General features: G+C 53.5%; 2 protein-coding genes across 7 annotated transcripts; one reads left to right on the top strand and one right to left on the bottom strand.

Annotated features, from left to right (window-relative positions):
* The first annotated feature begins 22,978 nt into the window (after nt 1–22,978).
* Nucleotides 22,979–92,691, top strand: KATNB1 (katanin regulatory subunit B1). Of its 4 annotated transcripts, none has more exons than XM_069739600.1 (20): nt 22,979–23,060; nt 42,234–42,279; nt 42,360–42,490; nt 42,619–42,736; nt 42,816–42,916; nt 54,031–54,072; nt 54,168–54,251; nt 56,648–56,763; nt 56,841–56,912; nt 57,058–57,208; nt 57,301–57,488; nt 57,577–57,674; nt 57,769–57,819; nt 88,767–88,840; nt 88,978–89,118; nt 89,192–89,341; nt 91,934–92,010; nt 92,082–92,156; nt 92,226–92,342; nt 92,413–92,691. In XM_069739600.1, exons 1-20 carry the CDS (start codon nt 23,049–23,051, stop codon nt 92,558–92,560), a joined length of 1,992 nt encoding a protein of 663 aa, XP_069595701.1. In that variant the 5' UTR covers nt 22,979–23,048; the 3' UTR covers nt 92,561–92,691. The 4 variants fall into 4 exon arrangements, with proteins under 4 accessions (XP_069595701.1, XP_069595698.1, XP_069595699.1 ...); XM_069739597.1 differs by having other exon boundaries at nt 22,979–23,117; XM_069739598.1 differs by having other exon boundaries at nt 22,979–23,117; nt 42,166–42,279.
* Nucleotide 92,692: 1 nt separating this feature from the next.
* KIFC3 (kinesin family member C3) lies at nt 92,693–125,824 on the bottom strand. Of its 3 annotated transcripts, none has more exons than XM_069739595.1 (18): nt 125,751–125,824; nt 105,347–105,840; nt 104,341–104,385; nt 103,975–104,082; nt 103,659–103,880; nt 97,626–97,799; nt 97,132–97,279; nt 96,744–96,874; nt 96,561–96,672; nt 96,232–96,413; nt 96,057–96,161; nt 95,855–95,985; nt 94,862–94,985; nt 94,648–94,777; nt 94,335–94,564; nt 93,973–94,107; nt 93,795–93,858; nt 92,693–93,646 (listed from the first exon to the last, which is right to left on the bottom strand). In XM_069739595.1, the coding sequence occupies exons 2-18, from the start codon at nt 105,710–105,712 to the stop codon at nt 93,621–93,623; spliced, it is 2,433 nt and encodes an 810-aa protein (XP_069595696.1). In that variant the 5' UTR covers nt 105,713–105,840; nt 125,751–125,824; the 3' UTR covers nt 92,693–93,620. The 3 variants fall into 3 exon arrangements, with proteins under 3 accessions (XP_069595696.1, XP_069595697.1, XP_069595695.1); XM_069739596.1 differs by having other exon boundaries at nt 125,683–125,790; XM_069739594.1 differs by lacking the exon at nt 125,751–125,824 and adding an exon at nt 121,510–121,718.
* Between the last annotated feature and the right edge of the window lie 12,908 nt (nt 125,825–138,732).

Raw genomic sequence — 138,732 nt, 5'->3', positions numbered from 1 at the left:
CCGCTCCCCAGATCTCAGTTATATTATACAGCAGTGACATCACCGCTCTCCAGATATCAGTTATATTATACAGCAGTGACATCACCGCTCCCCAGATATCAGTTATATTATACAGCAGTGACATCACCGCTCTCCAGATATCAGTTATATTATACAGCAGTGACATCACCGCTCCCCAGATCTGTTATTATATACAGCAGTGACATCACCTCTCCCCAGATCTCAGTTATATTATACAGCAGTGACATGACCGCTCCCCAGATATCAGTTATATTATACAGCAGTGACATCACCGCTCCCCAGATCTGTTATTATATACAGCAGTGACATCACCGCTCCCCAGATCTCAGTTATATTATACAGCAGTGACATCACCGCTCCCCAGATATCAGTTATATTATACAGCAGTGACATCACCGCTCCCCAGATATCAGTTATATTATACAGCAGTGACATCACAGCTCTCCAGATATCAGTTATATTATACAGCAGTGACATGACCGCTCCCCAGATCTCAGTTATATTATACAGCGGTGACATCACCGCTCTCCAGATATCAGTTATATTATACAGCAGTGACATCACCGCTCTCCAGATATCAGTTATATTATACAGAGGTGACATCACCGCTCTCCAGATATCAGTTATATTATACAGTAACATCACCGCTCCCCAGATATCAGTTATATTATACAGTAACATCACCGCTCTCCAGATATCAGTTATATTATACAGAGGTGACATCACCGCTCTCCAGATATCAGTTATATTATACAGCAGTGACATCACCGCTCCCCAGATATCAGTTATATTATACAGCAGTGACATCACCGCTCCCCAGATCTCAGTTATATTATACAGCAGTGACATGACCGCTCCCCAGATCTCAGTTATATTATACAGCAGTGACATCACCGCTCCCCATATATCAGTTATATTATACAGCAGTGACATCACCGCCCTCCAGATATCAGTTATATTATACAGCAGTGACATCACCGCCCTCCAGATATCAGTTATATTATAAAGCAGTGACATCACCGCTCCCCAGATATCAGTTATATTATACAGCAGTGACATGACCGCTCCCCAGATATCAGTTATATTATACAGCAGTGACATCACCTCCCCAGATCTCAGTTATATTATACAGCAGTGACATCACCGCTCCCCAGATATCAGTTATATTATACAGCAGTGACATCACCGCTCTCCAGATATCAGTTATATTATACAGCAGTGACATCACCGCTCTCCAGATATCAGTTATATTATACAGCAGTGACATCACCGCTCCCCAGATCTCAGTTATATTATACAGCAGTAACATCACCGCTCTCCAGATATCAGTTATATTATACAGAGGTGACATCACCGCTCTCCAGATATCAGTTATATTATACAGCAGTGACATCACCGCTCCCCAGATATCAGTTATATTATACAGCAGTGACATGACCGCTCCCCAGATCTCAGTTATATTATACAGCAGTGACATCACCGCTCCCCAGATATCAGTTATATTATACAGCAGTGACATCACCGCCCTCCAGATATCAGTTATATTATACAGCAGTGACATGACCGCTCCCCAGATATCAGTTATATTATACAGCAGTGACATGACCGCTCCCCAGATCTCAGTTATATTATACAGCAGTGACATCACCGCTCCCCATATATCAGTTATATTATACAGCAGTGACATCACCGCCCTCCAGATATCAGTTATATTATACAGCAGTGACATGACCGCTCCCCAGATATCAGTTATATTATACAGCAGTGACATCACCTCTCCCCAGATCTCAGTTATATTATACAGCAGTGACATCACCTCTCCCCAGATCTCAGTTATATTATACAGCAGTGACATCACCGCTCTCCAGATATCAGTTATATTATACAGCAGTGACATGACCGCTCCCCAGATATCAGTTATATTATACAGCAGTGACATCACCTCTCCCCAGATCTCAGTTATATTATACAGCAGTGACATGACCGCTCCCCAGATCTCAGTTATATTATACAGCAGTGACATGACCGCTCCACAGATATCAGTTATATTATACAGCAGTGACATGACCGCTCCCCAGATCTCAGTTATATTATACAGCAGTGACATGACCGCTCCCCAGATATCAGTTATATTATACAGCAGTGACATGACCACTCCCCAGATCTCAGTTACATTATACAGCGGTGACATCACCGCTCCCCAGATCTCAGTTATATTATACAGCGGTGACATCACCGCTCCCCAGATATCAGTTATATTATACAGCAGTGACATCACCGCTCCCCAGATATCAGTTATATTATACAGCAGTGACATGACCGCTCCCCAGATCTCAGTTATATTATACAGCAGTGACATGACCGCTCCCCAGATATCAGTTATATTATACAGCGGTGACATCACCGCTCCCCAGATATCAGTTATATTATACAGCAGTGACATCACCGCTCCCCAGATATCAGTTATATTATACAGCAGTGACATCACCGCTCCCCAGATATCAGTTATATTATACAGCAGTGACATCACCGCTCCCCAGATATCAGTTATATTATACAGCAGTGACATGACCGCTCCCCAGATATCAGTTATATTATACAGCAGTGACATCACCTCTCCCCAGATCTCAGTTATATTATACAGCAGTGACATCACCGCTCCCCAGATATCAGTTATATTATACAGCGGTGACATCACCGCTCCCCAGATCTCAGTTATATTATACAGCAGTAACATCACCGCTCTCCAGATATCAGTTATATTATACAGAGGTGACATCACCGCTCTCCAGATATCAGTTATATTATACAGCAGTGACATCACCGCTCCCCAGATATCAGTTATATTATACAGCAGTGACATGACCGCTCCCCAGATCTCAGTTATATTATACAGCAGTGACATGACCGCTCCCCAGATATCAGTTATATTATACAGCAGTGACATCACCGCCCTCCAGATATCAGTTATATTATACAGCAGTGACATGACCGCTCCCCAGATATCAGTTATATTATACAGCAGTGACATCACCTCTCCCCAGATCTCAGTTATATTATACAGCAGTGACATGACCGCTCCCCAGATCTCAGTTATATTATACAGCAGTGACATGACCGCTCCCCAGATATCAGTTATATTATACAGCAGTGACATGACCACTCCCCAGATCTCAGTTACATTATACAGCAGTGACATCACCGCTCCCCAGATATCAGTTATATTATACAGCAGTGACATCACCGCTCCCCAGATCTCAGTTATATTATACAGCGGTGACATCACCGCTCCCCAGATATCAGTTATATTATACAGCGGTGACATGACCGCTCCCCAGATCTCAGTTATATTATACAGCAGTGACATGACCGCTCCCCAGATATCAGTTATATTATACAGCGGTGACATCACCGCTCCCCAGATATCAGTTATATTATACAGCAGTGACATCACCGCTCCCCAGATCTGTTATATTATACAGCAGTGACATCACCGCTCTCCAGATATCAGTTATATTATACAGCAGTGACATCACCTCTCCCCAGATCTCAGTTATATTATACAGCAGTGACATCACCGCTCCCCAGATATCAGTTATATTATACAGCGGTGACATGACCGCTCCCCAGATCTCAGTTATATTATACAGCAGTGACATGACCGCTCCCCAGATATCAGTTATATCATACAGCAGTGACATCACCGCTCTCCAGATATCAGTTATATTATACAGCGGTGACATGACCGCTCCCCAGATCTCAGTTATATTGTACATCAGTGACATCACCGCTCCCCAGATATCAGTTATATTATACAGCAGTGACATCACAGCTCCCCAGATCTGTTATACAGCAGTGACATGACCGCTCCCCAGATATCAGTTATATTATACAGCAGTGACATCACCGCTCCCCAGATATCAGTTATATTATACAGCAGTGACATGACCGCTCCCCAGATCTCAGTTATATTATACAGCAGTGACATCACCGCTCCCCATATATCAGTTATATTATACAGCAGTGACATCACCGCCCTCCAGATATCAGTTATATTATACAGCAGTGACATGACCGCTCCCCAGATATCAGTTATATTATACAGCAGTGACATCACCTCTCCCCAGATCTCAGTTATATTATACAGCAGTGACATCACCTCTCCCCAGATCTCAGTTATATTATACAGCAGTGACATCACCGCTCTCCAGATATCAGTTATATTATACAGCAGTGACATGACCGCTCCCCAGATATCAGTTATATTATACAGCAGTGACATCACCTCTCCCCAGATCTCAGTTATATTATACAGCAGTGACATGACCGCTCCCCAGATCTCAGTTATATTATACAGCAGTGACATGACCGCTCCACAGATATCAGTTATATTATACAGCAGTGACATGACCGCTCCCCAGATCTCAGTTATATTATACAGCAGTGACATGACCGCTCCCCAGATATCAGTTATATTATACAGCAGTGACATGACCACTCCCCAGATCTCAGTTACATTATACAGCAGTGACATCACCGCTCCCCAGATCTCAGTTATATTATACAGCGGTGACATCACCGCTCCCCAGATATCAGTTATATTATACAGCAGTGACATCACCGCTCCCCAGATATCAGTTATATTATACAGCAGTGACATGACCGCTCCCCAGATCTCAGTTATATTATACAGCAGTGACATGACCGCTCCCCAGATATCAGTTATATTATACAGCGGTGACATCACCGCTCCCCAGATATCAGTTATATTATACAGCAGTGACATCACCGCTCCCCAGATATCAGTTATATTATACAGCAGTGACATCACCGCTCCCCAGATATCAGTTATATTATACAGCAGTGACATCACCGCTCCCCAGATATCAGTTATATTATACAGCAGTGACATGACCGCTCCCCAGATATCAGTTATATTATACAGCAGTGACATCACCTCTCCCCAGATCTCAGTTATATTATACAGCAGTGACATCACCGCTCCCCAGATATCAGTTATATTATACAGCGGTGACATCACCGCTCCCCAGATCTCAGTTATATTATACAGCAGTAACATCACCGCTCTCCAGATATCAGTTATATTATACAGAGGTGACATCACCGCTCTCCAGATATCAGTTATATTATACAGCAGTGACATCACCGCTCCCCAGATATCAGTTATATTATACAGCAGTGACATGACCGCTCCCCAGATCTCAGTTATATTATACAGCAGTGACATGACCGCTCCCCAGATATCAGTTATATTATACAGCAGTGACATCACCGCCCTCCAGATATCAGTTATATTATACAGCAGTGACATGACCGCTCCCCAGATATCAGTTATATTATACAGCAGTGACATCACCTCTCCCCAGATCTCAGTTATATTATACAGCAGTGACATGACCGCTCCCCAGATCTCAGTTATATTATACAGCAGTGACATGACCGCTCCCCAGATATCAGTTATATTATACAGCAGTGACATGACCACTCCCCAGATCTCAGTTACATTATACAGCAGTGACATCACCGCTCCCCAGATATCAGTTATATTATACAGCAGTGACATCACCGCTCCCCAGATCTCAGTTATATTATACAGCGGTGACATCACCGCTCCCCAGATATCAGTTATATTATACAGCGGTGACATGACCGCTCCCCAGATCTCAGTTATATTATACAGCAGTGACATGACCGCTCCCCAGATATCAGTTATATTATACAGCGGTGACATCACCGCTCCCCAGATATCAGTTATATTATACAGCAGTGACATCACCGCTCCCCAGATCTGTTATATTATACAGCAGTGACATCACCGCTCTCCAGATATCAGTTATATTATACAGCAGTGACATCACCTCTCCCCAGATCTCAGTTATATTATACAGCAGTGACATCACCGCTCCCCAGATATCAGTTATATTATACAGCGGTGACATGACCGCTCCCCAGATCTCAGTTATATTATACAGCAGTGACATGACCGCTCCCCAGATATCAGTTATATCATACAGCAGTGACATCACCGCTCTCCAGATATCAGTTATATTATACAGCGGTGACATGACCGCTCCCCAGATCTCAGTTATATTGTACATCAGTGACATCACCGCTCCCCAGATATCAGTTATATTATACAGCAGTGACATCACAGCTCCCCAGATCTGTTATACAGCAGTGACATGACCGCTCCCCAGATATCAGTTATATTATACAGCAGTGACATCACCGCTCCCCAGATATCAGTTATATTATACAGCAGTGACATCACCGCTCCCCAGATATCAGTTATATTATACAGCAGTGACATCACCGCTCCCCAGATCTCAGTTATATTATACAGCAGTGACATGACCGCTCCCCAGATATCAGTTATATTATACAGCAGTGACATCACAGCTTTCCAGGCCATTAACCCCTTCCTGTGTGACCGGTGACGTCTCCGCCATTAACCCCATCCTGTGTGTCCGGTGATATCTCCGCCATTAACCCCTTTTTGTGTCCGGTGATATCTCCACCATTAACCCCTTCCTGTGTGTTCGGTGATGTCTGCACAATTAACCCCTTCCTGTGTGCCCGGTGATATCTCCGCCATTAACCCCTTCCTGTGTGTCCGGTGATATCTGCGCCATTAACCTCTTTCATGTGACTATCAAGGCAAACAGGATCATGGGGTGCATTAAAAGAGGTCTGGATACACATGATGAGAGCATTATACTGCCTCTGTACAAATCCCTAGTTAGACCGCACATGGAGTACTGTGTCCAGTTTTGGGCACCGGTGCCCAGGAAGGATATAATGGAACTAGAGAGAGTACAAAGGAGGGCAACAAAATTAATAAAGGGGATGGGAGAACTACAATACCCAGATAGATTAGCGAAATTAGGATAATTAAGTCTAGAAAAAAGACGACTGAGGGGCGATCTAATAACCATGTATAAATATATAAGACAATACAAATATCTCACTGAGGATCTGTTTATACCAACGAAGGTGACGGGCACAAGGGGGCATTCTTTGCGTCTGGAGGAGAGAAGGTTTTTCCACCAACATAGAAGAGGATTCTTTACTGTTAGGGCAGTGAGAATCTGGAATTGCTTGCCTGAGGAGGTGGTGATGGCGAACTCAGTCGAGGGGTTCAAGAGAGGCCTGGATGTTTTCCTGGAGCAGAACAATATTGTATCATACAATTATTAGGCTCTGTAGAAGGACGTAGATCTGGGGATTTATTATGATGGAATATAGGCTGAACTGGATGGACAAATGTCTTTTTTTCGACCTCACTGTTACTATGTGTGTCCGGTGATATCTCATACATTATCCTCACAGGGGTCAATGACAAATGTTTTAGTCTCTCATTGCCAGCACCTATAGGGTGGACGTTGACCCCCCTTTACTTCAGGGTTTAGCTTTTCTTTTCAATGGGTGTAGAAGAGCTTTTATTGCTTCTTGCTGCAAATTCCTGACTTTGAGCAACTTACTCCTCCTGCCCCTCCCAAAATAATTTTTACGATCGCTTGTGTCGGCTCAAACCTTCCTCCAGCAGAAACTGGTCTGATCTCCTTCTTTAAAAGGCAAGAAGTCCTTTGTTCCATTATAGTGAGATATTGGGCCAACGGTTTAGGCTAGGAAAATAAGTCCAGTTTTTGAATCTCCATCCATGGATCTATCAGCCACGGTAAGCGCGGGCTTCTAGTTCCAACAGGGACAGAGTATGGATTTCTCTGGAACTATGTAGCCCATCAAGCCCAAATTTGGTCTCATTAGAACGCCAATGTTAATACAAGATGAATGCTGGGTGTGTTATGATTCTGGCATGTTCTGTAGCAGAGATACAGGCATTAGACAAACTTGTGTGAAATTTAGTAAGACTGAAGAGATAGGAGGGTCTGAGGAAACCAGCCCTATTAGTGATGTCACGAGGCTGTGGTTATTTAAGTGACTCCACTTTACCCAGCCTTGAGAGAGTCTTAGTCTGAGTCTTACGAAAGGAGCCCTCACTGCCAGTCCTGATGCATTGGGACATTTGGGAGCTCCGCCCACTAGCCTGGTTCTGCCTACCATGATCTGAACACATGTAAGTGTTGATTTCTTATTTAATCCCTGTTATTTTTATAATTACCATTGTACATATTTTTAATTGTCTCATATTGTAACATCTTTATATGCCTTTTTATAAACACTGCCTTTCGGAGTAAAATATATAAATTACTAGTTTTCGTTCTTCCTGCTCTAAAATGTACCCTAAGTCTTCTGAAGGGAATTACGCTACTGTTTTGGGTTAGCTTCGGACCCGTTTAATCGAAGCTGGTGGCAGCATTCCATGTTCTGGGTATTTGGGAGTCATTGTAGCGACTGCGGCGTTGATAATTATTGTTCCTGCCTGAGTGGGAGTAGTTTATCGCCTCGCTGCAGCGTGTCCAATAGCCAGTACATAGCAGGCAGCCTTTCTGGCGACTAATTACCCAGGGTGCAGTACCTAATCTGACCTGAGGGTAAGGGGGGCGCCAGAGAGCTGCAAGTGTTAAGTGGAACTGTAAGCGGGATATACATAAATCCCTGCAGTTCGTGGTGCAGTGGGGCAAAAAAGTATTTAGTCAGTCAGCAATAGTGCAAGTTCCACCACTTAAAAAGATGAGAGGCGTCTGTAATTTACATCATAGGTAGACCTCAACTATGGGAGACAAACTGAGAAAAAAAAATCCAGAAAATCACATTGTCTGTTTTTTTAACAATTTATTTGCATATTATGGTGGAAAATAAGTATTTGGTCAGAAACAAACAATCAAGATTTCTGGCTCTCACAGACCTGTAACTTCTTCTTTAAGAGTCTCCTCTTTCCTCCACTCAATACCTGTAGTAATGGCACCTGTTTAAACTTGTTATCAGTATAAAAAGACACCTGTGCACACCCTCAAACAGTCTGACTCCAAACTCCACTATGGTAAAGACCAAAGAGCTGTCAAAGGACACCAGAAACAAAATTGTAGCCCTGCACCAGGCTGGGAAGACTGAATCTGCAATAGCCAACCAGCTTGGAGTGAAGAAATCAACAGTGGGAGCAATAATTAGAAAATGGAAGACATAGTAACATAGTAACATAGTAAGGCCGAAAAAAGACATTTGTCCATCCAGTTCAGCCTATATTCCATCATAATAAATACCCAGATCTACGTCCTTCTACAGAACCTAATAATTGTATGATACAATATTGTTCTGCTCCAGGAAGACATCCAGGCCTCTCTTGAACCCCTCGACTGAGTTCGCCATCACCACCTCCTCAGGCAAGCAATTCCAGATTCTCACTGCCCTAACAGTAAAGAATCCTCTTCTATGTTGGTGGAAAAACCTTCTCTCCTCCAGACGCAAAGAATGCCCCCTTGTGCCCGTCACCTTCCTTGGTATAAACAGATCCTCAGCGAGATATTTGTATTGTCCCCTTATATACTTATACATGGTTATTAGATCGCCCCTCAGTCGTCTTTTTTCTAGACTAAATAATCCTAATTTCGCTAATCTATCTGGGTATTGTAGTTCTCCCATCCCCTTTATTAATTTTGTTGCCCTCCTTTGTACTCTCTCTAGTTCCATTATATCCTTCCTGAGCACCGGTGCCCAAAACTGGACACAGTACTCCATGTGCGGTCTAACTAGGGATTTGTACAGAGGCAGTATAATGCTCTCATCATGTGTATCCAGACCTCTTTTAATGCACCCCATGATCCTGTTTGCCTTGGCAGCTGCTGCCTGGCACTGGCTGGTCCAGGTAAGTTTATCATTAACTAGGATCCCCAAGTCCTTCTCCCTGTCAGATTTACCCAGTGGTTTCCCGTTCAGTGTGTAATGGTGATATTGATTCCCTCTTCCCATGTGTATAACCTTACATTTATCATTGTTAAACCTCATCTGCCACCTTTCAGCCCAAGTTTCCAACTTATCCAGATCCATCTGTAGCAGAATACTATCTTCTCTTGTATTAACTGCTTTACATAGTTTTGTATCATCTGCAAATATCGATATTTTACTGTGTAAACCTTCTACCAGATCATTAATGAATATGTTGAAGAGAACAGGTCCCAATACCGACCCCTGCGGTACCCCACTGGTCACAGCGACCCAGTTAGAGACTATACCATTTATAACCACCCTCTGCTTTCTATCACTAAGCCAGTTACTAACCCATTTACACACATTTTCCCCCAGACCAAGCATTCTCATTTTGTGTACCAACCTCTTGTGCGGCACGGTATCAAACGCTTTGGAAAAATCGAGATATACCACGTCCAATGACTCACCGTGGTCCAGCCTATAGCTTACCTCTTCATAAAAACTGATTAGATTGGTTTGACAGGAGCGATTTCTCATAAACCCATGCTGATATGGAGTTAAACAGTTATTCTCATTGAGATAATCCAGAATAACATCCCTCAGAAACCCTTCAAATATTTTACCAACAATAGAGGTTAGACTTACTGGCCTATAATTTCCAGGTTCACTTTTAGAGCCCTTTTTGAATATTGGCACCACATTTGCTATGCGCCAGTCCTGCGGAACAGACCCTGTCGCTATAGAGTCACTAAAAATAAGAAATAATGGTTTATCTATTACATTACTTAGTTCTCTTAGTACTCGTGGGTGTATGCCATCCGGACCCGGAGATTTATCTATTTTAATCTTATTTAGCCGGTTTCGCACCTCTTCTTGGGTTAGATTGGTGACCCTTAATATAGGGTTTTCATTGTTTCTTGGGATTTCACCTAGCATTTCATTTTCCACCGTGAATACCGTGGAGAAGGTGTTTAATATGTTAGCTTTTTCCTCGTCATCTACAACCATTCTTTCCTCACTATTTTTTAAGGGGCCTACATTTTCAGTTTTTATTCTTTTACTATTGATATAGTTGAAGAACAGTTTGGGATTAGTTTTACTCTCCTTAGCAATGTGCTTCTCTGTTTCCTTTTTGGCAGCTTTAATTAGTTTTTTAGATAAAGTATTTTTCTCCCTATAGTTTTTTAGAGCTTCAATGGTGCCATCCTGCTTTAGTAGTGCAAATGCTTTCTTTTTACTGTTAATTGCCTGTCTTACTTCTTTGTTTAGCCACATTGGGTTTTTCCTATTTCTAGTCCTTTTATTCCCACAAGGTATAAACCGCTTACACTGCCTATTTAGGATGTTCTTAAACATTTTCCATTTATTATCTGTATTCTTATTTCTGAGGATATTGTCCCAGTCTACCAGATTAAGGGCATCTCTAAGCTGGTCAAACTTTGCCTTCCTAAAGTTCAGTGTTTTTGTGACTCCCTGACAAGTCCCCCTAGTGAAAGACAGGTGAAACTGCACAATATTGTGGTCGCTATTTCCTAAATGCCCGACCACCTGCAGATTTGTTATTCTGTCAGGTCTATTAGATAGTATTAGGTCTAAAAGTGCTGCTCCTCTGGTTGGATTCTGCACCAATTGTGAAAGATAATTTTTCTTGGTTATTAGCAGAAACCTGTTGCCTTTATGGGTTTCACAGGTTTCTGTTTCCCAGTTAATATCCGGGTAGTTAAAGTCCCCCATAACCAGGACCTCATTATGGGTTGCAGCTTCATCTATCTGCTTTAGAAGTAGACTTTCCATGCTTTCTGTTATATTTGGGGGTTTGTAACAGACCCCAATGAGAATTTTGTTACCATTTTTCCCTCCATGAATTTCAACCCATATGGACTCGACATCCTCATTCCCTTCGCTAATATCCTCCCTTAAAGTGGACTTTAGACAAGACTTTACATAGAGACAAACCCCTCCTCCTCTCCGATTTTTACGATCCTTTCTAAACAGACTGTAACCCTGTAAGTTAACTGCCCAGTCATAGCTTTCATCTAACCATGTCTCGGTTATTCCCACTATGTCAAAGTTACCTGTAGATATTTCTGCTTCTAGTTCTTCCATCTTGTTTGTCAGGCTTCTGGCGTTTGCGAGCATGCAGTTTAGAGGATTTTGTTTTGTTCCAATCTCCTCACTGTGGATTGTTTTAGAAATGTTCTTACCTCCCTTCAGAGTATGTTTTCCTGGGTCGTCTTTGTTCGAGTCTAATGTTTTTCTTCCCGTCCCCTCTTCTTCTAGTTTAACGCCCTCCTGATGAGTGTAGCGAGTCTTCTGGCGAATGTGTGTTTCCCAGGTTTGTTGAGGTGTAGTCCGTCTCTGGCGAGGAGTCCATCATACCAGTAATTCACACCGTGGTCCAGGAATCCGAATCCTTGTTGTCTGCACCATCGTCTTAGCCAGTTGTTTGCATCAAGGATCCTGTTCCATCTCCTGGTGCCATGCCCGTCTACTGGAAAACATACAAGACCACTGATAATCTCCCTCGATCTGGGGCTCCACGCAAAATCCCACCCCGTGGGGTCAGAATGATCACAAGAACGGTGAGCAAAAATCCCAGAACCACGCGGGGGGACCTAGTGAATGAACTGCAGAGAGCTGGGACCAATGTAACAAGGCCTACCATAAATAACACACTACGCCACCATGGACTCAGATCCTGCAGTGCCAGACGTGTCCCACTGCTTAAGCCAGTACATGTCCGGGCCCGTCTGAAGTTTGCTAGAGAGCATTTGGATGATCCAGAGGAGTTTTGGGAGAATGTCCTATGGTCTGATGAAACCAAACTGGAACTGTTTGATAGAAACACAACTTGTCGTGTTTGGAGGAAAATATCGTAGTTACTCACCGATAACGGTATTTCTCTGATCCCATGACGGCACCACGGAGAGAGGGATCCGCCCTCAGGGACAGGAAACCCACAGGTTAAAAAGGCGGGACCTCTCCTCCACCTCAGTTTGTTTTATAGATCCTTGACAGGACTTCATCTGTAACTTAAGTAGTTATTTACACACACAGAAAGTCTTTCAAGTCATCGTTTATCATCATTATATTGTTGTTAAAATTATTATTTTTTTTTTTCTTTTCCCCACCGCGTGGCTAAGCATTAATGGCTAACTAGAAGTGTGCACACCCATATGTGAAGGGAGGGAATATACGGGTGCCGTCATGGGATCAGAGAAATACCGTTATCGGTGAGTAACTACGATATTCTCTTACTCCCATGACGGCACCACGGAGAGAATTTCATAGGATGTGAGTTTTAGGGTGGGATTACTGCCTCCAGAACCCTTCCCCCGAAGGTTAAGTCTGAAGAGGAAGATAGGTCAAGCTGGTAGTGCTTAAAGAAAGTAGAGGAAGAGGACCAAGTGGCTGCTCTACATATCTGGTCAAGTGATGCTCCAGCTCGCTCTGCCCAAGAGGTCGCCACCAATCTTGTTGAATGAGCCTTAATTCCTTCTGGAGTGGCTTCCTTGGATGAGGCGTATGACAGGGCAATGGCGTCCCATATCCATCTTGCCAACGTGGCTGTTGATGCTTTGTGTCCTTTGTTTGGCCCCTGAAAATAGACAAACAGAGACCTCCCTTTCCTACACTCCCTCATGGCTGATATATATATTGGGTGAGACATCTCTTCACATCCAGTGTGTGCAAGGTTTTTCCCCTTTTTATTTTTTGGGGTTTGGACAAAACCATGGTAAGGATATCTCCTGGGATCTATGGAAGCGTGATGCCACTTTAGGAAGGGAGGATGGATCAGTTTTAAAGACTACACGGTCCTTTTATATCTGGTTTAGAGGCAGATAAGCTGATAGAGCCTGTAAGTCACTGATCCTGCAAGCCGAGGTTAGTGCTACCAGAAGGAAGGTTTTCAGGGAAACTATTTTTAAGGAAGCCTGATAAGGGTTCAAAAGGCGCTTTGGTTAGTGCAGAAGGTACTACGTTCAGATCCCAGGAAGTGTAGTATGATGTACCACTGGCCTAGATCTAGTTAAAGCTTTATCGAACCTTTTAATCTAGTGTTCCCTTCCCAGTCACAATTATAAAGGGCGCCCAATGCTGCGACTTGAACTTTTAGAGTTCTCGTTGCCAAGCCTTTCTCTAATCCTTTTTGGAGGAATTCTAGTATTTCCTGAACTGGGGTCTCTCCCGATAAGCTGATACCTGAATTAGAGAGGAATCTTTTCCAGACTTTGCCATACGCACTGGTAGTTACTCGGTTCCTACTGGTTAACAGAGTTCAGACTAAATTTGGAGAAAACCCTTCCTGGTCAAAAGTTCCCTCTCAAATTCCAGGCTGCCATATGCAAGTTTTTTTTTTTTTTTTTTTTTTACTTGTGGATGGTTTATTGGCCCCTGGCGCAGAAGATTCAGGGAGGACCCAAGGGTCTGTTACCGACATTAGGCGTAGCCTTGGGAACCGCGTTCTTTTTGGCCAAAAAAGGGGCTATCATGATCATCTTTGCTCTGTCGTCCTGGAATTTCCCCAGGACTAATGGAATCAATGCTATCGGGGGAAAGGCGTATGTTATTTGGAAATTACAGGGAATTAGAAAGGCGTCTACGGTCTCTGGATTCCCCCGTGGATTTATTAGACAGAATTTCTCTGTTTTCTGGTGTTGACTGCTCTCGAATAGATCTATATCCGGGGTCCCCCAACGGTCCACTATGTGATTGAATATTTGCTGGTTTCATTCCCTGTTTTAGCTGTGTTCTGCTAAGAAATCTGCTGTCTGATTTTCTGACCCTTTGATAAGTAGGGCTGTTAGGGAGGATAGGTTGGATTCTGCTTGAAAAAGAATGGATTTCGTTACTTCCATCAGGGATTGGGACCTCGTACCCCCCTGGTGATTCAAATACGCCACTACCGTCCTGTTGTCTGTCAGTACCCTTACGTGATGGGAACGGAGGGGAACTAAGAAATGGTCTAGCGCGTATTTACTGCCAAAAAACTCTTTCATGTTTGAAGTGAAGAGCTTTCCCCCTCTGACCATGGCCCCTGGGCAATTTGATCTTTTAAGTGAGCTCCCCAACCCCATGGAATTGCATCCGTGGTGAGGGTTACTGAGACCGGCCATATCCATGGAACCCCCCTGGCGAGATTGGTCGAGTCTATCCACCAGGCTAGGGAAGTCATTGTCTGCGAGGAGTTTTCTAAGCGCTTTCCTAAATCTCCCTCTAGGTGGGATTTCCCACTGGAGATCTCTGGAATGATACTGAGCCCCCTGGATCGTCGGGATGCAGGCTGTCATCGATCCTAATATAGACATTACTTTCCTTAAAGAAAAGACTGGAGAATGTTATAAGTGCTCCACCAATTGTGTCATGTTGGAAATTTTTAACTCTGTTAGACGACTTTTTTTTTTTTTTTTTTTTTAAGTCCATTATTGTCCCCCAGTACTGCTGTACTTGTGTTGGGATAATTTTGGATATCTCTAGGTTCAAAACCCAACCCAGATTTGATAGGGCTGTCATCACTTTGTCCGACTGCTAACTGCAATGGAGAGAGGATCTGCCCATCACTGGGAGGTCGTCCAGATAAGGAACAATTAACCCCTCTTGTTCCCTTATGTGAGTCATCACTTCTGCCATTAATTTTTTAAACACCCTCGGGGCTATGGCAAGACCAAAGGGGAGAGCTTTGAACTGATAATGCCTCAATTCCCCTTGCATCACTACCGCCACTCAGATATTTTCGGTGATCCGGATGGATCGGCACATGGTAGTATGCGTCCTTTAGGTCTATTACAGTCATAAAGCAAGACGGATGAAGGGTTCTGACACATGATTTTATTGTTTCCATCTTGAAGCTGTCTATCACAAGGTATTTGTTTAAGTTCTTCAGGTTTATTATTGTCCTGAAAATTCCATCTGGCTTTGTCCATAGAAAAAGAGGGGAGTAGAAACCTGTTGTCCCCTCCTGCTGTAGGACCTCCTGTAGGACGTTCTTCAAAAAGGAGACTGTAGACTTACTTTTGAATGGCCAGCTATTTGATCTCTGATTCCCTCTGTGGTGTTGCGACAAATTGATGATGTGGCATCGTATGGAAATTCAACTTCAGACCCGTCTTGATTATGTTTACTGATTTTTTTTTTTTTTTTTTTCGACTTGGAGAAAGTATGTCGGTCTCCCTCCTACCTGAGGCGCACCTTCATTGGGGCCGCTTATTATCCTGTTTGTTAAACATGAAGCCTCTGCCTTTAAATCTCGTCCTCCCATCCTCAACCTTGAAAAGGGCCGTCTATGAGACTGATTGGGAAAACCTAGGAAGGTTTTTTTTTTTTTTTTTTTTTACTTTGTCCACAGCTTTCCCAAGAATATCATCCAGGGAGGCCTGAATAAAAATTCGCCCTGACATGGTATGGAGCAAAGCTTGGCCTTAGTTTGTAGATCATCTGGCCAGCACTTCAGTCATAGCGCTCTTTTTGCTGCGTTTGAGAATGAGGCTGATCTTGCTGTCAGTCTCACTGAATTTATGGAGGAGTTCGCTATACATGCTGCGGCCCCCTCATTACTGACACCGAGACTAGTATAGATTCTCTTGAAGTCTTATCTTTTAATTGGGTCTCCAGGTGATCTAGTCATGCTCTGGCAGTACATGTAGCAGCTATCCCGGGATTTAAACCCCCGCTAGCTGCTTCCCAGGAGCCTTTTCTAAGAAGATGTCGGCCCTTTTATTCATGGGGTCTTTGAGAGTTCCTATGCTTTCAAAGGGCAATGCAAAAAAAATTTTTTTTTTTTTTTTTTTTTTTTTTTAGAGGTCTTCGCAATTGCGACATCTAATTTTGGTAGAATGGGTATTTTTTCTTAGGTGTTAACATACTTTTTTATCTGGTCTTTACCACTCCTTTTTTATTAGGGCCCGAATTTTTTATTTAACAGGAACGCCCTGCGATTCCTTTGTTCTAGTCCGTCAAACATAAGATTCCACCCTTTGAGGATGCAAAGGAGGACGTAGAGCTATCTGAATTATAGTTAACGCTAGACTCCTGGGATTTATGTCTGGCCTTGCGTTTCTTTTACGGTTTTTTACGCTTGTCAGCGCATCTTTCACTTGAGACTTAATTAAGTCCTTAAGATCAGAAGTGAATCTTGGGGTTTCTTCACTTATGGTGTTCTCTAAGCATGTCGCATAGAGTTTCTTTACCCAGGTAGCGGGTAAATTTGTGGAGCAAAGTGGGCACACTTTATGTTTAATTTTCGATGTGCCTTTCCACAATGAATCCCTATTTGGAATATATACATTCACGGAGGTCACTTACCCTCCTAATGTGGGGGAGATACCGGTTCTGGGGTTTGGGGAAGCCTCCTCCATTTGAACCGTTGATTTTCTCCCGGATCCGCTGGAGCCTCTGCTGCATTGGGATCCCGAGTTGTGGCATTGCACAGGTCCGCCCTGCTGTTGCGGTCTCCGCTGCGGGTGATGGCGCTGCTGCGGGCGTTTCTCTCTGCGGGGATTGCAGTTTCCTCTGCTAGCTGTTTTTTTTTTTTTTTTTTTGAAACTTGTTGATCAGCGGCTTCGCCCCTAGCGTTCTTTTTCTTCCGCTTTCATATTGTAGCATACGGCGCAAAGCAGCATCCAGATTCCCAGAGGTGCCCTGCGCCGACCCGGAAATGACCACCGCACATGCGCCGCCAGCCCAACGCGCGCGCGTGCTCCTGTCGGCTCCCAGGAGGGACGGAAGCCTTGCAGCAGCCGCCGCTGCTGTCTCCTGTTGGCGCTTCCTGCTGGTGACCGCCGCCACCTCCTCCCGGGGCCCTAATCCGGCGGTAACATACCAGGTAGCCGCCGCTACCTATTACCAGCTGCTGCTGCTGAAGGAAAGAGGCAGACTGGTGTCCTCTTCACTGCCTCTTCCCTGCACATTCGTACAAGGCCCGCCGACCCCGGATTGTGCCTTCAGGGAGAACCTCCACCTACGACCGTGGCAGGGCCCCCCGCTGCCTGAATTCGGCCAGATGGTCCCCGGTATCCCGCGACGTCAGGTAACTGTGGGTTCCCCGTCAGGGACAGGAAACCGAACTGAGGTGGAGGAGAGGTCCCGCCTTTTTAACCTGTGGGTTTCCTGTCCCTGAGGGCGGATCCCTCTCTCCGTGGTGCCGTCATGGGAGTAAGAGAAAGAATACTGAGTTGCATCCATCAAACACCATACCTACTGTAAAGCATGGTGGTGGAAACATCATGCTTTGGGGCTGTTTCTCTGCAAAGGGGCCAGGACGACTGATCCGGGTACATGAAAGAATGAATGGGGCCATGTATCGTGAGATTTTGAGTGCAAACCTCCTTCCATCAGCAAGGGCATTGAAGATGAAACGTGGCTGGGCCTTTCAACATGACAATGATCCAAAGCACACCGCCGGGGCAACGAAGGAGTGGCTTCGTAAGAAGCATTTCAAGGTCCTGGAGTGGCCTAGCCAGTCTCCAGATCTCAACCCTATAGAAAACCTTTGGAGGGAGTTGAAAGTCCGTGTTGCCAAGCGAAAAGCCAAAAACATCACTGCTCTAGAGGAGATCTGCATGGAGGAATGGGCCAACATACCAACAACAGTGTGTGGCAAACTTGTGAAGACTTACAGAAAACGTTTGACCTCTGTCATTGCCAGCAAAGGATATATTACAAAGTATTGAGATGAAATTTTGTTTCTGACCAAATACTTATTTTCCACCATAATATGCAAATAAAATGTTAAAAAAACAGACAATGTGATTTTCTGGATTTTTTTTTCTCAGTTTGTCTCCCATAGTTGAGGTCTACCTATGATGTAAATTACAGACGCCTCTCATCTTTTTAAGTGGTGGAACTTGCACTATTGCTGACTGACTAAATACTTTTTTGCCCCACTGTATATAGAAAAGCAGTGGGATACCTAGAATAAGCCCCTGCTGTAAACTAAGAGGTCAATAGCCTTGTGTGTGTTTTTTCATCACATTGTAGCAGTGGAGGGATAACTAAGATAAGCCCCCCTGCACATGTGATAGCCGTCTGTTGGCCTAAAGTCACCCCAACCCGTGATGTAGAAGTGACGGTCACGGGGTGAGTCTCCGCCATTAACCCCTTCCTGTGTGTCCGGTGACGTCTCCGCCATTAACCCCTTCCTGTGTGGCCGGTGACGTCTCCGCCATTAACCCCTTCCTGTGTGTCCGGTGACGTCTCCGCCATTAACCCCGTCCTGTGTGTTCGGTGACGTCTCCGCCATTAACCCCTTCCTGTGTGTCCGGTGACGTCTCCGCCATTAACCCCTTTCTGTGTCCGGTGACGTCTCCGCCATTAACCCCGTCCTGTGTGTCCGGTGACGTCTCCGCCATTAACCCCTTCCTGTGTGTCCGGTGACGTCTCCGCCATTAACCCCTTCCTGTGTGTCCGGTGACGTCTCCGCCATTAACCCCTTCCTGTGTGGCCGGTGACGTCTCCGCCATTAACCCCTTCCTGTGTGTCCGGTGACGTCTCCGCCATTAACCCCTTCCTGTGTGTCCGGTGACGTCTCCGCCATTAACCCCGTCCTGTGTGTCCGGTGACGTCTCCGCCATTAACCCCTTCCTGTGTGTCCGGTGACGTCTCCGCCATTAACCCCTTCCTGTGTGTCCGGTGACGTCTCCGCCATCAACCCCGTCCTGTGTGTCCGGTGACGTCTCCGCCATTAACCCCTTTCTGTGTCCGGTGACGTCTCCGCCATTAACCCCTTCCTGTGTGTCCGGTGACGTCTCCGCCATTAACCCCTTCCTGTGTGTCCGGTGACGTCTCCGCCATTAACCCCTTCCTGTGTGTCCGGTGACGTCTCCGCCATTAACCCCTTCCTGTGTGTCCGGTGACGTCTCCGCCATAAACCCCGTCCTGTGTGTCCGGTGACGTCTCCGCCATTAACCCCTTCCTGTGTGTCCGGTGACGTCTCCGCCATTAACCCCTTCCTGTGTGTCCGGTGACGGCTCCGCCATTAACCCCTTCCTGTGTGTCCGGTGACGTCTCCGCCATTAACCCCTTCCTGTGTGTCCGGTGACGTCTCCGCCATTAACCCCTTCCTGTGTGTCCGGTGACGTCTCCGCCATTAACCCCTTCCTGTGTGTCCGGTGACGTCTCCGCCATTAACCCCTTCCTGTGTGTCCGGTGACGTCTCCGCCATTAACCCCGTCCTGTGTGTCCGGTGACGTCTCCGCCATTAACCCCTTTCTGTGTCCGGAGACGTCTCCGCCATTAACCCCTTCCTGTGTGTCCGGTGACGTCTCCGCCATTAACCCTTCTGTGTCCGGTGACGTCCCCGCCATTAACCCCGTCCTGTGTGTCCGGTGACGTCTCCGCCATTAACCCCTTCCTGTGTGTCCGGTGACGTCTCCGCCATTAACCCCTTCCTGTGTGTCCGGTGACGTCTCCGCCATTAACCCCTTCCTGTGTGTCCGGTGACGTCTCCGCCATTAACCCCTTTCTGTGTCCGGAGACGTCTCCGCCATTAACCCCTTCCTGTGTGTCCGGTGACGTCTCCGCCATTAACCCCTTCCTGTGTGTCCGGTGACGTCTCCGCCATTAACCCCGTCCTGTGTGTCCGGTGACGTCTCCGCCATTAACCCCGTCCTGTGTGTCCGGTGACGTCTCCGCCATTAACCCCGTCCTGTGTGTCCGGTGACGTCTCCGCCATTAACCCCTTTCTGTGTCCAGTGACGTCTCCGCCATTAACCCCTTCCTGTGTGTCCGGTGACATCTCCGCCATTAACCCCTTTCTGTGTCCGGAGACGTCTCCGCCATTAACCCCGTCCTGTGTGTCCGGTGACGTCTCCGCCATTAACCCCGTCCTGTGTGTCCGGTGACGTCTCCGCCATTAACCCCGTCCTGTGTGTCCGGTGACGTCTCCGCCATTAACCCCGTCCTGTGTGTCCGGTGACGTCTCCGCCATTAACCCCTTTCTGTGTCCGGTGACGTCTCCGCCATTAACCCCTTCCTGTGTGTCCGGTGACGTCTCCGCCATTAACCCCTTTCTGTGTCCGGAGACGTCTCCGCCATTAACCCCGTCCTGTGTGTCCGGTGACGTCTCCGCCATTAACCCCGTCCTGTGTGTCCGGTGACGTCTCCGCCATTAACCCCGTCCTGTGTGTCCGGTGACGTCTCCGCCATTAACCCCGTCCTGTGTGTCCGGTGACGTCTCCGCCATTAACCCCTTTCTGTGTCCGGTGACGTCTCCGCCATTAACCCCTTCCTGTGTGTCCGGTGACGTCTCCGCCATTAACCCCTTTCTGTGTCCGGAGACGTCTCCGCCATTAATCCCTTCCTGTGTGTCCGGTGACGTCTCCGCCATTAACCCCTTCCTGTGTGTCCGGTGACGTCTCCGCCATTAACCCCGTCCTGTGTGTCCGGTGACGTCTCCGCCATTAACCCCGTCCTGTGTGTCCGGTGACGTCTCCGCCATTAACCCTGTCCTGTGTGTCCGGTGACGTCTCCGCCATTAACCCCTTTCTGTGTCCGGAGACGTCTCCGCCATTAACCCCGTCCTGTGTGTCCGGTGACGTCTCCGCCATTAACCCCGTCCTGTGTGTCCGGTGACGTCTCCGCCATTAACCCCGTCCTGTGTGTCTGGTGACGTCTCCGCCATTAACCCCGTCCTGTGTGTCCGGTGACGTCTCCGCCATTAACCCCTTTCTGTGTCCGGTGACGTCTCCGCCATTAACTCCGTCCTGTGTGTCCGGTGACGTCTCCGCCATTAACCCCGTCCTGTGTGTCCGGTGACGTCTCCGCCATTAACCCCGTCCTGTGTGTCCGGTGACGTCTCCGCCATTAACCCCGTCCTGTGTGTCCGGTGACGTCTCCGCCATTAACCCCGTCCTGTGTGTCCGGTGACGTCTCCGCCATTAACCCCGTCCTGTGTGTCCGGTGACGTCTCCGCCATTAACCCCGTCCTGTGTGTCCGGTGACGTCTCCGCCATTAACCCCTTCCTGTGTGTCCGGTGACGTCTCCGCCATTAACCCCTTTCTGTGTCCGGTGACGTCTCCGCCATTAACCCCTTCCTGTGTGTCCGGTGACGTCTCCGCCATTAACCCCGTCCTGTGTGTCCGGTGACGTCTCCGCCATTAACCCCGTCCTGTGTGTCCGGTGACGTCTCCGCCATTAACCCCTTTCTGTGTCCGGAGACGTCTCCGCCATTAACCCCTTCCTGTGTGTCCGGTGACGTCTCCGCCATTAACCCCTTTCTGTGTCCGGAGACGTCTCCGCCATTAACCCCGTCCTGTGTGTCCGGTGACGTCTCCGCCATTAACCCCGTCCTGTGTGTCCGGTGACGTCTCCGCCATTAACCCCGTCCTGTGTGTCCGGTGACGTCTCCGCCATTAACCCCGTCCTGTGTGTCCGGTGACGTCTCCGCCATTAACCCCTTTCTGTGTCCGGTGACGTCTCCGCCATTAACCCCTTCCTGTGTGTCCGGTGACGTCTCCGCCATTAACCCCGTCCTGTGTGTCCGGTGACGTCTCCGCCATTAACCCCTTTCTGTGTCCGGTGACGTCTCCGCCATTAACCCCTTCCTGTGTGTCCGGTAACGTCTCCGCCATTAACCCCTTCCTGTGTGTCCGGTGACGTCTCCGCCATTAACCCCTTCCTGTGTGTCCGGTGACGTCTCCGCCATTAACCCCTTCCTGTGTGTCCGGTGACGTCTCCGCCATTAACCCCTTCCTGTGTGTCCGGTGACGTCTCCGCCATTAACCCCTTTCTGTGTCCGGTGACGTCTCCGCCATTAACCCCTTCCTGTGTGTCCGGTGACGTCTCCGCCATTAACCCCTTCCTGTGTGTCCGGTGACGTCTCCGCCATTAACCCCTTCCTGTGTGTCCGGTGACGTCTCCGCCATTAACCCCTTTCTGTGTCCGGTGATATCAGTGGTGTCGGGTCGGTAAAGTCTCTATCTCTCCTCTCTCTCACACGTCGCTCTTTCTCACTATGCTGAGGCTGCTCCGGTCTTCCCTGGAGGCCCCGCCTGTTCCGGTGACGTCATTTTTCTCATTTTCTCCCTGTTTATCTCAGACAGGAAATAACTTTTCCCATTTCCGCCAGGAACCATCATAGCGTCCGGCACGTTGTCGCCACGTCCTTACGTCACACGCACGCTGGGGACTTTGGGGGCGTGACCTTAAGTTTGTTTTGACGCTGGTTGTTAAGAAACCGCGAATGGGAGGGCAGGTCTGAACACGTGCCGAGCGGAGAGTGACCGGGAACCGGCGGCACCGGGAGGAGGGAGTGAGTGACCGGGAACCGGGAGGAGGGAGTGAGTGACCGGGGAACGGCGGCACCGGGAGGAGGGAGGGAGTGAGTGACCGGGGAACGGCGGCATCGGGAGGAGGGAGTGAGTGACCGGGGAACGGCGGCACCGGGAGGAGGGAGTGAGTGACCGGGGAACGGCGGCACCGGGAGGAGGGAGTGAGTGACCGGGGAACGGCGGCACCGGGAGGACGGAGTGAGTGACCGAGGAATGGCGTGACCGGGAGGAGGGAGTGAGTGACCGGGGAACGGCGGCAGCGGGGGGAGGGAGTGAGTGACCGGGGAATGGCGGTACCGGGAGGAGGGAGTGAGTGACCGGGAGGAGGGAGTGAGTGACCGGGGAACGGCGGGAGGAAGGAGTGAGTGACCGGGAGGAGGGAGTGAGTGACCGGGGAACGGCGGGAGGACGGAGTGAGTGACCGAGGAATGGCGTGACCGGGAGGAGGGAGTGAGTGACCGGGGAACGGCGGCAGCGGGGGGAGGGAGTGAGTGACCGGGGAATGGCGGTACCGGGAGGAGGGAGTGAGTGACCGGGAGGAGGGAGTGAGTGACCGGGGAACGGCGGGAGGAAGGAGTGAGTGACCGGGAGGAGGGAGTGAGTGACCGGGGAACGGCGGGAGGAAGGAGTGAGTGACCGGGGAACGGCGGCACCGGGAGGAGGGAGTGAGTGACCGGGAGGAGGGAGTGAGTGACCGGGGAACGGCGGGAGGAAGGAGTGAGTGACCGGGAGGAGGGAGTGAGTGACCGGGGAACGGCGGGAGGAAGGAGTGAGTGACCGGGGAACGGCGGCACCGGGAGGAGGGAGTGAGTGACCGGGAGGAGGGAGTGAGTGACCGGGGAACGGCGGGAGGAAGGAGTGAGTGACCGGGGAACGGCGGCACCGGGAGGAGGGAGTGAGTGACCGGGAGGAGGGAGTGAGTGACCGGGGAACGGCGGGAGGAAGGAGTGAGTGACCGGGGAACGGCGGGAGGAAGGAGTGAGTGACCGGGGAACGGCGGCACCGGGAGGAGGGAGTGAGTGACCGGGAGGAGGGAGTGAGTGACCGGGGAACGGCGGGAGGAAGGAGTGAGTGACCGGGGAACGGCGGCACCGGGAGGAGGGAGTGAGTGACCGGGGAACGGCGGCATCGGGAGGAGGGAGTGAGTGACCGGGGAACGGCGGCACCGGGAGGAGGGAGTGAGTGACCGGGGAACGGCGGCACCGGGAGGAGGGAGTGAGTGACCGGGAGGAGGGAGTGAGTGACCGGGGAACGGCGGGAGGAAGGAGGGAGTGACCGGGGAACGGCGGCATCGGGAGGAGGGAGTGAGTGATCGGGGAACGGCGGCATCGGGAGGAGGGAGTGAGTGACCGGGGAATGGCGGGTACCGGGAGGAGGGAGTGAGTGACCGGGGAATGGCGGTACCGGGAGGAGGGACTGAGGGACCGGGAGGAGGGAGTGAGTGACCGGGGAATGGCGGGTACCGGGAGGAGGGAGTGAGTGACCGGGGAATGGCGGTACCGGGAGGAGGGAGTGAGTGACCGGGAGGAGGGAGTGAGTGACCGGGGAACGGCGGCACCGGGAGGAGGGAGTGAGTGACCGGGAACCGGGAGGAGGGAGTGAGTGACCGGGGAACGGCGGCACCGGGAGGAGGGAGTGAGTGACCGGGAGGAGGGAGTGAGTGACCGGGGAACGGCGGGAGGAAGGAGTGAGTGACCGGGGAACGGCGGCACCGGGAGGAGGGAGTGAGTGACCGGGGAACGGCGGCATCGGGAGGAGGGAGTGAGTGACCGGGGAACGGCGGCACCGGGAGGAGGGAGTGAGTGACCGGGGAATGGCGGTACCGGGAGGAGGGAGTGAGTGACTGGGAACCGGGAGGAGGGAGTGAGTGACCGGGAACCAGCGGCATCGGGAGGAGGGAGTGAGTGACCGGGGAATGGCGGTACCGGGAGGAGGGACTGAGGGACCGGGAGGAGGGAGTGAGTGACCGGGGAACGGCGGCACCGGGAGGAGGGAGTGAGTGACCGGGAACCGGGAGGAGGGAGTGAGTGACCGGGAACCGGGAGGAGGGAGTGAGTGACCGGGGAACGGCGGCACCGGGAGGAGGGAGTGAGTGACCGGGGAACAGCGGGAGGAAGGAGGGAGTGACCGGGGAACGGCGGCACCGGGAGGAGGGAGTGAGTGACCAGGGAACGGCGGCATCGGGAGGAGGGAGTGAGTGACCGGGGAACGGCGGCACCGGGAGGAGGGAGTGAGTGACCGGGGAATGGCGGTACCGGGAGGAGGGAGTGAGTGACTGGGAACCGGGAGGAGGGAGTGAGTGTCCGGGAACCAGCGGCATCGGGAGGAGGGAGTGAGTGACCGGGGAATGGCGTGACCGGGAGGAGGGAGTGAGTGACCGGGGAACGGCGGCAGCGGGGGGAGGGAGTGAGTGACCGGGGAACGGCGGGAGGAAGGAGGGAGTGACCGGGGAACGGCGGCACCGGGAGGAGGGAGTGAGTGACCGGGGAACGGCGGCACCAGGAGGAGGGAGTGAGGGAACGGGAATCGGCGGCACCGGGAGGAGGGACTGAGTGAACGGGGAATGGCGGTACTGGGAGGAGGGAGTGAGTGACCGGGAACCAGCGGCATCGGGAGGAGGGAGTGAGTGACCGGGGAACGGCGGCACCGGGAGGAGGGAGTGAGTGACCGGGGAATGCCGGTACCGGGAGGAGGGAGTGAGTGACCGGGAACCAGCGGCATTGGGAGGAGGGAGTGAGTGACCTGGGAACGGCGGCAGCGGGAGGAGGGAGTGAGTGACCGGGGAACAGCGGCACCGGGAGGAGGGACTGAGTGACCGGGGAATGGCGGTACCGGGAGGAGGGAGTGAGTGACCGGGAACCAGCGACATCGGGAGGAGGGGGTGAGTGACCGGGGAATGGCGGGTACCGGGAGGAGGGAGTGAGTGACCGGGGAATGGCGGGTACCGGGAGGAGGGACTGAGGGACCGGGAGGAGGGAGTGAGTGACCGGGGAACGGCGGCACCGGGAGGAGGGAGTGAGTGACCGGGAACCGGGAGGAGGGAGTGAGTGACCGGGGAACGGCGGCACCGGGAGGAGGGAGTGAGTGACCGGGAGGAGGGAGTGAGTGACCGGGGAACGGCGGGAGGAAGGAGGGAGTGACCGGGGAACGGCGGCACCGGGAGGAGGGAGTGAGTGACCGGGGAACGGCGGCATCGGGAGGAGGGAGTGAGTGACCGGGGAACGGCGGCACCGGGAGGAGGGAGTGAGTGACCGGGGAATGGCGGTAGCGGGAGGAGGGAGTGAGTGACTGGGAACCGGGAGGAGGGAGTGAGTGACCGGGAACCAGCGGCATCGGGAGGAGGGAGTGAGTGACCGGGGAATGGCGGTACCGGGAGGAGGGACTGAGGGACCGGGAGGAGGGAGTGAGTGACCGGGGAACGGCGGCACCGGGAGGAGGGAGTGAGTGACCGGGAACCGGGAGGAGGGAGTGAGTGACCGGGAACCGGGAGGAGGGAGTGAGTGACCGGGGAACGGCGGCACCGGGAGGAGGGAGTGAGTGACCGGGGAACAGCGGGAGGAAGGAGGGAGTGACCGGGGAACGGCGGCACCGGGAGGAGGGAGTGAGTGACCGGGGAACGGCGGCATCGGGAGGAGGGAGTGAGTGACCGGGGAACGGCGGCACCGGGAGGAGGGAGTGAGTGACCGGGGAATGGCGGTACCGGGAGGAGGGAGTGAGTGACTGGGAACCGGGAGGAGGGAGTGAGTGTCCGGGAACCAGCGGCATCGGGAGGAGGGAGTGAGTGACCGGGGAATGGCGTGACCGGGAGGAGGGAGTGAGTGACCGGGGAACGGCGGCAGCGGGGGGAGGGAGTGAGTGACCGGGGAACGGCGGGAGGAAGGAGGGAGTGACCGGGGAACGGCGGCACCGGGAGGAGGGAGTGAGTGACCGGGGAACGGCGGCACCAGGAGGAGGGAGTGAGGGAACGGGAATCGGCGGCACCGGGAGGAGGGACTGAGTGAACGGGGAATGGCGGTACTTGGAGGAGGGAGTGAGTGACCGGGAACCAGCGGCATCGGGAGGAGGGAGTGAGTGACCGGGGAACGGCGGCACCGGGAGGAGGGAGTGAGTGACCGGGGAATGCCGGTACCGGGAGGAGGGAGTGAGTGACCGGGAACCAGCGGCATTGGGAGGAGGGAGTGAGTGACCTGGGAACGGCGGCAGCGGGAGGAGGGAGTGAGTGACCGGGGAACAGCGGCACCGGGAGGAGGGACTGAGTGACCGGGGAATGGCGGTACCGGGAGGAGGGAGTGAGTGACCGGGAACCAGCGACATCGGGAGGAGGGGGTGAGTGACCGGGAAACGGCGGTAGCGGGAGGGAGTGAGAGACCGGGAACCGGCGGCTCCGGGAGGAGGGAGTGAGTGACCGGGGAACGGCGGCACCAGGAGGAGGGAGTAAGTGACCGGGGAATGGCGGTACTGGGAGGAGGGAGTGAGTGACCGGGAACCAGCGGCATCGGGAGGAGGGAGTGAGTGACCGGGGAACGGCGGCACCGGGAGGAGGGAGCGAGTGACCGGGGAATGGCGGGTACCGGGAGGAGGGAGTGAGTGACCGGGAACCAGCGACATCGGGAGGAGGGAGTGAGTGACCGGGGAACGGCGGCACCGGGAGGAGGGACTGAGGGACCGGGGAATGGCGGTATCGGGAGGAGGGAGTGAGTGACTGGGAACCGGGAGGAGGGAGTGAGTGACCGGGAACCAGCGGCATCGGGAGGAGGGAGTGAGTGACCAGGAACCAGCGGCATCGGGAGGAGGGAGTGAGTGACCGGGGAACGGCGGCACCGGGAGGAGGGAGTGAGTGACCGGGAACCAGCGGCATCGGGAGGAGGGAGTGAGTGGGGAACGGCGGCATCGGGAGGAGGGACTGAGTGACCGGGGAATGGCGGTACCGGGAGGAGGGAGTGAGTGACTGGGAACCGGGAGGAGGGAGTGAGTGACCGGGAACCAGCGGCATCGGGAGGAGGGAGTGAGTGACCGGGAGGAGGGAGTGAGTGACCAGGGAACGGCGGCACCGGGAGGAGGGAGTGAGTGACCGGGGAATGGCGGTACCGGGAGGAGGGAGGGAGTGACCGGGAGGAGGGAGTGAGTGACCGGGGAACGGCGGCAGCGGGGGGAGGGAGTAAGTGACCGGGGAACGGCGGGAGGAAGGAGGGAGTGACCGGGGAACGGCGGCACCGGGAGGAGGGAGTGAGTGACCGGAGAACGGCGGCACCAGGAGGAGGGAGTGAGGGAACGGGAATCGGCGGCACCGGGAGGAGGGAGTGAGTGACCGGGGAACGGCGGCACCGGGAGGAGGGACTGAGTGACCGGGGAATGGCGGTACTGGGAGGAGGGAGTGAGTGACCGGGAACCATCGGCATCGGGAGGAGGGAGTGAGTGACCGGGGAACGGCGGCACCGGGAGGAGGGAGTGAGTGACCGGGGAATGGCGGTACCGGAAGGAGGGAGTGAGTGACCGGGAACCAGCGACATCGGGAGGAGGGAGTGAGTGACCGGGGAACGGCGGCACCGGGAGGAGGGACTGAGGGACCGGGGAATGGCGGTATCGGGAGGAGGGAGTGAGTGACTGGGAACCGGGAGGAGGGAGTGAGTGACCGGGAACCAGCGGCATCGGGAGGAGGGAGTGAGTGACCAGGAACCAGCGTCATCGGGAGGAGGGAGTGAGTGACCGGGGAACGGCGGCATCGGGAGGAGGGAGTGAGTGACCGGGAACCAGCGGCATCGGGAGGAGGGAGTGAGTGGGGAACGGCGGCATCGGGAGGAGGGACTGAGTGACCGGGGAATGGCGGTACCGGGAGGAGGGAGTGAGTGACCAGGAACCAGCGGCATCGGGAGGAGGGAGTGAGTGACCGGGAACCAGCGGCAACGGGAGGAGGGAGTGAGTGACCGGGGAACGGCGGTACCGGGAGGAGGGAGTGAGTGACCGGGAACCAGCGGCATCGGGAGGAGGGAGTGAGTGACCGGGAACCAGCGGCATCGGGAGGAGGGAGTGAGTGACCGGGAACCAGCGGCATCGGGAGGAGGGACTGAGTGACCGGGGAACGGCGGCACCGGGAGGAGGGACTGAGTGACCGGGGAATGGCGGTAACGGGAGGAGGGAGTGAGTGACTGGGAACCGGGAGGAGGGAGTGAGTGACCGGGAACCAGCGGCATCGGGAGGAGGGAGTGAGTGACCGGGAACCAGCGGCATCGGGAGGAGGGAGTGAGTGACCGGGGAACGGCGGCACCGGGAGGAGGGAGTGAGTGACCGGGGAATGGCGGTACCGGGAGGAGGGAGTGAGTGACCGGGGAACGGCGGCATCGGGAGGAGGGAGTGAGAGACGGGAACGGCGGCACCGGGAGGAGGGAGTGAGAGACCGGGCACCGGGAGGAGGGAGTGAGTGACCGGGGAACGGCGGCACCGGGAGGAGGGAGTGAGAGACGGGAACGGCGGCAGCGGGGGGAGGGAGTGAGTGACCGGGGAACGGCGGGAGGAAGGAGGGAGTGACCGGGGAACGGCGGCACCGGGAGGAGGGAGTGAGTGACCGGGGAATCGGCGGCATCGGGAGGAGGGAGTGAGTGACCTGGGAACGGCGGCACCGGGAGGAGGGACTGAGTGACCGGGGAATGGCGGTACTGGGAGGAGGGACTGAGTGACCGGGAACCAGCGGCATCGGGAGGAGGGATTGAGTGACCGGGGAACGGCGGCACCGGGAGGAGGGAGTGAGTGACCGGGGAATGGCGGTACCGGGAGGAGGGAGTGAGTGACCGGGAACCAGCGGCATTGGGAGGAGGGAGTGAGTGACCTGGGACCGGCGGCAGCGGGAGGAGGGAGTGAGTGACCGGGGAACGGCGGCACCGGGAGGAGGGACTGAGTGACCGGGGAATGGCGGGTACCGGGAGGAGGGAGTGAGTGACCGGGAACCAGCGACATCGGGTGGAGGGAGTGAGTGACCGGGAAACGGCGGCAGCGGGAGGGAGTGAGAGACCGGGAACCGGCGGCTCCGGGAGGAGGGAGTGAGTGACCGGGGAACGGCGGCACCAGGAGGAGGGAGTGAGGGAACGGGCGGCATCGGGAGGAGGGAGTGAGTGACCGGGAACCAGCGGCATCGGGAGGAGGGAGTGAGTGACCGGGAACCAGCGGCATCGGGAGGAGGGAGTGAGTGACCGGGGAACGGCGGCACCGGGAGGAGGGACTGAGTGACCGGGGAATGGCGGTACCGGGAGGAGGGAGTGAGTGACTGGGAATCGGGAGGAGGGAGTGAGTGACCGGGAACCAGCGGCATCGGGAGGAGGGAGTGAGTGACCGGGGAACGGCGGCACCGGGAGGAGGGAGTGAGTGACCGGGGAATGGCGGTACCGGGAGGAGGGAGTGAGTGACCGGGGAACGGCGGCATCGGGAGGAGGGAGTGAGAGACGGGAACGGCGGCACCGGGAGGAGGGAGTGAGAGACCGGGCACCTGGAGGAGGGAGTGAGTGACCGGGGAACGGCGGCACCGGGAGGAGGGAGTGAGAGACGGGAACGGCGGCAGCGGGGGAAGGGAGTGAGTGACCGGGGAACGGCGGGAGGAAGGAGGGAGTGACCGGGGAACGGCGGCACCGGGAGGAGGGAGTGAGTGACCGGGGAACGGCGGCACCAGGAGGAGGGAGTGAGGGAACGGGAATCGGCGGCACCGGGAGGAGGGAGTGAGTGACCTGGGAACGGCGGCACCGGGAGGAGGGACTGAGTGACCGGGGAATGGCGGGTACTGGGAGGAGGGAGTGAGTGACCGGGAACCAGCGACATCGGGAGGAGGTATTGAGTGACCGGGGAACGGCGGCATCGGGAGGAGGGAGTGAGTGACCGGGGAATGGCGGTACCGGGAGGAGGGAGTGAGTGACCGGGAACCAGCGGCATTGGGAGGAGGGAGTGAGTGACCTGGGAACGGCGGCAGCGGGAGGAGGGAGTGAGTGACTGGGGAACGACGGCACCGGGAGGAGGGACTGAGTGACCGGGGAATGGCGGGTACCGGGAGGAGGGAGTGAGTGACCGGGAACCAGCGACATCGGGTGGAGGGAGTGAGTGACCGGGAAACGGCGGCAGCGGGAGGAAGTGAGAGACCGGGAACCAGCGACATGGGGAGGAGGGAGTGAGTGACCGGGGAACGGCGGCACCAGGAGGAGGGAGTGAGGGAACGGGCGGCATCGGGAGGAGGGATTGAGTGACCGGGGAACGGCGGCACCAGGAGGAGGGAGTGAGGGAACGGGAACCGGCGGTACCGGGAGGAGGGAGGGAGTAAAAGGGGAACGGCGGCAGCGGGGGGAGGGAGTGAGTGACCGGGGAACGGCGGCACCGGGAGGAGGGAGTGACAGACCGGAAAACGGCGGCACCGCGGGAGGTGGGAGTGAGTGACCGGGGAACGGCGGTTCCGGGAGTAGGGAGTGAGTGACTGGGAACCAGCGGCATCGGGAGGAGGGAGTGAGTGACCGGGAACCAGCGGCATCGGGAGGAGGGAGTGAGTGACCAGGGAACGGCGGCATCGGGAGGAGGGAGTGACTGGGGAACGGCGGCACCGGGAGGAGGGACTGAGTGACCGGGGAATGGCGGGTACCGGGAGGAGGCAGTGAGTGACTGGGAACCGGGAGGAGGGAGTGAGTGACCGGGAACCAGCGGCATCGGGAGGAGGGAGTGTGTGACCGGGAGGAGGGAGTGAGTGACCGGGGAACGGCGGCACCGGGAGGAGGGAGTGCGTGACCGGGGAACGGCGGCATCGGGAGGAGGGAGTGAGTGACCGGGGAATGGCGGGTACCGGGAGGAGGGAGGGAGTGAGTGACCGGGGAACGGCGGCAGCGGGGGGAGGGAGTGAGTGACCGGGGAACGGCGGGAGGAAGGAGGGAGAGACCGGGGAACGGCGGCACCGGGAGGAGGGAGTGAGTGTCGGGGAACGGCGGCACCAGGAGGAGGGAGTGAGGGAACGGGAATCGGCGGAACCGGTAGGAGGGAGTGAGTGACCGGGGAACGGCGGCACCGGGAGGAGGGACTGAGTGACCGGGGAATGGCGGTACTGGGAGGAGGGAGTGAGTGACCGGGAACCAGCGGCATCGGGAGGAGGGAGTGAGTGACCGGGGAACGGCGGCACCGGGAGGAGGGAGTGAGTGACCGGGGAATGGCGGTACCGGGAGGAGGGAGTGAGTGACCGGGAACCAGCGACATCGGGAGGAGGGAGTGAGTGACCGGGGAACGGCGGCACCGGGAGGAGGGACTGAGGGACCGGGGAATGGCGGTACCGGGAGGAGGGAGTGAGTGACTGGGAACCGGGAGGAGGGAGTGAGTGACCGGGTACCAGCGGCACCGGGAGGAGGGAGTGAGTGACCGGGAACCAGCGGCATCGGGAGGAGGGAGTGAGTGACCGGGGAACGGCGGCACCGGGAGGAGGGAGTGAGTGACCGGGAACCAGCGGCATCGGGAGGAGGGAGTGAGTGGGGAACGGCGGCACCGGGAGGAGGGACTGAGTGACCGGGGAATGGCGGGTACCGGGAGGAGGGAGTGAGTGACCGGGAACCAGCGGCATCGGGAGGAGGGAGTGAGTGACCGGGGAACGGCGGTACCGGGAGGAGGGAGTGAGTGACTGGGAACCGGGAGGAGGGAGTGAGTGACCGGGAACCAGCGGCATCGGGAGGAGGGAGTGAGTGACCGGGAACCAGCGGCATCGGGAGGAGGGAGTGAGTGACCGGGAACCAGCGGCATCGGGAGGAGGGAGTGAGTGACCGGGGAACGGCGGCACCGGGAGGAGGGACTGAGTGACCGGGGAATGGCGGTACCGGGAGGAGGGAGTGAGTGACTGGGAACCGGGAGGAGGGAGTGAGTGACCGGGAACCAGCGGCATCGGGAGGAGGGAGTGAGTGACCGGGAACCAGCAGCATCGGGAGGAGGGAGTGAGTGACCGGGGAACGGCGGCATCGGGAGGAGGGAGTGAGTGACCGGGGAATGGCGGGTACCGGGAGGAGGGAGTGAGTGACCGGGGAACGGCGGCACCGGGAGGAGGGAGTGAGAGACCGGGCACCGGGAGGAGTGAGTGAGTGACCGGGGAATGGCGGCACCGGGAGGAGGGAGTGAGAGACGGGAACGGCGGCACCGGGAGGAGGGAGTGAGAGACCGGGAAACGGCAACGGGAGGAGGGAGTGAGTGACCGGGAACCAGCGGCATCGGGAGGAGGGAGTGAGTGACCGGGGAACGGCGGCACCGGGAGGAGGGAGTGAGTGACCGGGAGGAGGGAGTGAGTGACCGGGGAACGGCGGCACCGGGAGGAGGGAGTGAGTGACCGGGAGGAGGGAGTGAGTGACCGGGGAACGGCGGCAGCGGGGGGAGGGAGTGAGTGACCGGGGAACGGCGGGAGGACGGAGGGAGTGACCGGGGAACGGCGGCACCGGGAGGAGGGAGTGAGAGACAGGGGAACGGCGGCATCGGGAGGAGGGAGTGAGTGACTGGGGAACGGCGGCACCGGGAGGAGGGAGTGAGTGACCGGGGAATGGCGGAACCGGGAATGAGTGACCGGGAGGAGGGAGGGAGTGACCGGGGAACGGTGGCAGCGGGGGGAGGGAGTGTGTGACCAGGGAACGGCGGGAGGAGGGAGGGAGTGACCGGGGAACGGCGGCATTGGGAGGAGGGAGTGAGAGACCGGGGAACGGCGCCACCGCGAGGAGGGAGTGAGTGACTGGGGAACGGCGCCATCGGCAGGAGGGAGTGAGTGACTGGGGAACGGCGGCACCGGGAGGAGGGAGTGAGTGACCGGGAGGAGGGAGTGTGTGACCGGGAACCAGCGGCATCGGGAGGAGGGAGTGAGTGACAGGAACCAGCGGCATCGGGAGGAGGGAGTGAGTGACCGGGGAACGGCGGCACCGGGAGGAGGGAGTGAGTGACCGGGGAATGGCGGGTACCGGGAGGAGGGAGTGAGTGACCGGGGAACGGCGGCATCGGGAGGAGGGAGTGAGAGACGGGAACGGCGGCACCGGGAGGAGGGAGTGAGAGACCGGGCACCGGGAGGAGGGAGTGAGTGACCGGGGAACGGCGGCACCGGGAGGAGGGAGTGAGAGACGGGAACGGCGGCAGCGGGGGGAGGGAGTGAGTGACCGGGGAACGGCGGCACCGGGAGGAGGGAGTGAGAGACGGGAACGGCGGCAGCGGGGGGAGGGAGTGAGTGACCGGGGAACGGCGGGAGGAAGGAGGGAGTGACCGGGGAACGGCGGCACCGGGAGGAGGGAGTGAGTGTCCGGGGAACGGCGGCACCAGGAGGAGGGAGTGAGGGAACGGGAATCGGCGGCACCGGGAGGAGGGAGTGAGTGACTGGGAATCGGGAGGAGGGAGTGAGTGACCGGGAACCAGCGGCATCGGGAGGAGGGAGTGAGTGACCGGGGAACGGCGGCATCGGGAGGAGGGAGTGAGTGACCGGGGAATGGCGGGTACCGGGAGGAGGGAGTGAGTGACCGGGGAACGGCGGCATCGGGAGGAGGGAGTGAGAGACGGGAACGGCGGCATCGGGAGGAGGGAGTGAGAGACCGGGCACCAGGAGGAGGGAGTGAGTGACCGGGGAACGGCGGCACCGGGAGGAGGGAGTGAGAGACGGGAACGGCGGCAGCGGGGGGAGGGAGTGAGTGACCGGGGAACGGCGGGAGGAAGGAGGGAGTGACCGGGGAACGGCGGCACCGGGAGGAGGGAGTGAGTGACCGGGGAACGGCGGCACCAGGAGGAGGGAGTGAGGGAACGGGAATCGGCGGCACCGGGAGGAGGGAGTGAGTGACCTTGGAACGGCGGCACCGGGAGGAGGGACTGAGTGACCGGGGAATGGCGGTACTGGGAGGAGGGAGTGAGTGACCGGGAACCAGCGACATCGGGAGGAGGTATTGAGTGACCGGGGAACGGCGGCATCGGGAGGAGGGAGTGAGTGATCGGGGAATGGCGGTACCAGGAGGAGGGAGTGAGTGACCGGGAACCAGCGGCATTGGGAGGAGGGAGTGAGTGACCTGGGAACGGCGGCAGCGGGAGGAGGGAGTGAGTGACTGGGGAACGGCGGCACCGGGAGGAGGGACTGAGTGACCGGGGAATGGCGGTACCGGGAGGAGGGAGTGAGTGACCGGGAACCAGCGACATCGGGTGGAGGGAGTGAGTGACCGGGAAACGGCGGCAGCGGGAGGGAGTGAGAGACCGGGAACCAGCGACATCGGGAGGAGGGAGTGAGTGACCGGGGAACGGCGGCACCAGGAGGAGGGAGTGAGGGAACGGGCGGCATCGGGAGGAGGGATTGAGTGACCGGGGAACGGCGGCACCAGGAGGAGGGAGTGAGGGAACGGGAACCGGCGGTACCGGGAGGAGGGAGGGAGTAAAAGGGGAACGGCGGCAGCGGGGGGAGGGAGTGAGTGACCGGGGAACGGCGGCACCGGGAGGAGGGAGTGACAGACCGGAAAACGGCGGCACCGCGGGAGGTGGGAGTGAGTGATCGGGGAACGGCGGTTCCGGGAGTAGGGAGTGAGTGACTGGGAACCAGCGGCATCGGGAGGAGGGAGTGAGTGACCGGGAACCAGCGGCATCGGGAGGAGGGAGTGAGTGACCAGGGAACGGCGGCATCGGGAGGAGGGAGTGAGTGACCGGGGAACGGCGGCACCGGGAGGAGGGACTGAGTGACCGGGGAATGGCGGGTACCGGGAGGAGGGAGTGAGTGACTGGGAACCGGGAGGAGGGAGTAAGTGACCGGGAACCAGCGGCATCGGGAGGAGGGAGGGAGTGACCGGGGAACGGCGGCACCGGGAGGAGGGAGTGAGTGCCCGGGGAACGGCGGCATCGGGAGGAGGGAGTGAGTGACCGGGGAATGGCGGTACCGGGAGGAGGGAGGGAGTGAGTGACCGGGGAACGGCGGCAGCGGGGGGAGGGAGTGAGTGACCGGGGAACGGCGGGAGGAAGGAGGGAGTGACCGGGGAACGGCGGCACCGGGAGGAGGGAGTGAGTGCCGGGGAACGGCGGCACCAGGAGGAGGGAGTGAGGGAACGGGAATCGGCGGCACCGGGAGGAGGGAGTGAGTGACCGGGGAACGGCGGCACCGGGAGGAGGGACTGAGTGACCGGGGAATGGCGGTACTGGGAGGAGGGAGTGAGTGACCGGGAACCAGCGGCATCGGGAGGAGGGAGTGAGTGACCGGGGAACGGCGGCACCGGGAGGAGGGAGTGAGTGACCGGGGAATGGCGGTACCGGGAGGAGGGAGTGAGTGACCGGGAACCAGCGACATCGGGAGGAGGGAGTGAGTGACCGGGGAACGGCGGCACCGGGAGGAGGGACTGAGGGACCGGGGAATGGCGGGTACCGGGAGGAGGGAGTGAGTGACTGGGAACCGGGAGGAGGGAGTAAGTGACCGGGAACCAGCGGCATCGGGAGGAGGGAGGGAGTGACCGGGGAACGGCGGCACCGGGAGGAGGGAGTGAGTGCCCGGGGAACGGCGGCATCGGGAGGAGGGAGTGAGTGACCGGGGAATGGCGGTACCGGGAGGAGGGAGGGAGTGAGTGACCGGGGAACGGCGGCAGCGGGGGGAGGGAGTGAGTGACCGGGGAACGGCGGGAGGAAGGAGGGAGTGACCGGGGAACGGCGGCACCGGGAGGAGGGAGTGAGTGCCGGGGAACGGCGGCACCAGGAGGAGGGAGTGAGGGAACGGGAATCGGCGGCACCGGGAGGAGGGAGTGAGTGACCGGGGAACGGCGGCACCGGGAGGAGGGACTGAGTGACCGGGGAATGGCGGTACTGGGAGGAGGGAGTGAGTGACCGGGAACCAGCGGCATCGGGAGGAGGGAGTGAGTGACCGGGGAACGGCGGCACCGGGAGGAGGGAGTGAGTGACCGGGGAATGGCGGTACCGGGAGGAGGGAGTGAGTGACCGGGAACCAGCGACATCGGGAGGAGGGAGTGAGTGACCGGGGAACGGCGGCACCGGGAGGAGGGACTGAGGGACCGGGGAATGGCGGTACCGGGAGGAGGGAGTGAGTGACTGGGATCCGGGAGGAGGGAGTGAGTGACCGGGAACCAGCGGCATCGGGAGGAGGGAGTGAGTGACCGGGAACCAGCGGCATCGGGAGGAGGGAGTGAGTGACCGGGGAACGGCGGCACTGGGAGGAGGGAGTGAGTGACCGGGAACCAGCGGCATCGGGAGGAGGGAGTGAGTGGGGAACAGCGGCACCGGGAGGAGGGAGTGAGTGACCGGGGAATGGCGGGTACCGGGAGGAGGGAGTGAGTGACCGGGGAACGGCGGTACCGGGAGGAGGGAGTGAGTGACTGGGAACCGGGAGGAGGGAGTGAGTGACTGGGAACCAGCGGCATCGGGAGGAGGGAGTGAGTGACCGGGAACCAGCGGCATCGGGAGGAGGGAGTGAGTGACCGGGAATCAGCGGCATCGGGAGGAGGGAGTGAGTGACCGGGGAACGGCGGCATCGGGAGGAGGGACTGAGTGACCGGGGAATGGCGGTACCGGGAGGAGGGAGTGAGTGACTGGGAACCGGGAGGAGGGAGTGAGTGACCGGGAACCAGCGGCATCGGGAGGAGGGAGTGAGTGACCGGGAACCAGCGGCATCGGGAGGAGGGAGTGAGTGACCGGGGAACGGCGGCATCGGGAGGAGGGAGTGAGTGACCGGGGAATGGCGGTACCGGGAGGAGGGAGTGAGTGACCGGGGAACGGCGGCATCGGGAGGAGGGAGTGAGAGACGGGAACGGCGGCATCGGGAGGAGGGAGTGAGAGACGGGAACGGCGGCACCGCGAGGAGGGAGTGAGAGACCGGGCACCGGGAGGAGTGAGTGAGTGACCGGGGAATGGCTGTACCGGGAGGAGGGAGTGAGTGACCGGGGAACGGCGGCATCGGGAGGAGGGAGTGAGTGACCGGGGAATGGCGGGTACCGGGAGGAGGGAGTGAGTGACCGGGGAACGGCGGCATCGGGAGGAGGGAGTGAGAGACGGGAACGGCGGCACCGGGAGGAGGGATTGAGAGACCGGGCACCGGGAGGAGTGAGTGAGTGACCGGGGAATGGCTGTACTGGGAGGAGGGAGTGAGTGACCGGGAGGAGGGAGTGAGTGACCGGGGAACGGCGGCACCGGGAGGAGGGAGTGAGTGACCGGGGAACGGCGGCAGCGGGGGGAGGGAGTGAGTGATCGGGGAACGGCGGGAGGACGGAGGGAGTGACCGGGGAACGGCGGCACCGGGAGGAGGGAGTGAGAGACAGGGGAACGGCGGCATCGGGAGGAGGGAGTGAGTGACTGGGGAACGGCGGCACCGGGAGGAGGGAGTGAGTGACCGGGGAATGGCGGCACCGGGAATGAGTGACCGGGAGGAGGGAGGGAGTGACCGGGGAACGGCGGCAGCGGGGGGAGGGAGTGTGTGACCAGGGAACGGCGGGAGGAGGGAGGGAGTGACCGGGGAACGGCGGCATCGGGAGGAGGGAGTGAGAGACCGGGGAACGGCGCCACCGCGAGGAGGGAGTGAGTGACTGGGGAACGGCGCCACCGGGAGGAGGGAGTGAGTGACTGGGGAACGGCGGCACCGGGAGGAGGGAGTGAGTGACCGGAACCAGCGGCATCGGGAGGAGGGAGTGAGTGACCGGGAACCAGCGGCATCGGGAGGAGGGAGTGAGTGACCGGGGAATGGGAGGAGGGAGTGAGTGACCGGGGAACGGCGGCACCGGGAGGAGGGAGTGAGTGACCGGGGAACGGCGGCACCGGGAGGAGGGAGTGAGAGACTGGGGAACGGCGGCTCCGGGAGGAGGGAGTGAGAGACAGGGGGAACGGCGGCACCGGGAGGAGGGAGTGAGTGACCGGGAGGAGGGAGTGTGTGACCGGGAACCAGCGGCATCGGGAGGAGGGAGTGAGTGACCGGAACCAGCGGCATCGGGAGGAGGGAGTGAGTGACCGGAACCTGCGGCATCGGGAGGAGGGAGTGAGTGACCGGGAACCAGCGGCATCGGGAGGAGGGAGTGAGTGACCGGGGAATGGGAGGAGGGAGTGAGTGACCGGGGAACGGCGGCACCGGGAGGAGGGAGTGAGTGACCGGGGAACGGCGGCACCGGGAGGAGGGAGTGAGAGACCGGGAAACGGCGGCATCGGAAGGAGGGAGTGAGTGACTGGGGAACGGCGGCACCGGGAGGAGGGAGTGAGTGACCGGGGAACGGCGGCACCGGGAGGAGGGAGTGAGAGACCGGGGAATGGCGGCTCCGGGAGGAGGGAGTGAGAGACAGGGGGAACGGCGGCATCGGGAGGAGGGAGTGAGAGACCGAGAAACGGCGGCACCGGGAGGAGGGAGTGAGAGTCCGGGAAACGGCGGCACCGGGAGGAGGGAGTGAGTGACTGGGAACCGGCGGCATCGGGAGTAGGGAGTGAGTGACCGGGGAACGGCGGCACCGGGAGGAGGGAGTGAGTGACCGGGCACCGGGAGGAGGGAGTGAGTGACCGGGGAACGGCGGCACCGGGAGGAGGGAGTGAGTAAACGGGCACCGGGAGGAGGGAGGGAGTGACCGGGGAATGGCGGCAGCGGGGGGAGGGAGTGAGTGACCGGGGAACGGCGGGAGGACGGAGGGAGTGACCGGGGAACGGTGGCACCGGGAGGAGGGAGTGAGAGACAGGGGAACGGCGGCACCGGGAGGAGGGAGTGAGAGACCGGGAAACGGCGGCATCGGAAGGAGGGAGTGAGTGACTGGGGAACGGCGGCACCGGGAGGAGGGAGTGAGTGACCGGGGAATGGTGGCACCGGGAATGAGTGACCGGGAGGAGGGAGGGAGTGACCGGGGAACGGCGGCAGCGGGGGGAGGGAGTGTGTGACCAGGGAACGGCGGGAGGAGGGAGGGAGTGACCGGGGAACGGCAGCATCGGGAGGAGGGAGTGAGAGACCGGGGAACGGCGCCACCGGGAGGAGGGAGTGAGTGACCGGGAACCAGCGTCATCGGGAGGAGGGAGTGAGTGACTGGAACCAGCGGCATCGGGAGGAGGCAGTGAGTGACCGGAACCAGCGGCATCGGGAGGAGGGAGTGAGTGACCGGGAACCAGCGGCATCGGGAGGAGGGAGTGAGTGACCGGGGAATGGGAGGAGGGAGTGAGTGACCGGGGAACGGCGGCACCGGGAGGAGGGAGTGAGTGACCAGGGAACGGCGGCACCGGGAGGAGGGAGTGAGTGAACGGGGAATGGCGGCACCGGGAGGAGGGAGTGAGAGACCGGGAAACGGCGGCACCGGGAGGAGGGAGTGAGTGACCGGGAAACGGCCGCATCGGGAGGAGGGAGTGAGGGAACGGGAAACGGCGGCATCGGGAGGGAGTGAGTGACCGGGGAATGGCGGCACCGGGAGGAGGGAGTGAGTGACCGGGCACCGGAAGGAGTGAGTGATCGGGAGGAGGGAGTGAGTGACCGGGGAACGGCGGCAGCGGGGGGAGGGAGTGAGTGACCGGGGAACGGCGGGAGGAGGGAGGGAGTGACCGGGGAACGACGGCACCGGGAGGAGGGAGTGAGAGACAGGGGAACGGCGACATCGGGAGGAGGGAGTGAGTGACCGGGCATCGGGAGGAGGAAGTGAGTGACCGGGGAACGGCGGCAGCGGGGGGAGGGAGTGACCGGGGAACGGCGGGAGGAGGGAGGGAGTGACCGGGGAACGGCGGGAGGAGGGAGGGAGTGACCGGGGAACTGGCTTGGTGTCCGGGCGTTCCTCTGTGATATTGAGGTGTTGGGGGGGCTCAGTACTGGGGCGTTCCTCTGTGATATTGATGTGTTCGGGAGGCTCAGTACTGGGACGTTCCTTTGTGATATTGAGGTGTTCGGGAGGCTCAGTACTGGGACGTTCCTCTGTGATATTGAGGTGTTCGGGGGGCTCAGTACTGGGGCGTTCCTCTGTGATAGTGAGGTGTTCGGGGGCTCAGTAGTGGGGCGTTCCTCTGTGATATTGAGGTGTTCGGGGGGCTCAGTACTCGGACGTTCCCCTGTGATATTGAGGTGTTCGGGGGGCTCAGTACTGGGGCGTTCCTCTGTGACATTGAGGTGTTCGGGGGGCTCAGTAGTGGGACGTTCCTCTGTGATGGTGAGGTGTTCGGGGGGCTCAGTACTGGGACGTTCCTCTGTGATATTGATGTGTTCGGGGGGGTTCAGTACTGGGGCGTTGCTCTGTGATATTGAGGTGTTCGGGGGGTTCAGTACTGGGGCGTTCCTCTGTGATAGTGAGGTGTTCGGGGGGCTCAGTACTGGGACGTTCCTCTGTGATATTGATGTGTTCGGGGGGGTTCAGTACTGGGACGTTCCTCTGTGATATTGAGGTGTTCGGGGGGCTCAGTACTGGGACGTTCCTCCGTGATATTGAGGTGTTCGGGGGCTCAGTACTGGGACGTTCCTCTGTGATATTGAGGTGTTCGGGGGGCTCAGTACTGGGGCGTTCCTCTGTGATAGTGAGGTGTTCGGGGGGCTCAGTACTGGGACGTTCCTCTGTGATATTGATGTGTTCGGGGGGGTTCAGTACTGGGACGTTCCTCTGTGATATTGAGGTGTTCGGGGGGCTCAGTACTGGGACGTTCCTCTGTGATAGTGAGGTGTTCGGGGGGCTCAGTACTGGGGCGTTCCTCTGCGATATTGAGGTGTTCGGGGGGCTCAGTAGTGGGGCGTTCCTCTGTGATATTGAGGTGTTCGGGGGGCTCAGTACTGGGACGTTCCTCTGTGATATTGAGGTGTTCGGGGGGCTCAGTACTGGGGCGTTCCTCTGTGATATTGAGGTGTTCGGGGGGCTCAGTAGTGGGACGTTCCTCTGTGATAGTGAGGTGTTCGGGGGGCTCAGTACTGGGACGTTCCTCTGTGATATTGAGGTGTTCGGCGGGCTCAGTACTGGGACGTTCCTCTGTGATATTGAGGTGTTCGGGGGGCTCAGTACTGGGACGTTCCTCTGTGATATTGAGGTGTTCGGGGGGCTCCGTTCTGTGGTGACCCTTGTAATATTGTTACCTCTACATTCGTGGTTTCCTTCCTGTGGGGTTTTTGTGCTGAAGACTTGGAGGGTCCTCTCCCTGAATCCTGGGCCGCCTTCACCTTGTGATGCTCTTCTGTTCCTTCCCAGACAGCCATGGCTACTTCAGGAGTGACAAAGAGATCCTGGAAGCTGCGTGAGTGTGGTGGGCACATTGGGCGGATGGGTGGGCCTGTGGTGCCAGTGCTGCAGCCTGTGACCTTTCCTGTCTTACAGAAGAAATTGTGGCTCATGCCAGTACCGTGTCTACGCTCGCCCTGGGGAAGAGCTCGGGCCGCCTCCTTGCCACCGGCGGAGATGACTGCCGCGTCAACCTGTGGTCCGTGAACAAACCCAACTGTATAATGGTGAGGGTCCGTCTCCTCGCCCTGCCCCGATGGAGTGCCCCCTTTTGTCTTGCCCTTTCACGAGGGGGGCCCCTCCCTGTCGGCCGCTGTCCTTCCTTTGTCGCTAATATGGCCGTGTCTATTTACAGAGCCTAACTGGCCACACGTCCCCGGTGGAGAGCGTCCGATTCAGCATCTCCGAGAAGCTGATTGTGGCTGGATCTCAGTCTGGTTCTCTGCGGGTGTGGAATATGGAAGAAGCTAAAAGTAAGTGACCCCTTCCTTGGGGGCAGGGGTGTAGTGTTGAGGGGGGGCACCTTGTCTGACCCTTCCTTCTCGCCCTCAGTACAAAGGACGTTAATGGGGCACAAGGCCGGGGTCTGCAGCCTGGATTTCCACCCGTACGGAGACTTTGTGGCCTCGGGGTCTCTGGACACAAATATTAAGGTATAGTGAGATTAACCCTGTACAATACCTCATTACTATAGATGACCCCTCACGCCCAGTCGAGGGGGTATCGCCGTCCAGTACGACCCATAATCCATCACCTCCAGCAGAAACTAAGACTCCCATGAGATGCCAGCTATGCATCCAGCCTATTAATCCCACATTAACCCCTTAATGACCGCCATTACGTCTTTTTACTGCCCGGAGATATGAGACTAGCCTCCCCATACAGGTGACAATCCAGCAGCTGTCCACTATAGCTGGCAACTAGCTGCACCAGCCACGATCATATCTGTTTAACCCCTTAGATGCTGCTGTCAATAGTGACTACATCATATAAATGTTTAGCAGAGTGTGGTTGTAGGGAAGCTGTATTTGTGGGCGATGTATGGCCTTCAGTAAATTAGCATCTGTTCTTGGGCTGCAGCTCATCACAAAGGTCATAGGCTATGTTATCTATCACAAAGGCGGCTTTCCTGGTCGCAGGGTCTCAGACCCCAGGGGGCCTTCCTGAGAACACGCAGAATTGGAAACCTTTCACACCTCTGATGCCTTTGTAGGAAGACACGGAATGTGCAGTTTGACAACTGCTGTGTACTATGGGAAGAAAGGCTAAGACACAGAGCGTGTAGAGAGAAACTAACGTATTCATTGGGTCACAGCCACGGTCCAGTCACAAACCAGGAATATTATCATGGAAGGCTGGTGTAGAGATCTGATCTCCGGGCTGAGACTATAGCTTGTGCTCTCCTCACAGACTGAGGGGCAGCCGGCTGATCCATACTCATCCCCCCTCAGGGAGCAGAATGCCGGATATTTCTCTACGTTTCTCCCTTCTATTTTATCACTGTTTTGCATATTTGTATGTCACTTGTTGTTTCCATATTTTTCTATCCTTTTATTCTAAGCACTGCACCCTTTGTATTATCCCCTCTCTGACCTCGGCTGTACTGCTCCGTCCATGTGACCTGGGATGTAATTCCCATGGACGGAATAGGGCGTCATTAGCGATGGGGCGTGCGGCCGGGTTTCAGCTGTGACACAGTGCACGGACCGCTCCCGCCACGTTATCCCCTGGAACACTGCTGTCAGACATGATCGGCCTCTCTGCCCGTGGATCGGAGACCCTGTGTCACGCCGTGGAGATCCTGTGTCATCATGGTCATCTCCAGAGCTGAGGTCAGACGGCATCTGTAGCATGCACAAAATGAGTCACCCATAGTGGGACAAAGTGTAAAAGTAAGAATTAAGTCAAAAAATGGTTTAAATAATTGACAAAATATTTCAAAAATATTCTGTCAATAAATAAATGAGTGGAAAAAAAATTCTAAACAATAAAAAGTACACCTATGTAGTATCGCCACATCAGTAATGATAATGACCCAACTTATAAAACTATTTCACTAGTTAACCCCTTCAGTGAACACCGTAAAAACGGCAAAAAAACAACCCTTTATTATCATACCGCCGAATAAAAAGTGGAATAACACGGGATCAAAAAGATGGATATAAATAACCCTGGTACCGCTGAAAGCGTCATATTGTCCCGCACAAAACGAGCCGCCATACATCATCATCAGCAAAAAAATAAAAAAGTTATACTCCTCAGAATAAAGCGATGCAAAAATAATTATTTTTTCTTTAAAAGTTTTTATTGTATAAAAGCGCCAAAACATAAAAAAATTATATAAATGAGGTGTCGCTGTAATCGTACTGACCCGAAGAATAAAACTGCTTTATCAATTTTACCAAACGCAGAACGGTATAAATGCCTCCCCCAAAAGAAATTCATGAATAGCTGGTTTTTGGTCATTCTTCCTCACAAAAATCGGAATAAAAAGCGATCAAAAATGTCACGTGTCAGAAAATGTTACCAATAAAAACGTCAACTCGTCCCGCAAAGAACAAGACCTCACATGACTCTGTGGACCAAAATATGGAAAAATTATAGCTCTCAAAATGTGGTAACGCAAAAAATATTTTTTGTAGTAGAAAGCGTCTTTTAGTGTGTGACGGCTGCCTAACAACCTGATAGAAGGTTTCTTTCACCCGTCCTGATATTTCCGGTACCGGAGATGTCAGTGTCCGTGTGTCCAATACTTGCGGCACACGTGTGGCTTCCTGTGCCACATCAGTACCACACAGACAGGCGCCAGGGAAGAAGCGTTACAGTAAGCGCTGTTCCCCGGCGCCGGCTGCTGAACACAGCTCTCACCATTCTCCCCTGCTCTGCCGGCGATCGGCACAAGTAGGGGAACATGATGAAAGCTTTTCTGACCTCTACATCCGCATGCATCTTCATTTCCTATCTTTAACATTGTAGATGCAGGTGCATGCGTTCGCTCGCGTTTGCTTACACATGCGTATTTTCGCGGTGTGCGGCTGACGCACCATATTAGAATTTTTGGTGTCAAATTTCCACTGCCATACGCTCGCGGACGCTTGCGGAAGGAGTGCGTCAAAACAACGCATTAGTCCATAGCAACGCAAGGACATGCATTCGCTTGCATTTGCACAAGGTCTATATACAGAAATCCCATGAGACACCCCCATTGGGCGTGGCTTATGTCAAGGCAATTCTCCTGGAAAATCTTTTTCCTATCAAACGCATGCGCATAAATAACGCGAAGGCATGCAAAAATGCGTGCAAAGATAAGTTGATGTGATATAAAAAACACAGCGTTCTCATGCATTTTGCCATGCGGGTGCGTACGAAACGCTGCGGACTCAACTGCAAATGTGAACCCAGCCTTACTGTAACGCTGATGCGTGTCATGCGTATGCACGTGGTATGGATGTTTGGTGGCCCGTGCTGACATAAAAAAACGGACATGTCAGCGTGTTTTGCCCTCGGACACACGGTCCGTGGAAAGCCACTGATGTGCACAGACCTATTCATTTGAATAGGCAAGTAGCGCCCCGTTCCTCCCAAGTCCCTCCACATGGCTGCCCAATGGTATAATATTCTGTGACACACCCATGGTGTCAGTATGACTACTGCACGCACGCCTAGATGAATTCATTGAGAGGTGTAATTCATAAAATGGGGTCACTTATGGGGGTTCTGCTGTTTCGGCCCCTCATGGGCTCTCCCAGTGGGTCATGGCACCTGCAAACCATAACGGTAAAATCTGGCGCTCCTTCCCTTCCGAGCTCTGCCATGCACCCAAACAGTGGTTTACCCCCACATATGGGGCGTCAGCGTACTCAGGACAAATTGCACAACAACTTTTAACCCTTATAATCAGGACATTGGAGTCAGTAAGCCAAACCTCCGACTCCTCCGTGCCCATGACTCCGACTCCCTCATACATGGCTCATGTTTAAGTCATACATTTACTGTAGTAAAGTGGTAACATCAGGCTATTAATCATCATTATGATACAGTAATCAAGCCATTTAGATAGAACATAAAATATATTGGAAAACAACTTTAGAACAAAAAAAACTTTTGCATGTTTACAATTTATTATACACTCTGCAGTAAGTGGAAATAACAGTTTTCAACAAAAAACACACTGAATAACATTTGTGCCGTCTATTTGTTCTGAGAAATATATATATCTTGGTGCCGTGTTAGCCAGTAGATAGAAAAATATGTAGAATTGAGAGTCCTCAGTGGTTGATACCTTTTAATGGCCAACTGAAAAGATGGTAACAAATTGCAGCTTTCAATAATACACAGGTCTCTTCATCAGGCAAAGACTAAAAGAAATTCCTATATTTAGGAGAGGAAGGAGAGAGGGCGGATATGTCCGGTGTCACGACGTGCGGCCTGCTCTCCTTCCTCTCCCAGCTCCTATATACCACTTAATGCCCAGCGGCAGAAGTACCCGCCTGTCCATATTCTCTGTGTCTCATATACCGCTTAGGTACTTTTCACATACAGTCCGTTCTGGGAACTAGGTTATATACAAGCCCAGCATATCACGTTACTGATGAAGGTCCGTGTGGACCGAAACGTTTCATTCATGTGCTACAATAAATTCATCTTTATGCATTTACGTTGAATGCAAGGTTTACTTTTACTATATTAATGGTTTGAGAACCTAACCTTAGCACCACCCCATAGCTGTGCACACGGTGTTTTCTAAATATATGCCTGATGAAGAGACCCGAGTAGTCTCCCAAGTTTGCAATTTGTTACCATCTTTTCAGTTGGCCATTAAAAGGTATCAACCACTGAGGACTCTCAATTCTACATATTTTTTCTGAGAAATAGTATCGCCTCCATCAGATCCTACTCCATAGATGACCTCACATCTGACCTCATTATTTTACGGCTGGAGAACGACCTCTACACTATCTTGGGTTGGTGGTAAAGCAGTGACCACATGGGCGACATCTCTAACAATTTCAGGGTGTAAAGGAATTGCCTCGTGCGCAGTCAGTTTTGATTGAACTCTTCTACTTTGAGAACAAGTGAGAAATGTTGCTGAAATATGGTCACTCTGTTTTCTATGGGAGTGGAATCTTTTCCCTGCGGTGACGCTTTGCCTGCTACATGTCGTCCTAATACTTGTCGAAATCAAAGTCCTCATCTGACGAGGATGAAGGAACGGCAGCAGCAGCACTGGCAGGACCCGAGTCCTCTTGCTCTTGGCCGTCCTGTAGCCACTCATCCTGTTACCTCAGTCAGAGCTTCTTTTCCTTTAGTAAGCTGTTGATCACCCAGCAATATACGATGACTCGGGTCCACATAAACAGCTGCCAGAAGAGTTTTATTTTCTAATAGCAATGTCTCCATTTCATTGAAGCATCAATGCCATCTGCGATTAATCCTCCTCTTTGGGACAGGCAAAACAACAAGTTCTTCCACTCCTTTATAAAAATGCCAGGAGGTAAATCCTCAGCGTGTAACTTTTTGTCACTGTAAATGGGTGATGAAGCAATTCTTTCAGTTCAGCCACATGTGTCCATTGACCTTCATGTAGTGTTACCTGAGGGATGGCCATATCTACAAGGAAGGGTTTCAGCTCAAGCAGTCGCTCAATCATTAAATAGGCGCTGCCCCACCGAGTGACTTGATCCACAATCGCCCCTTATCCAGCTCGTCTCTTCAAGATGGAATCAATTTTAGGGGTTCTGGCAGCAATCGCCAATTTCCTCACTTGGCTAATGAGAGTTCCAGCATGTCCCTCTTGCAGACTACCTCTTATTCCCAGTTGCATCGTGTGCACAACACAGCGCATGCGATGGATAGGAAAGAGGTGTGAAGCAGCTGCACCAAGATCATCTATTTGTTAAGAATCATTTTGCGGTTCTGTAGTAATATCTGTTTGTTATGGGAACAGGACTGTGGCTTCCATCTCCAACATGCTGAATGTGAAATGTTCTTCCAGCTGCTGTTCACCTTCATTATTCTCATTTATCAGTTTAATTGTACTTATCATATTTGCAGCATTATCAGTTACAATAGCAAGAACGTGTTCTTTTTTGAGTTCATAAACTTGCAGAACTTTTTCCACTAAGGTCTGGAGAAACTGGCTGCTGTGATGAGCTTTAGTATCTTTTACTGCCAGTTTCTTAGTAACAATTTTTTTGTTGTCACAATCATATCAAACGTTGATAGCAAAATAGTTCACTCTGTGATGTGTGCAAGCATCCATTTTAAGAAATACATAGCGTCTCTTGAGAGTCTTTTTAATATCTTCCTTTTGGTTAAGGGCTTCTTCGATCACTAATTTTCTAATACTTCCTCTTTCCAGAGAAACACCCAGTTTGTGGGCCATTCCTCCATTAAGAGCTGTAAAAGCTGGTCGTGCAAATAATAATGGTACACGGTCCTTCACAAAAAGCTCGATGAGCTGTCTCTTAAACACATCTGCTGTCATTGTTACAGTAACTTTGTCACTTACAAATATCTTGTAACTGACGTTTGAGACGTTCTTTCCTCCTCCTTTGCCTGGCGGGAAGTGCTGGTCTCTGGTTTCTTGGTGCTGCTGTGATCTTTTTCAGTCACAGCTTTGTAAACTTCTGGGTGGCAGCGTTGTAAATGTCTTTTTAGATTGGAAGCTCCTGAAGGAGCATTTTTACCACTATGAAGAGGGGAGGAGGGAGGGAGCATGTTTGTACTGAATCACATTCCAGAACAAACGCAAATATATATGTCCTCATCGATCTGTTACTGTATTTCTGAATTTGAGATTGTGGTGAAATAATATATATATATATATATATATATATATATATATATATATATATATTGTGTGTGTGGACATATGTCTAGGGTTATATGTGTGACTAGTGATCATGTAACATCTGTCCTGAAGGCAAATCGCACCTAGGTGTTAATAGGTACTTCCTTGGGACTAGTAGAAATTCTGTCTCCATATCTCACCGGGGGTCTAGCTAGGGCCGAGAGGAAAAGCAACATTTGGCACCTTCTAGGTCTTGGAGGGGAGACGCTAATTGCGGCCTGAGGGAATGTATCCCTGAGAACCTTCCACAAGAGAAAATAATATATTCATTAGTAGAGCGGCGGTGGCCAAATCAAACAGACCGCAATTGATATTAACCTGGGAGGCCGGTCTAGAAACCTGACCTCAGACAAAAGTTATAAATTTAGGCTGCAGACAGAGAATGGTGTTCACATGTGAGGGCAGCCTGAGAAGCTGATGTTCCACCAACTCCATCCACCCCGCTCTGGGAGGAGAAAGCAGACTACCAGTTAGGAGAAAACTTACAGAAATCATCTGTTTATTTTGACACTGTTTTGCATAAGTTGTATGTCTTTTTATTATCATATTTTTATACCTTTTTCTTATTGTAAGCATTGAACTTTTGCTATTAAAGTATACAACTTTAACAAGTTGAACCTTGAATGTTCTAAAGAATCCATAGCCTAAAGGTGTGTGAGCCTTATGTGTGATAGACATATTTTTATTAGTATTATTGTTAGTTCCAGGACTCATCGCCCGTGTATTCGGTGAGTGGTGGCAGCGCGTATGAGCGGGTGTGTGGCCTGGGTCAGTGTGTGATTTATACTCCCATTACAGCATAGGATAGAGGTTGAGTGCTGGACTGAGAGTGGGGAGATAGATTAACCCTTGCAGGCACAACCCCAAGTCACGTGTGAGAGCAGGCACGTGACGAATAAGTGACACCACGGAGAAGGGATCCGTGACAGATGTTAGAAAACATTTTTCCCCTTATATTCTATGTATAGTGTACATAAGTCATCAGAGCAGATAATTTCTCCAAACATGAGCTAAGAGGAAAAACAAACTAAAACATCAAGCCTACAGAGACAACATATACTGGACTATTGATTTATGCGCAGTTTATGGAAAGTTTACATACGTTTTAGGAAGTACTTACCTTCTTTACTCCTGCTTTCCTGTTGACTCCAGAAGTTCTGAGATGAATGCAGGCATTCCTTCCCTGTGTTTTTTTTCCCCTTATCTGTAGAGGAGCCTCACTATTTATCATGAACATAAACTGCAGCACAGATTCATCTCAGCTAAAACTCTAGACCTTAGATCAGGAATAGGACAGGCATTTATGAAAAAAATAATCCCCACAAACGGCATTGAACTACTGTACCCAATTTATTATATATTTTCGGAGTCGGTCCATTTTATACCAACTCCGACTCCACCAAAATGGTCTCCAAATCCACGACTCCAAATCCAACTCAACATCCCTGCTTATAACTCCCTAACAAAAAAGTTGGGTCCAAAATTGTGCTGATGTAAAGTAGGCATGTGGGAAATGTTACTTATTAAGTATTTTGTGTGACATAACTCTGTGATATAAGGGCATGAAAATTTAATGTTGGAATATTGTGAAACTTCCAAAATTTTCACCAAATTTCCATTTTTCTCACAAATAAACACAAGTGATATTGAAGAAATGTTACCGCTACCATAAAGTGCAATATGTCACGAGAAACAAATCTCAGAATCACCAGGATCAGTTGAAGTGTTCCAGAGTTATAACCTCATAAAGTGACAGTGGTCAGAATTGTAAAAATTGGCCCGGTCATTAACGTGTAAGCCACCCTTGGGGGTAAAGGGGTAAAAGACAGGACAGTGGAGTCTTTAAGCCAAACCTCTAACTCTGACTCCACGACTCCCTCATGCATGGCTCATGTTTGTGATAAATTCACTATAGTAAAATGGTAACATCAGGCTTTTAATAATTATTATGATACAATAATCTGAAAGCCAATTAGATAGAACATAAAATATATTTATTGGGAAACCACTTTTCAACAAAAAACTTTTGCATATTTACATTTTATTATACACTCTGCAGTAAGTGGAAAATAACAGTTTTCAACAAAAACGTACTGAACAACATTTGTGCAGTCTATGAATTTGTTCTGAGAAATAGTATCGCCTTCATCAGATCCTCCTCCATAGATGACCTCACATCTGACCAAATTATTTTAAGGCTAGAGAACGACCTCTCTAAGGGCATGAAAATTCAAAGTTGGAAAATTGCTACATTTTCACCAAATTTCCAATTTTTTTCACAAATAAATGCAAGTCATATCGAAGAAATGTTACCACTATCATGAAGTACAATATGTCACGAGAAAACAGTGTCAGAATCACCGGGATCCATTGAAGCGTTCCAGAGTTATAACCTCATAAAGGGACAGTGGTCAGAATTGTAAAAATTGGCCCGGTCCATAACGTGCAAACCACCCTTGGGGGTAAAGGGGTTAAAGCTCAAAACTTTAATAAGTTTGAACCTTGTATGTTCTAAAGAATCCATAGCCTAAGGTGTGTGAGCCTTATGAGTGGTAGACATTATGAGTAATATTTCCGGGACTCATCGCCCGTGTATTCGGTGAGTGGTGGCAGCGTGTATGAGCGGGTGTGTGGCCTGGGTCAGTGTGTGATTTATGCTCCCATCACAGCATAGGACAGAGGTTGAATGCTGGACTGAGAGTGGGGAGATAGATTAACCCTTGCAGGCACAACCCCAAGTCACGTGCTGAGAGTGGGTACATGACAGTGGCTTCTCCCCTCCTTATCCCTATCGTTTTCCTGAGATCATGACTGTGTGGTCCTGATGTTTGCCATGGCAATTCGCGACCAAATAGCGGCATTAGAGTCTGCCGGCTACACTGACCTGTTCAGACGTTACCGACATTTAGATGGTAATAATAAAAAAATTTTCATTTGTCATGTCAGTTTACAGTACAAAGCTCTATAGTGTGACCGCTCTTACAGTACAGAGCTCTATAGTGTGACCGCTCTTACAGTACAGAGCTCTATAGTGTGACCGCTCTTACAGTACAGAGCTCTATAGTGTGACCGCTCTTACAGTACAGAGCTCTATAGTGTGACCGCTCTTACAGTACAGAGCTCTATAGTGTGACCGCTCTTACAGTACAGAGCTCTATAGTGTGACCGCTCTTACAGTACAGAGCTCTATAGTGTGACTGCTCTTACAGTACAGAGCTCTATAGTGTGACCGCTCTTACAGTACAGAGCTCTATAGTGTGACCGCTCTTACAGTACAGAGCTCTATAGTGTGAGCTCTCTTACAGTACAGAGCTCTATAGTGTGACCGCTCTTACAGTACACAGCTCTATAGTGTGACCGCTCTTACAGTACAGATCTCTATAATGTGACCGCTCTTACAGTACACAGATCTATAGTGTGAGCTCTCTTACAGTACAGAGCTCTATAGTGTGACCGCTCTTACAGTACAGAGCTCTATAGTGTGACCGCTCTTACAGTACAGAGCTCTATAGTGTGACTGCTCTTACAGTACAGAGCTCTATAGTGTGACCGCTCTTACAGTACAGAGCTCTATAGTGTGACCGCTCTTACAGTACAGAGCTCTATAGTGTGAGCTCTCTTACAGTACAGAGCTCTATAGTGTGACCGCTCTTACAGTACACAGCTCTATAGTGTGACCGCTCTTACAGTACAGATCTCTATAATGTGACCGCTCTTACAGTACACAGATCTATAGTGTGAGCTCTCTTACAGTACAGAGCTCTATAGTGTGACCGCTCTTACAGTACAGAGCTCTATAGTGTGACCGCTCTTACAGTACAGAGCTCTATAGTGTGACCGCTCTTACAGTACAGAGCTCTATAGTGTGACCGCTCTTACAGTACAGAGCTCTATAGTGTGACTGCTCTTACAGTACAGAGCTCTATAGTGTGACCGCTCTTACAGTACAGAGCTCTATAGTGTGACCGCTCTTACAGTACAGAGCTCTATAGTGTGAGCTCTCTTACAGTACAGAGCTCTATAGTGTGACCGCTCTTACAGTACACAGCTCTATAGTGTGACCGCTCTTACAGTACAGATCTCTATAATGTGACCGCTCTTACAGTACACAGATCTATAGTGTGAGCTCTCTTACAGTACAGAGCTCTATAGTGTGACCGCTCTTACAGTACAGAGCTCTATAGTGTGAGCTCTCTTACAGTACAGAGCTCTATAGTGTGACCGCTCTTACAGTACACAGCTCTATAGTGTGACCGCTCTTACAGTACAGATCTCTATAATGTGACCGCTCTTACAGTACAGAGCTCTATAGTGTGACCGCTCTTACAGTACAGTGCTCTATAGTGTGACCGCTCTTACAGTACAGAGCTCTATAGTGTGAGCTCTCTTACAGTACAGAGCTCTATAGTGTGACCGCTCTTACAGTACAGAGCTCTATAGTGTGACCGCTCTTACAGTACAGAGCTCTATAGTGTGACCGCTCTTACAGTACAGAGCTCTATAGTGTGACCGCTCTTACAGTACAGAGCTCTATAATGTGACCGCTCTTACAGTACAGAGCTCTATAGTGTGACCGCTTACAGTACAGAGCTCTATAGTGTGACCGCTCTTACGGTACAGAGCTCTATAGTGTGACCGCTCTTACAGTACAGAGCTCTATAGTGTGACCGCTCTTACAGTACAGAGCTCTATAGTGTGACCGCTCTTACAGTACAGAGATCTATAGTGTGACCGCTTACAGTACAGAGCTCTATAGTGTGACCGCTCTTACGGTACAGAGCTCTATAGTGTGGTCGCCCTTACAGTACAGAGCTCTATAGTCTGACCGCTCTTAGGTTAGGGACCTCCACGGCGTCGCTGCTCTAACCCTGTTGGTTGTTTTCTATCTTCTCATCTTTTGTTTGTTTTTTGCAGCTGTGGGACGTGCGCAGGAAGGGATGCGTGTTTCGATACAAGGTGAGTGCGCCCCCTGCTGTACGTGCTGATTCTCCACCTGCTCGTGCTTAGACACCCCACCTCATCGGTCTCCTCACCATTTGCTTTATGTTTAGGGGCACACTCAGGCCGTGCGCTGTTTACGCTTCAGTCCAGATGGCAAGTGGCTAGCATCATCTTCAGATGACCACACAGTAAAGGTAAGTGGTGGAGGGGAGGAAAGGGGCACGCCGGCAGGGGAGGAGAGGAAGGGGCACGCCGGCAGGGGAGGAGAGGAAGGGGCACGCCGGCAGGGGAGGAGAGGAAGGGGCACGCCGGCAGGGGAGGAGAGGAAGGGGCACGCCGGCAGGGGAGGAGAGGAAGGGGCACGCCGGCAGGGGAGGAGAGGAAGGGGCACGCCGGCAGGGGAGGAGAGGAAGGGGCACGCCGGCAGGGGTGGAGAGGAATGGGCACACCGGCAGGAGAGGGGAGCTGAGAGGGAGGGGCACGCCGGCAAGAGAAGGGAGCTGAGAGGAAGGGGAACACCAGCAGGAGAGGGGAGCTGAGAGGAAGGGGCACGCTGGGAGGAGAGGAAGGGGCATGCCGGCAGGGGAGGAGAGGAAGGGGCACGCCGGCAGGGGAGGAGAGGAATGGGCACGCCGGCAGGGGAGGAGAGGAAGAGGCACACGGGTACGGGTGGAGAGGAAGAGGCACGCCGGTAGGGGTGGAGAGGAATGGGCACGCCGGCAGGGGTGGAGAGGAAGAGGCACGCTGGTAGGGGTGGAGAGGAAGAGGCACGCCGGTAGGGGAGGAGAGGAAGAGGCACGCCGGTAGGGATGGAGAGGAAGAGGCACGCCGGTAGGGGTGGAGAGGAAGAGGCACGCCGGTAGGGGTGGAGAGGAAGAGGCACGCCGGTAGGGGTGGAGAGGAAGGGGCACACCGGCAGGAGAGGGGAGCTGAGAGGGAGGGGCACGCCGGCAGGAGAGGGGAGCTGAGAGGAAGGGGCACGCCGGCAGGAGAAGTGAGCTGAGAGGAAGGGGAACACCAGCAGGAGAGGGAAGCTGGGAGGGAGGGGCACGCTGGCAGGGCACACTGGCAGGGGAGGAGAGGAAGGGGCACGCTGGCAGGGGAGGAGAGGAAGGGGCATGCCGGCAGGGGAGGAGAGGAAGGGGCATGCCGGCAGGGGAGGAGAGGATGGGGCATGCCGGCAGGGGAGGAGAGGAAGGGGCATGCCGGCAGGGGAGGAGAGGAATGGGCACACCGGCAGGAGAAGGGAGCTGAGAGGGAGGGGCACGCCGGCAGGAGAGGGGAGCTGAGAGGAAGGGGCACGCTGGCAGAGGAGGAGAGGAAGGGGCACGCTGGCAGAGGAGGAGAGGAAGGGGCACGCTGGCAGAGGAGGAGAGGAAGGGGCACGCTGACAGGGGAGGAGAGGAAGGGGAACGCTGGCAGAGGAGGAGAGGAAGGGGCACGGCTGCAGGGGAGGAGAGGAGGGGGCATGCCGGCAGGGGAGGAAAGGAGAAGGCACGCCTACAGGGGAGGGGAGGAAGGGGCACGCAGGCAGCAAAGGGGAGCTGAGAGGAAGGGGCACGCCTGCAGGAGAGGGGAGCTGAGAGGAAGGGGCACGCCAACAGCAGAGGGGAGCTGAGAGGAAGGGGCACGCCAACAGGAGAGGGGAGCTGAGAGGAAGGGGCACGCCGACAGGAGAGGGGAGCTGAGAGGAAGGGGCACGCCAACAGGAGAGGGGAGCTGAGAGGAAGGGGCACGCCAGCAGGTGAGGGGAACTGAGAGGAAGGGGCACGCCTGCAGGAGAGGGGAGCTGAGAGGAAGGGGCACGCCAACAGGAGAGGGGAGCTGAGAGGAAGGTGCACGCCAGCAGGAGTGGGAGCTGAGAGGAAGGGGCACGCCAGCAGGAGTGGGAGCTGAGAGGAAGGGGCACGCAGACAGGAGAGGGGAGCTGAGAGGAAGGGGGACGCCTGCAGGAGTGGGAGCTGAGAGGAAGGGGCACGCCTGCAGGAGAGGGGAGCTGAGAGGAAGGGGCATGCCAGCAGGAGTGGGAGCTGAGAGGAAGGGGCACGCCGACAGGAGAGGGGAGCTGAGAGGAAGGGGCACGCCGACAGGAAAGGGGAGCTGAGAGGAAGGGGCACGCCGACAGGAGAGGGGAGCTGAGAGGAAGGGGCACGCCGACAGGAGAGGGGAGCTGAGAGGAAGGGGCACGCCGACAGGAGAGGGGAGCTGAGAGGAAGGGGCACGCCAGCAGGAGTGGGAGCTGAGAGGAAGGGGCATGCCGGCAGGAGTGGGAGCTGAGAGGAAGGGGCACGCCAGCAGGAGTGGGAGCTGAGAGGAAGGGGCATGCCGGCAGGAGTGGGAGCTGAGAGGAAGGGGCATGCCGGCAGGAGAGGAAGGGGGACGCCGACAGGGGAGAGTAGAGAGGGGTATGGAGGAGTTACGGAGGTGTGAACAGGAAGGGAAATTGAGGGAGGGACAGGGTAAGCGGAGGAGGCTTTGGGAATGCAGCAAGGAGGGTGGCCCCTCGTCTTTAAGGTGGAGCGTAGACATGCTGGGTGGCGGTCTGGCTGTGGGGGCCTTCTCTGGTGACTCTTCTTTTTTTCTTTTTCAGCTTTGGGATCTTGTTGCTGGGAAATTAATGGCGGAGCTGACGGAGCACTCGGGGCCGGTGCACATTGTGGAGTTTCACCCCAATGAGTATTTGTTGGCGTCAGCAAGTGCGGACAGGTACTGTGGGGGGCCGCCCTCTCACCCAGAACCTTTCTTGTGTCCTTTGACTTGTTGTGACTCGGGTTTCCCTCCAGGACAGTTCGCTTCTGGGATCTGGAGAAGTTCCAGTCGGTGGGCTGCATGGAGGGAGACGCCACGGCGTCCAGGTGAGCACAGTCGGCCACGCCATCGCTTCAGGACACGGCAGGGTTTGCACCTTCCTGGCATCTCCAGACGTCGGTGTGACCCTGACGGTGGGGCTGGAGGGTCGGCCCTCCCCTCGTCCAGACCTGCTTGTGTTTTGCTCTGCAGGTCCATTCTCTTCAGTGCTGATGGTGGCTGCCTGTTCTGCGGGGGCCGCGATTCGCTGCGTGTTTATGGCTGGGAACCAGAACGCTGCTTTGATACGATCCCTGTGTTATGGGGCAAAGTCTCAGACCTGTCTATCTGCAACAACCAGCTTGTGAGTGGCTCCCCGGTGACCTTGTGGGCCAGCGACAGGCTCCATGGGCAGGTTGCCCTAGACCTCTTTGATGTGTCCTTCGTGCTTTGCAGATTGGCGTCTCTCACTTCCAGTCCAATGTGTCCTCTTTTGTGGTTGACCTAAATCGTGTAAAAATGACTGGATCAGGATCACTGGGGTCTCTTCCCAAAGAAACGCCAGTTAGTCAGCCCGCTCCAACAGGATCGTCCCTAAGACGTAACTACGAGCGTCCATCTACCACCTGCACAAAGCCAAAAAGGTGGGTGCGTGCCCTGGTGGTCCTGCCCGAGCCTCTCACGCCCGACACTTTCATGCTGTGTACTAGATGATGTGTTATCTCCTCACAGGGTCAGCCCAACCAGTGATGAGGAGGAGAAGGAGTCCCGGGCCGAGATCCAGAATGCAGAGGATTATAAGGAGATCTTCCAGGCCAAGAACGCCATCTGTAAGTGGAAACCATCACCTCCTGACGGCCACACATCAAATGACGGCCACACATCGAACGTCTTCATATCTATCGTCATTCCTCCCACCTGCAGCTCGGACACCCCCACGGAACAGTGAACCTTTCCCGGCCCCTCCAGAGGACGGTAAGATGATACATACACATCACACATAATGCCGAGGAGATGACCGACCTCACTGGTGGAGTCTCCTCCTAATCTCCACATCACACTGGGGGATGTCTGTCCTCACTGGTGGGGTCTCCTCCTAATCTCCACATCACACTGGGGGATGTCTGCCCTCACTGGTGGGGTCTCCTCCTAATCTCCACATCACACTGGGGGGTGTCTGTCCTCACTGGTGGGGTCTCCTCCTAATCTCCACATCACACTGGGGGATGTCTGTCCTCACTGGTGGGGTCTCCTCCTAATCTTCACATCACACTGGGGGATGTCTGTCCTCACTGGTGGGGTCTCCTCCTAATCTTCACATCACACTGGGGGATGTCTGCCCTCACTGGTGGGGTCTCCTCCTAATCTTCACATCACACTGGGGGGTGTCTGCCCTCACTGGTGGGGTCTCCTCCTAATCTTCACATCACACTGGGGGGTGTCTGCCCTCACTGGTGGGGTCTCCTCCTAATCTTCACATCACACTGGGGGATGTCTGCCCTCACTGGTGGGGTCTCCTCCTAATCTCCACATCACACTGGGGGATGTGTGCCCTCACTGGTGGGGTCTCCTCCTAATCTCCACATCACACTGGGGGATGTGTGCCCTCACTGGTGGGGTCTCCTCCTAATCTTCACATCACACTGGGGGGTGTCTGTCCTCACTGGTGGGGTCTCCTCCTAATCTCCACATCACACTGGGGGGTGTCTGCCCTCACTGGTGGGGTCTCCTCCTAATCTTCACATCACACTGGGGGATGTCTGCCCTCACTGGTGGGGTCTCCTCCTAATCTCCACATCACACTGGGGGGTGTCTGTCCTCACTGGTGGGGTCTCCTCCTAATCTCCACATCACACTGGGGGATGTCTGCCCTCACTGGTGGGGTCTCCTCCTAATCTCCACATCACACTGGGGGATGTCTGTCCTCACTGGTGGGGTCTCCTCCTAATCTCCACATCACACTGGGGGATGTCTGCCCTCACTGGTGGGGTCTCCTCCTAATCTCCACATCACACTGGGGGGTGTCTGTCCTCACTGGTGGGGTCTCCTCCTAATCTTCACATCACACTGGGGGATGTCTGCCCTCACTGGTGGGGTCTCCTCCTAATCTCCACATCACACTGGGGGGTGTCTGTCCTCACTGGTGGGGTCTCCTCCTAATCTCCACATCACACTGGGGGATGTCTGCCCTCACTGGTGGGGTCTCCTCCTAATCTTCACATCACACTGGGGGATGTCTGCCCTCACTGGTGGGGTCTCCTCCTAATCTTCACATCACACTGGGGGATGTCTGCCCTCACTGGTGGGGTCTCCTCCTAATCTCCACATCACACTGGGGGATGTCTGCCCTCACTGGTGGGGTCTCCTCCTAATCTCCACATCACACTGGGGTTTGTCTGTCCTCACTGGTGGGGTCTCCTCCTAATCTCCACATCACACTGGGGGGTGTCTGTCCTCACTGGTGGGGTCTCCTCCTAATCTCCACATCACACTGGGGGGTGTCTGTCCTCACTGGTGGGGTCTCCTCCTAATCTCCACATCACACTGGGGGATGTCTGTCCTCACTGGTGGGGTCTCCTCCTAATCTTCACATCACACTGGGGGATGTCTGCCCTCACTGGTGGGGTCTCCTCCTAATCTCCACATCACACTGGGGGGTGTCTGTCCTCACTGGTGGGGTCTCCTCCTAATCTCCACATCACACTGGGGGATGTCTGCCCTCACTGGTGGGGTCTCCTCCTAATCTTCACATCACACTGGGGGATGTCTGCCCTCACTGGTGGGGTCTCCTCCTAATCTCCACATCACACTGGGGGATGTCTGCCCTCACTGGTGGGGTCTCCTCCTAATCTCCACATCACACTGGGGTTTGTCTGTCCTCACTGGTGGGGTCTCCTCCTAATCTCCACATCACACTGGGGGATGTCTGCCCTCACTGGTGGGGTCTCCTCCTAATCTCCACATCACACTGGGGGATGTCTGCCCTCACTGGTGGGGGTCTCCTCCTAATCTCCACATCACACTGGGGGATGTCTGCCCTCACTGGTGGGGTCTCCTCCTAATCTCCACATCACACTGGGGGATGTCTGTCCTCACTGTTGGGGTCTCCTCCTAATCTTCACATCACACTGGGGGATGTCTGTCCTCACTGGTGGGGTCTCCTCCTAATCTCCACATCACACTGGGGGATGTCTGTCCTCACTGGTGGGGTCTCCTCCTAATCTTCACATCACACTGGGGGATGTCTGCCCTCACTGGTGGGGTCTCCTCCTAATCTCCACATCACACTGGGGGGTGTCTGTCCTCACTGGTGGGGTCTCCTCCTAATCTCCACATCACACTGGGGGATGTCTGCCCTCACTGGTGGGGTCTCCTCCTAATCTTCACATCACACTGGGGGATGTCTGCCCTCACTGGTGGGGTCTCCTCCTAATCTTCACATCACACTGGGGGATGTCTGCCCTCACTGGTGGGGTCTCCTCCTAATCTCCACATCACACTGGGGGATGTCTGCCCTCACTGGTGGGGTCTCCTCCTAATCTCCACATCACACTGGGGGGTGTCTGTCCTCACTGGTGGGGTCTCCTCCTAATCTCCACATCACACTGGGGGATGTCTGCCCTCACTGGTGGGGTCTCCTCCTAATCTCCACATCACACTGGGGGATGTCTGCCCTCACTGATGAGGTCTCCTCCTAATCTCCACATCACACTGGGGGATGTCTGTCCTCACTGTTGGGGTCTCCTCCTAATCTCCACATCACACTGGGGGGGGTGTCTGCCCTCACTGGTGGGGTCTCCTCCTAATCTCCACATCACACTGGGGGGGGTGTCTGCCCTCACTGGTGGGGTCTCCTCCTAATCTCCACATCACACTGGGGGATGTCTGCCCTCACTGGTGGGGTCTCCTCCTAATCTCCACATCACACTGGGGGGTGTCTGCCCTCACTGGTGGGGTCTCCTCCTAATCTTCACATCACACTGGGGGATGTCTGTCCTCACTGGTGGGGTCTCCTCCTAATCTCCACATCACACTGGGGGATGTCTGCCCTCACTGGTGGGGTCTCCTCCTAATCTTCACATCACACTGGGGGATGTCTGTCCTCACTGGTGGGGTCTCCTCCTAATCTCCACATCACACTGGGGGATGTCTGTCCTCACTGGTGGGGTCTCCTCCTAATCTTCACATCACACTGGGGGGTGTCTGTCCTCACTGGTGGGGTCTCCTCCTAATCTTCACATCACACTGGGGGGATGTCTGACCTCACTGGTGGGGTCTCCTCCTAATCTCCACATCACACTGGGGGATGTCTGCCCTCACTGGTGGGGTCTCCTCCTAATCTTCACATCACACTGGGGGATATCTGCCCTCACTGGTGGGGTCTCCTCCTAATCTTCACATCACACTGGGGGGGTGTCTGTCCTCACTGGTGGGGTCTCCTCCTAATCTTCACATCACACATAATGCCGAGGAGATGACCGACCTCACTGGTGGGGTCTCCTCCTAATCTCCACATCACACTGGGGGGGGTGTCTGTCCTCACTGGTGGGGTCTCCTCCTAATCTCCACATCACACTGGGGGGATGTCTGTCCTCACTGGTGGGGTCTCCTCCTAATCTTCACATCACACTGGGGGGTGTCTGCCCTCACTGGTGGGGTCTCCTCCTAATCTCCACATCACACTGGGGGATGTCTGTCCTCACTGGTGGGGTCTCCTCCTAATCTCCACATCACACTGGGGGGTGTCTGTCCTCACTGGTGGGGTCTCCTCCTAATCTCCACATCACACTGGGGGATGTCTGCCCTCACTGGTGGGGTCTCCTCCTAATCTTCACATCACACTGGGGGATGTCTGCCCTCACTGGTGGGGTCTCCTCCTAATCTTCACATCACACTGGGGGATGTCTGCCCTCACTGGTGGGGTCTCCTCCTAATCTCCACATCACACTGGGGGATGTCTGCCCTCACTGGTGGGGTCTCCTCCTAATCTCCACATCACACTGGGGTTTGTCTGTCCTCACTGGTGGGGTCTCCTCCTAATCTCCACATCACACTGGGGGATGTCTGCCCTCACTGGTGGGGTCTCCTCCTAATCTCCACATCACACTGGGGGATGTCTGCCCTCACTGGTGGGGGTCTCCTCCTAATCTCCACATCACACTGGGGGATGTCTGCCCTCACTGGTGGGGTCTCCTCCTAATCTCCACATCACACTGGGGGATGTCTGTCCTCACTGTTGGGGTCTCCTCCTAATCTTCACATCACACTGGGGGATGTCTGTCCTCACTGGTGGGGTCTCCTCCTAATCTCCACATCACACTGGGGGATGTCTGTCCTCACTGGTGGGGTCTCCTCCTAATCTTCACATCACACTGGGGGATGTCTGCCCTCACTGGTGGGGTCTCCTCCTAATCTCCACATCACACTGGGGGGTGTCTGTCCTCACTGGTGGGGTCTCCTCCTAATCTCCACATCACACTGGGGGATGTCTGCCCTCACTGGTGGGGTCTCCTCCTAATCTTCACATCACACTGGGGGATGTCTGCCCTCACTGGTGGGGTCTCCTCCTAATCTTCACATCACACTGGGGGATGTCTGCCCTCACTGGTGGGGTCTCCTCCTAATCTCCACATCACACTGGGGGATGTCTGCCCTCACTGGTGGGGTCTCCTCCTAATCTCCACATCACACTGGGGGGTGTCTGTCCTCACTGGTGGGGTCTCCTCCTAATCTCCACATCACACTGGGGGATGTCTGCCCTCACTGGTGGGGTCTCCTCCTAATCTCCACATCACACTGGGGGATGTCTGCCCTCACTGATGAGGTCTCCTCCTAATCTCCACATCACACTGGGGGATGTCTGTCCTCACTGTTGGGGTCTCCTCCTAATCTCCACATCACACTGGGGGGGGTGTCTGCCCTCACTGGTGGGGTCTCCCCCTAATCTCCACATCACACTGGGGGGGGTGTCTGCCCTCACTGGTGGGGTCTCCTCCTAATCTCCACATCACACTGGGGGATGTCTGCCCTCACTGGTGGGGTCTCCTCCTAATCTCCACATCACACTGGGGGGTGTCTGCCCTCACTGGTGGGGTCTCCTCCTAATCTTCACATCACACTGGGGGATGTCTGTCCTCACTGGTGGGGTCTCCTCCTAATCTCCACATCACACTGGGGGATGTCTGCCCTCACTGGTGGGGTCTCCTCCTAATCTTCACATCACACTGGGGGATGTCTGTCCTCACTGGTGGGGTCTCCTCCTAATCTCCACATCACACTGGGGGATGTCTGTCCTCACTGGTGGGGTCTCCTCCTAATCTTCACATCACACTGGGGGGTGTCTGTCCTCACTGGTGGGGTCTCCTCCTAATCTTCACATCACACTGGGGGGATGTCTGACCTCACTGGTGGGGTCTCCTCCTAATCTCCACATCACACTGGGGGATGTCTGCCCTCACTGGTGGGGTCTCCTCCTAATCTTCACATCACACTGGGGGATATCTGCCCTCACTGGTGGGGTCTCCTCCTAATCTTCACATCACACTGGGGGGGTGTCTGTCCTCACTGGTGGGGTCTCCTCCTAATCTTCACATCACACATAATGCCGAGGAGATGACCGACCTCACTGGTGGGGTCTCCTCCTAATCTCCACATCACACTGGGGGGGGTGTCTGTCCTCACTGGTGGGGTCTCCTCCTAATCTCCACATCACACTGGGGGGATGTCTGTCCTCACTGGTGGGGTCTCCTCCTAATCTTCACATCACACTGGGGGGTGTCTGCCCTCACTGGTGGGGTCTCCTCCTAATCTCCACATCACACTGGGGGATGTCTGCCCTCACTGGTGGGGTCTCCTCCTAATCTCCACATCACACTGGGGGGTGTCTGTCCTCACTGGTGGGGTCTCCTCCTAATCTCCACATCACACTGGGGGGTGTCTGACCTCACTGGTGGGGTCTCCTCCTAATCTTCACATCACACTGGGGGATGTCTGCCCTCACTGGTGGGGTCTCCTCCTAATCTCCACATCACACTGGGGGGTGTCTGACCTCACTGGTGGGGTCTCCTCCTAATCTTCACATCACACTGGGGGATGTCTGCCCTCACTGGTGGGGTCTCCTCCTAATCTCCACATCACACTGGGGGGTGTCTGTCCTCACTGGTGGGGTCTCCTCCTAATCTTCACATCACACTGGGGGATGTCTGTCCTCACTGGTGGGGTCTCCTCCTAATCTCCACATCACACTGGGGGGTGTCTGTCCTCACTGGTGGGGTCTCCTCCTATTCTTGTACACTGGGGGGGTGTCTGTCCTCACTGGTGGGGTCTCCTCCTAATCTTCACATCACACTGGGGGGTGTCTGTCCTCAATGGTGGCGTCTCCTCCTAATCTCCACATCACACTGGGGGGTGTCTGTCCTCACTGGTGGGGTCTCCTCCTAATCTTCACATCACACTGGGGGATGTCTGTCCTCACTGGTGGCGTCTCCTCCTAATCTTCACATCACACTGGGGGGGTGTCTGTCCTCACTGGTGGCGTCTCCTCCTAATCTTCACATCACACTGGGGGGGGTGTCTGCCCTCACTGGTGGGGTCTCCTCCTAATCTTCACATCACACTGGGGGGGGGGTGTCTGCCCTCACTGGTGGGGTCTCCTCCTAATCTCCACATCACACTGGGGGGTGTCTGACCTCACTGGTGGGGTCTCCTCCTAATCTTCACATCACACTGGGGGATGTCTACCCTCACTGGTGGGGTCTCCTCCTAATCTTCACATCACACTGGGGGATGTCTGTCCTCACTGGTGGCGTCTCCTCCTAATCTTCACATCACACTGGGGGGGTGTCTGTCCTCACTGGTGGCGTCTCCTCCTAATCTTCACATCACACTGGGGGGGGTGTCTGCCCTCACTGGTGGGGTCTCCTCCTAATCTTCACATCACACTGGGGGGGTGTCTGTCCTCACTGGTGGCGTCTCCTCCTAATCTTCACATCACACTGGGGGGGGTGTCTGCCCTCACTGGTGGGGTCTCCTCCTAATCTTCACATCACACTGGGGGGGGGGTGTCTGCCCTCACTGGTGGGGTCTCCTCCTAATCTCCACATCACACTGGGGGGTGTCTGTCCTCAATGGTGGCGTCTCCTCCTAATCTCCACATCACACTGGGGGGTGTCTGTCCTCACTGGTGGGGTCTCCTCCTAATCTTCACATCACACTGGGGGATGTCTGTCCTCACTGGTGGCGTCTCCTCCTAATCTTCACATCACACTGGGGGGGTGTCTGTCCTCACTGGTGGCGTCTCCTCCTAATCTTCACATCACACTGGGGGGGGTGTCTGCCCTCACTGGTGGGGTCTCCTCCTAATCTTCACATCACACTGGGGGGGGGGTGTCTGCCCTCACTGGTGGGGTCTCCTCCTAATCTCCACATCACACTGGGGGGTGTCTGACCTCACTGGTGGGGTCTCCTCCTAATCTTCACATCACACTGGGGGATGTCTGTCCTCACTGGTGGCGTCTCCTCCTAATCTTCACATCACACTGGGGGGGTGTCTGTCCTCACTGGTGGGGTCTCCTCCTAATCTTCACATCACACTGGGGGGATGTCTGTCCTCACTGGTGGGGTCTCCTCCTAATCTCCACATCACACTGGGGGGTGTCTGTCCTCACTGGTGGGGTCTCCTCCTAATCTCCACATCACACTGGGGGGTGTCTGTCCTCACTGGTGGGGTCTCCTCCTAATCTCCACATCACACTGGGGGGTGTCTGACCTCACTGGTGGGGTCTCCTCCTAATCTTCACATCACACTGGGGGATGTCTGTCCTCACTGGTGGCGTCTCCTCCTAATCTTCACATCACACTGGGGGGGTGTCTGTCCTCACTGGTGGGGTCTCCTCCTAATCTTCACATCACACTGGGGGGATGTCTGTCCTCACTGGTGGGGTCTCCTCCTAATCTTCACATCACACTGGGGGATGTCTGTCCTCACTGGTGGCGTCTCCTCCTAATCTTCACATCACACTGGGGGGGTGTCTGCCCTCACTGGTGGGGTCTCCTCCTAATCTCCACATCACACTGGGGGATGTCTGTCCTCACTGGTGGGGTCTCCTCCTAATCTTCACATCACACTGGGGGATGTCTGTCCTCACTGGTGGGGTCTCCTCCTAATCTCCACATCACACTGGGGGGTGTCTGTCCTCACTGGTGGGGTCTCCTCCTATTCTTGTACACTGGGGGGGTGTCTGTCCTCACTGGTGGGGTCTCCTCCTAATCTTCACATCACACTGGGGGGTGTCTGTCCTCACTGGTGGCGTCTCCTCCTAATCTTCACATCACACTGGGGGGGGTGTCTGCCCTCACTGGTGGGGTCTCCTCCTAATCTTCACATCACACTGGGGGATGTCTGCCCTCACTGGTGGGGTCTCCTCCTAATCTCCACATCACACTGGGGGGTGTCTGTCCTCACTGGTGGGGTCTCCTCCTAATCTTCACATCACACTGGGGGATGTCTGTCCTCACTGGTGGGGTCTCCTCCTAATCTCCACATCACACTGGGGGGTGTCTGCCCTCACTGGTGGGGTCTCCTCCTAATCTTCACATCACACTGGGGGATGTCTGCCCTCACTGGTGGGGTCTCCTCCTAATCTTCACATCACACTGGGGGATGTCTGTCCTCACTGGTGGGGTCTCCTCCTAATCTCCACATCACACTGGGGGGTGTCTGTCCTCACTGGTGGGGTCTCCTCCTATTCTTGTACACTGGGGGGGTGTCTGTCCTCACTGGTGGGGTCTCCTCCTAATCTTCACATCACACTGGGGGGTGTCTGTCCTCACTGGTGGCGTCTCCTCCTAATCTCCACATCACACTGGGGGGTGTCTGTCCTCACTGGTGGGGTCTCCTCCTAATCTTCACATCACACTGGGGGATGTCTGTCCTCACTGGTGGCGTCTCCTCCTAATCTTCACATCACACTGGGGGGGTGTCTGTCCTCACTGGTGGCGTCTCCTCCTAATCTTCACATCACACTGGGGGGGGGTGTCTGCCCTCACTGGTGGGGTCTCCTCCTAATCTTCACATCACACTGGGGGGGGGGTGTCTGCCCTCACTGGTGGGGTCTCCTCCTAATCTCCACATCACACTGGGGGGTGTCTGACCTCACTGGTGGGGTCTCCTCCTAATCTTCACATCACACTGGGGGATGTCTGCCCTCACTGGTGGGGTCTCCTCCTAATCTCCACATCACACTGGGGGGTGTCTGTCCTCACTGGTGGGGTCTCCTCCTAATCTTCACATCACACTGGGGGATGTCTGTCCTCACTGGTGGGGTCTCCTCCTAATCTCCACATCACACTGGGGGTGTCTGTCCTCACTGGTGGGGTCTCCTCCTATTCTTGTACACTGGGGGGGTGTCTGTCCTCACTGGTGGGGTCTCCTCCTAATCTTCACATCACACTGGGGGGTGTCTGTCCTCACTGGTGGCGTCTCCTCCTAATCTCCACATCACACTGGGGGGTGTCTGTCCTCACTGGTGGGGTCTCCTCCTAATCTTCACATCACACTGGGGGATGTCTGTCCTCACTGGTGGCGTCTCCTCCTAATCTTCACATCACACTGGGGGGTGTCTGTCCTCACTGGTGGCGTCTCCTCCTAATCTTCACATCACACTGGGGGGGGTGTCTGCCCTCACTGGTGGGGTCTCCTCCTAATCTTCACATCACACTGGGGGATGTCTGCCCTCACTGGTGGGGTCTCCTCCTAATCTTCACATCACACTGGGGGGGGGGGGGGGTGTCTGTCCTCACTGGTTTGGTCTCCTCCTAATCTTCACATCACACTGGGGGGTGTCTGCCCTCACTGGTGGGGTCTCCTCCTAATCTTCACATCACACTGGGGGATGTCTGCCCTCACTGGTGGGGTCTCCTCCTAATCTTCACATCACACTGGGGGGGGTGTCTGTCCTCACTGGTGGGGTCTCCTCCTAATCTCCACATCACACTGGGGGATGTCTGCCCTCACTGGTGGGGTCTCCTCCTAATCTCCACATCACACTGGGGGGGGTGTCTGTCCTCACTGGTGGGGTCTCCTCCTAATCTCCACATCACACTGGGGGGTGTCTGCCCTCACTGGTGGGGTCTCCTCCTAATCTTCACATCACACTGGGGGATGTCTGTCCTCACTGGTGGCGTCTCCTCCTAATCTCCACATCACACTGGGGGGGGTGTCTGTCCTCACTGGTGGGGTCTCCTCCTAATCTCCACATCACACTGGGGGGTGTCTGCCCTCACTGGTGGGGTCTCCTCCTATTCTTCACATCACACTGGGGGGATGTCTGTCCTCACTGGTGGGGTCTCCTCCTAATCTTCACATCACACTGGGGGGTGTCTGCCCTCACTGGTGGGGTCTCCTCCTAATCTTCACATCACACTGGGGGATGTCTGCCCTCACTGGTGGGGTCTCCTCCTAATCTCCACATCACACTGGGGGATGTCTGTCCTCACTGGTGGCGTCTCCTCCTAATCTCCACATCACACTGGGGGGGGGTGTCTGTCCTCACTGGTGGGGTCTCCTCCTAATCTTCACATCACACTGGGGGATGTCTGCCCTCACTGGTGGGGTCTCCTCCTAATCTTCACATCACACTGGGGGATGTCTGCCCTCACTGGTGGGGTCTCCTCCTAATCTTCACATCACACTGGGGGATGTCTGTCCTCACTGGTGGCGTCTCCTCCTAATCTCCACATCACACTGGGGGGGGTGTCTGTCCTCACTGGTGGGGTCTCCTCCAAATCTTCACATCACACTGGGGGGGGTGTCTGTCCTCACTGGTGGGGTCTCCTCCTAATCTCCACATCACACTGGGGGGTGTCTGCCCTCACTGGTGGGGTCTCCTCCTATTCTTCACATCACACTGGGGGGGTGTCTGTCCTCACTGGTGGGGTCTCCTCCTAATCTTCACATCACACTGGGGGGGGTGTCTGTCCTCACTGGTGGGGTCTCCTCCTAATCTCCACATCACACTGGGGGGTGTCTGTCCTCACTGGTGGGGTCTCCTCCTAATCTCCACATCACACTGGGGGGTGTCTGTCCTCACTGGTGGGGTCTCCTCCTAATCTTCACATCACACTGGGGGATGTCTGCCCTCACTGGTGGGGTCTCCTCCTAATCTTCACATCACACTGGGGGGTGTCTGTCCTCACTGGTGGGGTCTCCTCCTATTCTTGTACACTGGGGGGGTGTCCTCCTAATCTTCACATCACACTGGGGGGGGTGTCTGTCCTCACTGGTGGGGTCTCCTCCTAATCTCCACATCACACTGGGGGATGTCTGTCCTCACTGGTGGGGTCTCCTCCTAATCTTCACATCACACTGGGGGATGTCTGCCCTCACTGGTGGTGTCTCCTCCTAATCTTCACATCACACTGGGGGGGGTGTCTGTCCTCACTGGTGGGGTCTCCTCCTAATCTCCACATCACACTGGGGGGGGTGTCTGTCCTCACTGGTGGGGTCTCCTCCTAATCTCCACATCACACTGGGGGGGGTGTCTGTCCTCACTGGTGGGGTCTCCTCCTAATCTCCACATGACACTGGGGGATGTCTGCCCTCACTGGTGGGGTCTCCTCCTAATCTCCACATCACACTGGGGGGGTGTCTGTCCTCACTGGTGGCGTCTCCTCCTAATCTCCACATCACACTGGGGGATGTCTGCCCTCACTGGTGGGGTCTCCTCCTATTCTTGTACACTGGGGGGGTGTCTGTCCTCACTGGTGGGGTCTCCTCCTAATCTTCACATCACACTGGGGTGGGTGTCTGTCCTCACTGGTGGGGTCTCCTCCTAATCTTCACATCACACTGGGGGATGTCTGTCCTCACTGGTGGGGTCTCCTCCTATTCTTGTACACTGGGGGGGTGTCTGTCCTCACTGGTGGGGTCTCCTCCTAATCTTCACATCACACTGGGGGATGTCTGTCCTCACTGGTGGGGTCTCCTCCTATTCTTGTACACTGGGGGATGTCTGCCCTCACTGGTGGGGTCTCCACCTAATCTTCACATCACACTGGGGGATGTCTGCCCTCACTGGTGGGGTCTCCTCCTAATCTTCACATCACACTGGGGGGGTGTCTGTCCTCACTGGTGGGGTCTCCTCCTAATCTTCACATCACACTGGGGGGGGGGGGGTGTCTGTCCTCACTGGTGGGGTCTCCTCCTAGTCTTCACATCACACTGGGGGGGGGTGTCTGTCCTCACTGGTGGGGTCTCCTCCTAATCTTCACATCACACTGGGGGGGGGGGGTGTCTGCCCTCACTGGTGGGGTCTCCTCCTAATCTTCACATCACACTGGGGGGGGTGTCTGTCCTCACTGGTGGGGTCTCCTCCTAATCTTCACATCACACTGGGGTGGGTGTCTGTCCTCACTGGTGGGGTCTCCTCCTAATCTTCACATCACACTGGGGGGTGTCTGTCCTCACTGGTGGGGTCTCCTCCTATTCTTGTACACTGGGGGGGTGTCTGTCCTCACTGGTGGGGTCTCCTCCTAATCTTCACATCACACTGGGGTGGGTGTCTGTCCTCACTGGTGGGGTCTCCTCCTAATCTTCACATCACACTGGGGGGTGTCTGTCCTCACTGGTGGGGTCTCCTCCTATTCTTGTACACTGGGGGGGTGTCTGTCCTCACTGGTGGGGTCTCCTCCTAATCTTCACATCACACTGGGGTGGGTGTCTGTGCTCACTGGTGGGGTCTCCTCCTAATCTTCACATCACACTGGGGGGTGTCTGTCCTCACTGGTGGGGTCTCCTTCTAATCTTCACATCACACTAGGGGGGTGTCTGTCCTCACTGGTGGGGTCTCCTCCTAATCTTCACATCACACTGGGGGGGGGGGGGTGTCTGTCCTCACTGGTGGGGTCTCCTCCTAATCTTCACATCACACTGGGGGGGGGTTTCTGTCCTCACTGGTGGGGTCTCCTCCTAATCTTCACATCACACTGGGGGGGGGGGGGGTGTCTGCCCTCACTGGTGGGGTCTCCTCCTATTCTTGTACACTGGGGGGGTGTCTGTCCTCACTGGTGGGGTCTCCTCCTAATCTTCACATCACACTGGGGTGGGTGTCTGTCCTCACTGGTGGGGTCTCCTCCTAATCTTCACATCACACTGGGGGATGTCTGCCCTCACTGGTGGGGTCTCCTCCTAATCTTCACATCACACTGGGGGGGTGTCTGTCCTCACTGGTGAGGTCTCCTCCTAATCTTGTACACTGGGGGGTGTCTGCCCTCACTGGTGGGGTCTCCTCCTATTCTTGTACACTGGGGGGTGTCTGCCCTCACTGGTGGGGTCTCCTCCTATTCTTGTACACTGGGGGGATGTCTGCCCTCACTGGTGGGGTCTCCTCCTAATCTTCACATCACACTGGGGGGGTGTCTGTCCTCACTGGTGGGGTCTCCTCCTAATCTTCACATCACACTGGGGGGTGTCTGCCCTCGCTGGTGGGGTCTCCTCCTAATCTTGTACACTGGGGGGTGTCTGCCCTCACTGGTGGGGTCTCCTCCTATTCTTGTACACTGGGGGGTGTCTGCCCTCACTGGTGGGGTCTCCTCCTATTCTTGTACACTGGGGGGATGTCTGCCCTCACTGGTGGGGTCTCCTCCTAATCTTCACATCACACTGGGGGGGTGTCTGCCCTCACTGGTGGCGTCTCCTCCTAATCTTGTACACTGGGGGGTGTCTGCCCTCACTGGTGGGGTCTCCTCCTATTCTTGTACACTGGGGGGTGTCTGCCCTCACTGGTGGGGTCTCCTCCTATTCTTGTACACTGGGGGGATGTCTGCCCTCACTGGTGGGGTCTCCTCCTAATCTTCACATCACACTGGGGGGGTGTCTGTCCTCACTGGTGGGGTCTCCTCCTAATCTTCACATCACACTGGGGGGTGTCTGCCCTCGCTGGTGGGGTCTCCTCCTAATCTTCACATCACACTGGGGGGGGTGTCTGCCCTCACTGGTGGGGTCTCCTCCTAATCTTCACATCACACTGGGGGGTGTCTGCCCTCACTGGTGGGGTCTCCTCCTAATCTTCACATCACACTGAGGGATGTCTGCCCTCACTGGTGGGGTCTCCTCCTATTCTTGTACATTGGGGGGGGGTGTCTGTCCTCACTGGTGGGGTCTCCTCCTAATCTTCACATCACACTGGGGGGGGGTGTCCTCACTGGTGGGGTCTCCTCCTAATCTTCACATCACACTGGGGGGGTGTCTGTCCTCACTGGTGGGGTCTCCTCCTAATCTTCACATCACACTGGGGGATGTCTGTCCTCACTGGTGGGGTCTCCTCCTAATCTTCACATCACACTGGGGGATGTCTGCCCTCACTGGTGGGGTCTCCTCCTAATCTTCACATCACACTGGGGGATGTCTGCCCTCACTGGTGGGGTCTCCTCCTATTCTTGTACACTGGGGGGGTGTCTGTCCTCACTGGTGGGGTCTCCTCCTAATCTTCACATCACACTGGGTGGTGTCTGCCCTCACTGGTGGGGTCTCCTCCTATTCTTGTACACTGGGGGGGTGTCTGTCCTCACTGGTGGGGTCTCCTCCTAATCTTCACATCACACTGGGGTGGGTGTCTGTCCTCACTGGTGGGGTCTCCTCCTAATCTTCACATCACACTGGGGGGGGGGTGTCTGTCCTCACTGGTGGGGTCTCCTCCTAATCTTCACATCACACTGGGGGGGGGGTGTCTGTCCTCACTGGTGGGGTCTCCTCCTAATCTTCACATCACACTGGGGGGGGGTGTCTGCCCTCACTGGTGGGGTCTCCTCCTAATCTTCACATCACACTGGGGGGGGGGTGTCTGTCCTCACTGGTGGGGTCTCCTCCTAATCTTCACATCGCACTGGGGGGGGGGTGTCTGCCCTCACTGGTGGGGTCTCCTCCTATTCTTGTACACTGGGGGGGTGTCTGTCCTCACTGGTGGGGTCTCCTCCTAATCTTCACATCACACTGGGGTGGGTGTCCTCACTGGTGGGGTCTCCTCCTAATCTTCACATCACACTGGGGGGGTGTCTGTCCTCACTGGTGAGGTCTCCTCCTAATCTTGTACACTGGGGGGTGTCTGCCCTCACTGGTGGGGTCTCCTCCTATTCTTGTACACTGGGGGGATGTCTGCCCTCACTGGTGGGGTCGCCTCCTAATCTTCACATCACACTGGGGGGGTGTCTGTCCTCACTGGTGGGGTCTCCTCCTAATCTTCACATCACACTGGGGGGTGTCTGCCCTCGCTGGTGGGGTCTCCTCCTACTCTTCACATCACACTGGGGGGGGTGTCTGCCCTCACTGGTGGGGTCTCCTCCTAATCTTCACATCACACTGGGGGGTGTCTGCCCTCACTGGTGGGGTCTCCTCCTAATCTTCACATCACACTGGGGGATGTCTGCCCTCACTGGTGGGGTCTCCTCCTGTTCTTGTACATTGGGGGGGGTGTCTGTCCTCACTGGTGGGGTCTCCTCCTAATCTTCACATCACACTGGGGGGGGTGTCTGTCCTCACTGGTGGGGTCTCCTCCTAATCTTCACATCACACTGGGGGGGTGTCCTCACTGGTGGGGTCTCCTCCTAATCTTCACATCACACTGGGGGATGTCTGTCCTCACTGGTGGCGTCTCCTCCTAATCTTCACATCACACTGGGGGGTGTCTGCCCTCACTGGTGGGGTCTCCTCCTAATCTTCACATCACACTGGGGGATGTCTGTCCTCACTGGTGGGGTCTCCTCCTAATCTTCACATCACACTGGGGGTTGTCTGCCCTCACTGCTGGGGTCTCCTCCTAATCTTCACATCACACTGGGGCGTGTCTGCCCTCACTGGTGGGGTCTCCTCCTAATCTTCACATCACACTGGGGGATGTCTGTCCTCACTGGTGGGGTCTCCTCCTATTCTTGTACACTGGGGGGGTGTCTGTCCTCACTGGTGGGGTCTCCTCCTATTCTTGTACACTGGGGGGGTGTCTGCCCTCACTGGTGGGGTCTCCTCCTAATCTTCACATCACACTGGGGGGATGTCTGTCCTCACTGGTGGGGTCTCCTCCTAATCTTCACATCACACTGGGGGGGTGTCTGTCCTCACTGGTGGGGTCTCCTCCTAATCTTCACATCACACTGGGGGATGTCTGTCCTCACTGGTGGGGTCTCCTCCTATTCTTGTACACTGGGGGGGTGTCTGTCCTCACTGGTGGGGTCTCCTCCTATTCTTGTACACTGGGGGGGTGTCTGCCCTCACTGGTGGGGTCTCCTCCTAATCTTCACATCACACTGGGGGGATGTCTGTCCTCACTGGTGGGGTCTCCTCCTAATCTTCACATCACACTGGGGGGGTGTCTGTCCTCACTGGTGGGGTCTCCTCCTAATCTTCACATCACACTGGGGGGGTGTCTGCCCTCACTGGTGGGGTCTCCTCCTAATCTTCACATCACACTGGGGGGGTGTCCTGTCCTCACTGGTGGGGTCTCTTCCTAATCTTCACATCACACTGGGGGGGTGTCTGTCCTCACTGGTGGGGTCTCCTCCTAATCTTCACATCACACTGGGGTGGTGTCTGCCCTCACTGGTGGGGTCTCCTCCTAATCTCCACATCACACTGGGGGGGGGGTGTCTGCCCTCACTGGTGGGGTCTCCTCCTATTCTTGTACACTGGGGGATGTCTGCCCTCACTGGTGGGGTCTCCTCCTAATCTTCACATCACACTGGGGGGGGTGTCTGTCCTCACTGGTGGGGTCTCCTCCTAATCTCCACATCACACTGGGGGGGGTGTCTGCCCTCACTGGTGGGGTCTCCTCCTAATCTCCACATGACACTGGGGGATGTCTGCCCTCACTGGTGGGGTCTCCTCCTAATCTCCACATCACACTGGGGGGGTGTCTGTCCTCACTGGTGGGGTCTCCTCCTAATCTTCACATCACACTGGGGGGGTGTCTGTCCTCACTGGTGGCGTCTCCTCCTAATCTCCACATCACACTGGGGGATGTCTGCCCTCACTGGTGGGGTCTCCTCCTATTCTTGTACACTGGGGGGGTGTCTGTCCTCACTGGTGGGGTCTCCTCCTAATCTTCACATCACACTGGGGTGGGTGTCTGTCCTCACTGGTGGGGTCTCCTCCTAATCTTCACATCACACTGGGGGATGTCTGTCCTCACTGGTGGGGTCTCCTCCTATTCTTGTACACTGGGGGGGTGTCTGTCCTCACTGGTGGGGTCTCCTCCTAATCTTCACATCACACTGGGGGATGTCTGTCCTCACTGGTGGGGTCTCCTCCTATTGTACACTGGGGGATGTCTGCCCTCACTGGTGGGGTCTCCACCTAATCTTCACATCACACTGGGGGATGTCTGCCCTCACTGGTGGGATCTCCTCCTAATCTTCACATCACACTGGGGGGGTGTGTGTCCTCACTGGTGGGGTCTCCTCCTAATCTTCACATCACACTGGGGGGGGGGGTGTCTGTCCTCACTGGTGGGGTCTCCTCCTAATCTTCACATCACACTGGGGGGGGGGTGTCTGTCCTCACTGGTGGGGTCTCCTCCTAATCTTCACATCACACTGGGGGGGGGGGGGGGGGTGTCTGCCCTCACTGGTGGGGTCTCCTCCTAATCTTCACATCACACTGGGGGGGGTGTCTGTCCTCACTGGTGGGGTCTCCTCCTAATCTTCACATCACACTGGGGTGGGTGTCTGTCCTCACTGGTGGGGTCTCGTCCTAATCTTCACATCACACTGGGGGGTGTCTGTCCTCACTGGTGGGGTCTCCTCCTATTCTTGTACACTGGGGGGGTGTCTGTCCTCACTGGTGGGGTCTCCTCCTAATCTTCACATCACACTGGGGTGGGTGTCTGTCCTCACTGGTGGGGTCTCCTCCTAATCTTCACATCACACTGGGGGGTGTCTGTCCTCACTGGTGGGGTCTCCTTCTAATCTTCACATCACACTGGGGGGGTGTCTGTCCTCACTGGTGGGGTCTCCTCCTAATCTTCACATCACACTGGGGGGGGGGGGGGGTGTCTGTCCTCACTGGTGGGGTCTCCTCCTAATCTTCACATCACACTGGGGGGGGGGTGTCTGCCCTCACTGGTGGGGTCTCCTCCTAATATTCACATCACACTGGGGGGGGGGGGGGGGTGTCTGTCCTCACTGGTGGGGTCTCCTCCTAATCTTCACATCACACTGGGGGGGGGTTTCTGTCCTCACTGGTGGGGTCTCCTCCTAATCTTCACATCACACTGGGGGGGGGGGGGGGGTGTCTGCCCTCACTGGTGGGGTCTCCTCCTAATCTTGTACACTGGGGGGTGTCTGCCCTCAATGGTGGGGTCTCCTCCTATTCTTGTACACTGGGGGGTGTCTGTCCTCACTGGTGGGGTCTCCTCCTATTCTTGTACACTGGGGGGATGTCTGCCCTCAATGGTGGGGTCTCCTCCTATTCTTGTACACTGGGGGGTGTCTGCCCTCACTGGTGGGGTCTCCTCCTATTCTTGTACACTGGGGGGTGTCTGCCCTCACTGGTGGGGTCTCCTCCTATTCTTGTACACTGGGGGGATGTCTGCACTCACTGGTGGGGTCTCCTCCTAATCTTCACATCACACTGGGGGGGTGTCTGTCCTCACTGGTGGGGTCTCCTCCTAATCTTCACATCACACTGGGGGGTGTCTGCCCTCGCTGGTGGGGTCTCCTCCTAATCTTCACATCACACTGGGGGGGGTGTCTGCCCTCACTGGTGGGGTCTCCTCCTAATCTTCACATCACACTGGGGGGGGTGTCTGCCCTCACTGGTGGGGTCTCCTCCTAATCTTCACATCACACTGGGGGATGTCTGTCCTCACTGGTGGGGTCTCCTCCTAATCTTCACATCACACTGGGGGGGGTGTCCTCACTGGTGGGGTCTCCTCCTAATCTTCACATCACACTGGGGGGGGTGTCTGTCCTCACTGGTGGGGTCTCCTCCTAATCTTCACATCACACTGGGGGATGTCTGTCCTCACTGGTGGGGTCTCCTCCTAATCTTCACATCACACTGGGGGATGTCTGCCCTCACTGGTGGGGTCTCCTCCTAATCTTCACATCACACTGGGGGATGTCTGTCCTCACTGGTGGCGTCTCCTCCTAATCTTCACATCACACTGGGGGGTGTCTGCCCTCACTGGTGGGGTCTCCTCCTAATCTTCACATCACACTGGGGGATGTCTGTCCTCACTGGTGGGGTCTCCTCCTAATCTTCACATCACACTGGGGGTTGTCTGCCCTCACTGCTGGGGTCTCCTCCTAATCTTCACATCACACTGGGGGGTGTCTGCCCTCACTGGTGGGGTCTCCTCCTAATCTTCACATCACACTGGGGGATGTCTGTCCTCACTGGTGGGGTCTCCTCCTATTCTTGTACACTGGGGGGGTGTCTGTCCTCACTGGTGGGGTCTCCTCCTATTCTTGTACACTGGGGGGGTGTCTGCCCTCACTGGTGGGGTCTCCTCCTAATCTTCACATCACACTGGGGGGATGTCTGTCCTCACTGGTGGGGTCTCCTCCTAATCTTCACATCACACTGGGGGGGTGTCTGTCCTCACTGGTGGGGTCTCCTCCTAATCTTCACATCACACTGGGGGGGTGTCTGCCCTCACTGGTGGGGTCTCCTCCTAATCTTCACATCACACTGGGGGGGTGTCCTGTCCTCACTGGTGGGGTCTCTTCCTAATCTTCACATCACACTGGGGGGGTGTCTGTCCTCACTGGTGGGGTCTCCTCCTAATCTTCACATCACACTGGGGTGGTGTCTGCCCTCACTGGTGGGGTCTCCTCCTAATCTCCACATCACACTGGGGGGGGGGTGTCTGCCCTCACTGGTGGGGTCTCCTCCTATTCTTGTACACTGGGGGATGTCTGCCCTCACTGGTGGGGTCTCCTCCTAATCTTCACATCACACTGGGGGGGGTGTCTGTCCTCACTGGTGGGGTCTCCTCCTAATCTCCACATCACACTGGGGGGGGTGTCTGCCCTCACTGGTGGGGTCTCCTCCTAATCTCCACATGACACTGGGGGATGTCTGCCCTCACTGGTGGGGTCTCCTCCTAATCTCCACATCACACTGGGGGGGTGTCTGTCCTCACTGGTGGCGTCTCCTCCTAATCTCCACATCACACTGGGGGATGTCTGCCCTCACTGGTGGGGTCTCCTCCTATTCTTGTACACTGGGGGGGTGTCTGTCCTCACTGGTGGGGTCTCCTCCTAATCTTCACATCACACTGGGGTGGGTGTCTGTCCTCACTGGTGGGGTCTCCTCCTAATCTTCACATCACACTGGGGGATGTCTGTCCTCACTGGTGGGGTCTCCTCCTATTCTTGTACACTGGGGGGGTGTCTGTCCTCACTGGTGGGGTCTCCTCCTAATCTTCACATCACACTGGGGGATGTCTGTCCTCACTGGTGGGGTCTCCTCCTATTGTACACTGGGGGATGTCTGCCCTCACTGGTGGGGTCTCCACCTAATCTTCACATCACACTGGGGGATGTCTGCCCTCACTGGTGGGATCTCCTCCTAATCTTCACATCACACTGGGGGGGTGTGTGTCCTCACTGGTGGGGTCTCCTCCTAATCTTCACATCACACTGGGGGGGGGGGTGTCTGTCCTCACTGGTGGGGTCTCCTCCTAATCTTCACATCACACTGGGGGGGGGGTGTCTGTCCTCACTGGTGGGGTCTCCTCCTAATCTTCACATCACACTGGGGGGGGGGGGGGGTGTCTGCCCTCACTGGTGGGGTCTCCTCCTAATCTTCACATCACACTGGGGGGGGTGTCTGTCCTCACTGGTGGGGTCTCCTCCTAATCTTCACATCACACTGGGGTGGGTGTCTGCCCTCACTGGTGGGGTCTCGTCCTAATCTTCACATCACACTGGGGGATGTCTGTCCTCACTGGTGGGGTCTCCTCCTAATCTTCACATCACACTGGGGTGGGTGTCTGTCCTCACTGGTGGGGTCTCGTCCTAATCTTCACATCACACTGGGGGGTGTCTGTCCTCACTGGTGGGGTCTCCTCCTATTCTTGTACACTGGGGGGGTGTCTGTCCTCACTGGTGGGGTCTCCTCCTAATCTTCACATCACACTGGGGTGGGTGTCTGTCCTCACTGGTGGGGTCTCCTCCTAATCTTCACATCACACTGGGGGGTGTCTGTCCTCACTGGTGGGGTCTCCTTCTAATCTTCACATCACACTGGGGGGGTGTCTGTCCTCACTGGTGGGGTCTCCTCCTAATCTTCACATCACACTGGGGGGGGGGGGGGGTGTCTGTCCTCACTGGTGGGGTCTCCTCCTAATCTTCACATCACACTGGGGGGGGGGTGTCTGCCCTCACTGGTGGGGTCTCCTCCTAATATTCACATCACACTGGGGGGGGGGGGGGGGGTGTCTGTCCTCACTGGTGGGGTCTCCTCCTAATCTTCACATCACACTGGGGGGGGGTTTCTGTCCTCACTGGTGGGGTCTCCTCCTAATCTTCACATCACACTGGGGGGGGGGGGGGTGTCTGCCCTCACTGGTGGGGTCTCCTCCTAATCTTGTACACTGGGGGGTGTCTGCCCTCAATGGTGGGGTCTCCTCCTATTCTTGTACACTGGGGGGTGTCTGTCCTCACTGGTGGGGTCTCCTCCTATTCTTGTACACTGGGGGGATGTCTGCCCTCAATGGTGGGGTCTCCTCCTATTCTTGTACACTGGGGGGTGTCTGCCCTCACTGGTGGGGTCTCCTCCTATTCTTGTACACTGGGGGGTGTCTGCCCTCACTGGTGGGGTCTCCTCCTATTCTTGTACACTGGGGGGATGTCTGCACTCACTGGTGGGGTCTCCTCCTAATCTTCACATCACACTGGGGGGGTGTCTGTCCTCACTGGTGGGGTCTCCTCCTAATCTTCACATCACACTGGGGGGTGTCTGCCCTCGCTGGTGGGGTCTCCTCCTAATCTTCACATCACACTGGGGGGGGTGTCTGCCCTCACTGGTGGGGTCTCCTCCTAATCTTCACATCACACTGGGGGGGGTGTCTGCCCTCACTGGTGGGGTCTCCTCCTAATCTTCACATCACACTGGGGGATGTCTGTCCTCACTGGTGGGGTCTCCTCCTAATCTTCACATCACACTGGGGGGGGTGTCCTCACTGGTGGGGTCTCCTCCTAATCTTCACATCACACTGGGGGGGGTGTCTGTCCTCACTGGTGGGGTCTCCTCCTAATCTTCACATCACACTGGGGGATGTCTGTCCTCACTGGTGGGGTCTCCTCCTAATCTTCACATCACACTGGGGGATGTCTGCCCTCACTGGTGGGGTCTCCTCCTAATCTTCACATCACACTGGGGGATGTCTGCCCTCACTGGTGGGGTCTCCTCCTATTCTTGTACACTGGGGGGGTGTCTGTCCTCACTGGTGGGGTCTCCTCCTAATCTTCACATCACACTGGGGTGGGTGTCTGTCCTCACTGGTGGGGTCTCCTCCTAATCTTCACATCACACTGGGGGGTGTCTGTCCTCACTGGTGGGGTCTCCTTCTAATCTTCACATCACACTGGGGGGGTGTCTGTCCTCACTGGTGGGGTCTCCTCCTAATCTTCACATCACACTGGGGGGGGGGGGTGTCTGTCCTCACTGGTGGGGTCTCCTCCTAATCTTCACATCACACTGGGGGGGGGGTGTCTGCCCTCACTGGTGGGGTCTCCTCCTAATATTCACATCACACTGGGGGGGGGGGGGTGTCTGTCCTCACTGGTGGGGTCTCCTCCTAATCTTCACATCACACTTCGGGGGGGTTTCTGTCCTCACTGGTGGGGTCTCCTCCTAATCTTCACATCACACTGGGGGGGGGGGGGTGTCTGCCCTCACTGGTGGGGTCTCCTCCTAATCTTGTACACTGGGGGGTGTCTGCCCTCACTGGTGGGGTCTCCTCCTATTCTTGTACACTGGGGGGATGTCTGCCCTCAATGGTGGGGTCTCCTCCTATTCTTGTACACTGGGGGGTGTCTGCCCTCACTGGTGGGGTCTCCTCCTATTCTTGTACACTGGGGGGTGTCTGCCCTCACTGGTGGGGTCTCCTCCTATTCTTGTACACTGGGGGGATGTCTGCCCTCACTGGTGGGGTCTCCTCCTAATCTTCACATCACACTGGGGGGGTGTCTGTCCTCAATGGTGGGGTCTCCTCCTAATCTTCACATCACACTGGGGGGTGTCTGCCCTCGCTGGTGGGGTCTCCTCCTAATCTTCACATCACACTGGGGGGGGTGTCTGCCCTCACTGGTGGGGTCTCCTCCTAATCTTCACATCACACTGGGGGGGGTGTCTGCCCTCACTGGTGGGGTCTCCTCCTAATCTTCACATCACACTGGGGGGGTGTCTGCCCTCACTGGTGGGGTCTCCTCCTAATCTTCACATCACACTGGGGGATGTCTGTCCTCACTGGTGGGGTCTCCTCCTAATCTTCACATCACACTGGGGGGGGTGTCCTCACTGGTGGGGTCTCCTCCTAATCTTCACATCACACTGGGGGGGGTGTCTGTCCTCACTGGTGGGGTCTCCTCCTAATCTTCACATCACACTGGGGGATGTCTGCCCTCACTGGTGGGGTCTCCTCCTATTCTTGTACACTGGGGGGGTGTCTGTCCTCACTGGTGGGGTCTCCTCCTAATCTTCACATCACACTGGGTGGTGTCTGCCCTCACTGGTGGGGTCTCCTCCTATTCTTGTACACTGGGGGGGTGTCTGTCCTCACTGGTGGGGTCTCCTCCTAATCTTCACATCACACTGGGGTGGGTGTCTGTCCTCACTGGTGGGGTCTCCTCCTAATCTTCACATCACACTGGGGGGTGTCTGTCCTCACTGGTGGGGTCTCCTTCTAATCTTCACATCACACTGGGGGGGTGTCTGTCCTCACTGGTGGGGTCTCCTCCTAATCTTCACATCACACTGGGGGGGGGGTGTCTGTCCTCACTGGTGGGGTCTCCTCCTAATCTTCACATCACACTGGGGCGGGGTGTCTGCCCTCACTGGTGGGGTCTCCTCCTAATCTTCACATCACACTGGGGGGGGGTGTCTGTCCTCACTGGTGGGGTCTCCTCCTAATCTTCACATCGCACTGGGGGGGGGGGGTGTCTGCCCTCACTGGTGGGGTCTCCTCCTATTCTTGTACACTGGGGGGGTGTCTGTCCTCACTGGTGTGGTCTCCTCCTAATCTTCACATCACACTGGGGTGGGTGTCTGTCCTCACTGGTGGGGTCTCCTCCTAATCTTCACATCACACTGGGGGGGGTGTCTGTCCTCACTGGTGAGGTCTCCTCCTAATCTTGTACACTGGGGGGTGTCTGCCCTCACTGGTGGGGTCTCCTCCTATTCTTGTACAGTGGGGAGATGTCTGCCCTCACTGGTGGGGTCTCCTCCTAATCTTCACATCACACTGGGGGATGTCTGTCCTCACTGGTGGGGTCTCCTCCTAATCTTCACATCACACTGGGGGGGTGTCTGTCCTCACTGGTGGGGTCTCCTCCTAATCTTCACATCACACTGGGGGGGGTGTCTGCCCTCACTGGTGGGGTCTCCTCCTAATCTTCACATCACACTGGGGGGTGTCTGCCCTCACTGGTGGGGTCTCCTCCTAATCTTCACATCACACTGGGGGATGTCTGCCCTCACTGGTGGGGTCTCCTCCTATTCTTGTACATTGGGGGGGGTGTCTGTCCTCACTGGTGGGGTCTCCTCCTAATCTTCACATCACACTGGGGGGGGTGTCTGTCCTCACTGGTGGGGTCTCCTCCTAATCTTCACATCACACTGGGGGGGTGTCCTCACTGGTGGGGTCTCCTCCTAATCTTCACATCACACTGGGGGATGTCTGTCCTCACTGGTGGGGTCTCCTCCTAATCTTCACATCACACTGGGGGGTGTCTGCCCTCACTGGTGGGGTCTCCTCCTAATCTTCACATCACACTGGGGGATGTCTGCCCTCACTGGTGGGGTCTCCTCCTAATCTTCACATCACACTGGGGGGTGTCTGCCCTCACTGGTGGGGTCTCCTCCTAATCTTCACATCACACTGGGGGATGTCTGTCCTCACTGGTGGGGTCTCCTCCTAATCTTCACATCACACTGGGGGGTGTCTGCCCTCACTGGTGGGGTCTCCTCCTAATCTTCACATCACACTGGGGGGGTGTCTGTCCTCACTGGTGGGGTCTCCTCCTAATCTCCACATCACACTGGGGGGTGTCTGTCCTCACTGGTGGCGTCTCCTCCTAATCTTCACATCACACTGGGGGGGGTGTCTGTCCTCACTGGTGGGGTCTCCTCCTAATCTTCACATCACACTGGGGGGTGTCTGTCCTCACTGGTGGGGTCTCCTCCTAATCTTCACATCACACTGGGGGATGTCTGCCCTCACTGGTGGGGTCTCCTCCTAATCTTCACATCACACTGGGGGATGTCTGTCCTCACTGGTGGGGTCTCCTCCTAATCTTCACATCACACTGGGGGGTGTCTGCCCTCACTGGTGGGGTCTCCTCCTAATCTTCACATCACACTGGGGGATGTCTGTCCTCACTGGTGGGGTCTCCTCCTAATCTTCACATCACACTGGGGGGTGTCTGCCCTCACTGGTGGGGTCTCCTCCTAATCTTCACATCACACTGGGGGATGTCTGTCCTCACTGGTGGGGTCTCCTCCTATTCTTGTACACTGGGGGGGTGTCTGTCCTCACTGGTGGGGTCTCCTCCTATTCTTGTACACTGGGGGGGTGTCTGCCCTCACTGGTGGGGTCTCCTCCTAATCTTCACATCACACTGGGGGGATGTCTGTCCTCACTGGTGGGGTCTCCTCCTAATCTTCACATCACACTGGGGGGGTGTCTGTCCTCACTGGTGGGGTCTCCTCCTAATCTTCACATCACACTGGGGGGGTGTCTGCCCTCACTGGTGGGGTCTCCTCCTAATCTTCACATCACACTGGGGGGGTGTCTGTCCTCACTGGTGGGGTCTCCTCCTAATCTTCACATCACACTGGGGGGGTGTCTGTCCTCACTGGTGGGGTCTCCTCCTAATCTTCACATCACACTGGGGGGGTGTCTGCCCTCACTGGTGGGGTCTCCTCCTAATCTTCACATCACACTGGGGGGGTGTCTGTCCTCACTGGTGGGGTCTCCGCCTAATCTTCACATCACACTGGGGGGGTGTCTGTCCTCACTGGTGGGGTCTCCTCCTAATCTCCACATCACACTGGGGGGGGGTGTCTGCCCTCACTGGTGGGGTCTCCTCCTATTCTTGTACACTGGGGGATGTCTGCCCTCACTGGTGGGGTCTCCTCCTAATCTTCACATCACACTGGGGGGTGTCTGTCCTCACTGGTGGGGTCTCCTCCTAATCTTCACATCACACTGGGGGGGTGTTTGCCCTCACTGGTGGGGTCTCCTCCTAATCTTCACATCACACTGGGGGGGTGTCTGTCCTCACTGGTGGGGTCTCCGCCTAATCTTCACATCACACTGGGGGGGTGTCTGTCCTCACTGGTGGGGTCTCCTCCTAATCTTCACATCACACTGGGGGGTGTCTACCCTCACTGGTGGGGTCTCCTCCTAATCTTCACATCACACTGGGGGGGGGGGGTGTCTGTCCTCACTGGTGGGGTCTCCTCCTAATCTTCACATCACACTGGGGGGTGTCTGTCCTCACTGGTGGGGTCTCCTCCTAATCTTCACATCACACTGGGGGGGGTGTCTGTCCTCACTGGTGGGGTCTCCTCCTAATCTTCACATCACACTGGGGGATGTCTGCCCTCACTGGTGGGGTCTCCTCCTAATCTTCACATCACACTGGGGGATGTCTGCCCTCACTGGTGGGGTCTCCTCCTAATCTTCACATCACACTGGGGGGGGGGTGTGTCTGTCCTCACTGGTGGGGTCTCCTCCTAATCTTCACATCACACTGAGGGGGGTGTCTGTCCTCACTGGTGGGGTCTCTTCCTATTCTTGTACACTGGGGGTGTCTGTCCTCACTGGTGGGGTCTCCTCCTATTCTTGTACACTGGGGGGGTGTCTGTCCTCACTGGTGGGGTCTCCTCCTATTCTTGTACACTGGGGGTGTCTGCCCTCACTGGTGGGGTCTCCTCCTAATCTTCACGTCACACTGGGGGGTGTCTGTCCTCACTGGTGGGGTCTCCTCCTATTCTTGTACACTGGGGGTGTCTGTCCTCACTGGTGGGGTCTCTTCCTATTCTTGTACACTGGGGGATGTCTGCCCTCACTGGTGGGGTCTCTTCCTATTCTTGTACACTGGGGGATGTCTGCCCTCACTGGTGGGGTCTCCTCCTAATCTTCACATCACACTGGGGGGTGTCTGTCCTCACTGGTGGGGTCTCCTCCTATTCTTGTACACTGGGGGTGTCTGTCCTCACTGGTGGGGTCTCCTCCTAATCTTCCCGTCACACTGGGGCGTGTCTGTCCTCACTGGTGGGGTCTCCTCCTCTTCTTGTACACTGGGGGGGTGTCCTCACTGGTGGGGTCTCCTCCTATTCTTGTACACTGGGGGGGATGTCTGCCCTCACTTGTGGGGTCTCCTCCTATTCTTGTACACTGAGGGATGTCTGCCCTCACTGGTGGGGTCTCTTCCTATTCTTGTACACTGGGGGATGTCTGTCCTCACTGGTGGGGTCTCCTCCTAATCTTCACATCACACTGGGGGGTGTCTGTCCTCACTGGTGGGGTCTCCTCCTATTCTTGTACACTGGGGGTGTCTGTCCTCACTGGTGGGGTCTCTTCCTATTCTTGTACACTGGGGGTGTCTGTCCTCACTGGTGGGGTCTCTTCCTATTCTTGTACACTGGGGGGTGTCTGTCCTCACTGGTGGGGTCTCCTCCTATTCTTGTACACTGGGGGGTGTCTGTCCTCACTGGTGGGGTCTCCTCCTATTCTTGTACACTGGGGGGTGTCTGTCCTCACTGGTGGGTTCTCCTCCTATTCTTGTACACTGGGGGGTGTCTGTCCTCACTGGTGGGGTCTCCTCCTATTCTTGTACACTGGGGGGGTGTCTGTCCTCACTGGTGGGGTCTCCTCCTAATCTTCACGTCACACTGGGGGGTGTCTGTCCTCACTGGTGGGGTCTCCTCCTATTCTTGTACACTGGGGGTGTCTGTCCTCACTGGTGGGGTCTCTTCCTATTCTTGTACACTGGGGGTGTCTGTCCTCACTGGTGGGGTCTCTTCCTATTCTTGTACACTGGGGGGGTGTCTGTCCTCACTGGTGGGTTCTCCTCCTATTCTTGTACACTGGGGGGTGTCTGTCCTCACTGGTGGGGTCTCCTCCTATTCTTGTACACTGGGGGATGTCTGTCCTCACTGGTGGGGTCTCCTCCTAATCTTCACGTCACACTGGGGGGTGTCTGTCCTCACTGGTGGGTTCTCCTCCTATTCTTGTACACTGGGGGGTGTCTGTCCTCACTGGTGGGGTCTCTTCCTATTCTTGTACACTGGGGGGGTGTCTGTCCTCACTGGTGGGTTCTCCTCCTATTCTTGTACACTGGGGGGTGTCTGTCCTCACTGGTGGGTTCTCCTCCTATTCTTGTACACTGGGGGGGTGTCTGTCCTCACTGGTGGGGTCTCCTCCTATTCTTGTACACTGGGGGTGTCTGTCCTCACTGGTGTGGTCTCCTCCTATTCTTGTACACTGGGGGTGTCTGTCCTCACTGGTGGGGTCTCCTCCTAATCTTCACGTCACACTGGGGGGTGTCTGTCCTCACTGGTGGGGTCTCCTCCTATTCTTGTACACTGGGGGAATGTCTGCCCTCACTGGTGGGGTCTCCTCCTAATCTCCACATCACACTGGGGGATGTCTGCCCTCACTGGTGGGGTCTCCTCCTAATCTCCACATCACACTGGGGGGTGTCTGTCCTCACTGGTGGGGTCTCCTCCTAATCTCCACATCACACTGGGGGATGTCTGCCCTCACTGGTGGGGTCTCCTCCTATTCTTCACGTCACACTGGGGGGTGTCTGTCCTCACTGGTGGGGTCTCCTCCTATTCTTCACGTCACACTGGGGGGTGTCTGTCCTCACTGGTGGGGTCTCCTCCTATTCTTCACGTCACACTGGTGGATGTCTGTCCTCACTGGTGGGGTCTCCTCCTATTCTTCACATCACACTGGGGGATGTCTGCCCTCACTGGTGGGGTCTCCTCCTATTCTTCACATCACACTGGGGGGTGTCTGTCCTCACTGGTGGGGTCTCCTCCTATTCTTGTACACTGGGGGATGTCTGTCCTCACTGGTGGGGTCTCCTCCTATTCTTGTACACTGGGGGGTGTCTGCCCTCACTGGTGGGGTCTCCTCCTAATCTTCACGTCACACTGGTGGATGTCTGTCCTCACTGGTGGGGTCTCCTCCTATTCTTCACATCACACTGGGGGATGTCTGCCCTCACTGGTGGGGTCTCCTCCTATTCTTCACATCACACTGGGGGGTGTCTGTCCTCACTGGTGGGGTCTCCTCCTATTCTTGTACACTGGGGGAATGTCTGCCCTCACTGGTGGGGTCTCCTCCTAATCTCCACATCACACTGGGGGATGTCTGCCCTCACTGGTGGGGTCTCCTCCTAATCTCCACATCACACTGGGGGGTGTCTGTCCTCACTGGTGGGGTCTCCTCCTAATCTCCACATCACACTGGGGGGTGTCTGTCCTCACTGGTGGGGTCTCCTCCTATTCTTCACGTCACACTGGGGGGTGTCTGTCCTCACTGGTGGGGTCTCCTCCTATTCTTCACGTCACACTGGTGGATGTCTGTCCTCACTGGTGGGGTCTCCTCCTATTCTTCACATCACACTGGGGGATGTCTGCCCTCACTGGTGGGGTCTCCTCCTATTCTTCACATCACACTGGGGGGTGTCTGTCCTCACTGGTGGGGTCTCCTCCTATTCTTGTACACTGGGGGGTGTCTGCCCTCACTGGTGGGGTCTCCTCCTAATCTTCACGTCACACTGGTGGATGTCTGTCCTCACTGGTGGGGTCTCCTCCTATTCTTCACATCACACTGGGGGATGTCTGCCCTCACTGGTGGGGTCTCCTCCTATTCTTCACATCACACTGGGGGATGTCTGCCCTCACTGGTGGGGTCTCCTCCTATTCTTGTACACTGGTGGGGTCTCCTCCTATTCTTGTACACTGGGGGATGTCTGCCCTCACTGGTGGGGTCTCCTCCTATTCTTGTACACTGGGGGGTGTCTGCCCTCACTGGTGGGGTCTCCTCCTAATCTTCACGTCACACTGGTGGATGTCTGTCCTCACTGGTGGGGTCTCCTCCTATTCTTCACATCACACTGGGGGATGTCTGCCCTCACTGGTGGGGTCTCCTCCTATTCTTCACATCACACTGGGGGATGTCTGCCCTCACTGGTGGGGTCTCCTCCTATTCTTGTACACTGGGGGGGTGTCTGTCCTCACTGGTGGGGTCTCCTCCTATTCTTGTACACTGGGGGGTGTCTGCCCTCACTGGTGGGGTCTCCTCCTAATCTTCACGTCACACTGGGGGGTGTCTGCCCTCACTGGTGGGGTCTCCTCCTATTCTTGTACACTGGGGGGGTGTCTGCCCTCACTGGTGGGGTCTCCTCCTATTCTTCACATCACACTGGGGGATGTCTGCCCTCACTGGTGGGGTCTCCTCCTATTCTTGTACACTGGGGGGTGTCTGTCCTCACTGGTGGGGTCTCCTCCTATTCTTGTACACTGGGGGGTGTCTGCCCTCACTGGTGGGGTCTCCTCCTATTCTTGTACACTGGTGTTTCTCGGCTCCATTGTCCGTGGCCGGTCTCCGGATGTAGACCAGTAGTCTGGAGATCTGCCGCCATGTTGTGCTCGCCTTCACCCGGTCTTCCTTCTTATCTACCCGCAGACTCCGCTGTGATGAAGGAAGCTGTGCCAGCAGCTCCAGAGGCCATTCCTCCTATGCCCGCCACCAAGAATAACGTATGTACTGTTGTATGACTATCGGAGGCCGGCGTGGACTCCTGCGGCCGGTGACTAGCGCTAGGTTCCTCGCCTGTAGCTGGCGCTCGTCTGTGATGGTGGCCTCACTTTTTACTCTGTTTTCTTCCACTATTTAGTGTGAAGAAATCCACAGACCTGCAGTAGCGAGTCCCACACCCACTGTGTGCTCGGACCCCCCGGCCGTGTCCAATAACCCCCCGGTTATATCCGCTGCACGCAATGAGCCTATTGGCCTGAAAGTGGCAGACTTTCTCCCAGTAAGTAAGGCTGTGACGGGTGAAGTCCGGTTCGGCCTGATTTGGGGCAGTACCTGTTTGTTTCTTCCTGCAGGTCTTTGAGGGCTCGTCTCCAGCTGAGATGGTGGATGAGGAAGCCATATGTCAGATCCGCAAGGGCCATGACACCATGTGCATGGTGCTAACCAGCCGGCTGCGCAGCCTGGAGACAGTGAGAGCGGTGTGGCGCACGGGCGACGTGAAGGTGAGATCTTGTCCTGGTGTGACGGCGGGGCGAGGGCTCTCCCGGCAGACGGTGGGGCTGTGGCGGCAGATGTGGGAGGGGGCAGGGAGCCGTGTCAACAGACGGTGGCGGTGCAGATGGCGGGATGCTGTGACGGCAGATGGGTGGGGTGTGTGCTGTGTCTGCGGATGGGTGGGGTGTGTGCTGTGTCTGCGGATGGGTGGGGTGTGTGCTGTGTCTGCGGATGGGTGGGGTGTGGGGTGTGTGCTGTCTGCAGATGGGTGGGGGTGTGCTGTGATGGCAGATGGGTGGGGGGTGCGCTGTGTCAGCAGATGGGTGGGGTGTGTGCTGTGCCTGCAGATGGGTGGGGTGTGTGCTGTGTCTGCAGATGGGTGGGGTGTGTGCTGTGTCTGCAGATGGGTGGGGGTGTGTGCTGTGTCTGCAGATGGGTGGGGTGTGTGCTGTGTCTGCAGATGGGTGGGGTGTGTGCTGTGTCTGCAGATGGGTGGGGGTGTGTGCTGTGTCTGCAGATGGGTGGGGGTGTGTGCTGTATTGGCAGATGGGTGGGGGGTGTGCTGTGTCTGCAGATGGGTGGGGGTGTGTGCTGTATCGGCAGATGGGTGGGGGTGTGTGCTGTGTCTGCAGATGGGTGGGGGGTGTGCTGTGTCTGCAGATGGGTGGGGGGTGTGCTGTGTCTGCAGATGGGTGGGGGTGTGTGCTGTATCGGCAGATGGGTGGGGGGTGTGCTGTGACGGCAGATGGATGGGGGGTGTGCTGTGTCTGCAGATGGGTGGGGGGTGTGCTGTGTCTGCAGATGGGTGGGGGTGTGTGCTGTATCGGCAGATGGGTGGGGGTGTGTGCTGTGTCTGCAGATGGGTGGGGGGTGTGCTGTGTCTGCAGATGGGTGGGGGGTGTGCTGTGTCTGCAGATGGGTGGGGGTGTGTGCTGTATCGGCAGATGGGTGGGGGGTGTGCTGTGACGGCAGATGGATGGGGGGTGTGCTGTGTCTGCAGATGGGTGGGGGGTGTGCTGTGTCTGCAGATGGGTGGGGGTGTGTGCTGTATCGGCAGATGGGTGGGGGGTGTGCTGTGTCTGCAGATGGGTGGGGTGTGTGCTGTGTCTGCAGATGGGTGGGGTGTGTGCTGTATCGGCAGATGGGTGGGGTGTGCTGTGTCGGCAGATGAGTGGGGGTGTGCTGTGTCTGCAGATGGGTGGGGGGTGTGCTGTATCGGCAGATGGGTGGGGTGTGCTGTGTCTGCAGATGGGTGGGGGGTGTGCTGTGTCTGCAGATGGGTGGGGTGTGTGCTGTATCGGCAGATGGGTGGGGTGTGCTGTGTCGGCAGATGAGTGGGGGTGTGCTGTGTCTGCAGATGGGTGGGGGGTGTGCTGTATCGGCAGATGGGTGGGGTGTGCTGTGTCTGCAGATGGGTGGGGGGTGTGCTGTGTCTGCAGATGGGTGGGGTGTGTGCTGTATCGGCAGATGGGTGGGGTGTGCTGTGTCTGCAGATGGGTGGGGGGTGTGCTGTATCGGCAGATGGGTGGGGGGTGTGCTGTGTCTGCAGATGGGTGGGGTGTGTGCTGTATCGGCAGATGGGTGGGGGGTGTGCTGTGACGGCAGATGGATGGGGGGTGTGCTGTGTCTGCAGATGGGTGGGGGGTGTGCTGTGTCTGCAGATGGGTGGGGGTGTGTGCTGTATCGGCAGATGGGTGGGGGGTGTGCTGTGTCTGCAGATGGGTGGGGTGTGTGCTGTATCGGCAGATGGGTGGGGTGTGCTGTGTCGGCAGATGAGTGGGGGTGTGCTGTGTCTGCAGATGGGTGGGGGGTGTGCTGTATCGGCAGATGGGTGGGGTGTGCTGTGTCTGCAGATGGGTGGGGGGTGTGCTGTGTCTGCAGATGGGTGGGGTGTGTGCTGTATCGGCAGATGGGTGGGGTGTGCTGTGTCTGCAGATGGGTGGGGTGTGTGCTGTATCGGCAGATGGGTGGGGGGTGTGCTGTGTCTGCAGATGGGTGGGGTGTGTGCTGTATCGGCAGATGGGTGGGGTGTGCTGTGTCTGCAGATGGGTGGGGGGTGTGCTGTGTCTGCAGATGGGTGGGGGGTGTGCTGTGACGGCAGATGGGTGGGGGGTGTGCTGTGACGGCAGATGGATGGGGGGTGTGCTGTGACGGCAGATGGGTGGGGGGTGTGCTGTGTCTGCAGATGGGTGGGGGGTGTGCTGTGTCTGCAGATGGGTGGGGGTGTGCTGTATCGGCAGATGGGTGGGGGGTGTGCTGTATCGGCAGATGGGTGGTGTGTGCTGTATCGGCAGATGGGTGGGGTGTGCTGTGTCGGCAGATGAGTGGGGGGTGTGCTGTGACGGCAGATGGGTGGGGGGTGTGCTGTGTCTGCAGATGGGTGGGGGGTGTGCTGTGTCTGCAGATGGGTGGGGGTGTGCTGTATCGGCAGATGGGTGGGGGGTGTGCTGTATCGGCAGATGGGTGGTGTGTGCTGTATCGGCAGATGGGTGGGGTGTGCTGTGTCGGCAGATGAGTGGGGGGTGTGCTGTGACGGCAGATGGGGGGTGCAGAGGGACGCTGTTCCGTCTGACGGGGGCTCTCTGCTGTTTTTGTTGTAGACTTCTATGGACTCTGCTGTGGCTCTTAATGATCTCTCTGTGGTTGTGGATCTTCTAAACATTATCAACCAGAAAGCGTAAGTGTCGTGGCCGGGTCCCTCCATTGGCGTGGTCGCGGCTGCCACTGACGTCTCGCCTCCTGCCTCAGGTCGCTGTGGAAGCTGGATCTCTGCCTGACCGTATTGCCACAAATCGACAAACTGCTGCAGAGCAAGTACGAGAGGTGAGTGGCAAGGAGCGCGGCTCCATCAGAGCGTCCTGTCCCGCTGACTGCCTTCTCCCTCACCCCCAGCTACGTGCAGACCGGCTGCGTCTCCCTCAGGCTTATCCTCCAGAGGTTCTTGCCGCTGATCTCGGAGACGCTGTCTGCTCCACCCTCCGTGGGTGTGGATATTACACGTGAAGAAAGGTGAGGTGTGGGGCCGTGGCCCGGGGACGTGGCCCACGCTGCTTCTGCAGTCATGGTCTCCTCTCTGCAGGCTGATGAAGTGCAAGCTCTGCTACAAGCTGCTGAAGGGCCTCTCCGTGCTGGTGGCCGGCCGGGTCTCGCAGAGTGGCCGAAACGGGAGCACCTTCCGTGAGCTGCAGCTGCTCATGTGCAGACTGGATGAGCGACCTTCTCTATGAGGTGACCCACTGTCTCTGTGAGACCGGCGCTTGTCACGGGGTGGCTGCTGCCGGGATATGTCCGCCCGTGGTGTCTCTGTACAGCCGTATAACTAAACAGGTGTCTGCCAATAAAGACAATAACACGACGACTCTGCATATAAAAGCCTCTGTAATAAACCTGCTATCTACAGAAATATACCGCCATACTAATGTCCAAGTACGTAGGCAAAGGGTTAATGTAACCATGCACTTCTAGGAACTGCACCAATGGTTTGGGGTGTCCAAAGGGGGCTGTCCTGCTGCAGTGGGGCATGTCCAGGGAGCGCCGACTTCTGCAAGGAGGGGGTGTCCATAGATGGCCTACCATGGAAAGGGGGGTCCATAGAGGGCCGGCCTGATGTCGGGGGGTCCATGGAGGGCCTACCAAGGAGCACTGGCCTGTTGTCCTGATGGGATCTATGGAGGGTCGGCCTGCTGTCGTGGGGTGGTCCATGGAGCGCCAGCCTGCTGTCGTGGGGGGGAGGGCCGGCCTGCTGTCGTGGGGTGGTCCATGGAGCGCCAGCCTGCTGTCGTGGGGGGGAGGGCCGGCCTGCTGTCGTGGGGTGGTCCATGGAGCGCCAGCCTGCTGTCGTGGGGGGGAGGGCCGGCCTGCTGTCGTGGGGTGGTCCATGGAGCGCCAGCCTGCTGTCGTGGGGGGGAGGGTCGGCCTGCTGTCGTGGGGTGGTCCATGGAGCGCCAGCCTGCTGTCGTGGGGGGGAGGGCCGGCCTGCTGTCGTGGGGTGGTCCATGGAGCGCCAGCCTGCTGTCGGGGGGAGGGCCGGCCTGCTGTCGTGGGGTGGTCCATGGAGCGCCAGCCTGCTGTCGTGGGGTGGTCCATTGAGCGCCAGCCTGCTGTCGTGGGGTGGTCCATGGAGCGCCAGCCTGCTGTCGTGGGGTGGTCCATGGAGCGCCAGCCTGCTGTCGTGGGGTGGTCCATGGAGCGCCAGCCTGCTGATGTTGGGGGAGGGGGCTTGATGGAGGGCCGAGCTACTGCAGTGGGCACCATTTGCTCCTATGACGTGGTGGCAGTCTGCTTCAATCAGGGAGGGCCAATCCGCTGCCGCACTGAAAACCAAAGAAGATCATGGGTTAGTGTCCTGCAGTAGTACACACCGTGCACTGCCTGGAACTGAAGGAGGAGAATGTGGCCTGTCCTCCTCCCGGGGGCTTTTATCACACCATGTGTCCCATGTAATGAGGTGACAGTGGGTACCTGACACTGGCAGCTTCTTGCGCACTGATGATGGTCTTGCTCCACGTGAAGAGGGGCTGTCACTCTGGTGTAGAGGAGAAAATGCTGTAATATCCCGGGTTGCCCACACTGTAGGGGTCAGCACTGGGGCGAGGCCTCCTGTCTGCTGCCACATACAAACCCTTGCGTCATGGCCTACCTCAGAACTCTCGGTTCCTGTTGCCCGCAGCTGCTCTGTTTTCCTGGTTGGGACCCCTAACTCCACAGATCGAATTCTGTCCCCAAACCGTAAGGAACAGAGAGACTCGTTCATGTTCTGCTCCACCGGCGCCACCTGTGGAGAAGGACAAAAGTCCCTGCTAGTGCCGGACAATCCCATTAGCGGCCCAGCGGTTTGGGACTGAAGGGCTCCCCCTCTGGAGCCCATTACGATGGGTTTTTCTGAATAACGGCCACTGTGGTGACAGGAGCTTGTTGATATGGTCCCATGCATGGGTATATTTCTGGGCTTGGATACTGGTTTTGTTCCCGTGTAGACATACAGAGCGGAAGTGTTATTACCTGAAGGAGCAGCAGAGCTTTCCCATCCCGGCTCAGCGCTTCCTGCAGCAGGTACGTGAGCTTGGAGTTGCGGTATGGAATGTAGGCTTGTTGGGATCGCAGGGCTGAGAAGACGTCACCCAGAGCAGATAAGGAACGATTGATGCACTGTGCCTCCCGCAAACGATCACCAGACGCTCCTGACCGTGACACCCGCTCTGACCCGGCCAGGTCCACCAAGTAGAGCTTTCCTGATGAAGAGAAGGTGCATTGACGCCATCACAAATATCTCCTGCAGAAGGGCAGCACCTCACCACCTGCCCAAGTCACTCACCAGTTGTACCGACCCCTGTGCTGGTCTCCCGCCCCTTGACCGACAGGATGAGGAGGGCGTGGGAGCGTGAGCTATGGGTATTAAGATTTGTGTGTTCTGTGGCTCGCTGTTTGCGTCCAAGGTCCAAAATCTGCGAAGGAGAATCGGACATGATCTGTACAGCTGTCATCAGAAGTAGTGCTGCTCTGTCACACCAGCGTCGCTCCCGTCTCACCTTATTTATATCCAGCATGTTCCTGACACTGCGCTGCGTCAGACCTGGCACGTACAGCTCCCCAGCGCCCCCCGGAGCCATCTTTATATCCAGAGAGCTGTGGCAGTCAGAGCCCAGCAGATCCCTTTGGTCAAAAAGAAGGGTTAGAGAAAGGAGGCAGCCAAAGACTGCGCATATAGGGAGAAAGCAGCCATAGAGAGCGGCTGTAGAGAGAAGCAGGAGACAACAGAAGGCGGACAGAGAGGAGACAACAGAAAGCGGATGTAGAGAGGAGACAGCATATGTAGGGAGTAGGAGACAACAGAGCGGATGTAGGGAGAATGGCAACAGAAAGCGGATGTAGAGAGGAGACAGCAGATGTAGGGAGTAGGAGACAACAGAGCGGATGTAGGGAGAATGTGGCAACAGAAAGCGGATGTAGAGAGGAGACAACAAAAAGAGAATGTAGGGAGACAATAGAAGGCGGATATAGAGAGAATGCGGCGACAGAAAACGGATGTAGAGAGAAGTAGACAACAGCGGATGTAGGGAGAATGTGGCAACAGAAAGCGAATAAGAGAGGAGACGACAAAGCGGATGTAAGAGGAGGAGACGACAAAGCGGATGTAAGAGAGGAGACGACAAAGCGGATGTAAGAGGAGGAGACGACAAAGCGGATGTAAGAGGGGAGGAGACGACAAAGCGGATGTAAGAGGGAAGGAGACGACAAAGCGGATGTAAGAGGGAAGGAGACGACAAAGCGGATGTAAGAGGGAAGGAGACGACAAAGCGGATGTAAGAGAGGAGGAGACGACAAAGCGGATGTAAGAGAGGAGGAGACGACAAAGCAGATGTAAGAGGGAAGGAGACGACAAAGCGGATGTAAGAGGGAAGGAGACGACAAAGCGGATGTAAGAGGGAAGGAGACGTCAAAGCGGATGTAAGAGGAGACAACAAAGCGGATGTAAGAGGGAAGGAGACGACACTGCGGATATAGGTCTGCGCTACTCTCACCTCAGCGTCTCGTTGTAGATTTCGGCCATGCTGACACTCAGGTGATATTCCCAGCTTCTGGATCTTTTGCTCACTTCTGACAGCAGCAGGCGAAGTGCCCTCTGGTTTATCCCAGGATTAGAAGCAGTACCCTGCCAAAGGGTACAGATTTATTCAAATGTTCTCCCGTATAGGCTATCCCCTCCTCTCTATGGGCCCTTACCTCCATGCTGTATGTTTTACCAGATCCTGTCTGGCCATAGGCCAGAATACAGACATTGTACCCGTCCAGACAGGACGTGATGAGCGGAGAAACCTCATCAAAGACCTACAAGACAAGAGAGCGGCTGCAGCAGTGTCCTCCAGCACTCCTCGGCAGGCACCTGTCCTTTTCCTACCTCCTCCTGTGTTGTGCTTGGAGGGAAAACTTTGTCAAGCTCGAAGCTCTGCCTTTTTCCTTTGTTAGTGATGTGCAAGATTCCATCATCATCCTGGTCAAAGGTGAGGATGTTCTGTGCCCCTGGACCTGTGCCATCATCAGATGTGATGGGCCGCACACGAACGAGCACACGGATGTTCCCTGATGAGACAGGAGCCCTGTGTCCTTATAAAGTAATGCAAGCTGCCCGGATACTATAGCGCCTCAGCCACTATATTCGGGGGTCCCATCCATGAGGTGCCCGTGATGGCCGAGGTGCAATGGTGGACATAGACAGCATTCGCTCACCTCGTAGACGCACCAGTTGGTTATGGCACTCTTTGCGCAGATAGAGTTCCTGCCTGTATTTGGAGAGGAGCTCAGCGTTGGTGTCTTCAACACTTTTCACACCTCGAGAGAACTATGAAATGCACAGAGTTATGGCTGATCATGTCCCCACTACCCTTCCATCTGGCCTCTTGCACTACGTACCTCATCTTGGGCCTCTCGCATGACCTTGTACACCAAGCCCGGAAAGTCTCGTACCTGTCTCTTCAGAACATTGTAGTCGTGGGTGAGGGTACGGAGCGCTGGCTGTAACATGAGGAGATTCCTGCGGACACCTAACAGGAAACATTGACCACTGAGATTGGGGGCTACAAAGAACATCAAGGCTTTACATGTTTCTAGGAAATTCATGGCCTCTGCACAGAAATCTGAGGAGAAATCTATAGAAGACACCACAGGTGAAGTGGTGGGTGGAGATATAGGTTGGGGCAGCACTAGGACACTTGGGCAAGGTCCAGGAACCGATAAAAGGGATGGTCAGCAGGAGAATCCACAATTTGGCGATGGTAGTTCAGTGTCATCTGGCACTCACCATCCAAGCTCTGATGCACCGCTCTCATCTCCTCCTGGGCTCGCTCGAATGCCTCCGACACCGCCAGTTCCTTCTCCTCCTGCAGGGAACGGAACTCCTCCACCATCTGCTCCTGTGCACGTTCCAGCTCTGTGGCATACAACGCCACCTGCAGGGGACGGCAGTCACTTTACACTTATTCAGGGACCTCTTATAATGGGTGGGCAGCTACAACTGGTTGTTACGCTAAAGTCATAGACCAGACCATGGCGATAGCTGGGGGTTCTTACCTGAGGTGCCTACGCAGTCGGGGGCTCTGACTGACCCTGATCTCTGCGTGAGAGGTTGTCGGGGCTCTATCTTCTGGAGGATTTCTTGGGGGCCCTATCTAAGGCACATTGGTAGTTTGGAGCCATGTACTATGCTTTAGAGATAATTGGGGCCCCTAATCTAAACCATGTTCGATGTCCTGATCTAAGGTGCAGCAGTAGATGTTGAACAGATGTTCTCCTGACCTGAGCATGAAGCTTGGACGTCTCTTGTTGTTCATGCTGCAGTTGCTTCTTTACGTCTTGCACAACCTGATTCTGTCTGTCCAGTTGTTTCTGGAGATGGAGGCTCCTGTCCTCTGCCTGGCCCAGAGCGGCCTTCATCGCACCAGATTCAACCTCAATGGTCTTCAGCACATACTGCAAAAGAGAGTTTACACAATACATGTGTCATACACAATCTACACATCACACACAGTGGGTGCGGAAAGTATTCACACCCCTTTACTTCTTTCACTCTTTATTTCATTGCAGCCATTTGGTCAATTCAAAAAAAAAAAAAAGTTCATATTTTTTTTCTCATTAATGTACACTCTGCACCAAATCTTGACTGAAAGAAAAAAAAACAAATGTAGAAATTTTTGCAAATTTATTAACCCCTTTACCCCCGAGGGTGGTTTGCACGTTTATGACCGGGCCAATTTTTACAATTCTGATCACTGTCCCTTTTATGAGGTTATAACTCTGGAACGCTTCAACGGATCCTGGTGATTCTGACATTGTTTTCTCGTGACATATTGTACTTCATGATATTGGTAAAAATTCTTTGATATTACCTGCATTTATTTGTGGGGAAAACAAAAATTTGGAACATTTCGAAATTTTCCAACTTTGTGATTTAAGGGCATAAAAATTCAGGGATATGTCACACAAAATACTTAATAAGTAACATTTCCCACATGTCTACTTTACATCAGCACAATTTTGCAACCAAATTTTTTTTTTGTTATGGAGTTATAAGGGTTAAAAGTTGGCCAGCAATTTCTCAGTTTTACAACACCATATTTTTTAGGGACCACATCACATTTGAAGTCATTTTGAGGGGTCTATATGATAGAAAATACCCAAGTGTGACACCATTCTAAAAACTGCACCCCTCAAGGTGCTCAAAACCGCATTCAAGAAGTTTATTAACCCTTCAGGTGCTTCACAGGAATTTTTGGAATGTTTAAATAAAAATGATCATTTAACTTTGTCACAAAAAACTTACTTCAGCTCCAATTTGTTTTATTTTCCCAAGGGTAACAGGAGAAAATGGACCCCAAAAGTTGTTGTACAATTTGTCCTGAGTACGCCGATACCCCACATGTGGGGGTAAACCACCGTTTGGGCGCATGGCAGAGCTCGGAAGGGAAGGAGCACCATTTGGAATGCAGACTTAGATGGAATGGTCTGCAGGCGTCACATTGGGTTTGCAGAGCCCCTAATGTACCTAAACAGTAGAAACCCCCCACAAGTGACACCATATTGGAATCTAGACCCCCAAGGAACTTATCTAGATGTTTTGTGAGAACCCCCAAGTGTTTCACTACAGTTTATGACGCATAGCCGTGAAAATTTAAAAAAAAAAAAATTTCCACAAAAATTATTTTTTAGCCCCCAGTTTTGTATTTTCCCAAGGGTAGCAGGAGAAATTGGACCCCAAAAGTTGTTGTCCAATGTGTCCTGAGTATGCCGATACCCCATATGTTGGGGTAAACCACTGTTTGGGCACACGGGAGAGCTCGGAAGGGAAGGAGCACTGTTTTACTTTTTCAACGCAGAATTGGCTGGAATTGAGATCGGACGCCATGTCGCTTTTGGAGAGCCCCTGATGTGCCTAAACAGTGGATACCCCCCAATTATAACTGAAACCCTAATCCAAACACACCCCTAATCCCAACTGTAACCCTAACCACACCTCTAACCCTGACACACCCCTAACCCTAATCCCAACCCTATTCCCAACCGTAAATGTAATCTAAACCCTAACCCTAACTTTAGCCCCATCCCTAACTGTAGCCCTAGCCCTAACCCTAGCCCTAATGGGAAAATGGAAATAAATGCAATTTTTTATATTTTATTATTTTTCCCTAACTAAGGGGATGATGAAGGGGGGTTTGATTTACTTTTATAGCGGGTTTTTTAGCGGATTTTTATGATTGGCAGCCGTCACACACTGAAAGACCCTTTTTATTGCAAAAAATATTTTTTGCGTTACCACATTTTGAGAGCTATAATTTTTCCATATTTTGGTCCACAGAGTCATGTGAGGTCTTGTTTTTTGCGGGACGAGTTGACGTTTTTATTGGTGCCATTTTCGGGCACGTGACATTTTTGATCGCTTTATATCCCAATTTTGTGAGGAAGAATGACCAAAAACCAGCTATTCATGAATTTCTTTTGGGGGAGGCGTTTATACCGTTCCGCGTTTGGTAAAATGGATAAAGCAGTTTTATTCTTCGGGTCAGTACGATTATTTATTAATTAATTATTTTGGCATCGCTTTATTCTGAGGACTACAACTTTTTTATTTTTTGCTGATGATGCTGTATGGCGGCTCGTTTTTTGCGGGACAAGATGACGCTTTCAGCGGTACCATGGTTATTTATATCCGTCTTTTTGATCGCGTGTTATTCCACTTTTTGTTTGGCGATATGATAAAACGTCGTTTTTTTGCCCTTTTTTTTTTTTTCTTTTACGGTGTTCACTGAAGGGGTTAACTAGTGAGGCAGTTTTATAGGTCGGGTCGTTACGGACGCGGCGATACTAAATATGTGTACTTTTATTGTTTGTTTTTTTATTTAGATAAAGAAATGTATTTATTGGAACAATATTTTTTTTTCCTTTATTTAGGAATTTTTATTTTATTTTTTTTCAAATGTAAATATTTTTTTTTTCTTTTTTACTTTGCCCCGGGGGTGGAGGGGGGACATCACAGTAAAGTGTCAGATCACCGATCACACAGGTACAGCACTGGCTTCCCGGCACCTGCTCTGAGCAGGGAGGAGGAGGTAGGAGAGGAGCAACGCGATCACATCGCGTTGCTCCGAGGGTCTCAGGGAAGCACGCAGGGAGCCCCCTCCCTGCGCGATGCTTCCCTATGTTGCCGGAACACAGCGATCATGTTTGATCGCAGTGTGCCGGAGGTTATTGTGCTGGGAGCGGTCCATGACTGCTCCTGGCACATAGTGCCGGATGTCAGCTGCGATGACGTACTATCCCGTTGGTGGTCATATGGGCCCATACCACCTCGACGGGATAGTACGTCATATGTCAGAAAGGGGTTAAAGAAGAAAAACTGAAATATCACATGGTCATAAGTCTTCAGCCCCTTTGCTCAGACCCTCATATGTAAGTCCCATGCTGTCCATTTTCTTGTGATCCTCCTTGAGATGGTTCTACTCCTTCATTGGAGTCCAGCTGTATGTAATTAAACTGATAGGACGTGATTTGGGAAGGCGCACACCTGTCTATATAAGACCTCACAGCTCAGTGCATGTCAGACCAAATGAGGATCATGAGGCCAAAGGAACCGGCCAAGGAGCTCAGAGACAGAATTGTGGCACGGCGCAGATCTGGCCAAGGTTACAGCAGAATTGCTGCAATACTCAAGGTTCCTAAGAGCACAGTGGTCTCCACAATCCTTAAATGGCAGAAGTTTGGGACCACCAGAAGTCTTCCTAGACCTGGGCGTCCAGCCAAACTGAGCAATAGTGGGAGAAGAGCCTTGGTGAGAGGTAAAGAAGAACCCCAAGATCACTGTGGCTGAGCTCCAGAGATGCAGTAGGGATATGGGAGAAATTTCCACAAAGTCACCTATCACTGCAGCCTCCACCAGTCAGGCCTTTATTGCAGAGTGGCCCGACGGGAGCCTCTCCTCAGTGCAAGACATATGAAAGCCGCGTAGAGTTTACTAAAAAACACACGAAGGATTCCCAGACTATGAGAAATAAGATTCTCTGGTCTGATGAGACGAAGATAGAACTTTCTGGTGATAATTCTAAGCGGTATGTGTGGAGAAAACCAGGCACTGCTCATCACCTGCCCAATACAATCCCCACAGTGAAGCATGGTGGAGGCAGCATCATGCTATGGGGGTGTTTTTCAGCTGCAGGGACAGGACGACTGGTTGTCATTGATGGACACATGAATGCGGCCAAGTACAGAGATATCCTGGATGAAAACCTCTTCCAGAGTGCTCTGGACCTCAGACTTGGCCGAAGGTTCACCTTCCAACAAGACAATGACCCTAAGCACACAGCTAAAATAACAAAGGAGCGGCTTCAGAACAACTCTGTGACCATTCCTGACCTAAACCCAATGGAGCATCTCTGGAGAGACCTGAAAATGACGTCCACCAACGTTCACCATCCAACCTGACGGAACTGGAGAGGATCTGCAAGGAAGAATGGCCGAGGATCCCCAAATCCAGGGGGGAAATACTTGTTGTATCATTCCCAAGAAGACTCCTGGCTGTACTAGGTCAAAAGGGGCTTCTCCTCAATACTGAGCAAAGGGGCTGAAGACTTATGACCATGGGATAGTTCAGTTTTTCTTTTTGAATAAATTTGCAAAAATGTCTATATTTGTTTTTTTCAGTGAAGATGGGGTGCAGAGTGAACATTAATGAGAAAAAATGAACTTTATAGAATTTACCAAATGGCTGCAATGAAACAAAGAGTGAGAAATGTAAAGGGTGTGAAAACTTTCTGTACTCGCTGTACAATGTACGCACAATCTACACATCATGTACAATACACACTAAACGCATCATACGCACACAAACTGCACACATCATACACACTTCATGCATCATAGGTACACACCATACCTAATCATACGCACTGCGTACTTCATACCTCCACATCATGCACATCTCATTCACACTGCGTGCATCATACCTGCACATCATACACGCTGCACGTTTCATACCTGCACATCATACACACTGCGTGCATCATACCTGCACATCATACACGCTGCACGTTTCATACCTGCACATCATACACGCTGCATGTTTCATACCTGCACATCATACACACTGCGTGCATCATACCTGCACATCATACACACTGCACGTTTCATACCTGCACATCATACACGCTGCACGTTTCATACCTGCACATCATACACGCTGCACGTTTCATACCTGCACATCATACACACTGCGTGCATCATACCTGCACATCATACACGCTGCACGTTTCATACCTGCACATCATACACGCTGCACGTTTCATACCTGCACATCATACACGCTGCACGTTTCATACCTGCACATCATACACGCTGCACATTTCATACCTGCACATCATACACGCTGCACGTTTCATACCTGCACATCATACACGCTGCACGTTTCATACCTGCACATCATACACGCTGCACGTTTCATACCTGCACATCATACACGCTGCACGTTTCATACCTGCGCATCATACACGCTGCACGTTTCATACCTGCGCATCATACACGCTGCACGTTTCATACCTGCGCATCATACACGCTGCACGTTTCATACCTGCGCATCATACACGCTGCACGTTTCATACCTGCGCATCATACACGCTGCACGTTTCATACCTGCGCATCATACACGCTGCACGTTTCATACCTGCGCATCATACACGCTGCACGTTTCATACCTGCGCATCATACACGCTGCACGTTTCATACCTGCGCATCATACACGCTGCACGTTTCATTCCTGCGCATCATACACGCTGCACGTTTCATACCTGCGCATCATACACGCTGCACGTTTCATATGCACTGCGCTATCATACCTACACATCATACACACACATATGTACACACAGTAACATCTTGACGACATTGAGATGTTATTCTTGCCTAAAATGTTCTTCACCTCCTCATGGCATCATCCAGCCCCATCAATAAGATGGTTCCTGTGGAGTTCCAGGAGTGTGATAGAGCCTCAGACACCAATAGACAAGCCATTTGTGTTATATCTATTGAATGAGACCTGCTCCGTTCATGGTGCATCATGTCCGTGAGGACCAGAACCTTTCAGGTAAGAATCAAGGTGATGTTTGTGCCTTTCCTGGATCTGCGGATGTGGGTGGCCTGGTGCCAGCGGGGTGCGACATTGGGGCAGACGTATAGTGGATGGGTCAGCAGTGGGATGGGGACAGTTGGGATAATGCTTTTTCCGCTCGTCAGCTGGCAGCCGGTACATTTTTGTATGTTTCTGGTAAGGCATGACACATGATTCACCTTTATTTGCGGCGGTTGGGTGAGCTGGCATTCCCTTAGTCTGCGATTCAGCCTCTCCTCTTCCTCCACCCGCTCACGTATGGAGTCCCTCACTCGCAGTTCGGCCTCGGCCAGCCTCTCTGCTTTCTGCTGAACCTCGTGTTGTAAAGTGCTAATGAGCGCCTTTCTCTCAGCCTCTTCGTGCTCCAGGTGCAGGAGACGCTGCCTCATGGCCTCCAGTTCCTGGATCACAAAAATAAAAGGCCGCTTATCACAGGAGATTGCCAGTGCGAGGTCTGACCACCGCTCTGAGGTGGCGGGGAGGGCAGGGTGTTACCTGACTACTTTCATTGTCCAGCTCGCTCCTGAGATGCTGCAGCTCCTGCCTCAGACGTCTGTTCTCTGACACCAGGAGGTCACGGTGCTTCTCCAAATCTGTGTCCCCCTAAAAGCAAAGGATGCGGCTTATTCCTGATTCCATATTAAAACTTTGGCCAAGAACGGTTCCTGGTTTTCCTGGATCTGCAGCGGATTACCGAGGGGTGTCCCTGTTTTCAGATTCTTGATTGCAAGATTCAGTATTCTCCATCATGTTTTTAATATGATAGATACCCAAATATTATCCCCTACTGGAGCTGACTGGATCAGTTGTGGGATTCAGATCCAGGACATATCTTTTATTCTCCTGCTAAGCTCAACTTACCATCTGAGGCCGAAGACTAGATATCTCCTCAACCTGGTGCTTCATCTGGAAAACACAAGCACAAAACCATGATTAACCACATAACCCATGATGGTGCCTTACAAGCCATAAGAATAACCACAAGACCCACAATAGCACTACACAAACCATAAGGAAGACAACAAGACCCACAATGGAGCCACACAAACCATAAGGAAGACAACAAGACCCACAATGGTGTCACACAAACCATAAGGAAGACAACAAGACTCACATTGGTACCACACAAACCATAAGGAAGACAACAAGACCCACAATGAAGCCACACAGACCATAAGGAAGACAACAAGACCCACAATGGAGCCACACAATCCATAAGAAAGACCACAAGACCCACAATGGTGCCAGACAAACCATAAGGAAGACAACACGACCACAATGGAGCCACACAGACCATAAGAATGACCACAAGACTCACATTAGTACCACACAAACCATAAGGAAGACAACAAGACCCACAATGAAGCCACACAATCCATAAGAATGACCACAAGACCCACATTCGTACCACACAAACCATAAGGAAGACAACAAGACCCACAATGAAGCCACACAAACCATAAGGAAGACAACAAGACCCACAATGAAGCCACACAATCCATAAGAAAGACCACAAGACCCACAATGGTGCCAGACAAACCATAAGGAAGACAACACGACCACAATGGAGCCACACAGACCATAAGAATGACCACAAGACTCACATTAGTACCACACAAACCATAAGGAAGACAACACGACCACAATGGAGCCACACAATCCATAAGAATGACCACAAGACCCACATTAGTACCACACAAACCATAAGGAAGACAACAAGACCCATAATGGAGCCACACAAAAAACTATCAGGAAGACGACAAGACCCATAATGACTACAAGATCCACATTGATGCCACACAAACCATAAGGAAGACAACAAGACCCACAATGTGCTACCCAAACCATAGTGGTGATCAGATCTCACCTCTAGAAGTTTCTTGCACATATCTTCATTTTCCTTCTGCTTCTTAATTAACATGTCCTGCATGTTGCACAACTTGATATGTAACATGTCTTCTTCCACACATCGTTCCTTTCCATTACCATGGCTATCACCTTCCAGCTGTCTGATTTCTGCTGGTTCATCACATTTGGTCTGTCTCTCGTCTTGTATTATGGGCTCTATCTGCAGTCTTGTTAGCTGCATCTGTACTTGGATGTCTCTGGGGGTCTCTTGTTGGTTGCTGAGCTCCGCCTGTCTCTTTCCTGGAGGGCTTTTCTCCTCGTGATGTGCTCTCCATGCTTGGACCTTTGCCATTGGTGGCCTCTGTGTTACCCTCAGATGCTGCATTAAATTGCTGTCCTGAGGACTTTGCTCGTCAAGGTCTGGGGATCTTTTTCCTTCATTTTTCCAGGGTCCCACCGTGATCAGGGGGCCTGGAGTACCATAAGTCCTCCCCAGTACACACCACCAGCAGCCTGGGATGGAGAAAATGGCAGAGGGTTAGAAAAAAGGTACACTGTGCAGGGGACAACACGTATGGACACCATGTCCCTGAAAGCCCTGCATTATACATATGCTCATGCCTAGGCTCTTTATAAGACATATGACCCCTAATAACCTATACATTATATACTGAGAAACACCCTTCACCCGACCCTATAGGTTACGTAGAAATAACAAGAAGCTTACATAAGCTAGACACCACCCACCCATAACCTTTACATGATAGGATATGATGACATGATATGATGATGTGGGGAAGGGAAGCAAAAGGCCAGAAAAAGGCTACGTTCACATTAGCGTCGCTGTTGCGTCGGCGACGCAGCGGCGACGCGCCCCTATGTTTAACATAGGGGACGCGTGCGTCTTTTTGCACGCGTTTTCCGACACGTGCGTCGTTTTAGACGCTAGCGTCGGACGCAAGAAAACGCTACAAGTTGCATTTTTCTTGCGTCCGATTTCGTCAAAAAACGACGCACGCGTCGCAAAACGCGCGCGTTTGCGCGCGTTTTTCCGTGCGTCGCGCGTTGCGTCGCCGACGCAGGGCGGCGCAACGCTAGTGTGAACGTAGCCAAAGACAAAAAAATCTAAATAATAAAAATATTGGAGGAAGAGAAACCAATCACAAACTAAAATGTTTCTATACGAATGCACAAAGCACGGGCAACAAACAAGGAGAATTGGAACTACTAACACAGGAGAAGAAATATAACGTCATTGGAATCACTGAAACTTGGTGGGATGATACACATGATTGGAATATAAGGCTAGAAAGAAACAACGTATTTGCAAGAAACACTTCATAAATGAGGAGGATGTGTTGCCTTGTATGTTAGAAAAGCATATATCTGCACAGAGATCCAAGCTTCAGAGACTGGGAGTTCTGTGGAAACTGGGTAGGAATACAAGGACAGAACAATGTAAAGGACACCAGTGTAGGCATTTACTACAGGCCGCCTGTACAAGCTGAAGATATCAATGAACTTTTTATGCTCCAAATGGCCAAATTCTCCAAAAAATATGACATAGTTGTTATGGGAGATTTCAACTTTCCAGACATTTGTTGGGAATCTCTCAGGCAAAACTAACAGGTCAAACAAATTTATATCCTCTCTTGCTGATTTTATCTTCCAAAAGGTAGGAGAGAAAACAAGGAGATGTGCTACCTTGGATCTTATCTTTATAAACAGGGAGGAACTGGTTGAGGAGGTAAAGGTGGCTTGGAGGAGGTAAAGGTGGCTAGGACCCTAGGAGGTAGCAGCCATGCTATTTTAGAATTTTGGATAAGTAGAGGAGGAAGACCTGTGATGACTCAAACTTCAAAGTTAGATTTCAGAAAGGCAGATTTTAAGGGACTCAGAAAGAGAATCGGAGGGATCCAATGGCTGGATATCCTTAAGGACAAAAATGTCCAGGAAGGATGGGAAATCTTGAAAAATTAGATTCTCAAAGCACAATCATTAACAATTCCAAAAAGAGGGAAGAATATGAAGCATTTAAGGAAACCAGGATGGATGAACACAAAACTTAAACACATGCTAAAAAGGAAGAAAGCAATGTTTCTCAAATGGAAAGAGGGAGGCATATCTAAAGAAGAATATAATGCTGTCTGCAGAACCTGCAGGGCACGAATCAGATTACCTAAAGCTGACAATAAATTAAGGCTTGCAAGAGACATCAAAAGCAATATGACAAAAGTAAAAGAAAAGTCAAAGATGCTATAGGATTTTTACAGGATGAAAATGATGAAATGGTAAGAAAGGATGTTGAGAAGGACGAACTTTTAAAATCCTATTTTGCATCTGTTTTCTCTCAGAAAGGAAATGTAACATCAACTGATTTTCACTGTCCTATTAAAGGATATCAATAAACAGAAAGATAGCGAGGGAATACTTGGCAAACATAAGTGAATTCAAGTCTCCAGGTCTAGATGAATTACACTCCAGAATACTGAAGGAGATGGCAGAAGAAATTTTTGAACCACTCTCCATACTCTTTGAAAATTCTTGGAGAACAGGAGAAGTCCCAGAAGACTGGAGAAGAGCAAATGTTGTTCCTATCTTCAAAACGGGGAAGAAGGTGGACCCAGGGAACTATAGGCCGGTGAGTCTGACTTCCATACCAGGAAAGATCTTTCAATAAATTATTAAACAACATGTATGTAAGTACCTGGATAAGAATTAAGTGATTAACCAGAGTCAGCATGGGATTGTAACTAATAAGTCATGTCAGACTAACTTAATTTCCTTCTATGACAGTATCACTGATTGGGTGGATTAGGGAAATGCTATAGATATAGTATATCTTGACTTCAGCAAAGTATTTGACAAAGTATCTCACATCATCCTTATTGAAAAAATGACTAAGTATGGAATGGACAAGGCAACTGTTAAATGGATTCATAACTGGCTTAGTGATCGGACCCAAAGAGTGGTCGTAAATGGCTGCACATCCAGTTGGAAGGATGTCTCAAGTGGGGTATCACAGGGTTCTGTCCTGGGCCCTATAGTGTTCAACATCTTTATCAATTATTTAGATGAAGGAATTGAGGGTAAACTGATTAAATTTGCTAATGACACAAAGCTAGCAGGGATAGCTAATACTAGAGAAGAGAATGAGGATTCAAAGGATATAAATAAACTGGAGCAGTGTGCAGCAACTAACAATGGTTTTTAATAAGGAAAAATGCAAAGTACTACATCTGGGCAATAAAAATGAAAAAAGCATATACAGAACGGGAGGAATAGGGCTAAGGAACAGCACATGTGAAAACTTGGAGTTCTAATAGATCACAGACTGCACGAGTCAACAGTGTGATGCAGCAGTCGAAAAGGCAAGCACAGTACTAGGATGTATTAACAGAAGCATACAGTCTAGATCACGTGAAGTCATTATTGCCCTCCACTCCTCTGTGGTCAGACCTCATCTGGAATACTGTGTCCAGTTTTGGGCACCACATTTTAAAAAAAGACATCAACAAAGTGGAGCAAGTTCAGAGAAGAGCGACCAGACTGGTGACCGGTCTGCAAACCATGTCCTATGAGGAACAGTTACAGGATTAGGGAATGTTTAGCTGCAAAAAAGACTGAGAGGAGACTTAATAGCTGTCTACAAATATCTCCAGGGCTGTCACATTGTAGAGGGATCTTTTATTCTCATTTGCACAAGGAAAGACTAGAAGCAATGGGATGAAACTGAATGGGAGGAGACATAGATTATATATTAGATAAAACTTTTTGACAGTGAGGGTGATCAATGAGTGGTACAGGAGGCCAGGAGAGGTGGTGAGTTCTCCTGCAATGGAAGTCTTCACACAGAGGCTGGACAGATATCTGTCTGAGATGATTTAGTGAATCCTGCTGTGAGCAGAGGGTTGGACCAGATGACCCAGGAGGTCCCTTCCAACTCTAACAGACTGCAGAGCTCATATGGGTGCAAGCTAGAAAAATACAGTTCAGTGCCCAATTCCCCCTGTGAAGAAACCAGATTGTATCTTAATTACCCAGACAGCTACGTTTTTGCATAAACAAAAGAACTTTTTTATCTGTATATTGGCTTGTGAATTTAAGTGTTTATGTCTGGTGGGTCAAAAAGACAGACTGCCCACTGATATACTATCTAACATACTGTGTAAGGGTACCGTCACACAGTGGCATTTTGATCGCTACGACGGCACGATTTGTGACGTTCCAGCGATCTCGCTGTGTCTGACACGCTCCTGCGATCAGGGACCCCGCTGAGAATCGTATGTCGTAGCAGATCGTTTGAAACTTTCTTTCGTCGTCTAGTGTCCCGCTGTGGCGGCATGATCGCATGGTGTAACAAAGGTGTGCACGATATTGTATAAGATGTGCGCATAGTAACCAATGGCTTCTACATCGCACATATGTCATGAAATTATCGCTCCAGCGTCGTACATTGCAAAGTGTGACAGCAGTCTACGACGCTGGAGCGATATTGTTACGATGCTGGAGCGTCACGGATCGTGCCGTCGTAGCGATCAAAATGCCACTGTGTGACGGTACCCTAAGTCTGTAATAGTGACTGTACATTGAGTGGGTTAAGCTTTGTTTATTGATGTGTGCTTATATGCTAATAGTGCTACTTAATCCCATCACCATTGTTTACCTTATCTTGATGTTGGACTGAAAGACCATGGGTAATTCTAAAAATGGCTTACATGCCTTGGGTATAAATTGACTCAGAGTTCACATCCTGGGAGTCTGAAGTAATACAGAGCTACCAGCTGGACATTCTGAAAACCACACTACAGACAGAAGAAAGGACTGCAGCCAATTCATCATGGCACCATCACGCGGGACACTGGTCTAGGATTCTATAGGATACAACCTAGGGGTTTTCGGCTCCGGTTGGAAGGACACAGATCTGATCCAGTGACCATCTCTGCACCATGGATATGTTTGGAGACAGCCAGGGTTGGGACCCGCTGGTCGCCTAGTTCCATGGAGATGGTCCGATAAGACAGGTGGTGACTCTCGTGTCAACTGGCTTTGGACCTTGTATGGACTCTATGGACAGTTCTTGGTCATCTCTCTATGCTTGTCGTTACCTCTTCTCTGTGCGTTCATCCACAGATGGAGTAGCGACCCTGGGAGCTCTGACATCATGTCAACTGGCTTTGGATCTTGTATAGACTCTATGGACAGTTCTTGGTCATCTCCCTATGCTTGTCGTTACCCCTTCTCTGTTCGTTCATCCACAGATGGAGTAGCGACCCTGGGAGCTCTGACATCATGTCAACTGGCTTTGGACCTTGTATGGACTCTATGGACAGTTCTTGGTCATCTCCCTACGCTTGTCGTTACCCCTTCTCTGTGCGTTCATCCACAGATGGAGTAGCGACCCTGGGAGCTCTGACATCGTGTCATACTGGAAATACGTGGAGACGCAGTGATATTTTATATGCGCCCATGTACCCATACAATTCCAGCCATGTTGGGATTGTTCTGTTTGCTATTGTGTGCTGTGGTTCAGTAAAGTATTGCCACACTATTTTACCTTGACCCTGTGTTGTCTGTGTAGTGTATTGCCCACTGGGAGATGGAGCGGGCATTCAGTGGTATGAGCCGTGGTCCATGCAGTCTTGCTAAAGACAACCGGGCCAGCGGACGAGAGCACCCACTGACCCCGCTTCTCCGTAACACCCTCCTCCCACTAACCGGGTGATGCACTAATTGGGACGCCCAACTGACCAATGGGAGTAAAGGGGAAGTGTCCTACAGCCACACCTACATGGGTTAAATCCAGATGCCCGGGGTCAGTGAATTCCTTTTTTTTTAACCCGACTCCTGTTCCTTAATTAGTACCGTGCCTATGATTCTATGAGCACCTGCAACTTTCTGACACCAACCCTGACTATATACAGACACCACCCACCCAGAGCCTATACAGGATATACAGACACCGCCCACCCAGAACCTATACACTATATACAGACACCGCCCACCCAGAACCTATACACTATATACAGACACCGCCCACCCAGAACCTATACACGATATACAGACACCGCCCACCCAGAACCTATACACGATATACAGACACCGCCCACCCAGAACCTATACACGATATACAGACACCGCCCACCCAGAACCTATACACGATATACAGACACCGCCCACCCAGAACCTATACAGGATATACAGACACCGCCCACCCAGAACCTATACAGGATATACAGACACCGCCCACCCAGAACCTATACACGATATACAGACACCGCCCACCCAGAACCTATACATGATATACAGACACCGCCCACCCAGAACCTATACAGGATATACAGACACCGCCCACCCAGAACCTATACACGATATACAGACACCGCCCACCCAGAACCTATACACGATATACAGACACCGCCCACCCAGAACCTATACAGGATATACAGACACCGCCCACCCAGAACCTATACAGGATATACAGACACCGCCCACCCAGAACCTATACACGATATACAGACACCGCCCACCCAGAACCTATACAGGATATACAGACACCGCCCACCCAGAACCTATACAGGATATACAGACACCGCCCACCCAGAACCTATACACGATATACAGACACCGCCCACCCAGAACCTATACATGATATACAGACACCGCCCACCCAGAACCTATACACGATATACAGACACCGCCCACCCAGAACCTATACACGATATATATACAGACACCGCCCACCCAGAACCTATACACGATATACAGACACCGCCCACCCAGAACCCATACAGGATATACAGACACCGCCCACCCAGAACCTATACAGGATATACAGACACCGCCCACCCAGAACCTATACAGGATATACAGACACCGCCCACCCAGAACCTATACAGGATATACAGACACCGCCCACCCAGAACCTATACAGGATATACAGACACCGCCCACCCAGAACCTATACAGGATATACAGACACCGCCCACCCAGAACCTATACAGGATATACAGACACCGCCCACCCAGAACCTATACAGGATATACAGACACCGCCCACCCAGAACCTATACAGGATATACAGACACCGCCCACCCAGAACCTATACAGGATATACAGACACCGCCCACCCAGAACCTATACAGGATATACAGACACCGCCCACCCAGAACCTATACAGGATATACAGACACCGCCCACCCAGAACCTATACACGATATACAGACACCGCCCACCCAGAACCTATACAGGATATACAGACACCGCCCACCCAGAACCTATACAGGATATACAGACACCGCCCACCCAGAACCTATACACTATATACAGACACCGCCCACCCAGAACCTATACAGGATATACAGACACCGCCCACCCAGAACCTATACAGGATATACAGACACCGCCCACCCAGAACCTATACAGGATATACAGACACCGCCCACCCAGAACCTATACAGGATATACAGACACCGCCCACCCAGAACCTATACAGGATATACAGACACCGCCCACCCAGAACCTATACAGGATATACAGACACCGCCCACCCAGAACCTATACAGGATATACAGACACCGCCCACCCAGAACCTATACAGGATATACAGACACCGCCCACCCAGAACCTATACACGATATACAGACACCGCCCACCCAGAACCTATACAGGATATACAGACACCGCCCACCCAGAACCTATACACGATATATATACAGACACCGCCCACCCAGAACCTATACAGGATATACAGACACCGCCCACCCAGAACCTATACACTATATACAGACACCGCCCACCCAGAACCTATACAGGATATACAGACACCGCCCACCCAGAACCTATACAGGATATACAGACACCGCCCACCCAGAACCTATACAGGATATACAGACACCGCCCACCCAGAACCTATACAGGATATACAGACACCGCCCACCCAGAACCTATACAGGATATACAGACACCGCCCACCCAGAACCTATACACGATATACAGACACCGCCCACCCAGAACCTATACAGGATATACAGACACCGCCCACCCAGAACCTATACAGGATATACAGACACCGCCCACCCAGAACCTATACACGATATACAGACACCGCCCACCCAGAACCTATACACGATATACAGACACCTCCCACCCAGAACCTATACATGATATACAGACACCGCCCACCCAGAACCTATACAGGATATACAGACACCGCCCACCCAGAACCTATACACGATATATATACAGACACCGCCCACCCAGAACCTATACACGATATACAGACACCGCCCACCCAGAACCTATACACTATATACAGACACCGCCCACCCAGAACCTATACACGATATATATACAGACACCGCCCACCCAGAACCTATACAGGATATACAGACACCGCCCACCCAGAACCTATACAGGATATACAGACACCGCCCACCCAGAACCTATACACTATATACAGACACCGCCCACCCAGAACCTATACAGGATATACAGACACCGCCCACCCAGAACCTATACAGGATATACAGACACCGCCCACCCAGAACCTATACACGATATACAGACACCGCCCACCCAGAACCTATACAGGATATACAGACACCGCCCACCCAGAACCTATACACGATATACAGACACCGCCCACCCAGAACCTATACATGATATACAGACACCGCCCACCCAGAACCTATACACGATATATATACAGACACCGCCCACCCAGAACCTATACACGATATACAGACACCGCCCACCCAGAACCTATACACGATATACAGACACCGCCCACCCAGAACCTATACACGATATATATACAGACACCGCCCACCCAGAACCTATACACGATATACAGACACCGCCCACCCAGAACCTATACAGGATATACAGACACCGCCCACCCAGAACCTATACAGGATATACAGACACCGCCCACCCAGAACCTATACACGATATATATACAGACACCGCCCACCCAGAACCTATACACGATATACAGACACCGCCCACCCAGAACCTATACACGATATACAGACACCGCCCACCCAGAACCTATACACGATATATATACAGACACCGCCCACCCAGAACCTATACATGATATACAGACACCGCCCACCCAGAACCTATACACGATATACAGACACCGCCCACCCAGAACCTATACATGATATACAGACACCGCCCACCCAGAACCTATACACGATATACAGACACCTCCCACCCAGAACCTATACATGATATACAGACACCGCCCACCCAGAACCTATACACGATATACAGACACCGCCCACCCAGAACCTATACACGATATATATACAGACACCGCCCACCCAGAACCTATACACGATATACAGACACCGCCCACCCAGAACCTATACAGGATATACAGACACCGCCCACCCAGAACCTATACAGGATATACAGACACCGCCCACCCAGAACCTATACATGATATACAGACACCGCCCACCCAGAACCTATACACGATATACGGACACCGCCCACCCAGAACCTATACATGATATACGGACACCGCCCACCCAGAACCTATACACGATATATATACAGACACCGCCCACCCAGAACCTATACACGATATACAGACACCGCCCACCCAGAACCTATACACGATATACGGACACCGCCCACCCAGAACCTATACACGATATACAGACACCGCCCACCCAGAACCTATACACGATATATATACAGACACCGCCCACCCAGAACCTATACACGATATACAGACACCGCCCACCCAGAACCTATACACGATATATATACAGACACCGCCCACCCAGAACCTATACATGATATACAGACACCGCCCACCCAGAACCTATACACGATATACGGACACCGCCCACCCAGAACCTATACACGATATACGGACACCGCCCACCCAGAACCTATACACGATATACGGACACCGCCCACCCAGAACCTATACACGATATACGGACACCGCCCACCCAGAACCTATACACGATATACGGACACCGCCCACCCAGAACCTATACACGATATACGGACACCGCCCACCCAGAACCTATACACGATATACGGACACCGCCCACCCAGAACCTATACACGATATACGGACACCGCCCACCCAGAACCTATACAGGATATACGGACACCGCCCACCCAGAACCTATACACGATATACAGACACCGCCCACCCAGAACCTATACACGATATACAGACACCGCCCACCCAGAACCTATACACGATATACAGACACCGCCCACCCAGAACCTATACACGATATACAGACACCGCCCACCCAGAACCTATACACGATATACAGACACCGCCCACCCAGAACCTATACACGATATACAGACACCGCCCACCCAGAACCTATACACGATATACAGACACCGCCCACCCAGAACCTATACACGATATATATACAGACACCGCCCACCCAGAACCTATACACTATATACAGACACCGCCCACCCAGAACCTATACATGATATACAGACACCGCCCACCCAGAACCTATACAGGATATACAGACACCGCCCACCCAGAACCTATACACGATATACAGACACCGCCCACCCAGAACCTATACACGATATACAGACACCGCCCACCCAGAACCTATACACGATATACAGACACCGCCCACCCAGAACCTATACAGGATATACAGACACCGCCCACCCAGAACCTATACAGGATATACAGACACCGCCCACCCAGAACCTATACACGATATACAGACACCGCCCACCCAGAACCTATACACGATATACAGACACCGCCCACCCAGAACCTATACACGATATACAGACACCGCCCACCCAGAACCTATACACGATATACAGACACCGCCCACCCAGAACCTATACAGGATATACAGACACCGCCCACCCAGAACCTATACAGGATATACAGACACCGCCCACCCAGAACCTATACACGATATATATACAGACACCGCCCACCCAGAACCTATACACTATATACAGACACCGCCCACCCAGAACCTATACAGGATATACAGACACCGCCCACCCAGAACCTATACAGGATATACAGACACCGCCCACCCAGAACCTATACATGATATACAGACACCGCCCACCCAGAACCTATACACGATATATATACAGACACCGCCCACCCAGAACCTATACACGATATACAGACACCGCCCACCCAGAACCTATACAGGATATACAGACACCGCCCACCCAGAACCTATACAGGATATACAGACACCGCCCACCCAGAACCTATACATGATATACAGACACCGCCCACCCAGAACCTATACACGATATATATACAGACACCGCCCACCCAGAACCTATACAGGATATACAGACACCGCCCACCCAGAACCTATACAGGATATACAGACACCGCCCACCCAGAACCTATACACGATATACAGACACCGCCCACCCATAACCTATACACTATATACAGACACCGCCCACCCAGAACCTATACAGGATATACAGACACCGCCCACCCAGAACCTATACAGGATATACAGACACCGCCCACCCAGAACCTATACACGATATACAGACACCGCCCACCCAGAACCTATACAGGATATACAGACACCGCCCACCCAGAACCTTTACACGATATACAGACACCGCCCACCCAGAACCTATACAGGATATACAGACACCGCCCACCCAGAACCTATACACGATATACAGACACCGCCCACCCAGAACCTATACAGGATATACAGACACCGCCCACCCAGAACCTATACAGGATATACAGACACCGCCCACCCAGAACCTATACACGATATACAGACACCGCCCACCCAGAACCTATACACGATATACAGACACCGCCCACCCAGAACCTATACAGGATATACAGACACCGCCCACCCAGAACCTATACACGATATACAGACACCGCCCACCCAGAACCTATACAGGATATACAGACACCGCCCACCCAGAACCTATACACTATATACAGACACCGCCCACCCAGAACCTATACACGATATACAGACACCGCCCACCCAGAACCTATACAGGATATACAGACACCTCCCACCCAGAACCTATACACGATATACGGACACCTCCCACCCAGAACCTATACACGATATACAGACTAGCAGAATTATTGAATTGTTTGCTGTCCTCAGTATCTGGTATCTGACCTCACAGGAAGGAATAACTGGGATCGTCAACAAGGAAACAGATGCCATTCTCATGAGCACAGAGGAATCTGTGCTTGTACTTATTACTACCCTCACTGTCCCCCAGCCTGCGCTCATTACTACCCTCACTGTCCCCCAGCCTGCCCTCATTACTACCCTCACTACCCCCCAGCCTGCTCTCATTACTACCCTCACTGTCCCCCAGCCTGCCCTCATTACTACCCTCACTGTCCCCCAGCCTGCCCTCATTACTACCCTCACTACCCCCCAGCCTGCTCTCATTACTACCCTCACTGTCCCCCAGCCTGCCCTCATTACTACCCTCACTGTCCCCCAGCCTGCCCTCATTACTACCCTCACTACCCCCCAGCCTGCTCTCATTACTACCCTCACTGTCCCCCAGCCTGCCCTCATTACTACCCTCACTGTCCCCCAGCCTGCCCTCATTACTACCCTCACTACCCCCCAGCCTGCTCTCATTACTACCCTCACTGTCCCCCAGCCTGCCCTCATTACTACCCTCACTACCCCCCAGCCTGCTCTCATTACTACCCTCACTGTCCCCCAGCCTGCCCTCATTACTACCCTCACTGTCCCCCAGCCTGCCCTCATTACTACCCTCACTGCCCCCAGCCTGCGCTCATTACTACCCTCACTGTCCCCCAGCCTGCCCTCATTACTACCCTCACTGCCCCCAGCCTGCCCTCATTACTACCCTCACTGCCCCCAGCCTGCCCTCATTACTACCCTCACTACCCCCCAGCCTGCCCTCATTACTACCCTCACTGCCCCCAGCCTGCCCTCATTACTACCCTCACTACCCCCCAGCCTGCTCTCATTACTACCCTCACTGCCCCCCAGCCTGCCCTCATTACTACCCTCACTGTCCCCCAGCCTGCCCTCATTACTACCCTCACTGTCCCCCAGCCTGCTCTCATTACTACCCTCACTGTCCCCCAGCCTGCGTTCATTACTACCCTCACTGCCCCCAGCCTGCTCTCATTACTACCCTCACTGTCCCCCAGCCTGCGTTCATTACTACCCTCACTGCCCCCAGCCTGCTCTCATTACTACCCTCACTGCCCCCCAGCCTGCGCTCATTACTACCTTCACTGCCCCCAGCCTGCGCTCATTACTGCCCTCACTGCCCCCCAGCCTGCGCTCATTACTACCCTCACTGTCCCCCAGCCTGCGCTCATTACTACCCTCACTGCCCCCAGCCTGCGCTCATTACTACCCTCACTGCCCCCAGCCTGCCCTCATTACTACCCTCACTACCCCCCAGCCTGCCCTCATTACTACCCTCACTGCCCCCAGCCTGCCCTCATTACTACCCTCACTGTCCCCCAGCCTGCTCTCATTACTACCCTCACTGCCCCCAGCCTGCCCTCATTACTACCCTCACTACCCCCAGCCTGCTCTCATTACTACCCTCACTGCCCCCCAGCCTGCTCCCATTACTACCCTCACTGTCCCCCAGCCTGCGCTCATTACTACCCTCACTGTCCCCCAGCCTGCGTTCATTACTACCCTCACTGCCCCCCAGCCTGCTCTCATTACTACCCTCACTGTCCCCCAGCCTGCGCTCATTACTACCCTCACTGCCCCCCAGCCTGCGCTCATTACTACCCTCACTGTCCCCAGCCTGCTCTCATTACTACCCTCACTACCCCCCAGCCTGCCCTCATTACTACCCTCACTGCCCCCCAGCCTGCCCTCATTACTACCCTCACTACCCCCCAGCCTGCTCTCATTACTACCCTCACTGTCCCCCAGCCTGCTCTCATTACTACCCTCACTGTCCCCCAGCCTGCTCTCATTACTACCCTCACTGCCCCCCAGCCTGCTCTCATTACTACCCTCACTGCCCCCAGCCTGCGCTCATTACTACCCTCACTGCCCCCCAGCCTGCTCTCCTTACTACCCTCACTGCCCCCAGCCTGCTCTCATTACTACCCTCACTGCCCCCAGCCTGCTCTCATTACTACCCTCACTGCCCCCCAGCCTGCCCTCATTACTACCCTCACTGCCCCCAGCCTGCGCTCATTACTACCCTCACTGCCCCCCAGCCTGCTCTCATTACTACCCTCACTGCCCCCCAGCCTGTTCTCATTACTAACCTCACTGCCCCCAGCCTGCTCTCATTACTACTCTCACTGCCCCCAGCCTGCGCTCATTACTACCCTCACTGCCCCCAGCCTGCGCTCATTACTACCCTCACTGTCCCCCAGCCTGTTCTCATTACTACCTTCACTGCCCCCAGCCTGCTCTCATTACTACTCTCACTGCCCCCAGCCTGCGCTCATTACTACCTTCACTGCCCCCAGCCTGCCCTCATTACTACCCTCACTGCCCCCAGCCTGCGCTCATTACTACCCTCACTGCCCCCCAGCCTGCGCTCATTACTACCCTCACTGCCCCCCAGCCTGCTCTCATTACTACCCTCACTGCCCCCCAGCCTGTTCTCATTACTACCTTCACTGCCCCCAGCCTGCTCTCATTACTACTCTCACTGCCCCCAGCCTGCGCTCATTACTACCTTCACTGCCCCCAGCCTGCGCTCATTACTACCCTCACTGCCCCCCAGCCTGCGCTCATTACTACCCTCACTGTCCCCCAGCCTGCGCTCATTACTACCCTCACTGTCCCCCAGCCTGCGCTCATTACTACCCTCACTGCCCCCCAGCCTGCTCTCATTACTACCCTCACTGTCCCCCAGCCTGCGCTCATTACTACCCTCACTGCCCCCCAGCCTGCACTCATTACTACCCTCACTGTCCCCCAGCCTGCCCTCATTACTACCCTCACTACCCCCCAGCCTGCTCTCATTACTACCCTCACTGCCCCCCAGCCTGCTCCCATTACTACCCTCACTGTCCCCCAGCCTGCGCTCATTACTACCCTCACTGTCCCCCAGCCTGCTCTCATTACTACCCTCACTGCCCCCCAGCCTGCGCTCATTACTACCCTCACTGCCCCCCAGCCTGCTCTCATTACTACCCTCACTGTCCCCCAGCCTGCGCTCATTACTACCCTCACTGTCCCCCAGCCTGCTCCCATTACTACCCTCACTGTCCCCCAGCCTGCGCTCATTACTACCCTCACTGTCCCCCAGCCTGCTCTCATTACTACCCTCACTGCCCCCCAGCCTGCGCTCATTACTACCCTCACTGCCCCCCAGCCTGCTCTCATTACTACCCTCACTGTCCCCCAGCCTGCTCTCATTACTACCCTCACTGTCCCCCAGCCTGCTCTCATTACTACCCTCACTGTCCCCAGCCTGCGCTCATTACTACCCTCACTGTCCCCCAGCCTGCGCTCATTACTACCCTCACTGTCCCCCAGCCTGCGCTCATTACTACCCTCACTGTCCCCCAGCCTGCGCTCATTACTACTCTCACTGTCCCCAGCCTGCCCTCATTACTACCCTCACTGTCCCCCAGCCTGCGCTCATTACTACTCTCACTGTCCCCCAGCCTGCTCTCATTACTACTCTCACTGTCCCCCAGCCTGCGCTCATTACTGCCCTCACTGCCCCCCAGCCTGCGCTCATTACTGCCCTCACTGTCCCCCAGCCTGCGCTCATTACTACCCTCACTGCCCCCAGCCTGCGCTCATTACTACCCTCACTGTCCCCCAGCCTGCGCTCATTACTACCCTCACTGTCCCCCAGCCTGCGCTCATTACTACCCTCACTGTCCCCCAGCCTGCTCTCATTACTACCCTCACTGCCCCCAGCCTGCGCTCATTACTACCCTCACTGTCCCCCAGTCTGCTCTCATTACTACCCTCACTGTCCCCCAGCCTGCGCTCATTACTACCCTCACTGTCCCCCAGCCTGCGCTCATTACTACCCTCACTGTCCCCCAGCCTTCTCTCCTTATCCAGAAGGTCACATTCCTGTAGAAATCATTCTTGCATTGTTAATCATTCAACTGCTGGAATTCCTAAGAGAAGTCCTGCTGTTAACCCTTCCAGCTCCTGCACAGGCAGAGAGTCGCCCTGTGCCCCTCACCCACCTTCACTGCAGATCCCAGCAAAGTTACAGAGAGCACAGCCAGGTCCATGACAAACTTTAGACAGGAAAGTGAGAGAAGGACAAAGAGAGGGAGAAAGAGAAGCAGGGGCGGGAGCAACCACAACTACTACCCACATCAGGGAGGAGGGGGCAGCGACAGCTACTTCCATCATCAGGGAGGAGGGGGCAGCGACAGCTACTTCCATCATCAGGGAGGAGGGGGCAGCGACAGCTACTTCCATCATCAGGGAGGAGGGGGCAGCGACAGCTACTTCCATCATCAGGGAGGAGGGGGCAGCGACAGCTACTTCCATCATCAGGGTGGAGGGGGCAGCGACAGCTACTTCCATCATCAGGGAGGAGGGGGCAGCGACAGCTACTTCCATCATCAGGGAGGAGGGGGCAGCGACAGCTACTTCCATCATCAGGGAGGAGGGGGCAGCGACAGCTACTTCCATCATCAGGGAGGAGGGGGCAGCGACAGCTACTTCCATCATCAGGGTGGAGGGGGCAGCGACAGCTACTTCCATCATCAGGGAGGAGGGGGCAGCGACAGCTACTTCCTTCATCAGGGAGGAGTGGGCAGCGACAGCTACTTCCATCATCAGGGAGGAGTGGGCAGCGACAGCTACTTCCATCATCAGGGTGGAGGGGGCAGCGACAGCTACTTCCATCATCAGGGAGGAGGGGGCAGCGACAGCTACTTCCTTCATCAGGGAGGAGTGGGCAGCGACAGCTACTTCCATCATCAGGGAGGAGGGGGCAGCGACAGCTACTTCCTTCATCAGGGAGGAGGGGGCAGCGACAGCTACTTACATCATCAGGGAGGAGGGGGCAGCGACAGCTACTTACATCATCAGGGAGAAGGGGGTGATGACAGCTACTGCCCCCATCTGGGAAGAGGGGCAACAGCTTCTACCCCCATCAGGGAGGAGGGAGCAAAAACAACTATTACCCATGTGCCAGCAGTATTCCCAGCTCTGTGTGGCCCGTGTGCTGGCGGTATTCTCTGCTCTGTGTGGCCCGTGTGCTAGGGGTATTCTCTGCTCTGTGTGGCCCGTGTGCTAGCGGTATTCTCTGCTCTGTGTGGCCCGTGTGCTGGTGGTATTCTCTGCTCTGTGTGGCCCGTGTGCTGGCGGTATTCTCTGCTCTGTGTGGCCCGTGTGCTGGCGGTATTCTCTGCTCCGTGTGGCCCGTGTGCTGGCGGTATTCTCTGCTCTGTGTGGCCCGTGTGCTGGCGGTGTTCTCTGCTCTGTGTGGCCCGTGTGCTAGCGGTATTCTCTGCTCTGTGTGGCCCATGTGCTGGCGGTGTACCTGGCTCTGTGTGAGCCGTGTGCTGGCGGTATTCTCTGCTCTGTGTGGCCCGTGTGCTAGTGGTATTCTCTGCTCTGTGTGGCCCGTGTGCTAGTGGTATTCTCTGCTCTGTGTGGCCCGTGTGCTAGGGGTATTCTCTGCTCTGTGTGGCCCGTGTGCTAGCGGTATTCTCTGCTCTGTGTGGTCCGTGTGCTGGTGGTATTCTTTGCTCTGTGTGGCCCGTGTGCTAACGGTATTCTCTGCTCTGTGTGGCCCGTGTGCCGGCGGTATTCTCTGCTCTGTGTGGCCCGTGTGCTAGTGGTATTCTCTGCTCTGTGTGACCCGTGTGCTGGTGGTATTCTTTGCTCTGTGTGGCCCTTGTGCTAACGGTATTCTCTGCTCTGTGTGGCCCGTGTGCTAGTGGTATTCTCTGCTCTGTGTGACCCGTGTGCTGGTGGTATTCTTTGCTCTGTGTGGCCCGTGTGCTAACGGTATTCTCTGCTCTGTGTGGCCCGTGTGCCGGCGGTATTCTCTGCTCTGTGTGGCCCGTGTGCTAGTGGTATTCTCTGCTCTGTGTGGCCCGTGTGCTAGCGGTATTCTCTGCTCTGTGTGGTCCGTGTGCTGGCGGTTTTCCCGGCTCTGTGTGGCCTGTGTGCTAGTCGTATTCCCTGCTCTGTGTGGCCCGTGTGCTAGTGGTACTCTCTGCTCTGTGTGGCCCGTGTGCTGGCGGTATTCTCTGCTCTGTGTGGCCCGTGTGCTAGCGGTATTCCCTGCTCTGTGTGGCCCGTGTGCTAGCGGTATTCTCTGCTCTGTGTGGCCCGTGTGCCGGCGGTATTCTCTGCTCTGTTATGTCCCGTGTGCTGGTGGTATTCTCTGCTCTGTGTGGCCCGTGTGCTGGCGGTATTCTCTGCTCTGTGTGGCCCGTGTGCTAGCGGTATTCTCTGCTCTGTGTGGCCCGTGTGCTAGTGGTATTCCCTGCTCTGTGTGGCCCGTGTGCTAGCGGTATTCTCTGCTCTGTGTGGCCCGTGTGCCGGCGGTATTCTCTGCTCTGTTATGTCCCGTGTGCTAGTGGTATTCTCTGCTCTGTGTGGCCCGTGTGCTGGCGGTATTCTCTGCTCTGTGTGGCCCGTGTGCCGGCGGTATTCTCTGCTCTGTGTGGCCCGTGTGCTAGGGGTATTCTCTGCTCTGTGTGGCCCGTGTGCTAGTGGTATTCTCTGCTCTGTGTGGCCCGTGTGCTGGCGGTATTCTCTGCTCTGTGTGGCCCGTGTGCTGGCGGTATTCTCTGCTCTGTTATGTCCCGTGTGCTAGTGGTATTCTCTGCTCTGTGTGGCCCGTGTGCTAGTGGTATTCTCTGCTCTGTGTGGCCCGTGTGCTAGTGGTATTCTCTGCTCTGTGTGGCCCGTGTGCTAGTGGTATTCTCTGCTCTGTGTGGCCCGTGTGCTAGTGGTATTCTCTGCTCTGTGTGGCCCGTGTGCTGGTGGTATTCTCTGCTCTGTGTGGCCCGTGTGCTGGCGGTATTCTCTGCTCTGTTATGTCCCGTGTGCTAGTGGTATTCTCTGCTCTGTGTGGCCCGTGTGCTAGCGGTATTCTCTGCTCTGTGTGGCCCGTGTGCTAGTGGTATTCTCTGCTCTGTGTGGCCCGTGTGCTGGCGGTATTCTCTGCTCTGTGTGGCCCGTGTGCTAGTGGTATTCTCTGCTCTGTGTGGCCCGTGTGCTAGTGGTATTCTCTGCTCTATGTGGCCCGTGTGCTGGCGGTATTCTCTGCTCTGTGTGGCCCGTGTGCTAGGGGTATTCTCTGCTCTGTGTGGCCCGTGTGCCGGCGGTATTCTCTGCTCTGTGTGGCCCGTGTGCCGGCGGTATTCTCTGCTCTGTGTGGCCCGTGTGCTGGTGGTATTCTTTGCTCTGTGTGGCCCGTGTGCTGGCGGTATTCCCAGCTCTGTGTGGCCCGTGTGCTGGGGGTATTCTCTGCTCTGTGTGGCCCGTGTGCTGGCGGTATTCTCTGCTCTGTGTGACCCGTGTGCTGGTGGTATTCTTTGCTCTGTGTGGCCCGTGTGCTGGGGGTATTCTCTGCTCTGTGTGGCCCGTGTGCTGGCGGTATTCTCTGCTCTGTGTGGCCCGTGTGCTGGTGGTATTCTTTGCTCTGTGTGGCCCGTGTGCTGGTGGTATTCTCTGCTCTGTGTGGCCCGTGTGCTGGTGGTATTCTCTGCTCTGTGTGGCCCGTGTGCTGGGGGTATTCTTTGCTCTGTGTGGCCCGTGTGCTGGGGGTATTCTCTGCTCTGTGTGGCCCGTGTGCTGGTGGTATTCTCTGCTCTGTGTGGCCCGTGTGCTGGTGGTATTCTCTGCTCTGTGTGGCCCGTGTGCTGGGGGTATTCTCTGCTCTGTGTGGCCCGTGTGCTGGTGGTATTCTCTGCTCTGTGTGGCCCGTGTGCTGGGGGTATTCTTTGCTCTGTGTGGCCCGTGTGCTGGGGGTATTCTCTGCTCTGTGTGGCCCGTGTGCTGGTGGTATTCTCTGCTCTGTGTGGCCCGTGTGCTGGTGGTATTCTCTGCTCTGTGTGGCCCGTGTGCTGGGGGTATTCTCTGCTCTGTGTGGCCCGTGTGCTGGTGGTATTCTCTGCTCTGTGTGGCCCGTGTGCTGGCGGTATTCTCTGCTCTGTGTGGCCCGTGTGCTGGTGGTATTCTCTGCTCTGTGTGGCCCGTGTGCTGGGGGTATTCTCTGCTCTGTGTGGCCCGTGTGCTGGTGGTATTCTTTGCTCTGTGTGGCCCGTGTGCTGGGGGTATTCTCTGCTCTGTGTGGCCCGTGTGCTGGGGGTATTCTCTGCTCTGTGTGGCCCGTGTGCTGGCGGTATTCTCTGCTCTGTGTGACCCGTGTGCCGGCGCTGTACCTGGCTCTGTGTGACCCGTGTGCCGGCGCTGTACCTGGCTCTGTGTGACCCGTGTGCCCGGGCTGTACCTGGTGGAGCACCTCCGGCTGCAGGTGATGGTCTCGTCTTCAGCTCATGTTATGTCTGAGCTTACAGGTAATGTGAGGAATGTGATCTAACCTGCCGGTGTAGCTTTGGCCCCTCCCTGACAGCCACGGGCGGGCGATACTCACCACCGGGGCTCTGGGCAGTTCTCACACGGGAGGCCAGATGGAGGCGCTGAGGGATGCGATGCAGACTGCAGCCCTGGGGAGACAGATGGAACATGATGAGATAAGACCCCCATCCACCTGAATTACTGCGCCACCAGTGTGGGGCCACATGGGCAATCGCTAGGTTGTCACATCACCAGTCTGGGCCACATGGGCAATAACGGGGTTGTCTGGGGCCACTTGGGCAATCTCACTGACACATAGGAACACGTCAAGAGCCATAAAGTTCCTGCTCCCAGAACACGAAGATGACAGCGGACAATAGACGCCATCAGATTACAGATCTGTCACTGGGAGATTACCCCTGACTCTGAGAGCAGGTAGTCAGGAGCGCAGTGTAAAGCTGCCACCACTACTGATTGTCAGCAGCGTGTAACCCCACCCTCACTACTGATTGTCAGCAGTGTGTCATCCCACCACTACTACTGATTGTCAGCAGTGTGTCATCCCGCCACCACTACTGATTGTCAGCAGCGTGTAACCCCACCCTCACTACTGATTGTCAGCAGTGTGTAATCCCACCACTACTACTGATTGTCAGCAGTGTGTCATCCCGCCACCACTACTGATTGTCAGCAGTGTGTAATCCCACCACCACTACTGATTGTCAGCAGTGTGTAATCCCACCACCACTACTGATTGTCAGCAGTGTGTAATCCCACCACCACTACTGATTGTCAGCAGTGTGTAATCCCACCACCACTACTGATTGTCAGCAGTGTGTCATCCCACCACCACTACTAACATAGTAACATAGTTAGTAAGGCCGAAAAAAGACATTTGTCCATCCAGTTCAGCCTATATTCCATCATAATAAATCCCCAGATCTACGTCCTTCTACAGAACCTAATAATTGTATGATACAATATTGTTCTGCTCCAGGAAGACATCCAGGCCTCTCTTGAACCCCTCGACTGAGTTCGCCATCACCACCTCCTCAGGCAAGCAATTCCAGATTCTCACTGCTCTAACAGTAAAGAATCCTCTTCTATGTTGGTGGAAAAACCTTCTCTCCTCCAGACGCAAAGAATGCCCCCTTGTGCCCGTCACCTTCCTTGGTATAAACAGATCCTCAGCGAGATATTTGTATTGTCCCTTATATACTTATACATGGTTATTAGATCGCCCCTCAGTCGTCTTTTTTCTAGACTAAATAATCCTAATTTCGCTAATCTATCTGGGTATTGTAGTTCTCCCATCCCCTTTATTAATTTTGTTGCCCTCCTTTGTACTCTCTCTAGTTCCATTATATCCTTCCTGAGCACCGGTGCCCAAAACTGGACACAGTACTCCATGTGCGGTCTAACTAGGGATTTGTACAGAGGCAGTATAATGCTCTCATCATGTGTATCCAGACCTCTTTTAATGCACCCCATGATCCTGTTTGCCTTGGCAGCTGCTGCCTGGCACTGGCTGCTCCAGGTAAGTTTATCATTAACTAGGATCCCCAAGTCCTTCTCCCTGTCAGATTTACCCAGTGGTTTCCCGTTCAGTGTGTAATGGTGATATTGATTCCCTCTTCCCATGTGTATAACCTTACATTTATCATTGTTAAACCTCATCTGCCACCTTTCAGCCCAAGTTTCCAACTTATCCAGATCCATCTGTAGCAGAATACTATCTTCTCTTGTATTAACTGCTTTACATAGTTTTGTATCATCTGCAAATATCGATATTTTACTGTGTAAACCTTCTACCAGATCATTAATGAATATGTTGAAGAGAACAGGTCCCAATACTGACCCCTGCGGTCCCCACTGGTCACAGCGACCCAGTTAGAGACTATACCATTTATAACCACCCTCTGCTTTCTATCACTAAGCCAGTTACTAACCCATTTACACACATTTTCCCCCAGACCAAGCATTCTCATTTTGTGTACCAACCTCTTGTGCGGCACGGTATCAAACGCTTTGGAAAAATCGAGATATACCACGTCCAATGACTCACCGTGGTCCAGTCTATAGCTTACCTCTTCATAAAAACTGATTAGATTGGTTTGACAGGAGCGATTTCTCATAAACCCATGCTGATATGGAGTTAAACAGTTATTCTCATTGAGATAATCCAGAATAACATCCCTCAGAAACCCTTCAAATATTTTACCAACAATAGAGGTTAGACTTACTGGCCTATAATTTCCAGGTTCACTTTTAGAGCCCTTTTTGAATATTGGCACCACATTTGCTATGCGCCAGTCCTGCGGAACAGACCCTGTCGCTATAGAGTCACTAAAAATAAGAAATAATGGTTTATCTATTACATTACTTAGTTCTCTTAGTACTCGTGGGTGTATGCCATCCGGACCCGGAGATTTATCTATTTTAATCTTATTTAGCCGGTTTCGCACCTCTTCTTGGGTTAGATTGGTGACCCTTAATATAGGGTTTTCATTGTTTCTTGGGATTTCACCTAGCATTTCATTTTCCACCGTGAATACCGTGGAGAAGAAGGTGTTTAATATGTTAGCTTTTTCCTCGTCATCTACAACCATTCTTTCCTCACTATTTTTTAAGGGGCCTACATTTTCAGTTTTTATTCTTTTACTATTGATATAGTTGAAGAACAGTTTGGGATTAGTTTTACTCTCCTTAGCAATGTGCTTCTCTGTTTCCTTTTTGGCAGCTTTAATTAGTTTTTTAGATAAAGTATTTTTCTCCCTATAGTTTTTTAGAGCTTCAATGGTGCCATCCTGCTTTAGTAGTGCAAATGCTTTCTTTTTACTGTTAATTGCCTGTCTTACTTCTTTGTTTAGCCACATTGGGTTTTTCCTATTTCTAGTCCTTTTATTCCCACAAGGTATAAACCGCTTACACTGCCTATTTAGGATGTTCTTAAACATTTCCCATTTATTATCTGTATTCTCATTTCTGAGGATATTGTCCCAGTCTACCAGATTAAGGGCATCTCTAAGCTGGTCAAACTTTGCCTTCCTAAAGTTCAGTGTTTTTGTGACTCCCTGACAAGTCCCCCTAGTGAAAGACAGGTGAAACTGTACAATATTGTGGTCGCTATTTCCTAGATGCCCGACCACCTGCAGATTTGTTATTCTGTCAGGTCTATTAGATAGTATTAGGTCTAAAAGTGCTGCTCCTCTGGTTGGATTCTGCACCAATTGTGAAAGATAATTTTTCTTGGTTATTAGCAGAAACCTGTTGCCTTTATGGGTTTCACAGGTTTCTGTTTCCCAGTTAATATCCGGGTAGTTAAAATCCCCCATAACCAGGACCTCATTATGGGTTGCAGCTTCATCTATCTGCTTTAGAAGTAGACTTTCCATGGTTTCTGTTATATTTGGGGGTTTGTAACAGACCCCAATGAGAATTTTGTTACCATTTTTCCCTCCATGAATTTCGACCCATATGGACTCGACATCCTCATTTCCTTCGCTAATATCCTCCCTTAAAGTGGACTTTAGACAAGACTTTACATAGAGACAAACCCCTCCTCCTCTCCGATTTTTACGATCCTTTCTAAACAGACTGTAACCCTGTAAGTTAACTGCCCAGTCATAGCTTTCATCTAACCATGTCTCGGTTATTCCCACTATGTCAAAGTTACCTGTAGATATTTCTGCTTCTAGTTCTTCTATCTTGTTTGTCAGGCTTCTGGCGTGTGCGAGCATGCAGTTTAGAGGATTTTGTTTTGTTCCAATCTCCTCGCTGTGGATTGTTTTAGAAATGTTCTTACCTCCCTTCTGAGTATGTTTTCCTGGGTCGTCTTTGTTCGAGTCTAATGTTTTTCTTCCCGTCCCCTCTTCTTCTAGTTTAACGCCCTCTTGATGAGTGTAGCGAGTCTTCTGGCGAATGTGTGTTTCCCAGGTTTCTTGAGGTGTAGTCCATCTCTGGCGAGGAGTCCATCGTACAAGTAATTCACACCGTGGTCCAGGAATCCGAATCCTTGTTGTCTGCACCATCGTCTTAGCCAGTTGTTTGCATCAAGGATCCTGTTCCACCTCCTGGTGCCATGCCCGTCTACTGGAAGCATAGAAGAAAAAACTACCTGTGCATCCAGTTCCTTTACTTTCTTCCCCAACTCTTCAAAGTCCTTGCAGATTGTCGGTAGGTCCTTCCTTGCCGTGTCATTGGTGCCAACATGTATCAGAAGAAATGGGTGGACGTCCTTGGAGTTGAAGAGCTTTGGTATCCTATCGGTCACATCCTTGATCATCGCACCTGGAAGGCAGCATACTTCTCTTGCAGTTATGTCCGGTCTGCAGATGGCTGCTTCGGTGCCTCTCAGTAGTGAGTCTCCCACCACCACCACTCTTCGTTGCTTCTTGGCTGTACTTTTTGCTGTCACTTGTTGCTGTGTGCCCTTTTCTTTTTTGCTTGCTGGTATTGCTTCATTCTTAGGTGTGCCATCTTCATCCTCTACAAAGATTTGATATCGGTTCTTCAGTTGTGTGGTTGGTGATTTCTCCATGGTCTTCTTGCTTCTTTTGGTCACATGCTTCCACTCATCTGCTTTTGGAGGTTCTCTGACACTTTTTGCACCTTCTGTGACCAGTAGAGATGCTTCTGTTCTGTCTAGAAAGTCTTCATTCTCTTTGATGAGTTTCACAGTTGCTATTCTTTCTTCCAGACCCCGCACCTTTTCTTCTAAAAGGGCCACTAGTCTACACTTCTGACAGGTGAAATTGGATTCTTCTTCTGGTCGATCTGTGAACATGTAGCACATGCTGCAGCTCACCATGTAGGTTGTCACATCTGCCATGTTGCTCCTAGATCCTGCTGACTTGCTGTGTGTTTGACTTCTTGTGTAATCTACTCAGCCAAGCTCTCTTGCAATAATGACCTACAGGCAAAAATTTGCGCGCCATAAGGCGCGCGGTTTGGTGATGCTTTCCAAGCAGCTGGTCCCGGCTGTATCCAACGATCTTCTAGCTTAGGGAGACTCTTTGCTTTCCCAGAAGGCACCTGGAATATGCAAATTAGCCTCCTCAAGCTTGAATCCCTGGTTTGGTGATGCTTTCCAAGCAGCTGGTCCCGGCTGTACCCAACGATCTTCTAGCTTAGGGAGACTCTTCGCCTTTCCCAGAAGGCACCTGGAATATGCAAATTAGCCTCCTCAAGCTTGAATCCCTGGTTTGGTGATGCTTTCCAAGCAGCTGGTCCCGGCTGTACCCAACGATCTTCTAGCTTAGGGAGACTCTTCGCTTTTCCCAGAAGGCACCTGGAATATGCAAATTAGCCTCCTCAAGCTTGAATCCCTGGTTTTGTCAGCAGTGTGTCATCCCACCACCACTACTGATTGTCAGCAGTGTGTCATCCCGCCACCACTACTGATTGTCAGCAGTGTGTCATCCCGCCACCACTACTGATTGTCAGCAGTGTGTCATCCCGCCACCACTACTGATTGTCAGCAGTGTGTAATCCCACCACCACTACTGATTGTCAGCAGTGTGTCATCCCGCCACCACTACTGATTGTCAGCGGTGTGTAATCCCACCACCACTACTGATTGTCAGCAGTGTGTCATCCCGCCACCACTACTCATTGTCAGCGGTGTGTAATGCCGCTCCCACTACTGATTGTTGGCAGCTTACTGTGTGCACTGTGCATAAGCAGTAAAATGACAACCAGTGGTGTGGGCGGGGTTATTCACAGACTGTCCAATCAGTGGTGTGGGCGGGGTTATACAGATTTCAACATTCAGAGCATTGCTAGATCTGGAGCAAACAGGAATTTTATCAAAACTGCATCAAGCAGCCCAATAACTGACACATCGCTGGAATCAGTCTCTACCCGAACATTGTGCTGCTTTCAGATGGGGGATCAATATCATGGTGACAGATTCTGCTTACATATCAGCATGGTAGATGTCAGCAGAATAGTCATCTACAGGTCCTGATGACAATGGGCACTGTCCTCCGACAGCAGCCTTATGCGACCTCCAGGGCTGTGGGGATGTGGCTTTCTTGCTTTAGGGTGTGGCTTCCTTGCATTGGAGTGTGGCTTTGTGGGTGTGGTTTTGGTGTGGGGGTGTGGTTTTGGTGTGGGAAGTGACTGGTATGGGGTGTGGCTTTATGGGGTGTGTGGCTTTGGTACATGGATGTAGCTTTTGGTATGGGGTGTGGCTTTGGAGTGGGGGTGTGGCTATTACATAATAACATAGTTAGCAAGGCTTAAAAAAGACATTTGTCCATCCAGTTCAGCCTATATTCCATCATAATAAATCCCCAGATCTACGTCCTTCTACAGAACCTAATAATTGTATGATACAATATTGTTCTGCTCCAGGAAGACATCCAGGCCTCTCTTGAACCCCTCGACTGAGTTCGCCATCACCACCTCCTCAGGCAAGCAATTCCAGATTCTCACTGCTCTAACAGTAAAGAATCCTCTTCTATGTTGGTGGAAAAACCTTCTCTCCTCCAGACGCAAAGAATGCCCCCTTGTGCCCGTCACCTTCCTTGGTATAAACAGATCCTCAGCGAGATATTTGTATTGTCCCCTTATATACTTATACATGGTTATTAGATCGCCCCTCAGTCGTCTTTTTTCTAGACTAAATAATCCTAATTTCGCTAATCTATCTGGGTATTGTAGTTCTCCCATCCCCTTTATTAATTTTGTTGCCCTCCTTTGTACTCTCTCTAGTTCCATTATATCCTTCCTGAGCACCGGTGCCCAAAACTGGACACAGTACTCCATGTGCGGTCTAACTAGGGATTTGTACAGAGGCAGTATAATGCTCTCATCATGTGTATCCAGACCTCTTTTAACCCCTTTCTGACATTAGACGTACTACCCGTCGAGGTGACCTGGGCCTATCTGACCCTCGACGGGATAGTACGTCATAGCGATTGGCCGCACTCACGGGGGGAGCGCGGCTGATCGCGGCCGGGTGTCAGATGCCTATCGCATCTGACATCCGGCGCTATGTGCCAGGAGCGGTCACGGACCGCTCCCGACACATTAACCCCCGGCACACTGCGATAAACATCGCAGTGTGCCGGCGGTATAGGGAAGCATCGCGCAGGGAGGGGGCTCCCTGCAGGCTTACCTGAGCCCCCGCAGCAACGCGATGTGATCGCGTTGCTGCGAGGGTCTCTTACCTCCTCCTCCTCCTTGCAGGTCCGGATCCAAGATGGCCGCGGCATCCGGGTCCTGCAGGGAGGGAGGTGGCTTCACAGAGCCTGCCCAGAGCAGGCGCTGGGAAGCATAAGGAAAGAGCACGTCAGATCGCTGATCTGACACAGTGCACAGCAAAGTGTCAGATCAGTGATCATACACTATAACATGATGCCCCCCTGGGGCAATGTTATAGTGTAAAAGAAAAAAATTTAAAAAAAACCCGCCCCCCCCCCCCCAAAAAAAAAAAAATATTGTTCCTATAAATACATTTCTTTATCTAAATAAAAAAACAAACAATAAAAGTACACATATTTAGTATCGCCGCGTCCGTAACGACCCGACCTATAAAACTGTCACTAGTTAACCCCTTCAGTGAACACCGTAAAAAAAAAGAGGCAAAAAACAACGCTTTATTATCATACCGCCAAACAAGAAGTAGAATAGCACGCGATCAAAAAGACAGATATAAATAACCATGGTACCGCTGAAAGCGTCATCTTGTTCTGCAAAAAACGAGCCGCCATACAGCATCATCAGCAAAAAAATAAAAAAGTTATAGTCCTGAGAATAAGGCGATGCAAAAATAATTATTTTTTCTATAAAATAGTTTTTATCGTATAAAAGCGCCAAAACATAAAAAAATGATATAAATGAGGTATCGCTGTAATCGTACTGACCCGAAGAATAAAACTGCTTTATCCATTTTACCAAACGCGGAACGGTATAAACGCCTCCCCCAAAAGAAATTCATGAATAGCTGGTTTTTGGTCATTCTGCCTCGCAAAAATCGGAATAAAAAGCGATCAAAAAATGTCACGTGCCCGAAAGTGTTACCAATAAAAACGTCAACTCGTCCCGCAAAAAACAAGACCTCATATGACTCTGTGGACCAAAATATGGAAAAATTATAGCTCTCAAAATGTGGTAATGCAAAAAATATTTTTTGCAATAAAAAGCGTCTTTCAGTGTGTGACGGCTGCCAATCATAAAAACCCGCTAAAAAACCCGCTATAAAAGTAAATCAAACCCCCCTTCATCACCCCCTTAGTTAGGGAAAAATTAAAAAAATGTATTTATTTCCATTTTCCCATTAAGGTTAGGGTTGGGGCTAGGGTTAAGGCTACAGTTAGGGTTAGGGGTAGTGGTAGGTTTAAGGCTACGGTTAGGGCTACAGTTAGGGTTGGGGCTAAAGTTAGGGTTTGGATTACATTTGCAGTTGGGAATAGGGTTGGGATTAGGGTTAGGGGTGTGTCAGGGTTAGGGGTGTGGTTAGGGTTACTGTTGGAATTAGGGTTAGGAGTGTGTTGGGATTAGGGTTTCAGTTATAATTGAGGGGTTAGGGCTAGGGTTATGGTTAGGGCTAGGGTTAGAGCTAGGGTTAGGGCTATGGCTAGGGTTATGGTTAGGGCTAGGGTTAGAGCTAGGGTTAGGGCTAGGGTTAGGGCTAGGGTTGGGGTTAGGGTTAAGGCTACAGTTAGGGTTGGGGCTACAGTTAGGGTTGGGGCTAAAGTTACAGTTAGGGTTTAGATTACATTTACAGTTGGGAATAGGGTTGGGATTAGGGTTAGGGGTGTGTCAGGGTTAGAGGTGTGATTAGGGTTACTGTTGGGATTAGGGTTAGGGGTGTGTTTGGATTAGGGTTTCAGTTATAATTGGGGGGTTTCCACTGTTTAGGCACATCAGGGGCTCTCCAAACGCGACATGGCGTCCGATCTCAATTCCAGCCAATTCTGCGTTGAAAAAGTAAAACAGTGCTCCTTCCCCTCCGAGCTCTCTCGTGTGCCCAAACAGGGGTTTACCCCAACATATGGGGTATCAGCGTACTCGGCACAAATTGGACAACAGCTTTTGGGGTCCAATTTCTCCTGTTACCCTTGGGAAAATACAAAACTGGGGGCTAAAAAATAATTTTTGTGGAAAAAAATATATTTTTTATTTTCACGGCACTGCGTTACAAACTGTAGTGAAACACTTGGGGGTTCAAAGCTCTCACAACACATCTAGATAAGATCCTTGGGGGGTCTAGTTTCCAAAATGGTGTCACTTGTGGGGGGTTTCAATGTTTAGGCACATCAGGGGCTCTCTAAACGCAACATGGCGTCCCATCTCAATTCCTGTCAAATTTGCACTGAAAAGTCAGACGGCGCTCCTTCCCTTCCGAGCTCTGCCATGCGCCCAAACAGTGGTTTACCCCCACATATGGTATCGGCGTACTCAGGACAAATTGTACAACAACGTTTGGGGTCCATTTTCTCCTGTTACCCTTGGTAAAATAAAACAAATTGGAGCTGAAGTAAGTTTTTTGTCACAAAGTTAAATGTTCATTTTTTTTAAACATTCCAAAAATTCCTATGAAGCACCAGAAGGGTTAATAAACTTCTTGAATATGGTTTTGAGCACCTTGAGGGGTGTAGTTTTTAGAATGGTGTCACACTTGGGCATTTTCTATCATATAGACCCCTCAAAATGACTTCAAATGAGATGTGGTCCCTAAAATAAAATGGTGTTGTAGAAATGAGAAATTGCTGGTCAACTTTTAACCCTTATAACTCCCTAACAAAAAACAATTTTGGTTCCAAAATTGTGCTGATGTAAAGGAGACATGTGGGAAATGGTACTTATTAAGTATTTTGTGTGACATATCTCTGTGATTTAATTGCATAAAAATTCAAAGTTGGGAAATTGCAAAATGTTCAACATTTTCGCCAAATTTCCATTTTTTCACAAATAAGCGCAGGTACTATCAAAGAAATTTTACCATTGTCATGAAGTACAATATGTCACGAGAAAACAATGTCAGAATCACCGGGATCCGTTGAAGCGTTCCAGAGTTATAACCTCATAAAGTGACAGTGGTCAGAATTGTAAAAATTGGCCTGGTCATTGACGTGCAAACCACCCTTGGGGGTAAAGGGGTTAACCCTTTCCTGCCATCGTACGGATACAACCTTATTCTTTTTTTTTAAAGTACAATAGTTTATTAATTTATTCAAGACGTGATAAAAAATGTTCAGGAGTATGGTAAATACTGGAAAAACAGGTTTTAAGAAGGATTACTTCTAACATATATGGCAAACAATCTCAAATATCAGAGCATAACACCAAATGGCAACCAATTAATAAATGACAAATTATATTGATAAATTAAATATTAAATACTCATATCAAAATATTAATTAAAGTGCCAAGAAATTGTTTGTAGTATGATTATTACATTAATGCCATTAATATCACAATTGGCCACTTAGTGGTGCTGTGACTCTCAAAGGGAGAAAAATGCATGTATATATTGCCAACATCTAGCCACAAACAGCTGTACCAGCGTTTTACATACAAATCTATATGTGAATGTTTATACATATATTATAGGGCGCGGTGTAAATCAAACCAGATTGTGTCCTGCAAAGTAGGAAATACAAGTGGCCGATAGGATTAATGAATAGAATTTTCAAACACCGCAAATAATTACCTGTAAGAATCAAAGTCCGCTGAGTGTGTTGGTATTAGGACCTAAACCTCTCTCTGGGGCGAGAGGTTTAGGTCCTAATACCAACACACTCAGCGGACCAAAATGGTATCATTAAAATCGTCAGCTCGGCGCGCAAAAAATAAGTCCTCACCCAACCCGAAATCACGACAAATGGAGACGCTACAGATATTGGAAAATTGCACTTTTTAAAAAAAAAAAATCAAATTTTGGATTTTTTTTCACCATTTAGATAAAGAACCTAGACATGTTAGGTGTCTATGAACTCGCAGTGACACGGAGAATCAGAATGGCAGGTCAATTTTAGCATTTAAGGAACCTAGCAAAAAAGCCAAGCCAAAAAAAAAAAAAGTGTGGGATTGCACTTGTTTTGCAATTTCACCGCACTTGGAATTTTTTTCTTGTTTTCAAGTACACGACATGGTAAAACCAATGGTGTCGTTCAGAAGTACAACTCGTCCCCTCATATGGCAATATTGATGGAAAAATAAAAAAGTGATGGCTCTGGGAAGAAGGGGAGTGAAAAACAAAAACGCAAAATTTAAAAATGCTCCAGGGTGAAGGGGTTAAACAACATGTATGTAAGTTCCTGGATAAGAATGAAATGATTAACCAGAGTCAGCATGGGTTTGTAACTAATAAGTCATGTCAGACTAACTTAATTTCCTTCTATGACAGAATCACTGACTGGGTGGATCAGGGAAATGATGTAGATATAGTATATCTTGAATTCAGCAAAGCATTTGACAAAGTATCTCATACTATCCTTATTGAAAAAATTACTAAGTATGGAATGGACAAGGCAACTGTTAGGTGGATTCATAACTGGCTTAGTGATCGGACCCAAAGAGTGGTCGTAAATGGCTGCACATCCAGTTGGAAGAATGTCTCAAGTGGGGTACCACAGGGCTCTGTCCTGGGCCCTGTATTGTTCAACATTTTTATCAGTGATTTAGATGAAGGAATTGAGGATAAACTGATTAAATTTGCTATGACACAAAGCTAGGAGGGATAGCTAATACTAGAGAAGAGAGAGGATTCAAAAATATATAAATAAACTGGAGCTGTGGGCAGCAACTAACAGATTATTTTTTAACAAGAAAAAATGCTAAGTGCTACATCTGGGCAATAAAAATGAAAAAAGCATATACAGAATGGGAGGAATAGGGTTAAGCAACAGCACATGTGAAAAGACTTGGGTATACTAATAGATCACAGACTGAACATGAGTCAACAGTGTGATGCTGCAGCCGAAAAGGCAAATCCAATTCTGGGATGTATTAACAGAAGCATACAGTCTAGATCACATGAAGTCATTATTGCCCTCTACTCCTCTTTGGTCAGACCTCATCTGTCACATTGTAGAAGGATCATCTTTATTCTCATTTCCACAAGGAAAGACTAGAAGCAATGGGATGCAACTGAAAGGGAGGAGACACAGATTAGATATTAGAAAAACTTTTTGACAGTGAGGGTGATCAATGAGTGGAACAGGTGGCCACGAGAGGTGGTGAGTTCTCCTTTCATGGAAGTCTTCACACAGAGGCTGGACAGACATCTGTCTGGGATGATTTAGTGAATCCTGCTGTGAGCAGGGGGTTGGAGCAGATGACCCAGGAGGTCCCTTCCAACTCTATCATTCTATGATGAAACAACTTTTTCACCCCTGGATTTGGGGATCCTCGGCCATTCTTCCTTGCAGATCCTCTCCAGTTCCGTCAGGTTGGATGGTGAACGTTGGTGGACGCTATTTTCAGGTCTCTCCAGAAATGCTCCATTGGGTTTAGGTCAGGCCTCTGGCTGGGCCGGTCAAGAATGGTCACAGAGTTGTTCTGAAGCCGCTCCTTTGGTATTTTAGCTGTAGCTGTGTGCTTAGGGTCGTTGTCTTGTTGGGGGGTTAACCTTCGGCCAAGTCTGAGGTCCAGAGCATTCTGGAAGAGGTTTTCATCCAGCATATCTCTGTACTTGGCCGCATTCATGTTTCCTTCAATGACAACCAGTCGTTCTGTCCCTGCAGCAGACAAACACCCCCATAGCATGATGCTGCCACCACCATGCTTCACTGTGGGGATTGTATTGGGCAGGTGATGAGCAGAGCCTGGTTTTCTCCACACATACCGCTTAGAATTATCACCAGAAAGTTCTATCTTCGTCTCATCAGACCAGAGAATCTTATTCCTCATAGTCTGGGAGTCCTTCATGTGTTTTTTAGTAAACTCTATGCGGCTTTCAT

This window comes from Ranitomeya imitator, chromosome 9, assembly GCF_032444005.1.
Source record: "Ranitomeya imitator isolate aRanImi1 chromosome 9, aRanImi1.pri, whole genome shotgun sequence".
In the NCBI taxonomy this organism is placed as follows: Eukaryota; Metazoa; Chordata; class Amphibia; order Anura; family Dendrobatidae; genus Ranitomeya; species Ranitomeya imitator.
The sequence above is the reverse complement of the archived record's forward strand: the minus strand, read 5'-3'. Positions and strand labels throughout refer to the sequence as shown.

Coding starts and splice junctions, on each gene's coding strand:
- KATNB1 (XM_069739600.1), top strand. Junction 42,280..42,359: donor AAAGAGATCCTGGAAGCTGC/GTGAGTGTGGTG, acceptor CCTGTCTTACAG/AAGAAATTGTGGCTCATGCC. Junction 56,764..56,840: donor GCGTCAGCAAGTGCGGACAG/GTACTGTGGGGG, acceptor GTTTCCCTCCAG/GACAGTTCGCTTCTGGGATC.
- KIFC3 (XM_069739594.1), bottom strand. CDS start 121,717: ATGATGGAAGTAGCTGTCGCTGCCCCCTCCTCCCTGATGATGGAAGTA. Junction 96,414..96,560: donor CCAACTGGTGCGTCTACGAG/GTGAGCGAATGC, acceptor CTGTCTCATCAG/GGAACATCCGTGTGCTCGTT. Junction 93,859..93,972: donor CAGGAACCGAGAGTTCTGAG/GTAGGCCATGAC, acceptor CCTCTACACCAG/AGTGACAGCCCCTCTTCACG.